Here is a 142450-nt window from a genome sequence, read left to right on the forward strand (position 1 = left end):
GCTTCAAATAAATCGTGTACGTTGTTGCAAAAGCGAGTTACCAACTCGCCTATTTCTGTTGGAGTCATCGTTTCTCTGGACTTCTTCATCGAGCTAAAATGCTTGGAGATATTTCCAAAAATATTATAAAATTCTTTTATGTCAATTTTTAAGAAAAAGCCCTTTTTCTGCAATTTCTTCGTAGCCGTTGTGCACGATAAAGAAGGCTTCAACATCTGGATCCTGTTGATTTCATCTTCCATATCCTTCGAGACAAGTATGTGTTCCAGGTTTTCTGCGTAAACGTGAGTTTCCTTAAAATATGACGCTAATTTTTTACCTCCAACTAGTTCTATTCTGCGACATTTCCCGGCTATATTCCTGGCGGCCATCAGCGCGATGTAGTTTAAACGGTGTACTTTCGACATCTCAGAATGTTTTGTACCTTATGACAAACTACCCTGTACATACAATTTCTATTTAGAAAAATCAATTATATTTAATTTTTAATTATAACTATTCACTTTTTTTTTCAAAGACATCGTCTTATATGTATGAAACATATATAAACTCGTCCATGCGAGAGATTTTCCAATTGTTAGAAAAAAACATTGGTAACTGACATGAAAACATTTTGTTTTAAAAACATTTTCAGTTTTTACATTACTTAATTAATAATCAATAATTTCTACATTGATTTTTCCAATTACAGCAAAAAAAATAAATTTACTTGAAAGAAATACATTTTTGTTTTATTTCCACTCATAAATAATGATTATATTTAACGTGGCGGCAATAATTGTACTTTACTAGTAAATATTGTTTTAAATTGTATTGGTTCAGCGAAATACTTATTAAGGGTGTCTATAAAACTAGGATTTTCTTCGTTTTATCGGAAAAGTGTCTATTTACTAGAAAACCTCTCTTCTTTGAATATGAATTACATTTTTGGAACGGAAATTTTGTATTTGCAGTAACAAATATATATTAATAAAACTATTGTTTAATAAATAAGATTGTTAAAACTGAAATTTTGCACATATTATTTTTGAAATAAATAATTTTTCAACATTGAAATTTTATTTGGTTTTTGTTCACAAAAATACATAGATTCATACATTACTTTCAGCCTTACAGTTTTTTATTTAAGCAGCATAAAAATAAGTATGATAAGACTTGTCTGTACAGAGAAAAAAGCGAACATTAATGTATGAAAAATACATTGGAGGAAAAATTGGCAGCTTATTTTTACGAAGTTTGTGAGCACGTGGAAATCAACAAAGTCGAGTCGTTCTCCAGGAAACTTGTGATGAAAACGCATATTATACTGAAGAATTTAATAACATTTTTGGATATTTAATTTTATGGATTTAAATTTTACTTTGGTGAAAAAAGGATTGAAAAGTTCCACAGAAAACCAACAGTGCAAGTTGATAACTCGTTTCTGCACAAACGTCCACGATTAACAACATAGCTTGTACTAAATTCAATTTACTATTCACTAAAATACACAAAGTTAATCAAATACTACACTTTTTAGAGTATTCAATATGTTTTTAATGCATACGGTTTGTAGAAATATCTAAAATTATATTATATACAGCAATATTACAATGCATTGTTAGTTTTAAACAGTACTAATCGACGAAGTAAATACGTAAAAGGAATGAACAAAAAGAGACTTGACTGAATGGCAATTAAATGTATGATCAAAATTTGAATTTTGTTTGTTTCTGAATTGTCAAACCGGACTGAACGAAGCGAGCAGTATTTCTGAAAAATCTGTTATTTTCAAAATAAGAAAAAATATTTAATGTTGGTTTGATTTTATTTTTTATTTACTTATATAATTGCTATAATACTTAATACATAGAAAAGACGAAAATAAAGAAACTACAACTAATTGAAAAGATTATGAAAATAAAAATGATTATACGCATGCAAAATAAAGTTAAAAAAAGAGATATAGAAATAAACTAAATATTTGAATTATATGTAGTAATTGAAGATTTCGTTAAGTTGAATCACCATGAAATTTTTATGACTAACGACCTCCTTGTAGTCTTTAAGAACATCCTGGAAGAAGAATTTCATCTGTTTAGCAATGAAAACGTCCTGATTTTCATCAGGATGATACAGGTTCTTTGTAGCAGAATTCCGTCCTGTTGTGTTTCCTAAGATTTGTAAGATCCTTCCGTTGCCCATGATAGATTTAGTATGCTCACAAATGCTTTCTAATTCTTCCAGCGGATATTTCTCTTCAGTTTTATCATTATTTCTTCCAAAGTATTCAGCCTCGAATTCAGCTCTGCCCAAGCGTCGACTATCTCCTCTACCTGGTGAACCTTCTTCATATCCTTCATGATCACAGGCGTATTTCTTGATACATTGTGAAACTTTTAACAACCGAAAATTGTTAAAAATTTCACAATAAAATTAATTTTAAATAATTCTCACCAAATAACTGACAACGTTACACTTATAGTTTAAAAATATGTTATCATAGCTCGTATAATTGTATCACGTCGTAAGTTGAGAATTTATAATAATCATCGAAAATTCAATATCTTTTCATAGTTTATATCAGTGTTTTTTAAACATTTTTTAATTCATAATTAAACTTGAAAATGACAACTTTCCACATTCAATAAATTTTAGTTTGGAAATACGTAGTCTATATATATAGTCTATACTTCGGCTAGGATGGATTAAGTGTAAACCCTTAAGTATTTTTCATAATGTATCTCCACGTACTCGGAAAAATCTGCCCCAATCTCTCAAGAAATTAAAGAGTATGCGAAGAGGGCACCAATAGCGCAAGTAATATATATTAGTATTGTTTTCTTGAGCGAATGAGGAAGCACATTAAATATTTAACCCTATTGATTTCTTGATGTGAGGCGCAAATTAGATATTTGAGCCCAGGTGCAAGATTTCTTGCTGCACGTAGTCAATACCATTAGTAATGCCACTAGATTGGTCAATATTTATCTCAAACAATATAAAAAAATATATGTATATGAAACAAATAATAGTCATAACATTGCATCTTGAAAATTGAAGAAGGTCATAGGTGTCAGGTTTGGAGGCAGCAATGTACATCTTAAGCAGGTCACAATTATTAATTAGTACTGCCAGGTGGATGATTCATAATATAGAGACATTGCTGAGAACAGACTCTCCACAAAGCATAGCAACATAATTTGATTATTAGCCAGACACATTTAATGAATGTGTAAGCTAAGATCAGATGAAACGATTGATGTGTTATTTTTTGTCAACAAATAAAACGATTGTAATTCAGTGTATTAATTTATTGCTAGTTCAAGTAATTGTTGTTTTCATAATCGTAACTGCTCTAACCTTTTCTTGTCTTTTTTAAATGTATTTTTGTATTTCTAATATTATTATTATTATTAATATGAAAGTAATGAGTGTACGAATTTAATAAACATTATTGCATCATTAGTTATCACTTCAGTTAAATAGTTTCTGCTCCGTACGAAATGCTCCACGAGTTACATCGAGTGTGTGTGTGTGTGTGTTTTTTTTCAAATATTTTTTTTCATTTTATTCTTTTATGTATAATATTTTAAAAATACATTAATAAAATATGCGCATCTATAACAATCATTATTACACTATTAATACTAGTTATTTTTCCCCTCATTCCCTCGTGTCTCTCTCTTTTTTTTTGTTGATGTATACAATATAATATTATAGTAAATATATATACCGATTGGTGGTGTTTTTTTTATTTGTTTGTGTAATATTACCCTAACCGCTAGAGATTAACGGAAATTAAAAGAAGAAAAAATACATAAAAAACCTGGATAAAAAGGATATGGAATCTCAACCAAACGCTCCTTTCAATCATCGGTTGTCTGGTTTCAAAGTTATTGTTGCTGCTAGATTAGTTAATTTCTGATAGATTACAGTTCCAATATGATATACAGTCTCTATATGTTGTTAGTGCCGTTCCGCTTGTCGTCCCTTATCACAATTTCGCTGGGGCCCAGATCCTTGCTGATGGAATTCCTCAGCGAGTTTCCGTCCTCGTAATCCAACGAGGATTCCTGCAAATCATTGTATTAGATTGATGTGTATGTTTGCTACGAGAAATGCGTACCTGTAAGATGGCGTCTGCAGCCATTAATTCTTTCTTGGAGAGGAGTTCAACGACGGCCGCCGCGTAACAATCGCCGAGCATGTTGTTGGTCGTCCGGAAACGATCGCTGCGATCAAAATTGTAATTTGGTTTATAATATAATGTAAGGTTAATAGGTGAATATTTACACAATCCAGTCTACGGCGAAGAGCAGCGAGACGTCTTGGACCGGAGTGTCAATAGCTGAGAGGACCATTAGGAGCAACACTAGGGCTGCGCTTGGTACACTCGCAGATGAAAACGAGGCAGCCGTTGAGGTAAAGCTAAATATGAAGGTTTCGTCTTAAAAAATGAAAACTCGGTGCTTATTAGAATTGTTCTTACCAAACGGTTACCAGTTCCCCGAAACCCAGCTCGATGCCGTTCATCTGAGCGATGAAGACGGAGGCGATTGCCACAAAGAGGGCAGTCCCATCCATGTTGATGTTGCAGCCTATGGGAAGCACGAACCTGGTGATCCGCGTGTCTATTTTCAACTTGTCGTTCATCAGGCGGAAGGTGATAGGAAGTGCTGCAGCCGTCGAGGCCGTCGCGAATGCTGTGCACGTGCTCTGGATGAGCCCTGCGTAGAACTTGAAAGGATTCTTTCGCAGGAATAGCAGATAAATAAGCTGCATGATTATCAGCTGGTAGATGAAGACGCCGAGAACGACGGTAGCGATGAAGCACGCAAGATTCGAGATTACAAGCGCCAGGTCGTTCACGGAAAGGATCTTTCCAGCGATCACGCTGCTTATGCCGAACGGCGTCAGCCACATCACGCCAGTCACGAACTTCATGACAACCTCGAAGGTGACGGTGAAGAATTCGATCACCACCTTGCTCTTCTCCCCGAGCGTTCCCAGAATCGTTCCGAAGATCAAGCAGAAGAACACAATGCCCAGAGTGTTAGTTCCAGCTCTAAACAACATCGAAAGTTAATAAAACCAATTTGATAAACGAAATTGAAAGATCTATTACTATTTCAACTTTCAAGTATTGAATTTTAATGGTAAGTCACGTTACCTGTAATTGATCTGCCTCTCCGTGAGCTCGGAGCTATCGAACGTGCCATTCTCCGCGTTGAACGTGACCACGGACGTGTTGATGTAAGCCGTATGCGCCTGCAAATACACCACGACAACCGTTAAAGAGAATATACATAGCATCTTTTCTAATATATATATATTATTTAATAAAATAATACGACCAAAAAGTTGCAATGATCGGGAACAAAAACAAAATTAATTAAATATAACAAACAGAAGAAAAAAATATACATTAATTAATAAAAAAAATAATATTTTTTTATTAATTGAATTTCATTACTTACTGCAAAATTGTGTGTTTTTTTTATTATCAATATTATAATTATTATGTTCAAAATTTGCTTTTTTTTTCATTTTTGTTTGATAGAGAAAACATTTTTTTGTGGTTGCAGCACACGGCAAGCAGCACACCTACCTGCTGGAAAGTGGCTTGAAATATATTATCAGCTACGATGTTTCTAGAAATAAATTAAATTCAGCAGAACAATTTTAAAAAGCGAGAAAAAGGTCGGTGTTTAAGTGTTAAGGAACAACAATAACAACAACATCAGTAACGACAATATCAGAGACGAATAGATATATAAACTATACTTGAGATTGATTTGAATTTTAGTGGAGGTGTTTGTGTGTGTTCGTATGCGTGTTATGTATATGTGTGTTATGTAATACTTTGAAGAAGAGGAGAAAGAGATTGCGAGAATCCTCGAGAGAGGGTAAATGTGATCACCTTCCTAGATCCAGGAGGCTGTCGAGCATGCTGGTGGCGCCTCTGTTCTCGGTGCCGTCTCCTAAAGTTTCTTTGAGTCCTGGATGACCGGGATGTATGATCGTTACCAGGACGACTCCAAGGATGGCGTTGATGATGGACGTAATCAGGAAGTAGATGAGCGTCCTGACGGCGATCCGGCCGTTGAGCTTAGCGTTCAGGCTGGCACTTCCTGCCACCAGACTCGAGATGATCAGCGGAAGGATGATCAGCTTGAGCAGTCGCATGAAGAGCTCACCCGGATACGAGATCAGCATGATCGAGCTCTGCGAAAGGTTGCACGGCCTCAATCCAAAACCTGCATAGCAATCGCAAATGTAGTCTCCGTTTATAAAGCACGAACGCTTCACGTCCAAGCGAACAAATCGATCGCGAATTGCAAAAAGAACGAAGAAAAAAACAATATTGCCCCAAGTTGCCAAAACATTATGCAATCTCCATAGTAACAAGCCCAACTTCTAATCTCATTGGTTGCGGCGGCTGCGATACGCGTGACCGGTCATGGAATTTAATTAACGTCCATTTGGTACAATCACCTGGGTGCATTCGAACGACCCCAATCGCATCAAAATTGCCAACCTTCCATACATATCAAAATATTCATACATTTAATATGATTATAATGATGAATCCATAACGCAAATATAAGAAAAAAGGTAATGAAAAAACAAAAACTTAAAAAAAAAATCCAATAATTTAAGTCATTTACATTGTGACGTTCTAATTGAAAGTAATTAACGAAAGATACCACACGTGGCACATCAATATTCAATTAAAAGACAATTGCTTTGAGACTCGTGCATTTAATAATTTGAGGATCACATGACTTTAAGTCATTTGCAGTTATATGTGAATGGCGGATGCGCCGGGAATTAAGTGTCATTAGTTTTTTTTTCTATCGTTTTGTGTCCATTATTTGTTTTCCCTAAATTTGTTTATAAATAGTATATTTCGACCCATGGGCTCATCGATTTTGCCGCTTACGTCAAATGGAAAACAATATGGTAACCATTAGCAACGGGACCCACGAAAATTTCCACGATGGTTTTAATGTATGCACGTAATAGTACAATGCAATCAGCGGCTATTTATAGAAGTCGGAAAGTGGATGAGAAAATCGCGATTCATTCATGGGGAAAAACACGCGAAAAGCCTCGGACGTCACAGAGGGTTGTTAAATCAATTTCTTTTCTCCGAAGAAAAAAAGAATAACGAATGGAAGAAACGATCGAATGAATGAATTAATTACCTATGATGGCGCCGATCGCAACCCCAAGCAGCGTCCCAAGGAGGAGCAGGTTCTCCGACATCCACTTCTTTGCGCCGGTCATCTCCTTTTTGTCCGAATGTTCTGTACATTCGATCTTGACGGTATTCTCCTCGGGCATTTTGGCGAACAGATACTCTGAAAGAAAATAAACCAATAACATTAGTTCAGAATTGCATACGAATGTGAATACAAGATTAAAAATAAAATTATAATCAAAACATCAACAATAACAAATTGTTGGAAGCAGATTCTTTTTTTTTCTTTGATACCGAAAATAAGACGTCACAAATTTGGTTGGAAGTCAAATAGATGACTAAAAATAGATGGATTCCGAAAAAGGGTGATGCATAAGCGAAGAAAATATATCAAATAATAAACAACCACCGCACAAACGCGTTAAGAACTTTGTATCCAATTATACGGATTTAGACTAACGTTGACGTAGCTTTATATATATTTTTTATTTTCTTTTTCTCGCTACTTTTCTTGTAAACCACAATAATCGCAATTTGAATTCCTTGGAAAATGCGCAAATGTAACTTAAGTACAACCCACAAAATTATAAAGAAATGTGACCAGGCGCATCCACCTTAAAATAGCAATTTTTTGTAAAAATTTAGTTAAACAAAACATTATCAAAAAGATTAAATAATTAGTAAATATATTGATTTCAATAGTAAATGAATTTTTCAATTATTACTAATAAAATAATAGTAGAAAAATACCATTATTTCTATAAAAAGAAAATAAGTCGATTTAAATAATTAGTAAATACACCAACATTCATAGAAACACCGATAATTTATAATCGATAATTAATAACTTTTTTCATTTTTTAGTAATACAATAATATACAAAGTAAACAATACCTGGTGTCTGTCATAATAACAATATTAAGTAATTTCAATAATTAGTAAGACATTAATGGAAATACCGACAATTTATAATTTGATTTCAATAATTATTAAATTATCCTTTGCAGCAGTTAACTCTTTCTTTTATTATTATTGTATGAAAATGTTACAATAAAGATTATTACTAAATTAGAGACCACGTTGTTACTATGGCAATACGCAATCTAAAGTGGATAACAATTGCAGACAATTAATTGTTTGATCGTTGAATAGCGTGCGAATCGAGATGACTTTAAAATAACTTTGAATTTCAAGTATTGGCAAACTATTTCATTGGAGAAATGTAAGGAAATATTATCGATTACGGTTAATTGTTAGTTGGAAACGCGAAAGTATGAATATACAGATAACGATATCAATGTAAATCAGCAAAGTCATTGATTCCGATATATAAAACATAGCCGGCGTGGTGCGAAAAGCATGAATTTAAAAACCATTATGTTTAAATACGAGCATAAATTTGAAAAAAATATATGTAAGAACAAATCTAATGTTTTGAAAAAGAAAATGTAAATTGAAGACGTAATTTAATAAATATTGTTGTATAAGTTGGTGGTGGATTGGAATGTTACCAGAAAAACGTGAAGTATCTTCCATAGCACGTGATAATCGAAATTGAAGCAGCCTCTTGTTTGCGTCCCCGTTTTAGGGAAGATGATCGACTCGGCGCTTCCTCCGATCGGACTGAACTCCGATGGCAACTCTGCTTCCTCTTCTTCCACCGCCGCTGACGACGACGATGATGATTGTAATGACGACGACGGTGACGATACCTCCGCCTGCGCCTCTTCCTCCTCCTCTTGCTCTTCCCGATCGCTGCTTCCGTTGCCGCTGTCCCTTGACAGTTGCGGTGATGGTATTATTGTTATCGCTTGTTATTTGTTGTTGTTATTATAGTTGCCAGGCAGCGCACGTGACCCCGTTGTTATTCGGCGATTGGGGTGGTGGTGGTGGAACTACGAATTTGCTTTTGTCCTTCCGGTGGAAAATGGTTGTACTTAGCTTTCTCTCTTCAGCTTCTCCTATTTATCTCTCTGTCTCGTTTCCTTCTGTCTGTTGGTGCTAAGTGCTGTGCTTTCTGCGTGTGCTGGGAGCCCTGGCGCTGAACGACTGACAGTATTTGCGTTCGGTTCGGTCTGATCGATTTTCGGTAGGACGTCAGGAGGTGTGCGAGTTGCAATCGTGAGGGTCACACCCCTCCGACCCCCTCTTCCTGGAATCGATCCGCTCGACGGCGACGACGACGTCGCAACCCTCCAACTCCCAACCCGATGCATCCATTGCATCCATATCACACAAAAAAAACTAATCAAATCGAGCGCAACAACTACCATTCCGAATTATTTAGTAACGAAGAAACTCATAACACCAAATATTTCATCTTTGAACTACTCAAAGACCCAAAGGAAGCGAATTTTCTTGACAACAAGTTGTTGCATTCAACGTGAGCGTGCATTTTCTCTACTCCGCATATAAAAATCATCAGCTGACATTCTCATTTTGAAATCAAATAACTCGAATATTAATTTAATTCCAATTTATATTCTTTGATTGATTTGTTTATAATCAATAATTGGATGTGATAACTTAAAGGATTGGTGGATTGAACTTTTCAAGGTTGATGCAATGGCATCGAACCATCCCAGACGATGCTGGTAATTGAAATCGAGACGAACTCACGTTTCGGCTTTAATTATTCGCATGCGACACAAAAATAAATAATTGTACGAAGATGATATATGTGATTGTGAAGACACGCAATAAAATAACAACGACAAAAAAATAAACGTGAAATAATAGTAATAAAATATAAACGCAGTCTCTTTTTTGACGTGGAGCACGCGAAGTGTAATTATGACAGATTCAAAATCAATCTCGCACCATTCATAATTCAATATCCAAACGTTTTACATGTCAACGATTTAAGCCGATTATTTGTATAAATAAACAAAAAGTCAACTGTCACATTGTCAATATGATGAAATGTTAAAAGCGAATTATTTAAATTATGGCAATTGAAATTTTGTATGATGAAATTGAATACAATTTAAAACATTCAAAACAACTGGAATAATTATTAATCGAGTGATTTTATAACCTTTCAATAATCAAAAATCCCATTAATTGACACTTACAAAATTGTGCAACAATGAAACGTCAAATGCGAATCATTTACTTATTTATTATTGCTGTGAATCAATTAAAATGAATCAATCAAATAACAAACATCTCGCATAACGAGTCATTCGCTTAACGAAAAAACAAATTATAACAAAAATGACTCACATAACGAGTGACGATGACATGTCCCGAATTGTGCGCATGCTAAATCATTTTACAAACTTATGTTCAGACATTTATATGTGATTTTGTCTGCAAAGTTTAGTAACTTTTGCAAAAAAAAATAATAGTTACTTAATTTGAAAAGTCAAATATAGATAAATGTCAATAATCAAATGAAAATCCTTTATTCAGTTACATATTTTCATTAAACCCAATTTGGGCAAAAAGGCTTTCGACCTAAGTTTCTTTTTGTTGCAAATAATTGAGTGATTTAATTGTTATCTGATTTGAAAAAACAAATGTTGAGATATGTCACCAAATAATTGAAATTATTAAAAGTCGTCCGAATTTTGTTTTATTAGTATTATATGGAAAATGTTTAATTTTGTTTTCTGTTGCAATAAAAAATAAATAAAAATTACATAGTAAGTATAATGTAAAATATTGTTGATAAAAGTGCATATGTACATACATAACAGTATCTAATAATTAATATTTTGAATTTAAATTTTCTGTAAAAATAAATATAAAGAATTGTTAAACCAAATATTATTCTAGTAATTTCTTTATTATATGATAAACCCGAATGTGATCAAATAATTAACATTCGTAAAAATAATTATTATTGAAATAATTTTCGATGACATTTAGACATTGTTAACACGAATGTCTTCAAATAATCGACATTTTAGAAATTATTATGTTAATCATTAAAAATTTGTCAATAAATTATTTTGAACAAATAATTTAAATTTAACCCGAATGTCGTCAAATAATTGAACTTTTTGATAAATTTCTTTGGGTTAATCAAATAACCTAAATGTCATCAAATTATTTACAATTTAGAAATTGTTTAAACATGAAAATCAATAAAAAAATTGACAATAATAAAGTTTTGCGATAAAAAATATATATATATAACTCCAGTAATTTCCTTATCATGAAATAATTTACAAATTGGAAATTTTTAAACGATGCAAATCATTGAAAGTTTGACATATAATTATCATTCTGTTAATTATCAAGCAATCAAAAAAAATATGCAAATTACTGAAATTATCGCATTAGGGAAATTGATGAATATCTAATATTAGAAATTATCAAACTATTATACAATCATTTGCAATAAATTCGATAATAAAATAAACCATCAATAATAATTGTTTGCTAAATGTTGTGTAAATTGATAATATTTAAAATAAATGTCATTTATTTATTGGTATAATTGTCAACTGTTTTGTAGGGTAAGAAATATCATCAAATAATTGATATTTTGTTAATTATTAAGCGATCAATACACAAATACCAATAATGTAATATATTGTAATTGGAAAATGAATAGACATAAAATCTCTTTAAGAAGACACGGAATATACCACCTTTTTAACAGTAGGACATTATTATAATTTTCTAGTAAATGTCCAGGAAAGAGAAATTATCCTTTAATTTGCTTGGTATGTCAATTTGATGTTGATTCAGTTGACGTAGTTGTCTGATTCAGTTGTCTAGAAATTTGTTAAGGAATTTGTGGCCCCTCAAAGAGTTAAGATTAAATTTTGAGAGATATCATAAAATAATTTGCATTTTGTCAACTACGAAATTATCAAAAGTCAAATGCAAATATTTTATTGCAAATGATTATTTGCTAAATGTTGTGTAAATTGATGATATTCAAAGTCAATGTCGATTGGTCGCTTTTGGTAATCGATAGTCGAGTGAAAACGGTGAATGGAAAAGCTCCATGGACGATAAATTATTCAGGATTAATTTTGGACGTTATCCATTAACGGAAAATTTTCGTCGCCATCGTATGGTACGCGCAATCAATTAGGCGCAACTAAATATTTTCCACCAAAAAAAACACAAATTAAATTACATAATGTAATTGCTTGCGAGTAAACAGAAGAAAAATGAAATTAATTTATAATGATAATGTTAAAAATAATTTGAATAATTTTAGTGTTCGTAGGAGGCGATTCTTCTTCTTTAGATCTTTGAATTGGAATGCAAAGGTTCTTTTGTTTGTTTATGGAAAGCTGTTGCTCGACTTTGGTAACATTCAATTAGTAGGAGTAATTTCGCGTACTAAAAATAGCGAGAAAATCCGCAACGGAAATAAACGATGGATACGCGACGGGAGAAGTGAGCTCTGGATCGCCAGGAACGCGACGAGACACGCGCTTCTAATATTTGCGTATGGCCAAAGGGGAGCGAAGGGGCACTACGACCGTGACGACGACGACGTCGACGTCGTCAGCAACAGAACAAAAAAGAAAACAACATCACGAACACTCTAATTAAAACCACTTTAATGCTTTAAAATTTTCGAACGACAATAACAACTACAACTAGAATGAAAAAAAAAACGCAACTAATAACAAGCAACGCGCACAATTAAACTGGAGATATATTGGAGAGCGTGCCGCCAATTATAATGATGGACAAACATTTTAACAAACAAAAAGCGCATCACTTAACAGTCTGCCAAATCAAACAAGATCATTGCGAAACCGTCAAAGTAACAAATGTAATGTCAACATCAATTAATCAATTAGTGCGATCCGATGATAATTGAGTATTTCTATTTTCGACGTGTTGACCATTTGAATATAAAGAATATTCTACAATTTAAATTTAAATATGTTTAAGAAAATCGAATTCGCAAATAAAATCAATTGAAAAAACACAATATTATTGGAATAATTTCTGCTTTATTTTTGTTGACCATTAAAATATTCTCCAATTTACATATAAAAAGATGAATTTATTGAAACCAAAAAGCTAATATTTCCAACGAGTTGATTATTTCAACATAATGAAAGCCAATATTCTAGAATTTATGTTTCTTGAATTCTTCTTACAAAATCAATTGAAAAACGCGATATTATTGGAATCATTTTTTCTGTGTTGATTTCTCCAATTTACAGATAAAAGATGTATTTATTGAAACTGAGAAGCTCATATTACCAACGTGTAGACTATTTGAACATAAAGAAAGCCAATATTCTACAAGTTATGTTTCTTGAATTCATCATACAAAATCAGTTGAACGCGACATTATTGGAATAATTTTTATTTTGTTGATTTTTTTAAATTTTCAATTTGTTGATTATTAAAATATTCTCCAATTTACAGATAAAAAGATGTATTTATTGAAATTGAGAACCAACGTGTAGACCATTTGAACATAAAGAAAACAATATTCTAAAATTTATATTTCTATAATTCTTCTTATAATATCAATTAAAAAAACGCGAGATTATTGGCATATTCTACTTTGTTGTGTTTTTTATATAATTTTCAATTTGAATATAAAGAAAGCCAATATTCTACAATCTACAGCGCAACAAAAACATTAATTAAGATATATTTATGAAAATCGAATGCTCTTACAAAAGCAATTGAAAAACACATCATAATTGAAATCATTTCTACTATGTTTTCAACTCTTATAAAATCAATTGAAGAAACGCGACATTATTGAAATAATTTCTATTTTTTTTATTTTTGTTGACCATTAATACTCCAAATTACAGATAAAAGATGTATTTATTGAAAGAAAGTCAATATTCTACAATTTATGGTGCTTGAATGCTTCTACAAAATCAATTGAAAAATCTCGACATTATTAGAATAATTTCTCCTTTGTTAATTTTTTTTTTTGTAATTTTCAATTTGTTGATCATTAAAATATTCTCCAATTTACAGATAAAAAGATGTATTTATTCAAACCAAGAAGCTCATATTTCCAAAGTGTTGACTATTTGAACATAAAGAAAGCCAATATTCTACAATTGATGTTGCTTGAATGCTCTTACAAAATCAATTGAAAAAAAAACATGACATTGTTGGAATAATTTCTACTTTGTTGATTTTTTTGTAATTCTCAATTCGTTGATCTTTAAATTATTCTTCAATTTACAGATAAAAGGATATATTTATTGAAACTGAGAAGCTCATATTTCCAACGTGTTGACTATTTGAACATAAAGAAAGCCAATATTCTACAAGTTATGTTTCTTGAATTCATCATACAAAATCAATTGAAAAAAGCGACATTATTGGCATCATTTTTATTTTGTTGATTTTTTTAAATTTTCAATTTGTTGATTATTAAAATATTCTCCAATTTACAGATAAAAAGATGTATTTATTGAAATTGAGAACCAACGTATTGACCATTTCAACATAAAGAAAACCAATATTCTAAAATTTATATTTCTAGAATTCTTCTTATAATATGAATTGAAAAAACGCGACATTATTGACATATTCTACTTTGTTGTGTTTTTTTATATAATTTTAAATTTGAATATAAAGAAAGCCAATATTCTACAATCTACAGCGAAACAAAAACATTAATTAAGACATATTTATGATAATCGGATGCTCTTACAAAAGCAATTGAAAAACACAACATAATTGGAATAATTTCGACTTTGTTTCTTTTTAATTTTCAATTTGTATTTTGGTCATTTGTTGCAATTTTTATTATTATATTATTATTTAAAATATTCTTCAATTTACAGATAAAAAGATGTATTTTCTGAAACTGAGAAACTCAACTAAAATAATTAGAAAGAAATAATTATAACACTTCAATCATCCAATGTTTGGTAAATTTCTTATATATATTTTTAATTATATAATAATAATATATATAATAATATCGCATAGTGCGGGCAATCGGTTTAAAACCGGACTTTAAAACAGACTTGACTGATAATTTTTGTGTACTTATTTTTATTTTGCTTAATAAAACTGTACGAGGTATTGTTGTATTTCTTAAACATAATTCGATTAGAGCGCAAAAGTGTTAATGAAAAATATCATATTCAGAATTTGGTAAACGGTTGTTCTATTTTTAATTTGTTGATCATTTGTTGTTTACATATATTTATGAATCTAAGATTCATCTACAAACTATTTTGGAAATAAACTATCTAATGCGGAAATTCCTATTCAACGAATCTATTTTTAATGTGTTGACTATTTAAATATTCTCCAAGTCAAAGAGAAAAACATAAATGAAATATGTCTGAAACTTTGCGAAATTTTTAATTTGTACATCATATTAATATAATATATATTTATTAAATTCAGAAAGAGTATCAAAATAAATTGGAAAGAAATAATCTTATTAGATCATTTTTTATAAAGATATTGGTAAATGATTTTTCTATTTTTAATATGTTCAGAGTATTTAAATATTTTCCAATGCAAAGAGCAAAAAATGATTTAGATATATGTCTCAAAATGCATCCCTTGGCATATCAACCAAATTAAAGAGTAATTCCTCTCTCCTGGACATTTTCTAGAAAATTCTAGTACATTGCGTGTCTCACGGTCCCTGAAAAAGTTAAAGTGAGATACATCTTCCAAAAAAAAAATAGATTAATTAACAATTCCTCTATGAAGCTTTTTTTCTTTGTTAACAACTTCAATATTCACAAATTTACAGAGGACATAAAATGAGAAGAGGAGTATCAAAATAAATTTTCTTATTGATACAATTTCTAGAGACATATTGGGAATTTTTAACGTTTTGATTATTTAATTCCTATACAAAAATTGTTAAATTATTTTTAATGTTTTAACTATTTTCCAATGTCCAGAAAAAAATGCTCATAAATATCATTCCGAAAATCCTTTCGACAAAATTAATTGAAGTTAGCTGCTGCCACATGACGAAAATATAATCTTTATCGTATTCGTTTTTTTTGTTCTTTGAATGGTTACATTAAATAAAGTAAATAAGTGAAAATATCTATAAAGGTAGATTAATATAATTTTATACAGTTTAATATATTTCATTCTTATATTATATAGCGCCTAGGTAAACGTGGATGGCATTGAAATTATCTCTTTAACACATTTAAATATTTCGAAAACGTTATCAACATTTGTTAGATAAGTGTTATCAGCAATTAAAACACAAAAAGGAGAGAATAACAATTAAAAAACAACAACAACAAATGAAACAAATTTCGTAAAGAACTGCGACAGACCAAACAAGTGCAAGTGACGAAAACGAATGGAAGAGACGAACACTTTCCGTTTCGAAGCGCACTCGAAAGATAGACAGCTTGCATAATAATACTTACTTGATGTAAGCACGTGCGCGCGGTTAGGGAAGAGAGACACAATGGTTAGCAGAAGAGGGATGGAAAACTAATGTGTTTGTATTTGAATTTCGTTACATGTTGTGTATATTTTTTGTATGCGCGTTTATAAATAAAACTTCGCCGGGAATGTCGGGCCAACTGGACGGGCTTTAAGGCCACTTTCCGACGACACTGATTGAGCGGAATTAATGAGGTGTGGGATTATTTATAATAAGAAATTTGTTAAAAAAAATATATTAAGAATGATAAGGTTGGAAGGAAAGAGAAAATAAAACTGGACGTTCGAAGACGGTGAAATTTCTGGAGAGGGGGGAAAATTGTTTCTCCCTAAAGACGAATCGATTTCCGAATTGTACAAACAAAGTTGTATTTGCATAAGCGCGTCTTTCGCTTCATCTACAATTGTGATTGTCTAACATTTATATCAGGACTTACTTAGGCTGTCGATGTTAGAGCGGTTTTTCGTAGCACACTGGAACGAAATTAACATACGTCTATATAAATCTCCAGATAAGCGGTCTTAAATAATTAATCCTTCAGTCAATCCATTTGAGTGCCTTAAAAATCTCATGCACGACCAATTCTTGTTTGTTTTGTTCTCTCTCATTCTCCATGTTTTCTTTTACGAAATGAATTGGTAGACGGCGACTAACACGCGATGCCTCGCGAATTGAACGCAATTGATTCGCTACAAGTTTAATTACCTCTAATTCGCCTTTGTTTCCTTTCTTCTTTGTTTCTATCTTTTGCGAGTTTGTTGCAACTACCTCTTCGCAAGGGGACAACAATTATTGGTGATGGTGGAGCAGCGGCAAAGACGTTCGTGGCCCCAAGGTGGTTTCATTCCTGGGGGCTGACGGTATACGGATTTTCTCCCGGCGAAGCAAGAAACTCTCGAAATGTTAGGGAAACGCGTCGCGAATGATCGCAATCTCTAAACTGCGCTCCCGGAAAGAAAAATCAAATACAAATTGAAAATAATAAATTATAAATACGTGTACATATATGTTTGAGTGTGACTGTGTGTGTGTGAGTTGTATCCCCGCTCGGGTATTTATTGGCACCGGGACGGACGCTGAACCTGCGAAAAGGCTGGGAGGGATCGCAGTTAAAATTAAAAATTACCGCGCGAAGAACGAAAAACAAAAAAAAATACAAGGAAAACGGTAGCAGACAATTAGCCGAAATTAAAAATAAACGTTTCGCGTAATGCGCGAAATCGTAATAATTCGCTTTGGCCAACTAGAAGCAAAGTTTAAATTTGTTTATGGTTACGCAACGGTGGCACAATTGCAGCCCGCAAAACAAAATTCGACCAGAAGTCGATAGAAAGAAGAAAAGAGAAAATAAAAGTTGCGATGGACGGAAACCTATTCTAAATATACATTGCCAGAATTGGTGCCAAAAAACATCATCAGCGTTCAATAAGTTATAATTATTTCCAACAAATAATATTTGGCTTTGGCGCCAGCCTATGCGGTGCTTTTATTTTAAATGCGTGGGTTATAATACAACCCGTACTTATCAATTTGAACATATTTTTTTTTGTAAAATAAGGAAATCGCGGAAAATGTAGGATTCAATGGTGTAAAGTGGAAAATCAGAGTAATAAAAAGATTAACATTTCTAACTAATTTCTTTTTCTTCTTAGCACATTAAACAGTTATTAAATTAAAACAACGCAGGCAACCAGAGTTGCTCTTCACTTAATTCAATTAGTACTTCCTGCACGCATTATTTTGTGTATGTGTGTATGGAGGAAAATTGCGTTCCCTGGGGAACAGATCCGAGCGGCTCTTTCGAAATTAAGATTTATTGCGCTCGTCCCTCCCGAGTACTCAACCGAGCCTAGGCTGCCTAAAAAAAATATTCAAAGCGGGACGTTGCGTTGCGCTCGCGCGTTATCTGCGATTCCGGTTCCGGTACCTTTCCTCCTCGCTCTCACTGGACCGCCTTCTGCTACGACTCTTCTCCTTCCGCCTTCTACGATCTTGCTCGCTGCCGGTACTGCTGTCACTGCAGGTGCCGCCTCCCGAGCTACTCCTCCTCCTCCTTCTCATCCTCTGCTTGCGGTGCTTCTTCTTCGACTTTCTGCTCTTACTCCTGCTCCTACTGCGATCTTTCCGATAATTCTTGTGGCTCGCCGCACTATCCTCCTCAAATCTGGATCGGCCTTTTCTCCTACTCCTATATTCCTCCTCGCTTGAAATATCAATTTTTACTTCTACATTAGGCTCTGGCTTCATTTCGGTTTTGACCGCTACGCTTGCATCTCTCTCCTTATACTGCTCATACTTTGCGTTATCTAAAAGCAAACTATCAAATAACAATATTTTTCTTTATTCATCTCAACTCACTTATAACTTTTGAACCCATCGAGTATTCATCTGTAGACACAGGTATTAAGAGAAATTCGTTAACGGATGTGAAGCCGTCCTTTAAAGCCATCTTGACGATAACCATACCATCATCGTTGCAATCCCAATCGTGCACCTATTAGAAAAAATACGTACATTAATTTATATTTCGTTACAAATCTTATTAACTTACTTTACAGTAGGTCCCCATATCTCGACCGGCTATGATCTTGGCGCAACATCCTTTCACTAACTTTAGCTCTTTACCGTCGGTTCCAACAGCGGGTTTACCGCTCCGCCCTTGGTTCACCACCTTATAGGCACCAAGACCCATGCCCTTTGGCCTCACCTCCAATTCTTTCTCTTCCTTAACCTTCTGTTCATCAGTGACGCCCATACCACGCAACATAGCCCATCCAAAATCTTGAATTGGGACATCTTCATAATCCTCCAGTGTAGCCTGCTCACTGCCTTCCAAAATTAGTTTATCCTCCCCTACGTCCAATTTATACACCTTTGATTCACTCTGCTTCTCTCCAGCTTTCCTGGCCTCAGCCACCAACTGTCTTGCAGCCAACTCATCCAAACTTAACTCTGAGTCTGGTCTGTCATCAATGTGCTCTAATCTCTTCAACCTACTGCGTTCCTTCAGCTCCTTGACTTTCTGAATGCGCACCAGAAGACTATCATCAGTATCTGGTACATGCAGAATCAATGGCTTATTCTCCACCTGAACAGCACTAAAACCAAGCATACATAAAATTTGTTTTTTTGTTATTGATATATTGTTGCAGTAGACTTACTCCTTTACTTTGATCGCCAACTCCTCGACGCATTCGATAAACTCCTTCTTTTCTTCCTCGACAACAGGCTTCGATGACGATATAATCTGCGGTTTCTTCGTTTTGCTGAACCCGAAGGATATCTTCTTTGGCTCCGCCATCCTAACACCAAAACATAACCCAACAAAAACAAATTCAACTTGACGTTTCTTGTTAGGATAGGTAAACCATCGACAGGGTGCGCTTCAGAAATTAGTTCAAATGCACTGAAATACACCACTACAGTAGTATTCTTCAGTTCCTGCAGTGTTTAAAACATGATAAAAATAAATATTTAAAATATTTCTGTCTGTTATATCAGACAAATCCGATACGAACGAGTTGAAATTTCTTTTTAATCTAACGAATGTACGCAAGGGCCAGGACAAAAAATAAAATGTGTATATATATAACATTTATTATAAAAGTGGGATGTTAAAATATTTAAAAAATTCTATTAATTTTGATTTGAATATTTAGTTTTTTTTGTTGTATTTATTTATCTAAAAACTAAAACAATAAGTTATGTATCATAGTTGACTGGTTTCGGCCAATCTAAATTGATTGCTGTTACATCTAGGGCGGCGATGTCGACGGGAGCTCCAATTATTCGCCTTAAATTGGGGGTGGTGCGGTCAAAGTCACCGTGTACGAATTCCTTAACGTAAGTACCTGCTTGCGTTACTACATGTAACTCGAAACAATTGGAATGTCCTACAAAGTTTCTATAAAATATCTGAACTTTAAATATGTTTATATTCATACGAACCTTCAATTGCGAATGCCTGCATGCTCTCAATCCTCCTTGTCCTTGTGGCAAGTGGTCTTCGATGGAGCACTCGAATGGGCGTCTTCTGTGAGACCTCAAGACCACCGTGACTGTTAATCTTCTCTAGCAACTCATCCGTTACCGTCGTCTTGGTTACACAAAGCGCCACGTAACTCTTGGTTTTTGATTCCTCGCCGTCTTTGATGTTGGTCAATTCGGCCCTCTGAACCTTCTGCAGGTCTGATATCTTGATCAGCTTCGACTCTTCCACGCCCTTCTCTACTTGACGATACTCCTCCGGCGTGTACTCGGTGCGTTTCGGATCGGACAATTCCACGTAGAAGGGCCTTCCTTTTCCTAAGCACCGCACATCGCAGTCCTCGCGACCGCTAGACGAAAACTTCATATTCTCTTCAGGAATTCTAAAATTTATTTACACTATAATAATTGCTTTAAGATTAAGCTTTAAAAAAAACTTACTGGAACACCTTGCAGAACTGCTCGAACATAATCTCTTGCACCGAAGTTTCCATTGCCTTAACGCCGTCTATAACCCATGGGCTTTGGCTCAAATCCCTTGAATACTTGCAATACCTGCCAGCCATATATATTGGTTTGTGCTTGCACTCAATCTCCTTGCAGACCAATTGCTTACTGGGGACATCAGGAGGCACTTGCCCATGCATTTTGAATATACCCGATGGTGTAACACTCAATGCTGAGAGTACACCTTTCCGACTGAACAACTCTCCACTGTACTTTCTGTGTTGCAGAGTGCGCATTTCAAATATCTTTGGTTGCATCTCCTTGAGCACTAAAAGCTCCTCAGTCTCCTCGTCATACCCAGTGCTCACATTAATTGAAAACTCACAGATATCAGAGTTCTGAAACTCTTTCTGGATTTTTTCAGCCAATTTCGGCGACACGAACATCTTCCAAGCACGATTTATGGGTATCTCCTGGTTTTCTTCATTGAAGAACATTGGGAATTTATCCTCCAAATGAAGACGCATGCTGTGTTCTCTCAGTAAAATAGCTGCAGGCATGCTTATTGCAATGGTGAAGACTTTACTATCATAACCACTCACTTTTCCTAAGTCTGGGTGATTCAAGACATCATCAATGTGTGTTTCCTGTAGAAGTCCCAAACATACCAAGCATGGATTCCCCTTGACCTTCTTAATTGGTACATCTTCAATTTCAGCCTCAGATAATTGTTTCTAAAAACATAAATCGTTGAAATCTGTTGGTTTTCTCATCTATGCTTGAATTATAACAAACCTGTTTAACGACTACGTCCACATCTGCAAAGTCCACCTTCTTGTCGCACAAATAGCGTAGGGAACAATTGAGACAAACCCCCAAATCGCGGAGATATTTGAAAATAGTCTTCTCCTCGCTCGTCATCTTAGCCAAATGCCAAATGCGATGTGGAAACATTAGGTTATGTTTACGTTGCTCATAGGCAACACACACAGCACGCGCGCGCTTTTATTAATCAGATGAAATAAAGTACATATACAAAAGTTTTTTTTTTATTTAAACTGTATTTACATTTGTCCGCATTGAACTATTGTGACCGGAATTTTTGGTTTATTGTTAGGGCCTGTAGGTACATTCTCAATTTTCCTCATTACCAGCAGCCCGTCAATAACGCGCCCGAAAACCACATGTTTTCCGTCCAAGAAATTGCACTTGGCGCAAGTAATGAAGAACTGACAACCGTTGGTGTCCTTGCCGCTATTCGCCATGGATAATAAGCCAGGGGTGTCGTGTTTCAATGAGAAATTCTCATCACAGAAGGTATTTCCACTGTATATGCTCATTACCCCAGTTCCATCACCCTAAGAAAACATAACATTAGTAAAAAATATGAACCATAATTAGCATTAATCTTACATTAACAAAATCGCCTCCTTGGATCATAAAGTCTTTGATGACGCGATGGAAACAAGCACCTTTGAATCCTAAAGGCACGCCATCCTTTCTGTATTCCCCTGTGCAAAACTGACGGAAATTCTCGCTCGTTCTGGGAACAATATCCGCGAACAGCTCGAAAATCATTCTACCTATTTCCTGTAATGCAGTAACAATTATTATATTGTTCTAATTGCATAAACAAAATCGAAACTTACAGTGGTTCCAACGGAAACATCGAAGAATACAACCGGATTTGCCGGGTGCCTCAATTGAGCTTGAATTTGATTCCAATTCGGCATTTTATTTTATTATTATATATACTTTAACACAGAATAAATTACTCGATCGCCGTTTATAACCACAATAAATTAGGTTAGGAATATAATAACATCAACATGAAAAAGATACGCAACCAAATATACATAGAATAATTTAAAAAAATGAACAATAATATTAATAATTAAAAAATATTTGAAGAAAATAAGTTAATTTTCTTAACATACGAAATACGTAAAAATGTTAACTTTGATTATATAGAGAGTATGCAACTAAAATAACATTATAGGGGATTCCCCAAGTTCTATTGCAATAAGTCAAAATTCATGAGTCAAATTAGTATAAAAAAACAGATTTTTTTCATTGTTTCTGGAAAACCACAAATAACAATTAACAGCTATATATTGATTAATTCCATGAATAAAGCAATTGTGCAATACTTCTAGTAAATACCCGGACTGCTTAAAATATTATGAACTATACATCTTCATTGATCCCAATGCCGTTCGTTCCAGTTCGTTCTGCGAACGCTTTTGCGGTTAAAGTCAAAATGTTCGATATTATTATTGCACTGAAAATCATCCAGTATTGTTATAAGGTTTAAATTGAGTCCTAGAAACAGTATTTTTTTAAGAATATTTATTTACCAACATACAATATAGTAATCAAAACATGGCTTCGAAAAGTAGTAATAGTTAATGCAGAGTAAATTTGTTCAAAATTCAAATTGCGACACAATTAATGCTGTCGTCGTCAAAGTGGCCAAACTCAAACTTCCCATAAGCCGGGAAGGTATGAAATGATATAAGGAATTAAAAAAAAACGTGTCAGCTTATGTGATATAATGATTATGATGTGGCAATGAAGCGTTTATGGATTCTTTTTGAAGTGCGGTAACTTCTGTATTTCCTGGTACAACTTCAGACCTGGACTTTGAGTGCTTCCGACCTGTCTAGCGCCGATGAGGTTGTATCTGTTGCTCAGCTCACCGAGCTCGACGCCGCACGCCAGGAAGTTTTTCAGGGCCTGTAGCTGCTTTGCGCTTGGTGCCTTATCTGCAAAAAGACATACAATTTTTAAGATAGTTAAATAAGCTGGCGATGGAGACTACCAACCGACGTAGTTGCCAATGAAGGCGATGCCCATAGATTTAGTGTTGTAGCCGCGCGTGTGCGCTCCGATCTTATGCCATCCGGCGCCTTCGTAAACGGCCCCGTCACCGCCAATCGCGAAGCTGCAATTCAATTGTTACTATCATCAACCCACAATTATTGTTTCGTGTTTACTTGTATCCGATGTCGTGGAATTTCAGATCATTCATGTGGAAGTTCTGGATGTTGGAGAGGATGTTCGAACAGCTCACCTCCGAGCTGCAGGTATCGGTGACGGTGTGGTGGATGACTACGTACTCCACCGGGATGATCACATAATCAACTTCTTGCGGCGCCTTCGCACCCCACTGATTCCTCTTCACGATCTTCGGACACACGCTCGGATAGCCTACAATTTAATTTACTATATAATAATTACACGAATAATAAATAATAACTAAAAAAAATAAAAACACTCACTGCAATTCGCGCCAATTGCCAAAGCTACAAGCATACACAGAGAAACGAACTTCATGGTTGTAGCGCGTTCGATGCAGAAATGATTATCACAAATTAAATTTTCTGCTCGATCATCAGCTTTATATCGCTTCACCTCCTGATCCTTGGAAATACCACTTTTTTTGTTTGTTTTGCATTACGTCCTTCTTTTTCGTATGCCGTCTCGCTTGTCAGCGCAAGAATCGCCATTACGATTTGTCGATTAATCGCATTAATCTGGTTTTGCAGGGGAAGTCCCGTCTACCGCGGTCATTCGCATCGCACACATATGCAATAATATTTAGAAGTATTTTAGGTATTGTAATAGAGTACATTGTACTGGTAACATCGGACTCGTCCGAAATAATAGGAATAGTCGCTCATACAGTTTCCAAAGTTAAACAAATGAATTAGTTTTGTGTTGTATTTACTAAAACAAAAATAATACAACGAAAGTAATTGTTTCTTAAATCCAATTAATTGCTGCGCATCTAAGGATTCCTTTGGAAGTGAGGGAACTTTTGTAATTCTTGGTACAATTTGAGACCTGGACTTTCGGTGCTGATGACTTGTCTGCCGCCGATGAGCTTGTATCTGTTGCTTAGCTCGCCGAGTTCAACGCTGCACGCCAGGAAGTCCTTCAGAGCCTTCAGCATCTTCTCGCTCGGAGTTTTATCTGAAAGTAAAACGTAAACCATTTTAAACGAAGGAGAAAAACCAAACCGAGGAAATCCGACTAACCCACGTAGTTTCCTACGAAAGCGATGCCCATTGACCTGGAGTTGTATCCGTAGGTATGAGCGCCGACCTTGTGCCATCCAGCACCTTCGTAGACTACCCCATCTCCGCCAATCATGAAGCTGCAAATCAATTGTTACTATCGTTACAGATCAGTATTAGATCAATCTCACTTGTATCCTATATCGTTGAATTTCAGCTCATCCATGTGGTAATTCTGTATGTTGCAGAGCAAGTTCGAGCAGCTCACCTCGGAAGTGCATGTAGACGTGACCGTGTGGTGGATGACCACGTACTCCACCGGGATGATAACATAATCAATATTCACAGGGGACTTCCCCGCCCATAGATTCTTTTTCAGGATCTTCGGACAAACGTTTGGATAGCCTGAAATTTGCAACGATATTATTACAAATAAATACAACAAACACAAAAGCGTACTGCAAAACGCGTTGGTTGCCAAAGCTACCAGCAAAAACAATGAAAAGGACTTCATGATCTCGTCGAGTCCAACGCAGAAATGATAAATGTAAGGTCACTTTCTGCTCATATTATCAGCTATAATAAATTCAACAATTTTATCGCATCGCGTCTCCTTCCATCTTCGGCTCGCTCCCCGCTGCGGTGCATGCATCCCAATTAGGATTTGTTGATTATACAAATTGATCTGGTTTGCGGGGAAGCCCTGTGGCGCCGCCTATTGGGAATATTCCCATCGCACATTACCGAAATTGGTAAATAAACCACCAATCGGTCGTGCGTGTGTATGTTTGTGCGTTTAGTGTGTGTTTTTTTGTTGTTGTTGATTCTTCGTAAACCAATCAAAGTACGAACTAATCAACAACAATAACAAACGGAATTTTCTAAAGGACGTAAACCAGAAGACAAATCCAGGATGGACGACTTGGGTGAGTACAGATGCTCGGAACAACATAACCTCTTCGCACGTCCGTCTGTTTACATTCCTCTCCCGGAATATCTTCGCAGACGTTTCCTCAATTCTAAATTTAAAAAAAAATCATTTACACTCTGAAGACTCCTCACACCGGAAGGGTTGTGGTTTTGCGCTTTTGTTTTATTTACACCAAATGACGTCAGTTTTTGTTATTCGCATGGGCGGAGTCATCGTGACCTTTAAATTGCATAAACATTGTTTCCCTTTTTTCACATTCCTGATTGCCGCATCCTCCGTACCCAACAAAATAACCGAATTAACTTTATCTCTTAATACATTTATTCATTTCTTTTGGCCAATTAATTGCGAACATATTCCAATTGCAGTATTAGTATTGGCAGTGATACCAATTGTAAGAAAGATCAAGGAATGCATGCATTAATTTTACAGGGTGATTCAATTATGCACGAATGCAAATGACATTTAATAGTTTAAATACGTTTAGTGTTATGGTTATAACAACAACAATAAAGTTTATTACAATAACTAAACAAAAATTAGATTAAAACTTAAATAATTTAAATTATTAGTAATGACTTAAAACTATTGCAAAATGTTATTGATCATTGATCTTTCGTCCCTTTTATTGTGTTTTGATGCATACAGATAATCAACTGATATACATAAACAATTGAAATATTTAAATTATTTCTGTAATTGCTTTGATTAGACATAAAACAACTGAATGAAAACTATCGAAATATCAAAATATGCCCATTTATTTTATAAGGTGATTCAATTTATGTTGATTGACAGAAACAATTAGTATTGTATACATTTAAATCTTTGCAAAAAAATCAACAATTATGAAATAATTTAAAATGTTTTTATTTGGCAGAACATAACTTAGATTTTGGATATCAAAATTAATTTTTGATAATGTTTTTATTATTAGTAATTGATTTATAACTTAATTTCCACTTTGTACCAATATTAAGTGCATTTGCGAATGTCTGTTTTCATCAGCTGATCAGAAGGAACATTTTATAGTTATTTATAAATGACCGTTCTGGATTTCTGAATATTTATGTCATTTGTATGACTTTTTTTAACATTTATTTTTTATTTACAATCTATCATAAAAGAATAATAAGTAAATTTGTTTGCGGTTCAAATGTCACGAAAATGGGGAACTCAACAATATCCATCTGTTGTATAAAATTTCTGTTAAATTATCATCGACCAGAAGGTACTTCAACATTGTCTATTCTATTTACATTGTGTTATTTTTTTTACTCTAAGACAGAGTTTTTAAACTTTTTTTTATATTTATCTCACGAAACAGTTGCAAGGCACACTTAAATGATGAAGATTACGATTGTTAATATATACACTTATTGTGTATTTTGTGACACATCTAATATCTGGTACACTGGAGAACATCGCTGCTCTAGCAAATCATTTGATGACAGTTTGAAAAGATAAATTCAAGCTTAGAAAAGTTCAGTATCTGCAGTTAGTAGTTGGTTTGGTTACCTTTTACCAAATGTATAGTACATGGAGACGTTTCAGCAAAAGTTTAGCTGTAACAGATGCTTACTAAGAAATACAGGTTTTGAAACTTAATTAATGCGAATAAATTGAAATGTTTCAATTCATTTGCACTTTTTCAATTATCGATTAAATTCGTTTGTGAAGTTTTCGAAATAATTTGAACGCGCGTGGCCTTGTGGCTTTGATCCAGATACGGGTTAGTTCTTTCGTTTCGTTCATTTCTCGTTATGGCCATTTAGGGAAGATCATTATGGATATATAAGCATACACATGCATACGAGATGGCGGGGCAAGAAAAAAAAATTGGTATTGTGTAAATTTTAATGCCGTTTATGGCGAGGCTCTCTTGATCCTTGACACGGAAATTTCGCGCTCGAAAAAAAAGCGCACACACACGACGCAAAGAAGAAAACAGTCGCGTCGAAATGAGCGTCGTGCGAGGGTGTCGAATTGAACTTGGCCAGCGAGAGTCGAATAAATTAATGGTCGCAGAGTGTAGCGAGAACGAGTGAACTAGTGTGTAAATAGAGAGATGAGAAGAGAGCGAAACGCATAGAGCGCTCGGATCCTCACGCTTCTTACATCATCAACATCAGTCAGAGTGGAATCGAGAAAACAGGATTTCGTCGCGTTCCTCCCGCACGAAACGTCTAAATTTAAGTCCCCTTTTTGGTAGATCTTCGCCCTCGCGAAGAGAGGGTATTCTTGGACGCGCGTGTAATTCCGACGCCCGGCGTCGTCGTCTGTGTCGTCTGCGCGCCGCGACTTCAGACTTTCGCCTTCCCCGGTTTCACGGTCAAAGCACTTACTTCAGATTGAAGTGGTTAAGGATGGACAGGACGATGTACGGGAAGTTCACGCCGACGATGCTGCATCGGCCCTACCAATGCACCCTGAAGAACGGAACATCACCAGGATGTAAGAGTCTCATCCATTTCGCATGACGTAATCCAACTGTACAACTAATTGCATTCAATTATCGTTTTCATTAACTCCTAATTTGGATCTTAGTTTATCCTTGATGTATCTGCAACTATCTAAATATTAACCCTTAGTGGATGTTAAGGATTTACACGTTTTATCTAAAATCTCCTTTATAATACGTACAGATTGTATTCGTTTTAGCGCGCAAAAAATAAATGGGAGTTTAAATATTGAACAAGCGCACGTACAGCTGTGACATTGAGAGTGATATTTCCGATTTTTTCTATTAAAAGTTTCTGTAACAAATATTTTATACGATTCAAAACAAAATCTTGAAAAGTTGTGAATTTGTATTATATAAGTTTGCTGGAAAATGTTTTCTTACGATTCCTAGGCATTATATATAATGCTAATATTATTAAATAATCTATATTAGTGCGACAAGTTTAAAGAGCTACATACAAGGACTAATACACTAAATTTAAATTTGTTTCCACTTATTCATTTTATTTTATTTAACTGTCCCAAACAACATAAAATGAATGAGAAGATGTATACGTCGTAGATTTTATTTGTTTCCAAGACGAACGACGTATTTTGCGTAGCTAACTTGATATTAAAAATCCGCCGCTCTGCAACTCAAACCGGTCTTCGAAAAAATATTAACTATTTTTTTTTAATAATAGAAAATTCTCCGAAATAATATTGTTACCTGTCCGCATGAAAAAAAAATGTTGTCCGGTCTGCATAAATTTTGTATTTGTAACAATGTCCTTGTCGTAGTTTCAATTATGTCATTTTATGCAAATGCACTTTCAACGTTGTATCATGCAAACTACGATTCTTCGTGAAGTCTTAAGAGTCTAAATTTTGAACTATACGACTAAAATTGCCAGAGATGACGAACGACCGATAAGGGTGGTTAAAGTTTGACACTCGTTGATACGGTTATTCGAAGAAAAAAAAAAGAAAGGTGACTTGATTCTTAGTACCTCTCCTTTCTTACCTGAGATTTGACCAATAACGGTTCACCCTGTTTTCCCCGAGGCCGGTGGTTCTTCCTCTCGGTCTCTCCTCGATCAGTGTTGTTTTTGCTAGGGTCGAGGTGAGTACTACTCTTTTATACTGCTGCGTTTTATAATTCCTCGTGCGTGCGTATATATTTATGTAATAGATGGATGGTTTTATAGAAACAAAAGGAAGAATGAGTGCAAAATACAGAAGACACGAGCGGATCCCGATCCACGTGGTGGAGGATCACAACCAGGTTATACCACACATCTACCGTGAAATCGGCTCCAGACATCTACCGCTGGAGGGAATGGCTCTAGTGCATCTGGATTCGCACCCGGACCTGCTGATTCCTAAAACGATGCGAGCGGAAGCCGTCTACGATAAGGAGGAGCTCTACGACAATCTGAGCATCGAGAATTGGATAATGCCTGCCGTGTACGCGGGGCACTTCTCCAGGGTGATGTGGGTAAAGCCACCGTGGGCGGATCAGATTAAGGAGGGTACGTTCGATTTTCGGATCGGCGAAGAGAAGGACTCGAAGACAATACGGTTGGACTGTGAGGAGAGCTATTTTCTCTCGGAATGTCTGTACGCGAAGGCTGATGACCTAGACAAGGTCAGGGAGGCGAAGCTTGAAGTGATTTGTTTGGGTAGAGCGGCAGTAGAGGAGGACGCGCGCGACGACATGGATGCCATCCGAAAAGTGGTGCAAGAGAACGTCGCGCTAGGCGATAGGTACGTGCTGGACATCGACTTGGACTTCTTCAGTACCAAAAACCCGTTCAGGGAGATCTACCCGGAAGCGGATATATTCCCGACGCTCAGGCGGATATTCAAGTTCGAGCGGAAGGGCGACGTGCAGGAAATCGCGCGCAAGCGTAAACTGCAGATGGACCAGCTGGAGGAGGCGTTCCAGCAGATGCAGTCGGACGGCAAGGTCGATGAGGAGTTCATACACTCCGAGGAAATCGAGTCGCTGGCAAATCAACTGAAACGGCACTACGATGTGATTAATTGGGATCAGATCTTCGACGCCGGCTGCACGCTGGATGACACCGAGCTGCCGCACCACGTATCCACCGAAGCGCAGCTGAAGCTCATGTACGACAGTTTCGCCGACTTCCTGGACGTCCTCCCCGAGAAGCCCACCTTTGTCACGATCTCGCGGTCCGCCAAGGACAACTACACACCGCCGGACGTTGTCAACACAATTCAGACACAGGTCGTCGCCATGCTCAAGAGGAAATTCAACTGCGACGATCCCTTCCTGGACTACTCCGACTAACTAACTGACCATCATATACTTTCTCGCGCTTAGACATAAACCATCGCCGGACTATTCCGGATATTCGAAGGCGGCGACGTGCTCGGAATCGATTTCCTTCTTCATCTTCCAAGGATCTCGCGCGCGCGTGTGTTTGCGAGTGGGATGATGAATGAATAAAACTTTCTCGATTTGGTCTGTCCATCTGAAACAGTCATTGCGTAGCTCGCAAACAATCCGCACACACCTGTCGTGTTAATTAATTTTATATATTGTAACGCACACACATCTAATTTAATACATTAATAAAGTAGTGATACGAATTACCGGACACATGTACAAGAAAGGTAAAGAAATTTTGTTTGTTACATGTATATAACTAAAATAAAAGAAACTTTAAAACAAACCTTTAATTTGAACTTATCCTTCAATTAAAATAATTAATTAATAAAATTACCATGCCGATCGTCTACTTACTTACTAACTGGCTTGTCAATATTTGGCGAATTCAAGACATACCCAACCGCCGTTTCCGCTTTACTCACTTCCGTTGAAACATCACCATTTCCATGGAAACAAATATAAATAAAACCGATGAATGGAAAACTGCTTTCCTTCTCTTTTCCGCGGCCACGAAACGTTTCGTAACTCTTTCGCGCTCTTTTTGCTTTTGTTTTTCTCTCATGTTCCGTTTCTTTTTTTCTCCTCTTCTTTTTTTTCCGCGTGGAGCACACTATTTTTAGTTTGGCGAGATGCGTTTGAGTTTCGGATGATGCCTGGGTCTCTTGCCAAACGGGAAAATACCGTCGTGTCGGGGAGAAGAAAGCTACAAAAAAAAACAAAAGAAAAAAAAAGTAGCAGTAGAGTGATTTCGTGCGACTGACTCATCCGGCAGTGTCGACCCGCCGCGGGATAATAGTTCCGAATTATTATTTTTTTGTTTTTGCTACTGATTTTATATTTTTGTTCAATCTTCGAAATTGTATAACGTTATGATGGTGAACCGCACGCCGAGCCCAAAAACGGTAACGTTCCGTGAAACCGGAAGCGAAACAGAGCGGAAGCGTGAATGGGACAAATACCTGAGTGAGTATGAGGAATGGCTTTACGAAATTTGCTATTGTTCCTTTGGATGTTTCTCGTGGACGCCCTTCATCGAAATGTAAATATTTACGTGTGTCGCTCACGTTTGTTTAATGTTGCAAATTGTGCGCGCGTATCTCTTGGTCTCTCGATGGGCGGGGAATTGATTAAATTCACCGTAAATTAGATAAGGCCAGTTTCTTGAATCATCATTACCTTCATCATCGGCTGGATTCAGTTGCAATTATTTTGTCCGTGGAATGAGACCACTCGAATCGTCCACTTCGCGTTTCTAATAAACTTCTTCAGTCGTCATGGAGGAACATCGAAAATTCGTGGATTCGTTCATAAAATCTCGGGAGCTTTCGGATTTAGGTGAGACTAAAAAAAAATATTATCGCCTCCGCATTCTCCATTGGTTTATGTAAACAATTGACGCCTTTGCACAAACGATTGAATTTCGAGCGGCGAAACAGGAAAATTATTTATAAATTTGTTATGTACTGACAAATAATTGATATTAATTTAAACATTTATTTCAATATGATTAACGAAGCATCAATTAAATTTGAGGGAATCTAATACAAAAATCATTGGTATAATACTGTTCGCTAAATGGATAAGTAAACTCATTTTAATTTGCAGAATTGCTATAAATATATCATTCAAAAAAACCAAAAACTGCGGTTCATAATTAATCCCGAATCCAAGCTTATCAACCGGAAATAATAACCACAGGGATATGTTTTACAGTTGTAGTCATAGTAGTTCTTGTTCTCGTTCCAGACGCACTCCTGGCGGACCTGCAGAACACGGTGGCACCCAGTTCGACGGTTGCTGGCTCAAGTTCCCCTGGTTACGGCTCTTTGAAGCATCCGCGCAGCTCACCTTCAGCAGCCGCGACTCCTCCACCGACGCCACCTTCGGCACCGACTGCCGCCTCCTACGAGATTCGCCACGACACGTACGCAACGAAAACGGTGAGTGATTTTCTCAATGTTTTTTTTATCCGCCATCTGTTGATGATTGTCCCACGCCAAATTTTCACCATGTAAATTTGGTGGCCTACAGTCAAACTCTTTTTTGAGAAGTGTTTGAAATTGCTTCCTTATCATTTTGATTGATTTGTTATCATCTGATGGATGTCAACATTGTTGATATTATGTATGAAATAAGTAGAATAAATATTAAATAATAAAAATAGACATGGCGTTTTTCACAATAGCAAATTTTTATTTAGCGTATTAAAATGAGTCATGGCGTCTTTCAAGATGGCGCATATTTTCTTTATAATCGAAAGACACTAATTATGCAAATCAACTGTAATTTGAGATGTCAAAGCTATATTGATAATTATTTGTATTTATTCAATAAGATATAATTACACAAAACGACGGTAATAAGATTTCATTGTTTTATAAATGCTTTTCTTTAATCTGGGACCTCAACTAACACTGAGGGTCCTCGCCTAATATTCTTCGTGGTCTCTTAGATAACACCGTTTGAGAGCCCTTTGATCGAATGGGGTCATGGGCTGCTGCCCGTAAAGACTTTCTTCGTTTTAATAATTTCACACCGGTTTTTGCGATTAAATGATTATTTATTTATATACTTTATTCCATTATTTTTGAGGTGCCTTTTCTCAAATTTGAATGTATCAACAAAAGTTTGATTTACTTATATAGTAAATATCATTATAAAATATTAATGGTGTTATTAAGTATACATTTAATTTTAATAACAATTGTAAAACTGCAATTAAAGACAAATGATATGAAGTTATGAGATGTCTGGATTTCTATAGATGTATTTATTTTGTCTTGTATAGTGGAACATCCGTTGTCTAACATAATTCGTTCCTAAAGGCTGTTTGAAACTCCAATTTATTCGAAAACTGAAACCTTTAAATCTTATATTTCTGACTACCAGTTATGTTGTGAAACTTAAATATTGTCCGAAAATCGATGTATATTTTTTTCTAACGTTATGTTTTGTGCGGTTTATATCAGTGCGTATTTACTATAGTATAGTTTGAAAATTTTATAAGAAACCAAATTTTAATTGAGCATAATAAAAATAAAACCGAAGTAATTAGTAGACAAAATTATTTTTCAAACATAAATTTTCCTTTTTTTCTCTATAAAGTCAAGTTTTAATTTGTACTGTTTATTTTTATGTGTTTTAGTCCGTTTACGCATTATGCGAGGTATTGCTGTACTTTAATTACGAACGTTTCTTTTTGTTTGATTACGTACACTCACACTAAAAAACATAGCAAAATTAGTCATGGCGTCATAAAAATATCATTAAAGCATTTGAGAATCAAGTATGAAACAAAAACACATTAATGTTAGATGTCACGAACTTATGAATAATTGTGATTGATGCATTTATTTTGTGTTTTTGTCATGAGTAATTATTTAATAAAATATAGGAAAGTTTTCTTTCTGTTAACTTTAAAAAAAAAATAAATATTCGTTTGTTGTGACAAAATGAAACATGGCATATAATTTAATTATTTTATACATCAAAGTTTTTTCGCTTTATGCAGTATTTTTTTTGTGGCTTATATTTTTGTATGTACAGTGGAACCTCGCTTAACGGATACTCGTATAGTGAAACAGATTCAAAAATACATACATAATATGTGTACACAAGTTTTAAAAATGATATAACAGTCGCGCGATCCGGGACTTTTCTTCTCAACGTTATGCAAAACTTCGCTCGTTAAGCGAGTCATTTTTTTTACAAATAATTTTGCTCGTTAAGCGGAATGCTCGTTATGCGAGGTCCCACTGTACATTAATACCTCACATAGTGCGTCTTCGAACAGTACGGATTCATTATAGTACGGTTTGAAATTTTGAAAACAAACTATCTTTTAATTGAGAAAAATAATGGTTGATACGTTTATACTTATGCGGCTTTAAAATCCTCGATTTGTCCGGTTTTAAACAGTGCTGGAAATTGGAGGAACCAATTGCCAACACTATTGCTGAATTTAATTCCTCGATTAGACTGGTTTCAAATAGTAGGGGATACTGGTAAAACCTATTATTCGCACTGTGCGAGGTATTATTGTATTAAATAGGAAATGAATCATGGCAATATTCTTTCTAAACCGCAGATTAAATAAAATGACGTTAAAGTTACATAGAACTGTAATGACTTTGATGGATGAATTCTCTTCAAGATTATTTGTGTCAACACAACTTACTACTACATCTTCATTAAGTTGCTAATGGTTGATAATTAATAAATACATTATCCGAATGTTTTCATTTTCTTTAATTTAGTTAGAAAATAAATATTAAGTAGCACAACAAAATGAATCACGTCGGATATTTCAATGCTATTTCTGAACCGCAGATAAAGTAAAATTACGTTAAAGTTACATACAACTATATAGTTGATTATGATTGATGCATTCTTTTCAAGTTTATCCGTGTCAAGACTAATTATAAGCCTATCTTAATTAACCAATAAAACATAATGAAAATTAGAATGTTTTTCTTTTTTTTCATTTTTGGCCTTTTGCCCTGACTCATCGCGAAGGCCGTGATTTATCAGTTTCTATAATTCGATTAAAATGGGAAATGGAAAATTTCCATTTATCGAAGACGCAATGAATGAATGAGTGAAATCATCGCGGACTTTGAAAAACAAAATAATAAAATAGAAGAACCTTTACGGCAACCAGCGCTGCCATTGACCCAATTAATAAAAATATAATTTGCGCGGTCAGCGCGAATCTTGAAACGAAATAGACTTCAGTTTTAATATACTACAGTCATTCCTCGATTAACGAATAGGAAGGAGGGGAAACTTCGTTTTCTGAGGTAAAAATATTATTATGCGAAGCATTGTTCAACAACAAAAGAGATGACTGAAATTGCGGACTTTGTTATATCGAAGCTTCGTTATCAGAGGTAACGTTAAGCGAGGTATGACTGTACAAAACGCGGATACGTTAATTACATATTTAAATATTTGCGAATAATAACAATTTGAAAAAAAACATGCATTTTAAGCAAACATTTACTTAATAATTGTAATAGTTTTCATTAACTGAATGAAATAATTTAATACTTTTAATAATATTTTTTATTGCAATAATAAATTATAAAATGAAAAACTTAATACAATAATAAAAATAATGTTTTTGTTATCAATATTTAATTCTATAAATTATTTTAATTTATTCCATATATGGTCATAGTTATTAATTTCATATATAAAAATGTGAAATGAATTGTAAATTGACAAATGTTTAGTTTTTAGGATATTTTATGAAAACTGAATTTTCTTTGATGTTGTGAGAACAATTTATAAAGGTTCGGTAACAATGTTTGTTCGTACGCGTTTCCACGCCTCCACTGAGTATTTATCATGCACCTAACGATTGCAAAATGTTTTCAAACATTGTGCGCGGTCGTTGGTTAAATTAATGCGCTTTTAACTGCCGAACATGATCATCGATTGATGCTGACAGGTGTTTTGGCTTTTGTTGGAGAGATTTAGCAGAGATTAGGAACTGAAAATACTACAAGAAGAACTGGTAAAAAAATTGGATCTATTTTCAATAGTCCTGGTGTATTGCTGTCTCCGTCTCTGCGGTTGTAAAAGTAAAGCGGTGGCTGTAGAGGCGGGCGTTTCAGTTTAAAATTACCGAATTTTCCGCGATCTTCGTGTGCAATGTTTACGGGCGGGCGGTGCGCAAAAACCGCGTGCGCCCCCCGTCCCGTCCCACCGGTCGTTTCTTGACGACCGCCTCCTGCCCCCAAACGTGCGCCCGTCTCCGTTTCAGCGAACGATCCTGAATCGGACCAAAAAGGGAGAGAGACACGCATTTTAACACACACTCACCAAAAACATAACATAAAAATCTTGCGCCGCCAAACCAAACCAAACCAAACAACATCCGATCATCTTGGAAGGGTTGCAATTGATGTTAAAGTCGTCGCATCGCTCACTCGCACATAGAAGACGGAATCAGCGTCGGCAGCGACGACCACCTGTCAGATCCGATCCGACAGGTGGTTCCTTATTCGTTCTCTTCCTTTCACTTCTTCAGTCGTATGTCATGATTGTTTTTAGCATCCTATTGGTATGTGCAGAGGAGTAACTATTATTTCGTGTTGAAAATAAAAAATCAAGTAAAAGTCACATTTTTACAAGCGAATAAGCAGTTTGAACTTACATTCAAGAAACTGTTCAGATCCTAACCGTCAGGTAACTTCCTCACTTCCACACTTCATCTTACTTCTTCAAACGAATTTCATGTTTTCTGCCTCCATTTCATCTATCTATTCAGCTGAAAAACATAATGTCAATTTTAAGGTCATATATTTAGTCAAGGTAATTGAATAATCGCCAATAGGAAAAAAAGGACAGAACTTACAAATAGGATTTGACTAGATTTGATTCGAGAAAATGTTATAATTTTTTTGAAGTAGAAAATTTGAAAAATCACATTTTAAATGTGATTTTTCAAATTCAAGCGAACAAGCAGTTAGGGTAGTTGTCCGTCACGCAGTCTCTTCGTTTCACATCTTCGGATGAATGTCACAATTGTTTTCAGCCTCCACTTGATATCTGCAGAAAAGATTGAAATTTGATATTTGCTGTTGACATGCCAAATCTCAATGTTAATTACAATGCCAAAAGATATAGTTATGTAATTTGGAAATTTAGAAAAAACATAGTTTATCGTTTCACTTCTTCAGTCGAACGTCATAATCGGAAAAAATTGTATTGTTGTTGATAAACCAAATGTCAATGTCAGTTATAATGTCATGTAATTTATATAATAGAAAAATAACATTTGATCGACCAAAAACTAGTAAGAATGAATATATAAGAAATTGAACAAATCCGATAATTTACTTCGTTTCACTTTTTCGGGCGAATTTCGTAAATGGTGTCAGTCTCATTTTCATCAATTCATGCAGAGAAGCAGCTTTTGTTTGTTTGTTACAAATAAACGAAATATCAATGTCAAATATCTAATCAAGTAATTTGAAAAATCACATTTTATTAAAAACTTACATTTAGGAAAATGAGTAGATTCGATAGGTGATGAATGTCATAACTGTTTTCATTTCAAAGAACAATTTGAACTTGAATTTAGGAAACTGATCCGACAGGTGGTTCCTCTCTTGTTTATTTATTTTCACTTCTTTAGGCGAATGCTACTACTATTGTTTTCAGCTTTCAATCAGATGCGAAAAAGTAGTTATAACAGAAAGCAAATCATGATTTTCCTCGAAGAAGTAAAATCAAACGAGAAGACTTAACTTCGTCTTCTGTACAGAGTTTACTACGAAAAAGCAATAAGTTACAAATGAAAATGTTAAATACTCAGTCATGCAATTTTTATAGTCAAAAAGACTATTTCGAAAAGATGAAAGGAATGGCACAATCACAGTTCTGAAAATGCTTTCAGATTTACTTGTTGTGTTTTTGTTTTGTCAAAGATGATGCGCAGCAACTTGTATTCTTTCTAGATTAATCTGTTGATATTTAACTGTGGAGGTCGTGCATATACGTTTCCTCATTATTTGAATGGCTTTTGTTATTGTTGGCATTGCTTCGATATTTGTTTCAACCTTCGTTTTTCGTAGAGAAGACGTTGTAGAGGACACCGCAAAAGAGTATCTATTTAAAACATGGACATTATGTTGTGACATGTTTAACAGCTTAAGTGATATTTAAATAACTTGTTAAGTATCATTATATGTATAGTTATGTAACATTAATTTAACTTAATGTATACTCGAACTTTTATAAAAACAATTATTGTAGGACACTAGTTAGTATTTTCTGTATAAAATCAATCAATCAATATAATTTAAACGTAATTACTTTCAAAGATAATTTGTAATTTACAAATGTAAATTTGTATGATCTAATTATAATTGAATTTTGAACTACATAAATTATATAATGAAATTAGGTATACAAGTCTCAACTAATATTTTAAATATGTATTCAATTTCTTCTTTCTTCACGACCTGTCTAATTTCGTTAGTATCTTATGGTGCTATTTAATTTCTCATTGTTTCTTCTCTTCCTTTTGTTTATAAAGTAGGTAATACTTAATTATTACTCTAAGGTTGAATTCAAACACGCTCTCATTACATTTTTACGTACTTCAATTGAATCTTTCTTGAGATCAAATAAAGTATTTACTCTGCAATCTTATAAGATCTCAATTTCATCAACAGTTCTTTCGGAAAATTTAATGCATAAAAATAGATGATCTTGAAATGCTAATTTTAGTTTTATGTCACGATACTAAAATTCACTTAATCTGTTTAATGCGTTTTCCAATTATGAAGTCTAACAGCTTCATTTTATTTAAGACCTTTGCCAACTGTACAAAATATTTATACGAAATTTATTTTTATTGGAACATCCACTAAAGGTACAGATAGGGTCATTTTTGTTTTGAAACTTTCTTTACGAACTGTAGTGAATACGGACTATTTGAAGCAAGTTAACTTATTTTCTAGAGTTGTCTGTGGGGATGAGACGATTATTTTATTCAATTACTCATTGACATTTTCAATATGTTAATGAAAGGGTTAGTTATATGTCTGTACTAATGTTAATATTTGTTTTGTTTAGGGAACGTACGGAAGGACGCAGCCAACATCCGGCGGTCGTAGCCCTGTCGTGCCGCCGAAGAAACCCTTCAGCAACAACCTGTCGGAGTTGGACAGTCTTTTGCAGGATCTGAGCACCGCCAACGAGTCCAGCGGAAACGCAATGTCAGCGAACATCATCTACGCCAATCAGACCGTCGGAAGTAACGGTTCGGCTATGAATGGGCACGAGGGTGGTTCCGGTGGTGACAGCCCCGCCGCCGCTTACACATCTAGGCCGAGCTCTCAGACCGCCAACCGTCCCACAGTTGACAGCCTCCTGGACGAACTCAACGCCGGGTAAGAATCGAAAGAATATTATCGAAAGAATATACATCATTAAATCATCATCGGATCGTTCGAGGAAGCTTGAACACCGCGAAAGAGAAAAGGATGAATATAAATATAGTCGCGGGGTCCCGTCCGAAAATAGCATCCACGTTATTTCTGCCCGTGATGTTATTGTCAAATTCGAGATATATTATATTATTTCAAAGAGCCGTATTTAACTCCTCGCGCACGCCTTTACCTACCGCGCCTCCCGCCGCTTCCCCCCACAAGAAGAACGAAGGGGGAGACGGGGGCGAGGGCGAGTTATTATTATATAAAATTTAAATAAAATCCTCCGCGACTTTGGCACCGAACGCCCCAAGGACTCTCTCTCTCTATCAACATATACATCTATCTCTGGTTATCTCTATTATGTAGCCAATCTTTCCATCTAATTAACTATCAATTTAAGCTTATACAGTCAGCGTTCACTTAACTTAAATTCGTATATGCTCGTACGATCACACAATAACAATCTAATCACCATTTGTGCACGCAGAATTTGTCTTCCGATGTGTTATTTTCTAAAACTCATTATTGGATTAACTAGAAAAATGTAACATAAATGTTATATAATTGAAATATTCAAATGATGTCGGTAAAGTGTGCGTTGGTATAAGTATGTTTCTGCGAACGATAGGTTAAGTGGGTAGCCTCACTTAACCTAGCCTAGGATACAAAGATTAGATTTTTTTTTTGAACTTGAAAACTAAGACAAAAACTTTTCAAACTAACATTTGAGTGCTTGAGTCCTCCATATAAAATTTTGCCTGGGGCCCACAAATTCCATCAAAGGGCCTATTAACTTATCTCACTTCTTCTGCGACGTGTCCATCTACTTTTTGTGCGACGCAAAATTAAATTCCTTATATACAATGTTTAGGGCGACTAATAGCCGAATGGTTAAGTCGCCCTACCCACGATCAAACGTCGCCAGTTCGCATCCTGGTCAAAGCCAGGCCTTTTCGTGAGCCCTTTCGGTGCTTGCAGCAATAGGGCCATCGTTCATCACAGATGGACAGTGAAATGAATGAGGTTCAGCATATGGACCTTCAGCCAAGTCGATGGACAATGACAGTGTTAAGGATAGCAGCAGATTCACAGTGAAAAGAAATAGTGGAATCGCAGAGCATCAATATATTATTGAAGTTAACCTACAAGATGACAGCCAACCAACAAATTAAAAATCTAAGCATCATAATGGTAAACTAACCACCGGGAAAGATTACCTACCTAATGTCAACCGCGATCTTAAATTTACTCAATGTTCACATTGTTGAACAGATTGTAAATAAAATAACACGACATAAAAAAAATACAATGTTTAAAAGTTTTCAACATTTAACACATTGCCTAGATACTAAAATTTTCATTGTATCCCGTCTCGTGTATATGGAATCCTGACAACCAAAATATCGACAATCAAATTCTCGATATTTGAAATCCCGACAGTACCAAAGTCCCGACATTATCAAAATCTCGGACGGAATCTTGTGACGGAATTATTTCAAAAATATTCATTTTTGCAAATGTGTCTAATTAACTAGATAGTTTTAATGTAGCGTAGATATAAAACACAGGTTTTACTTTAACCAATAGAATATTGATGTTCTTTTTTTATTCACATAGTAGATTGTCTGGATATCGAATGTCGGGATTTTAATTGTCGGGAATTCGATTTTCGGGATTTTGGTCTAGTATTCAGAATATAAATGTTTTTTTTTGCATTGCAGCGAAGTGTTCTACCAAGGGCCTAGGAAGGTTACGATCACCGTGAAGGAGACGAAAACGGAGGCCGGTTATCCTGGAGAGACGGAGCTGGTCACGCGACACGTGTCTCAGGTGCGTTCGACGCCGCCACCGGCCGCCTCCAACGCCACTAGAGAACTGGATGACCTGATGGACACCCTATCCGAGATCAAGGTAAGCGAAGTGCTAATTATATCTAAAGTCGTAGCAACATTATACGGTTTCTTAGCAACGGCTTCAATATCAACCACCTGTGTGAGCGTCTACACGCAGCGTCGAATGGTGTTGTTCGCGAAAATTCCATTTTCTAGATGGAAATATTGTGTGCATGTAATAATAAATTATTTTCGGCCCCGCATTGGAACCTCCCCAACCGCTTGGAAACGTGCCTACGACACATGGCAATTGAGTGCACCAAAAATCGCTGTATATTATTATTACCAATACACCTATTTGGATGTTTACCACATTCCTTTTTCATTTATCTAAGAAAAAATATGTAAGGAACAAAAACTTGTATTTATAATGCGAACGTACCCGTTACATTTTTAACAGAGTCCAATTGCAGTTGGCCGGTGCGCTTTGTTGCCAAAACATTTACATAATATGAAATATTTTCAAAGAAATTGTTAATCAATGAATTTGTGACGATGATATTTGAGATCCACGGATGATTTGGGTTTGCGGTAATAATATTCTATTTTATCATTGTGTTTTTTTTCTTGGAAATAAGACGACCCTTCGTTAATCGGTCACCAAGACTCATCCATCATCTAGCACATCGTAATTAACGTCAAGGTGATGGCAAAGTAAAAAAACCCAATCAATTTCGACCATTACAAATATGTGATAGATACGAGCGTGTGTATATATTTTTCTTCTTCGATTTCTTTCTTTCGTGTCTAATGCATTGCATATTTTTCGTACGCGTGTGTCGCCTTCTAAAAATAAAGCGCGCGCGGAAAAGAGAGGATCGCGGGGAGAAGGCGAGTTTTCGTTGGAGGAAAAAAAAATATAGCCCGTCTCCTCCTCCGTCTCTCTCGATCCTTCGATTTTTGAGCAGTATTTTTCTCTTCAATTTCTTCTTCCTTCTATTTTTCGGGAATTCGTGGGGGGGAAAGCGCGCTGGTGGGAGGGGGGTATCCCATATAACTTTTCTATGGGAATTCGTTGGAAGCTCGTTCAGTTTCCAGCAAACACTTAACGAACAGACACCAGAAACTTTGCTGTCTATCTGTTGTTGATAGTGGCAAATCCTAAGGGATAATAACAAGAACACTTACTTAGGTTTGCACCTTTTCTATACCGTTGATTAACTAATTTTTTTATTTCGTTGATTTTTATTGTATTTTATGTGCGTTTTGGGGACGACATGCAGGTGAGTAAGCAGACGGTGTCCGATTCGGTGTACGCGCGTCCGGAGAAGGCGGCCGCTCAGAAACAGAACTTGGATCATATGCTAGGAAATTTACAAGCGGATATGAGTCGTCAAGGAGTTAACACTAGCCAGAAGGGATGCTGCAGCGCTTGCGAGAAGCCGATCGTGGGGCAGGTCATCACCGCTTTGGGTAAAACCTGGCACCCTGAGCACTTCACCTGCTCTCACTGCACGCAGGAGTTGGGAACGAGGAACTTCTTTGAGCGCGATGGAAAGCCGTACTGCGAGAACGATTACCACAACCTGTTCAGCCCCAGGTGCGCCTACTGCAACGGACCCATTTTGGACGTAAGACACGAAAAAGCATCGCTATTTCGCACCGATCTAAACAAACTCTAATTGTCGTACCAGAAATGCGTGACCGCCTTAGAGAAGACCTGGCACATGGAGCACTTCTTCTGCGCGCAATGCGGCAAGCAGTTTGGAGATGAAGGTTTCCACGAGCGCGAGGGAAAGCCCTACTGCCGGGACGACTACTTCGACATGTTCGCACCAAAGTGCGGAGCATGCAACAGGGCTATCATGGAGAACTACATCTCGGCCCTCAACGCCCAATGGCATCCCGATTGTTTCGTCTGCAGGGTAAGGTCCTCCTCCACCTCTTTCTCCTCATCCTCATCAAATGCATATCCGAAAACACATTCCACCTTCTTTAATCTAATCAAACAACAACAAACAATATAACAATAATAATAAAATGAATACATAAATTTCAAGGATTGCAAGCAAGCCGTGCAAGGAAAATCCTTCTACGCCGTCGAGGGAAAACCCGTCTGTCCCAAGTGCATCGGAGTCGACGAGGAAGAGGAGGAGGAGGAAGAATAGACAATTCCCTCCTTCTCGTCATCATCTCATGCAATTCGATATGAATGAATGATAGAAAATCCGCAGAGCAAATCTAAAAACAACCGCCAATTAATAAAATGAACCAAAAACTATAATTCAATTGGAGAAAGAAATGTTAAACACGCACGTCAGAGGAGAGGCGACTTTTGATAAAAAAAAAACAAGAACATTAGAATCTCAGCCATCTGTTGGCTCCCCATACATCATTATTCAATAGCACTCTCTTTCTATCTCTTTCTCGCACACTATAAAATATATATATTTATCTCCACACATAATATTTATTATTATATTTTGTTACTTTTAAGCTTTATCTATTTATATATAAAAGAAATTTGGAACGACAAAAAAAATAGGGAATTATTATATTTATATTTGTATATAATATTAAAAAAAAACAGTCACGACCTGGTCGCTTCAATTTAATCATGTTTTCCCCTTCTACTGCAACACTTGTTTTCTTTTACTTCTTCGCTGATCTCTTTGCCCTTTTCCCTCCTCCACCCGTAACGAACGTCTTCTCCGATTTCTTGAGTAGCGCAAATTGGAACGTACGTTGCGGGGTGGCGGCGGGTGCGGTGGAAGCACCGCGAAGAGGCAGAGTTTGTTTTTGTGTTCATTTTATTTTTGGCGCGGATTTTCTTTTATTAGGTCGACGATATTTTTAGCGCAGCGTTGCGTAACCACCATGATCTCTCCGTCTCTTATGTCTTTCTTTGTCTCTCTCTTTTGCTCTCCGGGGGCGGCTATTTGCGGCCTTCATGAACTAGATCCACGCTCCACTTGTGTACGCTTAATAATGCTAATAAAAAAAGCGATTTCAAGTGAGCAGAAACCTACTGGTATATCGACTGAACGCAAAGAGTGGGAGATAAATTTACGCGAAACGAGCGTTTTCTGGCACTTTCGCTCATCTTCTCTACACCAATTATACTCAAATCAGTTAGGATTTAGGTTAGAGGAAATGTTCTCGGTGCCAGAATGGATCAATTATTCATAACATCCTCATTGTTTTGTTGTTTTTTACTCTCTATTTATTTGGAACAAGAGAAGCACACTTCTTTCTAAATCTATTTAAACATGCGTCCAATTTATTTTTCTAAGAAAATAATTAGTTTATAGAACCCGGCGCATCCACACGACAAAAAAACATCAAATATGAAAATTATATTTACTTCAAATTTAAACGATTTTCTTATTCTCTTTTCTATTATTTCATAAAATGTAGCTTTTTATTTAAATTAATCAAATTTTGAATTGGAGCCCCGGCGCATCCACCAATTGCGTGTTGTGAAGAGCTTTTCTAAAAGTAATTAGTAAAATTTGTCGAAGAAAGTCAATATTTGAAAATATATTGCTATCATCAATCTCTTTTAATTTATGTTTTCAATATTGACAAAACCTGCCTGATCTATGAAATTCACTTTTGTGAAGAGAAATCCCATTTTCGAATCCTCTTTCCAAGTCACCACATTTTGAAACTCTTATTTTCTATAACAAAAATTTATAAACAGATTATAATTGTTATTGTCGTTAACAGGATTGCCAGCAGCCGTTTGCAGGCGGCTCATTCTTCGATCACGAGGGTCTTCCGTACTGTGAAACCCACTACCATCAGAAGAGGGGATCGCTGTGCGCCGGTTGTCACAAACCGATTGGCGGTCGCTGCATCACCGCGATGCTTAAGAAGTTCCATCCGGAGCATTTCGTGTGCGCTTTCTGCCTGAAGCAGCTGAACAAGGGCACCTTCAAAGAGCAGAACGAGAAGCCGTACTGCCACCAGTGCTTCGACAAACTCTTCGGCTGAAACAAAACCGACAAAGCAGAAGGGGAGAACAAGATACTAATGAAAACAAAATCACACACATCATTATTCGCACACTGGATGACATCAAATATAATAATCTTCTTTTTTTATTCTATTTCCTTCTTCAATCACCTAGGCAACTGCTATTTTAACTATATATATATATGTTTATGTTACGTTGATTTTTTTGTTGTTATGGGTAGACGTCAGCGGAGAAGGTGCTAAACGTATATGAACAAAAGTAATTATTTTTTTTTTATATATATATTTTATTGAAACGCAATTAGAGTAACCAAGTATTTGCAGGTACATTCTTCTTATCATTTCTTATTTAATAGTGTCACGCGGCTTTCGTAACAAGCGACGCTCATCTGTTTTTATTTCGCATTTCTTATGATTTAAGATTGGAAATTGCGGGGAGAACGAAGACGTTGCGTAAATTAATATTATTAATATCGTGAATAGAATATATATTTATGCCAAACTAATTTTTAATTCGAGTCGTAAAAGAAAGAAAAAATATATATATTGTATTTTAATGTAAAATTCTATTCTACTGTGTATAGTAAAACAAATTATATAATAAAGATATATTAACGATTATGCGATTTGTCTTTATTTTCTTACATCAAAAAAATCCGTTGAAAGAAGTCTTGGATTGTGCTTTTGGGAACCGCTGTTGAAATTCAAAATGCGCGCCGCGAGTTTCGTTCAAATGACCTACTTGAAAGTAGTTCGTTTAGTACTGACATATTGCCATAACCTATATTATTTCAGGGTATTGCACAGTATTGCCGAAACGATCGTATAAAATATTTGTAGCTCGATTTACAATTATGGTTGTAAGGAAATATGAGGATGAACTGCAGTATCTGGAGAAGATCAATTCACATTGTTGGCGGATTAAGAAAGGGTTTCAACCCAATATGAATGTGGAAGGTGTTTTCTATGTGAATTCAACTTTAGAAAAGCTGATGCTGGAAGAGCTTAGAAATGCGTGCAGACCAGGAATGGCAGGTGGATTCCTACCAGGTGTCAAGCAGATTGCTAATGTTGCTGCTTTACCTGGGATAGTTGGACGATCTGTTGGACTACCCGATATCCATTCTGGATATGGTTTTGCCATAGGAAATATGGCAGCATTTGACATGGATAATCCTGATTCAGTTGTTTCACCAGGTATGCTGATCATTTCAATTGGTTGGTTATAGTAATTGTGCAATATGGTTTTAGGTGGTGTTGGGTTTGATATTAATTGTGGGGTGAGACTGCTCAGGACGAATCTATTTGAGAAGGATGTGCAGCCAGTCAAGGAGCAACTTGCTCAGAGTCTGTTTGATCATATTCCGGTAGGCGTAGGATCCAAAGGTATTATTCCAATGAACGCTAAAGATTTGGAAGAGGCGCTTGAGATGGGCATGGATTGGAGCTTGAGGGAAGGCTACGTCTGGGCAGAGGATAAGGAGCATTGTGAGGAATACGGACGTATGTTGAATGCCGATCCTTCTAAAGTCAGCATGAGAGCCAAGAAGCGAGGATTACCGCAGGTAATTCAAACTGATTTTACTGATTGATTTATCTGACACTTCGTTTCTGCAGCTGGGAACGTTAGGGGCGGGTAATCATTACGCAGAGATTCAAGTGGTGGACGAGATCTACGATAAATGGGCTGCCAGTAAAATGGGTATCGAGGAGAAGGGTCAAGTGTGCGTTATGATTCATTCCGGCAGCAGGGGTTTTGGCCATCAAGTGGCTACGGACGCTCTAGTGCAGATGGAAAAGGCTATGAAACGTGACACCATCGTAACGAATGATAGGCAGCTGGCTTGCGCGAGGATCCATTCTACAGAAGGCCAGGATTACCTTAAAGCCATGGCAGCGGCTGCAAATTTCGCGTGGGTGAACCGCAGCTCGATGACCTTCCTTACGCGACAGGTAAATCAACCCACTAACTAATTTGAAAGACATTTAAATCCGCAATTCGTACAGGCATTCGCTAAGCAATTTAATACTTCTCCGGATGATCTCGACATGCACGTCATCTACGACGTGTCGCACAATATCGCGAAGGAAGAGGAGCATATAGTTGACGGTAAACCCAAAAGGTTGCTGGTCCACAGGAAGGGGTCAACTAGAGCTTTCCCACCGCACCATCCTCTCATCCCTGTCGATTATCAGTTGACCGGACAACCGGTGCTCATCGGCGGTACCATGGGAACATGTTCATACGTGCTCACCGGTACCGAGAAGGGAATGCTGGAAACCTTTGGTTCCACATGCCATGGAGCTGTAAGAACTCTACTACTGATTTTCATAACAAGAATAAATAATAAACTAAAATTTGCAGGGTCGTGCCTTGTCCAGAGCCAAATCTCGCCGCAATATCGAATATACTGATGTGTTGAAGAAGCTGGAGAGCATCGGCATCTCAATCCGAGTCGCCTCGCCTAAGCTTGTCATGGAGGAAGCTCCAGAATCCTATAAGAATGTAACTGACGTCGTTGACACGTGTCACGCTGCTGGCATCAGCAAGAAGGCCATTAAACTCAGACCGATCGCTGTCATCAAAGGATAGTCGCGTCTGTATTTGTGTAATCAATTCTTCAACATTTCAATGCAATCTTCGTTTTTAAACCATCTAAACTCGTCGTTGTAGAAGATCATAATCGCGGGGACGTAGAACGTCGGCGACAGCCCCACGCTTCCGAACCTGTCTGTCTCGTCGATGATGCCGTTCTCTTCGAGCGTCAGCTCATCATTTAACACGTTATCCATATATCTATATTTTGTATAAACAAAAACAACTATTTAACTTAATGTACTCGAGAATATATAAAAATCTTATTATATAAAAATAGCATAATAAATTAACTTGCCTCCAGAGGTAGATGTTTGCATCTGAATTGAAGATGGAATACCTCTCCTTGATCCTAAGCACGGTATCCTCGCAGCACACGTTCATGTGCACCTCTAACCCAAAAAGTGGATTGATAATCCTTATAGGTCTCACCTTCTTCGTGAGCAAACCGACCTCGTACTTGGGGTCCTTCCACCACGGTTTCCGGTCTAGCGGCTGCCACCGGGTGGCGGGTACCTGAACCTCCACGTCCGGGATCCTGCCATGCGGGATGTACGGATCGTGACACCCGGAAACCGGATGCACGTAATGCAGAATGTCGCCGTCGCGGGGATCGAACCAATCACTAATATCCTTCCCGGCGAATGCCAACAACGGCTTAACACAATCCTCTGATTCGTGCTCTTGAGACAAGTAATCAACAAACGTCTTAAGATTATTCCGTCTCTTACCTTTAATCAATGGAGTGATATTCAACACTTTCCCAAGCAACGACACCCAGCAATCTTCTGGGCGATTGTGAATGACCACTTCGAAAGGCCCGAAATATTTTTGCGGCAACCCCGAATAATTAATCTCCTCACCCATTGCCAATTAAAAAAAAACAAGCAACAGATAAAAGTGACACTGACGCGTCCTTGATCTTTAATAGGATATATTTAATTCAGTTTGACATCCACCAATATTTATTTTTAGGATAAAAGGAAGAATAAAACAACAATAACAGTCGTAAAGAGGAAGCCCCAAATATAATAATATTAAAGAATGGAAAGTCCCTAAATCTCAGTCTATATAATGCTTTTTTTTCGTAAGGAAACTGACAAATATACTATGTCTAATCTCACTTGATTTTGTCGTATAAAGAAATTTATCTAGCATTGGCACGGAATAACCGGATGGGTTGATATCTAATAGATATTGGCTTTCAGGATGTTGCCGTAGTTGTCCTCGACGAAGAGAGAGGATGAGCTACCGAAGTCCAGGGGATCCAATTGGAAGTTGTATCTGAGGATTTTTCCGGTGAAACACCAATTAGCCATGACGTGGCCGCCCTCGCCAGAGCGAACTTCGATGACTCGAATGCCCAAGGTGGACTTCACTAGTTTCATGGAAGCATCGTAGCTTAGGACGTATTTCCTTTCGTCAGGGTAATCGTTGAACCATCTGAAAATTAATAATATGTAAATGACTTAATGTTTTGGTTGATTAATGGTTTACTTGTGATAGGCCAGTATACATGCGGAGCTCTTAGTGAAGCAAGTTTCATCAAAGCAGATTGGTCTATTGATGACGTCGTCGGAGAAGTCCGCCTTTCGTATGAATGATCTGCTTTCCGCCTCCTTCAGCTTAATGCTCACCATTTCATCGCACACCGTCTCTAACCGTGGCAGCGATCTTTCAGCGTCCTCCTCTTGCAGGAAGACCTTATGCAGATTGTCGAAACCTCTGGACATAATACCGATGTCAGTATGCCCCAGGTCGAATGTATGGCATAGTTCATGCAGGGTTGAGCCGAGGGTCGTGGAGAAGCACGCTCCCAACGTTCCCCTGCGCGTTGGGAATAAGTTAATATAAATTTAGCATAAATAAACGTGGAGATGCTTCACCTGTACGCGCTGTCGTCCAAGAACCGCGTTCTGTCCACTAGTCTTTGATCCTTGAACCTGCTGAGGATATCATCAGTAGTCTCTGGCCAGGTGTAGAGGCAAGCTGTACCGAAGATGGCCAAACCGCCTCCACCCAGAGCCACATATACGTCGGTGATCTTCAACAGATCTTCGTGCAGCTTCATCTCCTCCACTTTGTATCTATCTCCGTGATACTCCGTGCAGGAGAGGAACCCCAAGTACTTTGCCTGAGGCTTTCCAATTTCGGACCCCAAAATCTCGCGACCTAGAGCCGCCCAAAGCTCGTCTTCTTGCATCTCTTTAACCGATGCGCTGCTCATCTTGCTATAGAACACTTGACAACTCTCTACTTTGATAGTCTTCCTCCCGTACCCGGATTCGTGCAGCTTCTCTGCAAGTATGCTCTGCAGAAGCTTACAGCATACGTCAATCCTGCAAAGAGCGCTTCCTTCATCGTTCTTTTTCACACCTTCAGGTCCTTGAAACCGACCATCATGTCCATCGCAGATAATATAGAGCGGCTGCAAAACTAAATTGCTACCTCTTGGCTCATATCGGATCCTCACCTCTATTTTCAACGATCCCCATTTAATCTCCACCAAATTATCACCCACATTCAAATTGATTAAATGCTTAAATTTCCCGCCGACCACCTCACAATTAACATCATTGATCTCCAGTTGATCGCAATCCTTGGGAGCGGAGCCTCTAAGCAGGACCAAAGGATAGGAAACGGTCTCACCATCGTTGAAATTCTCGATCCTAATCGCATCCTAAGAACATAGTTGAAAATATACACGTTACGCCACTGGTAACAATAAGCTATTATCAAACGCTAGATGTCGCTGAGCAATGCGACAATTCTATATTGTTGTCTTTTGTTTCTACAAAAATAAATACATGCGATGCGGGTGGATGGGGTTACAGTTGCTGCGTGCGTGCGGAACGTCTACAAGGAAGATTTGTGCTTTAAAGAAGAAATTTTTGGTTGATTTCTTTACCATTTCGGTGGATTCTCGATAAGCTTTTTGGGGTTAGCAAAGCAGCAGGCACGACGGCTCGAAAGCGCTAACCTCGAGCGCCATCTGTGCGTTTCATTGCAGGTTGTCAACGACGTCTGCGTCGCGGCGCAATTGCCGCAGGATTAAATAACAAATGAATATTTTCCAAATTCAAAAAAAAAGGAGGCGAGCGATCGAGCAGGCACAGACGCGAGTAATAAATTCCAAGGCTGTTCACATTTGCTTCGCCCGATGTGTTATGTAATTGACGACGGATTTATACATAATTGAATGGTAAACAATGTCAAGGCGGCAAGGGGAACGAATATATGAATACCTGTCTTATTAATAAATAAATACGTACTTGCAAAATAAATCAAAATTGAATGAAATGTATTGATCATCGATCCTGATCAATTGAATTTAGTCGGTTCGCGTTTTGTGCAAACGTTTTGCTCAAATCTTCGTCCACCGTTCGCGACCTATCCCATGCTAACGGATCTTAGAGATGTACCGCAAAAATTTCGAGGAAGTAAAAGTGGCCGAATCCCATTCCAAGAACGAACAACCCAAAAGTAATAATAATAATGATGATGATGATGACAACCGACGAACAAAAAAAAATGTAGAGAAGAAGTTTTACTTGCCCATAGCGTTTGCGAGGAGAAGAGAAAGAGGAGAAAGAAAGAAAGAATAAAAATATGCGAAAAGAATAAAAAAAAATCGCTCGCATAATGAATGAGAGCCGTGCTAAAAATAAAAATGAAACACGCAACGTTTCGCTCCTTTTCTTGTCCGTTGTTGTTGTTGCCATGGCGATCCGGCATCCGAGTTTTTACCATATTTGAGCAATTTCTACAATTTGCGTCACGAAACTCCGTGCGCTGTGCGTGTGCCCATGCGAGAAGAAAAAAAACGAAGAAGTAGAAGAAGGAGAAGAAAGAAAGAATTCGATTCAATTAAAAGACATGAACGAAAAGGCAAAAATAAAGCGAAAAGATGCAAACGCCGGGGAAGGAGAGAAACCGGAAAAAAAAAACTTTAAAAAGCATGCGCCAATTTGTATACGACGCGTTGTGCAAGAGATATTTCGTTCACGGTGTATACAGGGTGTGCCAACTGTTAATCCTAAAAGTCATAAACATAATTACAACAATAAAAAGCCTTAATACCATAAGCTGAAAGTAAATGAAAAACGCTTAATTTTAATTGTCCAGTTTTAAAATAAAATGAATTATAGTTAACAAAAAATAATAAACAAATTTATTAAATTGGCATGAAATTATGTCACAAAATTAATTAAAGAAGAATATTTTAAATCAGAAAAGTCTCGGTAAAAATAATTGTTAAGGAATCAAATTTAATTAAAGAAACAGAAATTTTAATTTAAATCATACGAGATTTGCTAAAAAAAATGTTAACAAATCAAATTAAATAAAATATAAATTAATTTATTGAATAAGAATGATTTGAAATTATGTAACAGCTTGTATATGTGCTTAATAAAAAAGAAGAATACTTAATTTCCATCAGTCTTAGTAAAGAGAATCGTTAAATAATCATAATTTAAAATTATGTAAAAAATATTTGCCTATTGATGTAATTATATACGAAGAATACTTAATTTCAATCAGCAGAATATTGAGAAACATAAATAATTAAAATTTAATAATATTTTCTTCGTTAGGTGTAATCATAAAATTTTCAAATCAGACTATTAATCCACACGGATCAAAGCCAGACTATGCGAGGTATTGCTGTATATGATGTTTATAACATTGCTTCTTATTTGTTTTTTATTAGATTGTAGATTGTATATTGTATTTGAAATGAAGAAATTATATATTAAAGATATTAAAGAGTTACTCAAATAAATATCCATAACTTGGTTAACTATATTCAATTGAATAATAAGCGAAATGTGCGTGATAACGAAAAACGCAAGAAAAACAAAACAGAGCAGAAACCCGACGATTGGTCAATGTTTTTCCTTGAACTGTTTAGCGTTTGTTTACAACCGAAAATATAAATACAAGCAGATAATTGAGCACCTGTCAGGAATGTAACTATATGTTAATTTGTTGTTGATTCATATGTGGTTGCTAGGGCAACTTTTATTGCTATAGGGATGTTGTAATATCTTTACTTTGGGTCTATATCGAAAGCCCGACAACCGAAATCTCGTCAATCGAAATCCCAACGTTTGAAATCCCGACTATATCGAAATCGCGACTGTATCAGAATCACGACAACCATAATCCCGACTAAATCAAAATTCCGACTATAGCGCTACATTTTTATTATTAATAACAATAAATTATTATTCATTTATTTGATTTTAATAAACCTTAACAATATAATCCCAAATACAATTAGATTACTAATTGTTGTTATTTATTATTAATAACAATTTAAAGCTGACTACGCTCCGGAATATTTTAAAAACGTTATTGCAGACATTTACTTGGCATCTCCAGACGATATACTTGGGATTTCGAGCGTCGGGATTTTGATTGACGGGATTTCGTTTGCCACCGCTTTATTTTCCATTTGATAATCTAGTTTTCGGAGTTTCCTTGAACTCTAAATAATTTCTGTATAATCGAAGTGTATATATATATTCAACAACTATGAACATTATAATTATGATTTAAATTAGTTGTGGTTGCTAAGTAAGGTCATAATAGTGTAAAAAAAATTGAATAATTAAGAAACTGTTAAAATAACAATAATTATTTAATTGGTTTGTCGTTGCTATGTATTGTTTTTAGGTATTACTGGGATTCTGGCATTATTAATTTAGTTTTTGGTGTTTCAATTTATTTACAATTGAAAAGTATAGTTATAATTAGAGATTTAAACATCTGCCAACTGCGACATTGATTTTTTTTATTTGTGGGTGCTAAAATAACTATCTTTGCTTAGGGATGTTGAATATCTTCAATTTTTGCTTTTTGAAGCATATATTTGGATAATTAATTGCTATCAAAACTACCATTTTGATTTGATTTATTTGTAATTGCATAAATAATTTTCTTTGTTTTGTGAAATTAGAATGTAACATAATGTATGTAATGTAATGTTAAAATGTATCCTAAAACATTTTGCTTACTATTCAAAAGTATAAATAAAATTAGTTAATTAAACAACTATGAAAACTGCAACTTTAATGTGATTTATGTCACAAAATTAATTTTCGTATAAAAATGTTGCTAGAATAATTTGTGAAGTTGGAATGTCTTTATTTTATTTCTATAGTATAAATAGAATTAAATAATTCAACAACTTTCATTTTATTTATTTATGGTTGCTAAAATACTTTTCTTTCATATAGGAATGTTGGGATGTGTTAATTTTACGTCAGTTAATTGAATTTTTGAAGACCTCATCTTAAACAATTTGTCTACAACCCAAAAAAGAATAATTCGACTTAGATTTGAAATGTTTTTAATTTATTTATAATTAACTTAGTTTTAGGATATTAATCCAGAAAATGTCAGAAATGTGACATTTTGTAATTACTAAAGTAACTGTCTTTGTTTCGTATTGTGTGGGTATATTGTTTTGTCTTGATTTTCCGATGGTTAACCTAGTTTTCGAAGTTTTCTTGGCGCGGCCTTCGGTTTTATAGTCATGAACCGAGAGCGCGGCAGCCCGAAAAACTGGGCCTCTTCACCTGGCCCATAAAAAAAACCGCCGTCAAAGCCGTCCATTTTAGTATCAAACGGAAGCAGAGTGCAGAAAACACTCACGATGAAGATGGCGATGCTATTTGTACTATGAGATTGGATAGAAACCAGGAGGACGATTGTGTCCTCAGGTTCTTCCTCGGTCTGGAAAGTGCGCGCGCTCGTTCTCAGCTCGCGTCCTTCGCGGACATTCGCGCGTTCGTTAATGGATCAAATTCCAGCGCGCGCCTCGTCTAAAAATAAACCGTTTTGCACATAATGTCCGAGTGTGTGTATATATATGCTTGTATCCGTATATATAGCAACGCAATGGACAGTGTGTTATGGCAGGTTAGGGATCCATCACACGAAAAAAAAAAAAAAGCCCGAGGAGGAGGTTGACCGAAAAAAAGGTCACTGGACCATCGAAAAAATGGTCTTCGTCGAAAAAAAAAACGAACGAAATCTATCCTAAAGGTGGTGAAAAGAAAGAGACGGAACGAAACTTTCTCTCTAATGTAATCTAAGGTGTTTTACGATTCATTATTCAATCATTGTTTTTTTTCTGTTAATTTTCTATTTTTTTTTGTCTCTTTGTCATTTTTTTGGCGCTACTGAAATTGAGCAACGCGCGGCGGTGGTGAGCGAGGAGGAGATCCGAGCATACCGCTAATGTTTAAAATGCTATATGCTATGCGTACACTCCATTAGCTACCACACTTCGCCCGGCACGCACGCTTAAGAGAGACGAAGCGCTCGAAGTCTCTGACCTAAATAGGCACCCTACACGCAATCCCATGAATATAAATGACCACCGAATATAATAGTTCTACGCTCCTTACATATTTTTTCTTCTTCTTCCTCCTCCTCTCACCAGCATTTCCCTCTCTTTCCATACCATAAGCTTCTGTCCGTCGGTCGCATCTATCCATCCTCTTCGACGCACGATTCACAAATTGAAATTCTGTAATAGCCAATTTGTGAAATCAGACCCAATCACCGCCAGAAACTGGATTGAACTAAACTTCTGTTAATAATAATAAAAAAAAATAACAGAAACAAATTAATCGAACGATTGCCTTGAAATTGATCTGATTGAGTCTTCAGGAAAATGAAACAAAAAATGTCTTATGCGTGAACGAATGTAAATTTTTGCTATTATCCTTTACCTATTTACACGGAGTGGAAAAAAAATAAGGTCTGGCATTGGATTATAATTCCATTGGTTTTTCTTTCTGCTCGTTCCTTTTTCGCCTGATAATGCGAAGGACGAAGAAACGACGATCATCAAAGAAGCGAGAGAAGAAATGAAGGATAATAAGTGGAGCAACGAAATGTGCAGTTGGCGCCAGGCGCGAAAAAAATCCGCAATAAATTATTAACTGCACACCAATCGTATTTTCTCTTTCTCTCTTTTGTCCCATTATTATTATTATGTTATTATTCTGTTAATTAGCGTAGATGATAAAAAGAAAACAGTCGGTTAATCAATGTGTCGAGGGGGAAACGAACAGGCGAAGAAATTAAGATATCATTTGTATGTAAGACGCATTTGCGTTTGATAACCTTTGGCCACTTGCAATTCCTCTTTCTTCCTCCGGTTGCTATCATTATCTCGCCAATGATGATGATGACTGAACGCTCGATAAGATTGGATTGATGGATGGACTGTCATCGTAACAGTCGTCAGAGAAAAGGAAAGAACAACGCGTTTGAGAGGAAGAAGAATATAAAAAGATGATGATGAAGAAGAAGAGAAGAGTTCTTATGCAATAGATGATATTATTCTTTTTGTGAGAGGGATTCTGCGCGCGAGATTCCAAAGTTAAATGGCACGCGTTGCGGAAGACTCCCGCATCCGAAAACGCACACCAAATGTGTGTAAGAATAATGCTCTTACGCAACAAATTCATCTGCGAAGATTATACAATCTTTATAAAATTTTGCAGTTTACAAAGATGATTAATATTCCTTGAAAATGTAATTATATACGTGTTAAAAAAAACAAATTTGAGTTTTGGTCAATTTAAAACTATGTAAAGACTTCGACCTGTGAAGTATGTAGATGTGATATTTTGTAGTTAAATTTTATGTTTATAAAATGGTTATGTTATCATATGCTAAAAAAAATCAATGTAATATTGTTGAAATTTTAGTATACATTGATTAAAAACGATTGACAAATCTGTTAATTATTTTTGACATTTAAAATTCATTCACAACCAACAACACAATCAACAAATCAATGACATATATGTCAATTAAGACAATTTAAATTATTATAGAAATATCTTACTTTAGAAATTTTAGTCTTTAACATTTTACAAAAATTTAATTATGTTCATTGAAGTATATAAATATATGTTTTTGTAATTAAATTCTACATTATTTCAAAATAAAATCAAATAAATGGTTGATTAAAAACAATTGACAATTAAATGACATATGTCAATTGAGTCAAATTAAATCCATTTGATATATTTGAAATTATTTCATATCATCTCATGTTATCATTTATTGTCAGTTATTATTTAGTTTATGTAATCATGTAAATATGTCAAATACTGTCAAATGTAGGTAGTTTTGGTTGATTAAAAACAACTATTTGTCAATTGTCAATATAATTATTTGGAATCATTTTCACATATCATAAAATGATGTATAATTGACAATTTACGTCATTTCAACCTCTTTAATATAAATCACTAATTGAAATTTTCGGTTGTACTTTTTTTGGTTGTCATGACAACAAACAATTGCCTTGCAGAATGAATTTACGCAGTTAGTACAGTTTGTAAATGTGCTAGTTAAAAACTTAACCATGTTGTATTTATTAATTAAATATTATGTTTATATAGGATAAATATTTGATTGAAAATAGTTGACTGATCTAATGACATATATTTGACAATTTATGTCACTAACTGATTTCAATGCATACTGCAAATTGACGTTTTAAAATGTAAATAATATATTTTTTTCTTAATCATGTCGTGTGTGTTGGTGTCATTTCAATGTCTACAATGTAAATCACAATATGATATTTTGCGATATAAATATTATATTTGTTTGGTTGTCATGACTACAAACAATTACATTGCAGAATACTCCCAAAGACGAAGAGCAATTATGTGCAATATGAATCAGCAACGAATATACGCAGTTCGTTGAGATTGTTAATGTACTATTTACACACTTCATCATATTCTATTTACTAACTAAATTTTATGTTTATCAAAGATAAATATTTAGATAATTTCAAATCAAATAATTGTAATTAGATCTAAACGCGTGTTGGTTATAATTTTGATAAAAAATTATGACATAAATTGTCCATTAATGTCACTTACATTTGCGTTAACGTCAACGTTAACAAATAATTGCATAGCAGAATATTTCCATAGAAGTATGCAAAAACAACGAATTTACACAGTTTGTACACTATGTTAATGTACTTATTAAACACATTAATCATAACGTATTTACTATTTAAATTTTATAATGACTAAGAGTAAATATTTCGACAATTCAATATTAATTAAATTGCAATTACATCCAAACGTCTGTCGGTTTTTAATTAATTAAAAACTATTAACTGAACTAATGACTTATAATTTATTGATTCTTTTGTTTTAAGTCTAAACATTAATGTTTTCTATTTTAATATATTTAGCAGTTGTATATCAGAAGAATCGCGCATCGGAAAAGCTCACAACAGATGTGTACTATATATGACAACAAAGCTTTTACGCAACAAATTCAGCTGCGAAGACTGGATATTCTTATCAGCTTATAAATTGTAGTCTTGAGCAGCTTACAAAGTGATGATTTAATCTCGTCAATTATGTAAATGTTACGCACTTTATCATATATAATTTACAAATTTATTATGATAAAGGATAAATATTTGTATATTTTAATATAAATAAAATGTAATTTAGTCTAAAAACACATTGGTTTTTAAATATTAATGATTATTTAATTAATAACTATTAATTTTATTAATACTTAATCAATATTATTAATGTTTGCTTATCATATCAAGCAATAGAAGAAAAGGTCACATAACAACAAAAAAACAACGAATCTTATATATTATGGGTAACCCGCGACAACGGAGCCGCATGCGGCTCTTTTGAAAAGTTATTATGGCTCTCAGCTTCGCTAACAAAAAATACTTGAATTAAAATTATTGGAACTTGATGTACCCATAAAAAAAATCACTCGTCATCAAAGATTGAAAGGAAAAAAAAATAGAACACATATTTATATTCTAAGGGGGCTCTTATATGCGGCTCTATAGACTTGTTTTAAGCAGGGAATATATTAAAATGGCTCCTTGCTATAAAAAGGTTGCCGACCTCAGTTATATAGTAATACGTTATCATGTTGTATTTAGTAATGTGTTTTTATGTTCATAAAGTGTAAATATTTGTGCAATTCAAAATATATTCACTATTGCCTAATCAGTGACTTATAATTAATGAACAATTGATATCAATTTGATCACTTTTATTACAAATTCAGACATTTGCTTGTTGATATTTTCTTTATTTGGTTATTAACACCAATTGTGTAGAATATGCAACATCAAATCTTACGCAACAAATTCAGCTGCAAAGATCGGACATTCTTATCAGCTTATAAATTTTAGTCTTGGGCACTTTACAAAGATTAAGTGATGAATTAGTCTTGTCAATTATATAAATGTACTTTATCATGTGTCATTTTAATTAGGTTTTGTGTTGATAACGGATATATTTGTAGAATTAAAAATATTTAAAAAAAAGTAATTGAGTCTCAGAATATATTTGTTCTGAGTTTACATTAAATATAAACTTTTGATGTATAATTTATGTCACTTATATCCATTTTTATCGAAAGTAATAAAATTGACGTTTAGTGAAATTAAATTTTTTATTTTTGTTTGTCACTACGATTTATTTTTATTATTTCTGTGAACATTAAGTAAATCTTAAGAAGGTTTACATTTATTTTTGATAAACTTCAGTAGTAATTCCTTTGTCTGTATATCTGTTGATATCCTTAACACTGTGGTTGTTCATCGACTTGGTTGGAGGTCCATATATATTTGACTGTTCATTCATGATGAACTATGTCCCTGTTGCTGCAAGCAACGAGAAAGCTCACAAAGGGCAGGGCATGGCTAGTATTAGAACCAGCGCCCACATAATTTGAAAATAAAAAGTGTTTATTTTGTTTTCTCGATAACTAGACTAAAAATGCATTGGTTAGTGGTTAATATTTATTGTTAAATCAATGGATTGCTATGAAAGTTCATTAAACTGAAGTACTAACTTTTAGAACTAAAATTCATAGATTTGTATTTGTCAATACATAAAATTATTAAAAATAAATGAGTTTAACCTATTTTCCAACGAAAGTTATAAAATTATAAACATCAATTGTTATTTTTCTTTGTCAGATCTTACATACTTTTCCCAAAAGTAGTAATATCTATATAATGAGATCTAGCCATTGATATTTGTGTAGTTCATTTTCATGGATTTCCTCTTAGGGAACTAATATATACATCTGTTAAGGTTAGACATTTAGGAAGCATATACAAAAATTCATGCAATAGAGGGTTATCTTATAATTGATTTGTCATTTCAACGTAAGTTATAAATTGACTTCATTAAAGTTAATTTTGTTTGATAATTCTAAAATAAAATATTAATTTGCATTTTGATTTCTCAATAATTACTCTAGAAATGTATTGTCTTTTTTTATAAACTATAAAGTTATGAATGTTTAGTGAAGTTAATATTAAATTTAAAAAAAATAATGGTTGTTATATGTAAACTTACAATCAATAAAAAACATTTATTGAAAATATTTTAATCAAAGGATTTGTTTAGTGACGTTAATATTGTTATTTTTGTTTGACAATAAAAAATTGATTTTTGATTATTAGGATCAAAATATATTAGTTTAGGTTTAATAAAAATAATTTATAAGATAAATCTTAAAATTGACATTTAGTAGAGTTAATATTTTTTAGTTTACGTGTATTACAAATAATTAGTTAGTTTAGTTAGTTACGTTTATCAAAAGTAATTGTGTCAGTGTCAGTTTAATCCTTTTTTAAAGGTAAGTCATAAAATTGACGTTTAGGTATGTTTATATCGTTATTTTGGTTTGTCAATTTGTAAATAAAAAGTTTATATGATATTTCTCGATAATTAAACTCAAAATATGTTTAATTAGTTACAGTTATTGAAAATAATTGATGTGTCAGTAACCCCTCTTGAACGTAAGTCATAAATTCGACGTTTAGTTATGTACTTTTTAATGATAGTTAAAAAATTTAGTTAGTTTTGTTTGTTACTTCAAATTTTATTTGAATTATTGTTGATTTATAATTAATTAAACGTTAACCTTTAGTTTAATATGGGATAAATTATATAAGTTACATAATTATTTTTATTTATCTAAACGATATTTGTTTGTGATCTGTCTATAATTAGAATTGATTAAACGTTACTTTAAATTTAAACGTCACTTTAATAGGCTATATAATTATTTTTGTTTATCATTACGCTATTTGTATTTTTGTTTGTGATTTATCGATAATTAGACTGAAGAAAGAGAAAGAGAGAGAAACAGCTCTATGATAAAGAGTCAATAAAAATAAACATGCAAGAAGCGTGAGTGTGTGTGTGTTCAGGAGGAGAGAAATCAGAGCATTAGGTCAGGGGTAGGATCATGGTCATGACTGACTTGCACAATTCACGACAGCCCACACAGCGCACAAACGCCGAGAGAACGACTGTCAGAGCGGCAAAGACGTCGAAGACTGCTGCTTTTGCTGCTAGACTAGATAGATCAAGATGATGAAGAAGTAGAAGAAGATGATGGGCCAAGAAGAGGGGCATTCGTCTACGTTCAGAGGAATGCGAGACACCGTGAATTGGGCAATTCCTCCATTCCGAGACAGAAGACGACCGCTGTTGTGCAAGAAGTCAGCGTGTCCTTCGCCTATTCATTGAAGGGACATCCACTCAAAAGTAAACCAAATAATTAAGAGACGAAATTAATCAGTCTGAAATCGTTTATTGTCTATGAATATTGAAAAGAAAAGAACCAACATATTCATCGCACATACACACACACACGCACACAAAGGAACGTTCTTGCGAGTGCGAGAAACGCCGAAAAAGAGTGCCGCAACCGCAGCAGAAGAAGAATAAGAAGAAGAAAAAACCGGATTTTAACAACCTTGTGGTGCGGTGACACAATTTTGCCACTCACACACACACTATACACCACCAAAGCTGGATATCATAAACGTGGAGCATCATAATTAACACAATGCGAAATGAAACATGTATCGAATTTGAATATTTTACGCAATTTACAGAATTTTTTTATCTACCAAATTTCTTTCTATCAATTCTTTTCGATCGGTTTTACCCGATTTCCACAGCGATTGCATCGGTGATTTATCGTTTTCCCACCCAAACCACCGATTCCAGACACCGCACGTCTCTTTCCAATTCATTCAATTGCCCTCTGTCTCTCTTACGTCTAACATTTTTTATGCTTTATTTTTTTCTTCTTCTTGTCTTTTTATATTGTAACCACGATAAATTATAGGCTATAACCTTTTTATATAATACATTCTTCTATAATACTTTTTTTCTGTATCGTTGGTGATTTCGATATATTTTTTTTTGCCTTGCTCTTGTGTTATATTTCAATGCGATTCCGCAAGAAGTTTTAAAACCGTTTTCCCCGCCTCTTTCAGGTGACGCTGATCTCAAAAATTGTATCGCAAAAATTTAGTTTAAAGTTTATGTTGAATAGGTCAGTTGCGTTTTTGTTTATTGTTATAATAAAGTAAGCTTTTATAATGCAGTTCAAGAGTGAAAATAAATTTCAAAATTGTGCCAAAATATAGTTTTGTTTTACAATAAGTGATATTAACCATAATTTAAAAAAATATATATTGAAATATAATCTTGTAACGGTTTTGTGGATATATTTTTTTTAGTTTGTAAACTGTAAATTGAACTGTAGCTGAAATTTTATATGTGTTGTATAATTATTGCAATAAATATGATTATTATCATTAAAATGTAAAATAACTTCAACAAATTGTAAACTTCATGTTTTAAATATACATTGAATTATAATTAATACACATTTAATCATTACAATATGGAGAAAAAAGGTAATTATATATAAATTAATAGGAATTAGTTCAATTTTATAATCAGTTTTGTTTCTTTCTTAATATTTTAATAGCTTTAGTTAGACATACATTTAGTTAGAATTAAATTTTAAAGAATTTAAACATAATCTTAAAGAAACGACAAAAATATCTAAAACAAAAAATAATAAATCAACTTTTTTTTAATATATTTTGAAATTTGTAAGATTAATAGAATATTTAAAAAAAAATATGGAATGTAAACATTAGTTATGATAATAGTTATTATTTTTTAATCTCAAAAAAAAAACTTAAAAATGTTATGTGATTTTTTTTCAATAATTTGCATAATATTACTTTTATTAATTTTTAGATTATATAATCATTAGAAGTTGAGTCGATAAATTATAGAAGCCAAATAAATGAAAATCTAAAAAATATTTGTCCACTGTACCCAAGTATAGTATTTATTGAATTTAGTGAGAAGTAGTTATTTTTTTTAGTTTTTAATAAGTATTATTATATAATGTAGCTAAAAAAGTAAGAAATCTACTCTGCACTTGATGATAATTCTGACCGAAAAGGGTTTTAGGGCAACAGCAACCATTAGATAGAATAGAATATCGAAGTGTCCGTTACAATCGTCAACGATATTATAAAAATAACTGAGAAGTACTTTTGATTTTGAATTTGATAAAATCCATTATTTATTTGTTGTGCGTTCAAGAATTATAACACGAAAATGGGAGGAGTACATCTATGTGATCAGTCTGTGAACACTTATTGTATTGCTATTCATGGCAAGAAATTGTACGTTTTACTTATATGTTAGACCTAACTATGAAGAGCGTATAGAAACTATAACAACTATCATCTGGCCAAAAAATAACGCAATTGGAGTTTACAAGTTACATTATACGGCATTTAGATCAAATAAGACACGGCGCAATCAATCTTCACACTCTGAAAGTATACAATTTGATAATAATGGACATTTCCCATAAAGAATTGATAACCTCTTACGTTCTCGCTCTAGAGCAAGGTGGATTTGTAAAAACAAAATCATTTATACTTTAAATGAATTTAAAGTACACCGAATTTTTGTATTTTTTTGAAAAATAAAGTCCTTTGCAATTTTTTTGCGTAGTTATTATAAATGAAAGGTTTTTTTAAGTAAAATCAAATTTTTTTTCTCTGTTGGAGTTTGGGCAAAAATGGGATAATTTAGAAATAAAATAAACAATCACTAATATTTTATCTCATAATATTTTTTTAATATTGCCTAGATCAGTGATTCTCAAAGCGTGGGTCTCGTAAAATATTTGGGGGTCGCAAATTATTAATGACAGATGAATTCTTGTTGTTTTTCTACACATACCCATTCTTCGTGGGGTCGCAGAAACTTTTTATGTCCAAAAGGGGGTCGCGGGCTAAAAGTTCGATAAAACGGATTTAAATGATTTACAAAATGTGATATAAATTGTTATTATTTTAGTTTTGAAATGGGAATAACTAACGTACAAATTTAATTTTAAAATTTCAATAATTAATTTATATGCATTAGGTCATTAATATTACATTTTATTTTATTTATTTAGTAGAGGGCGACTAATAGCCGAATGGTCAAGTCGCCCAACCCAAGTGCCAGTGGGCACATAAGTAGGTGGTTTCAAATCCTGGTCAAGCCAGGACCTTTATGAGCCTCTTCGGTGCTTGCAGCAATAGGGCCATCGTTGATCACAGATGGACAGTCAAATGAATGAGGTTCAGCATATGGACCTTCAGCCAAGTCGATTAAGGATAGCAAATAGTGGAATCGCAGAGCATATATATACTACTGAAGTTAACCTACAAGACGACAGCGAACCTACAAATAAAAAAAAAATCATCGTAATGGTAACTATCCACCGGGAAAGATTACCTACTTAATGTCAACCGCAATCTTAAATTTACTCATTGTTCACATTAATGAACAGATTGTGAATAAAATTACACGACATAAAAAAAAAATAAGTAGTGATTATTTATAAATGACTTTAAATATTAGTTGATAGTTGAATTATTGAAATAAGATGAATGATTGTCTTCAATTAGTTCTAAATAGTGCAACAAAAAAATAGTTTCAAGATGAGAAAAATGAAAATAAAATGAACTCTTATTACTTATTTCACATTTTCAATAATCAATAATTTTTGTGTGTGTATTACTTCAATACGAATAATTAGGCAATTCAAGTAACACAATTAAATCTTTAATATTATTTGTTTATAATATAGTCCTTTATAATAGACGTTAAATATTAGTTAGTTAAATTATGAAAATAAGTTGAATCTGTAATTAGTTAAAATACACATCTTAATCTTATAGACTTATATTTTTATTATTTTAAAAAATGAATTAATATTCGAAACTTAAAAGTATTTTAAGACATTTTTGTTTAAATAACTTCTAAAACATTACTTATTTTTACTAGAATACTTTGTATTCGTTTTTATTTATATTTGGATATGAATTATTACATAATTTACGAATTGTGTCGAAATTAAATTATTGTAGTAACAGTTCAATGCTTAAATTATGAAAATAAGATGATTATGATTAACTTTAATTAATTCAAAATTGTGCAAAAACGAATCTTAAGATATTAATTTGAAAAAAAGTAGATTACTTAAGACATATTAAATACAAATAATTTGAAGTCCTTAAGTAATAAATCCGACTTCTCTAACTATTACAGATTTAACTATTACCATGTTATCACAGCGCAATTTCAAAAATAAAAAAAAATAATCTGTAGAATCAGTCTAAAAAAAATAATATTAAATATACATATTAATACATTAAAAACAATACCTATTCCAATTGAAAACTAATAATTATATGATTTCTAATTATTTAAAAACTAGTTATTTCAAATATTTTATTATTATCAATTTTTTTTATATATATATTTTAGTTGTAATATAAGTTACAAATTTTAAAATCAAAATAAGAATATATGTAATTCTTTATATTTTTCAATGACTATAATTTATTTTAGGTCTTATAAAAAAGTTAATTTTAAAATCTAAAACTGAGAAATATCTAAATTTACATACAAAATTGACTTTTGATATTGATACTCTATTGAAAATTGGTGTTTTTTTTAACTGTATCATTATTATTGCATTTGTAAATAAACAAATGCAACAAATATCAACCTGACTTAAAATAATAAAGTTATAAAAGGTGTAAAAATTGATTTTATGCATAGGGCTAAAATCTCGTACTTTTTCAAACCGGATTAATCAAGGACTTTTGAACCGCACAAAAAGATAATTGATGGTAAAAAGGGAAAAAAACTTATGTGACTAAGCATAAAAAAATATTTTGTTTTGAAATTATCAAAACCAGTCTAGTGAATCCTGACTAATCGAAACTGATTTATGTATAAATAGTTAATATTATTACGTAAATATATTTATATATAAAAAAAACTAAATTTATACATAATTTGTTTGTTTTTAAGAATTTGCATATCGTTGCCCCATAAAAAAATAGATCTACGAAACCTATTTCGTTTTACAAGCAAAAATCAAACATTATTTATCATTTCTTGAAAGCGTTGGAATTGTTATAGAATAGTCGATAAGTAAATTTTCATACAAACCGAATTATCTACGAAACGTATTTGTTGCGCAAATCGAAGAGAAAAAAAAACACAAATATAGGAAAAATAAAATGTGTTGAGAAATCAAGTGGACTAAAAAAAATTGGGGTCCAAATAAAATTTCAAAATGACAAAAATTTATACAACAATAACAAAATATAAATTGTTTTGTTCAATAATTTATTGTCTACAAATGAAAAAATATCGTTTTGTTCATTTCAAATGATATCGTTTTGTTCATTTCGTCCGTTTTACTCTACATTATTTCATTTCCTCCGCGCTCTGTGCTGCCGCCCATTCTTCTTCGTACACGCATTGTGGAGGAGTCAAAGATCTTTTAATCGGCCAAGGATATACACATATTGTTTTTTTTTGTACATACTTCTCTTCATCATCTAGTAACTATGCGTGAGTTTTTTTACGTTCCTCTCGTAGACTTCTTCTCCTTCGGTTGGTGGCCTGTAGACGTGAGCGTTCGTTCAAGCGAAGTTCAAAGACCCTCAATTTTTTTCTTGTTGTATACCCAACCAACGGGGGTATAAAATTACGTGCGAGAGAAGAGAAGAAAAGGGTTGATATTCAAACACAAATAAAAAAAAAGTGGGTGGCTGGAATGCGTTTGGAGAAGATAGAACGAGGATGAAGAGAGAAATGGGTCATTAATTACCTTCGGACCCTGAAGATTTTTTTCCCACCGTAAAGGGAGAAGACGGAGGAGAGAATAAATAATAAAAAGGAAAATAATACATCAGAGGTCATTCGCCTCTTTGGTTCAAAACTTTCAACCAAAATTGTATATATAATAATAAAATATATTTTTTTTCAGTTTACATAAAAAAAATTCCCGGTTTAATTGATCCGATTGAGTCAAGAATTCTGTAATTTAGATATCGATTTGAATATTTCGTAGTGCGAAGAAAGAAAAAAAAACAAATATATATATGTAGAGACTTTAGAGCTAATTTGGTAACATCTTGTGAGATTCAGGTCAATCGGTTCCTTCCTTTGGGCCTTGACACACACGCATCAAATGGAATTGGAGATTCGAAAGAGATATTAATTAAACGGCGGAGCCGGGTCGCATATAGACGAGACGCGAATAAAGTTTTTTTTCTTTATTTTTTTGAATTGGAAAGAATAGAAAATCGTTCAGAGACTAGGAGAAAGAAAGAGATGCGGGATTGAGTTAAGTAAATCTGTGGGCGATTTTGCAATAATCAATGATGATTCTTAATTCTTCTACATCATCTCCATATTATGCTTATTATTGGTTGATTGATTGCGTGTGCGATCATTGAGCGTGCAGTGCGTATTCTATTTGTGGCGTTCGTATCTGTACATTATTTACTTATAAATAGTTTTAGAGCCGATTAAGATTAGTGTTGTGCGGTTGTATAATTATGATGATGAAGACGGAGGCGGTGGCTCTTGTTATCAAACGGACGATCCCTTCTTCCTCTTGACACGCGCGCCGCTCGGAACAAAAGCAGCTGAAAAACGCTGAAAAGATTAGGAACGAGCGAAATGTACTAAATCAACGATGCATTGAAACCGAAAAACTAATAAATAAAGAAAAAATTGTAAACAATAAATATCTAATTTCGATTTCGATAAAGGAACGATGACGTTTTTCATAGATAAATTCCGCTTATCAAAATACCACATGTGTGTACACACACGCACACATTCACATATTTTGTATGAGTATTTGCGTCGCATTTCGTCCACTTGATAATGTAATTGATAATGGCAGTAAGGAAGAGGACGATTTGAACTTTGTAAGTCATGCGTATCGATTTTTTTTTTTGAAGAAAAAAAAATTGTGAAACCATTGATAATGCATACAAAGAGAATTAAATAGAGAAGCAACAAAAGCTGCAGATTATTATTTTTGGAATGAAATAATATAAATCTTGAAAAAATTAATCCTTCAGGCAAAAGGATTTGGATCATTTGATCTAAACAAGAAAAACACTTTACCTTTATTATATTTTTTAATTATAGCATAGTGGGGCTGTTTAGAGGGAACAAACCAACTATTTATTATTATTTTGCTAAGTTACTTGATTAGTCCGGACTGATCGAAGCCGCATTCTGCGAGTAATCTATATATGTGTGGCTAATAAAAACATATTGTTTTATTAATTGTTAATTTTCAAGACTAAAACTTAGAAAAATATAAATTAACACATAAAAATGAATATAAATGCTTTACTTTACAACAAGATTAATTATTATTAATATTGAAAAATAGAAGTAATAATTGAATTGAAAATTCAATGTAATTTTTACAAAATTAAATAACTATTTTTTTTAAATAAACTTAAATATCTGCAAATAGTATTGAAAATTATTATTTTTTATTTATATTTTAAATTTATTAGTTTTCGAGTAATTAAGTACAAAGTGAATGAGAATAAAAAGTATTTAAAAAAAAAAGTGAATTTTATTATGTTAATTTTCTTTAAATTCGTAAACATTTTTTTGAAAATACGTGACATGGGATAAATTATTAAAAATCGGGATACATCATTAAAAAATCAGTAAGTAATTAGTTTTAATTATATAAACTTTGTCAAAGATACACATATTTTAAAAGAAATGAAGCCAACAAAAGAAGAGAATTAAGAACACAGTAAATAATTTCAATAAAACGTTTCAATAAAATAAAATTAGGTAAAAACATTAAATATACTCATAAAATCAAAAGATAAGAGTTGCTACATTAAAAAATCAATAAATACTTAATTTTAGTGATACAAATTTTTCAAATAGAGGGTTAAGTTTTATAAAATTATGAAACAATTTTATAATGCTTACAAAGAAAAGAAGAGAATTAATTAATATAATATAAAGAAATATACAAAAATTCTATATGAATACAGTAAAACCTTGTTTTGTGCGGTAGTATTAATGGGTAGATTATTAGGGACCGTATAAAAAAAAATCGCACAAAATAAATATTCGAAAGTTTCATAAAATCTTACATATATCAAATAACTTGGTATAATACATTACAGAAACTTTTTTTATGCGGTCCCTATCCACCACCATTAAGAAATTCTGCAACATTTAAATACATCTTCTATTGCTTGATAAATAACTTTAAACACATTAGCAATACTTTATTGCTGAATAGATGATTAAATCATATAAAATATACTTTTAAAAATTTCAAGTGAAAGGAATTATGTTGATTACATAAATATTCAATGACATAAGAATCGAACAATTTTTTGCGTAAATGAATGAATGAATGCATTATCCTGAAATTATTTACTTTCCACTTTGACGATATTTGCTTTGAAGAAGATATTAATCATCAACTGGAATTGAATGAAATTAGCTGTTTTTGATGTTACATAAGTTATAGAAGAATTTACCATTGTTATCAAAGAAACACATGTTCGGATAACGAAAACCTTATCTGATTGATGTTACTTTTGAGAGCTAATGCCAGTGATGATATGAAGTTTAAACAGCTTCTTAAATCGATGATCAACCACTCATTATATAAAGTTACAGGTTAATAGGTTTAGATTATCATAAAAGCGTAACGACGAGTTTTATCTTGAAATTAATAAAAATATGAATATAAAAAATATGTTTTCTTACTAGCTTACTAGCGTATAGAAAATGTAGATGTAGATCATTATCATAAAAAGTTATAAAAAAAAGGCGTTACAAATTTGATGTCCATGAATAATATATATTTTTTTATGTCGTAATAATTTTATTTGCAATCTATTCAATGTGAATAATAATTAAATTTAATCGCGGTTGACATTAAATGGATAATCTTTTCCGGTGGATAGTTACCATTATGATGATTTGAACATTAATAATTACTTAAATCTATATACTAAATCTAGTGGTTTGCAACGTTTTAGCCTATTTATCGTTTCACTGTTGTTGAGTAGGCTAATAGCTAGAACATTAGTACAGTGGAACCTCGTTTAACGAGTTTAATTCATTCCAAAATTTACGGATTTTTACTCGTATCGTGCAATACTCATCGTTATGCGAGTCATTTTTCTTACAATTAATATTGCTGGTTTAGCGAAATGCTCGTTAAGCGAGGTTCCACTGTATGTGACTCCAGTCTATCTTGGTATCTACTAGTAAATGTTGGTATTGTATCCTCTTAGACTGAATGTAATCTTTCTTGTCTTTGCAGTTGGGTAGGTGTCTTTCTTCAGTGTAAATATGATATGCATACTCATCTGATGGCAAGATTGATTTAGGAATATCTGACGTGTATAGAATAGAAGGTAGCAATGGTCCTAATACACTTCCGTGCGACACCCCTTATTCTATTGGAAATAAATTGGTGTATTCGTCTTCTATTTTTGCCTAAAACATTCTATTATGATTTTATGAGGTATGGTTTTATTATTTTAAAATAATTATATGGTAATTATGCTTGCGATATATTTAAAAAGGTAGAAGACTTGTGGGTCTTGATTTCTTCGGCACGATTTTCCTGGTTTAGCCATTATCATAACTTGTGCAACTTTTAATTGCGCTGAAAAGTAACCTGTAAGTAGTATAGGAATGTAATGTAAAGTATTTGGGTGATATTTAATAGTCTCTTTCAATAAATTTTCCCTTTACTAAGTCATAGCCTGGCGTCTTCTTTAGATTTATTTGACTACAAATATGTGTAAATAATTTAATTTGAATACATGTATTTATTATCAGTACGTTGGCTAATCTTCTCAAATATACATAGAATTCAATGTCGGTTCAACAACCTCATTTGGATTATAACATATAAATACTGAAATCATATGTGGAGAATAGAAAATTTCAGGTTAATATAAAACATATCATAAAGAAAGCTTAGTTTATTTATATCTTTTAATTGACATTAGTTTCATATACAATAGATTAAAGAACATAATGGAAGGTAACGAAAATATTCAAATATTTATTTTTTGTTTAAACTTTTTTGCAAAAGTGTTCGTTGTCGGTTTTGTTCGCAGTATGTTTGAACTATAGTGTGTTAGTTTGTATATATAATATATTTAATATTTTCAATATTTTTAATTAATTGTTAAATGACATTATATAAATATACTAATGTTTGGTTGCAATAAATTATTGGTAAAATTGTTATATTTTGATGATTATGAAATAATTTTAATTATTAACAAAACACTAATAATATTTTTTTGTTGCCTGCAGTTTACTAAATCTATTAATTTATGTTTGTAAAATCAATCGAATCACCAAGTTTTAGTATTTTATAAATTTTAAATATCGATAGAATTTGATGTATCATGTTAATATATAAAATGTCATAAAAGAAGCGTTACTATTTAATTTTAAAATAACTTCTAAAAGAAATAATATCAATAGATATATTAATTGTCAACAGTTTACTAAATCTTTTGAATTATATATGGATTTTAATATAGGACTATACAAAATTAGTTACTGTATAAATCAAACATATATACATAACAGAAAAATTCATTTCAATATACAATTTCTTGAAAAAGTGCTCAAATTTTTAAATAACGTTTACAAAAATAGTATAAGTAATATCAACAATTACAATACAACATTTTTTTTTGCAAATTATTCTCATATTTCTTCCATTATTTATTAAAGTTCTTTAAATTTGATTCACTTATTATATATTACACTTTAAATACTCCTAAAAATAATCTGAAATGGTTCAACAAGGCTTAGCATAAAATATCGAAACTTATTCTAGATCATTTAAAGATCTATCAACAATATTTCTTCTATTATTTGCTGAATCAACACTTTACATGAAATATCTAAAAAAAAAATATAACTGAATGGTCACATATTGCTAATAAAAAAATATTAAACAAACACAAAATTCAATTTCTTTAAAAATTTTACAAAAGAAAACAAAGTTTAACATAAAATATTAAACACATATTTTTTTCTCCAAATACCAATCGTAATTCTAGAGCCATATTGTTGTCATCTGCAAACATAATTCAATCAAATTTTCTAGATCTTACATAAATTGAATTTAACAGTGATTAAAATGCAAATCTTGTTTACATCGATTTTTTCAACCAACGTTATAAAGAGGTTTCTGGAAAATTTTTGTAAACGACAGATGCAATGTTATTTTTTTTGTATAAATCTATAAATGCACCACGAGGTCGACCGCTCTTTGGCCTATCAGATACAATAAGAAAAAAAAGTTTCTAAATTTTTTAATTATATGGAGAATAGTAATTCTTGCCACATCTTCGCAACCGATCATTTCTCGTAATTTTCATTGCGTTTTCACAATGGATCATCGATTAAGTTAAAACGTAGTTTCATTATAAAATTTGATAGTTTATACTAGAGAACTAGCGAAATATAAATTGACATAACGTTAGCAGAAATTAAATAGTATTTAAATAGTTTATGACACATTGCAAAATTTCATTATTTTTATTTGAATTTAATTAAAACTTGAAATAATATTGCTAACATTCTTATAGTTTCAATTAATTAATTAACTTAATGTAGAACTTTTAAAGAACTAATAAATAGTTTATAGTTTACAAATAGTGTACAAGTAATGTACAAGTAGAGTAAAAGTAGTGTACAAGTAGTCTACACGTAGTGTACAAGTTTTATTACAAATTTAGTTTTGAATTTTAAGATGTTAATATACATACCATTATTATAAGCTATAAGGTGAAACCACAAAAAAAAGTGAAAAGATAAGATTGAGTGGGACTGAGGAAGAAACAGAGAAGGCAACAGAAAAAAAATAATAATAGAAAGGGCCGTACTGATTTGTTCCCACCAGGTGTAGAAAAAATAAATATCCAAATCAGTTCATTCACCTCCCTGGGTTTTTGGGAGATCTCGAAGGGGAACAAAACATGAAATTACTGAAGTATTTTTAACCCATTATTTCGTCCTTAATGTAAAATTTCTCTTTTTCTCTTTTCAAATAGAAAGAAGAAACATCCATAACTAATTATTATGCGTTAACGCATTGATTATGTAACGCTTCGCAATACTTTGCACGAAGATGAATATGAAATATTTCGTACCTTTATTGTCTTTTTCGTTTATCCAATTCAGATGCAAATTGTTTTTTTCTTTCTAATATATTTTGCCTTTTACTATTTGAGCCATACTTCAAAAGGGCAAAGAACTTTTTGAAGGTCAGTCGACTACGACACAGAAACTATTTTTTTTGGTCTATCATTTCTGTTCTATCCAAGAGATAGCGCCAGTCAATGGTTTCGGTGCCATTGCGATAACGATGTCATTCCACTTTGAAATCAAGATTTTTGGCTTCTTGTTAAAACACAAAATCGAATAAATCATTTTCTTCTTCTTCTTAAAACTTACGCACTTATGCAGTGTTAACATCAAGCAATATCTCTTCAAAATACGAAAAACTTTATAAGAAGAAAAAAATTGTAAATTTATAATATTCAAATCATAGAAGTTAGTTACTTCTGATGATAAATCAAGTTATTATAATTTTTGTTACAATAATACAAATTTCGTATTAAAATGATCGTAGAGTCGATAAAAGCATATTAATAAAAATGAACAAAACCTATTTTATTTTCAACAAATTTGGACTTAATTTGTTGAACAATTAGCAAAATGTAAGAAATTCCCTTAGGTTAGTAAATCAAAAGAGTAATAACGGTATTAATATCATAATTTGTTTCTTGAATTTCTCGGTTCCGGACAGTTTAAAACCGGACTAATCGAGGTTAAAACCATACAAAAATAAACTGCACCAAGGATACTTGACTGCATAAAGGTAAAAAATGATGATTAGTAAATCCGGACAGATCGAAGTCGCACTAAACGAGGTATTGAATGATTTATGTAGTAATTGATATAATACAAAGTTTATAATAAAATAGTCGTAGAAACAAAAATATCTCGAATATGCTTTTAATATTATATAAACCAATTTTACAAATTTTAACTTAAATTATTAAATAAATTTATAAAATATGGGAAATACCTTTGAAATAATATCTTGAATATTTTTTTAGAAACTTTGATAAATCTTGTACTAATTTGTAAAGAAAACTGGAAAATTGATAAAAAAATATTATAATAAAATGTCCTTAAACATGATAAAATAAATACTTCAATTAATGTTACCTCAGAGCAAAAGCAACTTTCAACAAATTGATGATGAAATTAAAGATGTTTATGCCGAAAATTGTTAATAATCAAAGATTTGATCCTGATGCAATAACTCCGTATAATCAATTGTTAGATGAAAGAGAATCAAAGCAAAAACAAACAAGCAAAAAAAACTTTTCTTTGTTCGACATAAATGTTTCTTTACAAAATAGAATTTTTACCTGTGAAAATGAAGTTTGAAGTAATTTGGAACGCATCCTATTCGTGATTGTATTAAATAAAAATGCACTGATAAAATGTATGTAAATAGTGTGATATCAAGTATATACCAAAATATAAATTGTTTTGAACATGTTTGAACTTTAAATGATAAATAATTTAACAAAATTTAAGAATGTCCATTTAATGTCACAAAATATAAAAAAAATCAAATTGTAAGAAAGATTAAAACAACAAAAATGTATTGATTTATTGTAGATAAATAATTTAGCTCAATATAAGAATGTTATAAAATATTTACAATATTTAAAATTGTAAATAGAATGTGTATAACAATTATAAAAAAAAGTATTATTTTATAATTATTGAGATAAAAACATTATCAAGATCATAATTTATATACATAATTTAGGTAAATATAGAAAATTTTAAAAAATATGAATAATCATAAAAGAGATAAAATAATTTGATTACATGAGAATATTTCAGATTCAGAAAATGATAAATTTTCTCAAAGTTATTTTATCAAATTTTGTTGAAAAAATAATCTTAATAGTCTTATTTCATAAAGAAATAAATACTTCTTGATATCATGAGCATGTAGAAAGGAAGTACAAGCACGAAGTAATTAATTTGTGTAGGGCATAAATTAGTTCTCTTAAACGTGTCGAGATCACACCGCGTTGTCTTTGTACCGCAAAGACCTTGAAACATCCGTCGAACCAGCGATAATAAGGGTAGGTTGAGAGACCTCTCGGGTTATCCTTCAACAGTATTAACTTAATTACTACATAGATTAATCCTGTTTAATTACGAAAATGAGACAGAGAGAAGTAACCAATTATACACATTTTTGGGGGGGATCCAATTTTAAAAAGACTCCGAAGAAATTCCACACGATAATTTATCAATTTTTCTCTCCTTACTCTTTTTTTTAATCCGTTAACACGCATTTCAGCATGATCAAGCGACGTCGTTTTTGTTAATTGGTATATTTCCATATTCGATGTGATATTTAATTTAAAAATACGAAAAAAAAATGATAACTAATTGAGAGGAATTGCGATTAATGAATCTGTTACGTATACAATTGAAGGACAAATGAAATGTATGTAAAACATAATTGGATTAAAAAAAAAATTGTCACTAATTAGTTAACATTTGTAAAAAAATGATAAATTGGTAATGTAGTAAGTAAAATTTTATAAATTCATTTTGAAGCATATTAATATATAATTAAGCTGATACAAATGCTACAAGATGTAAAATATACGAACCTGAAAATGTTTTGTAATTATAGAAATGGAATTCAAAAAAGTACTTGTTCTAGCGCAAGTTTAATGAGACTAATATAAACTACAAGTACTTGTTCAAATTGCAAATGCCTACTTATATGGTAAATAACTTCGGATTCGATATATATGATAAGAGAATATTTCATCTGACGAATATGTATTCTTCTCTAGTTACTTCTTTAAAGTAAACTACTTGAACTTACGCAAATATTTAGTTACATTATTGATTTGCTATAAAGTACTTACCTTTGAGCATACAACTAGTAAAACTTGGTTCAAGATAAATTTAAGTTTGCACATAAGCTCAAGTACTTCTTAAAACTTGAATAATAGTGTACAAACAACTTGGTAAACCTTTTGCAATTGCTCAAGTCAAGAGGCAAAGTTTACTATATATGGTAGATGTATTTTGCACAAGTTAAGCATGTCAATTATTTGAACAAGTTAAACGAGACAAGTACAACTTAAAAGTAATGAGTAAATACATAAATCAATAATCAATTTGTAACGAATCTCATTTTAATTCTACGTTGAATAACCCAGCAAATTGAATTTAATTATTCAAGTCAAAGTAGACAAGTAATTAAAAACAGAATAAAAATAAATTAAGTTACAAATGTTATTACAAATACTTGTACCAATTGTCAAATACTTGCACAAGTATTTAATTAAAATTCTGCACAATTCTTAATCAAGTATGTAACTATATATACATAAATAAGTATACCTTGTGACAAGTATTTTTTCCATCGGGATGAGCATACAATTTATAACAATAATTATAAATAGAACTAAATTTCGTTCATAATTTTACAGTTTTTTTTTTCATTAATCAAATACGCTTACTTGCATAATTTTGCATGTATTGAACTATAATCACAACATGTCAATCTGCGAATACTTGTACAAGTTATAGTTAAATAAAATATACAAGTATTTGTCCCAATTTTAAAATATGTTTACATAATATATAAATTATTTTACAATAAAGAAAACATCTAAAACATATTACGTAATAAGTAAATTCCCTATTCTTCAAACACATGTACTTGCATATTTTGCAAGTATTGAGCTATACGTACAACTTGACAATCGATTTATACTTGTATAAATCGATACAATTATATACATAATGTTTGTAAACATACAACTACTTGTTCCAAATAAATGTACATAACAATTAGGTTTAGAAATATTAGTAAGATAAGAGAATATTGTATGTATAAGTATTTGTCCAGTTTGTGAAATATATTCAATTAATGAATATTTTTGTGTTATTCGTACAATTCGTCAAATTGTTTATACAAGTATATAGTTTTATAAATAAATTAGTTGGTATGAGATAATTTAAAAAATAAATGTACAGGAATATCTTGCTTAGTGCGGTTTTAATCAGTGTAGATTCAATATAGTAAAATGAGCAAAATAAAAATTAATTTAAAAGAAATAGTACACAAAATGTATGCAGTCAAGATTCATATTATGCCATAAGAACTCGATTAGTCCGATTTCAAAGAGTGCGGGATATCGGCGAAAACAATTACTCACAATATGTACTTGACAAAATAACCTTTAAAAGAAAAAATAAATATGGTGAACGTTGCAATTTAGAAATAACAGATGACGCATGCCATCTTCGATTTCCGTTCGGAAATTCTGAAGTTGACAGGAAAATTTCTGCTTGCGTCTACAGATGAGGAGGAGGTACGAAGACCGAGAAATATGAATGGTAATGTGCATTAATTAATAATTAACAAAATTAATCGCGTTCTCGGAAAGCCGTGATTGCTGCGTGCCTACTTCTCAGGAACGATAAGAGAAGCGGGCTTTCGATGTTAAGAAATAAATAAAGCAAAACTTTCCACGATCCACGATAAATGCCGAATCAATTTACGCGCGAATATTATATGCATCGCGTTAAATGCGGAGATTACACAGAGTGCGAGCGATATCCGAGAGAGAGAGAGAGCTTCCTAGAAGGAAGTCTCGGGGATTTTATCCTCTCAAAGGATGACGAGAGCAAAAGGCACTCTTATCCTTACCGAATGATCAATCGGTCAATGAGAGCTGGTTGAGAGTTGAAGGTCGGAGGGATGGATGTATGGGATGTAAGGAGGAAGTGCAGACGGATACCATCGCGGTTTTTCGCTTACGAAACTGTAAATCTATCCGTCTCTCGTGCCGTACGTGACTATGAATGGTTTTCGAAGGTTCGTTGTTTACGCATTTAACGAATCCAAGAGATAAAAGAAGGCGCAACCCGTCCGACGACGGCGGATAGACGGTTGGACGGACGGACGGCCTCAAGTTCGACGTATGCATTGTATATGAATGCACGGAAAGAAAAGTTCATTGTACATCTGAGAGGTACAATGAACGAGGATCAACCAACTTATTTACTTACTTGCATTCAGATATCATTCACATTCGCAATCTGCTGAACTCTCAATTCCCAGCCAAATTTTTCCATTCCAAAAGTTCCCGAAGCAAAAAAAAACCATCAGACTCAACATTTCTTTTCCCAAATAATTCAAAATGAATAGTTAACAATCAAAGATTGTGAGCGGTTATATTTAGTTAGTTCACTCTACTGAATTCACACTGATTGAATGTATTATTTTATTGAGTTTAATTCTTGTGCTAGAGTAGATCAGTTCGATCTCAATCGAAATTAATACAAAAAATAACTAAAGTTATTGTAACGAATACACGTAAATATTTTGTCCTATTCTCAGGAAAATACAGAATCCTTTTTTGATTTTAGTAGAATAAGCAGAAATAATAAAAAAAATAGGAAAAAAATAAGAAAGTAAAAATAAGTATTAGTTTTTTTTATATAACATCTATTTTATTAACAGTCTATGACAAAAAGTGCATTAAGTAAATTTGTTGGAGGATACAATTATCACGTAGATGGGAAACTTTACAGCATCGATCTGTATTAGTTAACATAGTATCTAATAGTTATTGAATTTAATTAGATTAATGTGTTAAGTCTAGAATATTGCCGTTTTCAAGTCTGTATGTTCATTTGGGTGTGATTGTAGTTTTCCTTTAAGTATTGGTTAAATGCTTAAAATAACTATATAACAGGATAAAACTGAGATTCATGTTAAAAAAAAGAGATTTTGTCTTGAGACTGCATATTTGCACAACAAATCACAAACCTATGTCAATAAAGCGAGTACTTTTTTAATAAGCAGCGGAATATTTTAATGGAATTTCAGGCTTAATCCTGTATAAACATACAAACAAAGAAAATAATTTAAATTTCCATCGTTATTGATGTGTCATAAATATTGAATTTAAGACAAAAAATCTGAATTTTGAAATGTATACAAAAACACAATTCCTATAAGACATAGTCATGGTAAGACAAAATTAGTATGATCGTGGAATCTGTAAGTTAAGAAAAGTTGAGATTTTTAAATTTATGCTGCATCTATTCTATCCGTGAAATATACTAAGTACAGGTATCCCCCGAATTACGAACTTCCGGACAAACGAATAAAATTCTAAAAGCTCTAACTTGTTACTAGGAGATATAAAATTAACTGTCCAAAAAAAATTGATAATTGTAATAAAATATAATATTTTTGGAAGATATACGATCTGTTTTATTGCATTTGTTTCTTTTGTAATTTTTTATTAAATAATTGTGATGTCTACATTGAAAAGTATTTGTAAGTAAGTATTTTGTTTGTTTTAATCTATTTTTTCAAATTTATGCAGTCAGTAATACAGATTTTAACATATAGAAAAGTAAAAACTATGACTTATGAACAAATTCAACTTACGAACAACCCTTTGGATATATATATAATACAAAATATTTTGAATTATTAAAGATTTCACTGTTTTATAAATTAATTATATATTTGGATTTGATAAACTCTAAAAAAGACTAAAATGAAACGATCCTACACAATAAATGGAATTTTTCATGTTGGAATTTTTCTCTTTATATTCTACATATAATCAAGAAATTAAACAAATACTTTCCATCGAGTTGATTTGAGATGAATGGAGTTAATGAGATTAATTTCTAGTTTATCAAATCTTAGAATGTTGTGTATTATTCTTTAAGAATTATGTGAGGTATGTTTTATTAAGTTTAATTCTTGTCTTAGACTAGATCAGTTCGATCCCAATCAAAATGAATACAAAAAAATAACTTGGACTGTTATAATGAATAAACCTGAAGATTTCCTCAGGATTTAAGGAAAATTTTAATTTAATCTTGGTTTAATCAAAATTAAGAAGCAATGAATAAAATTCCACATAAACTCTTCGGTTGTGGATTTGGAATTTGTTCTGAATGTTGAAATACCAACGCGTATGTTGTACCAAGTATGGTAACCTTGGTAAATAAATAAACAAATGAAAGAGTAAATATGGTTTAGAAGGAGTTTCCCTGAATCCAGTAGTCGTAGTAGAATAAATAATTTGAAGAAAGAGTAAACAAAATCTCTCGTGTGCGGAATTTGAGGTGCTTTGCTTTCAATGATGTGCTTGGGGTCAACGATTTTTTTGCACTAGGTTCTTATTTTCTCTACAAACATTATTATTATGTTACTTTTCCCTCTTCTCGCGACAGGAGTGAAAGAGGAAGAAAGGAAAAACAAATGAATATAATATGGACGCGAATGCCTCGGCGTTCTTAAGTGCGATGAACTATTAGAAACATCAACAACAACAACAAATGGTTATGAGGATGATGAGGATGTTGATAATAGTCTATAGACGGAATAATTCATCGACTCCACGTGCGTTCGGACGTGCCGAAACGATGATCCTCAACTTCTTCCTCGCGAAGGGGATTCCGATTCCGCGCGTGCCGATACCGCTGAATGAATAATGCGTATATTCGCATTTAGATCAAATTCACAAAGAGATACACACACAAACAAACGACAACAAAAAAAAACGCATTCACTTACGTAACTCTCTCTTGTTTCGCTGCATTTCCCTCTCAATTTTCTCCCGTTGCATATGCTGTTTTTTTTCTTCATTATTTCTTTCCTGTTTCTCTGTCATTCTTCCTATTCGCGCTTGGGTTTGTTGGCCTCTCGAGGAAATTCACGATGAGCTCTGTGTAATTCTACACAGCGTTCCCTCTTCGTATCAGAAACGATAACTACGGACGGTTACATAACAAAAAAAATACTATTCGCATTTAACGCTGCAAAAATTGTAATCAATAAAAATCAATTGGATTACTATTTCCGATATCTTTTTTTTTGCAACGCACATTTCGGAATATACTTTTTAAATAAATGAAAATATGACGTGACAGCTCAGAAAACGGCTGTCAGAATACAAACAAAATCTTTGATTTTCCAGAAAATTTGATTATCAGTTCTGAAATAAAGATACTGTTGCTTCTACATTTAGTGTGTTAGTGTGTAATATTTAAAAAAGGCTAAATGTAAAGATTCATAAATTAATAAATTGTTAGTATAAGTTGAGATTATATGCGTAGTTTTTAGATTGACATTAAAGTGATATGTATACAGTAAGACCTCGTTTTGCGCTGCTTCGTTTAACGCCGATTCCTAGATTGTACTTGACCTGCATAACGATTTTCTACTATATATTAGCTGACTAGTGTGTTGCAAATATTTTAATAATAGAATGCTAAGTGGATATAGTTTGTATGTAAAGCAGTTATTATCTTTTCTTAATTAGAATTTAATTATTTTGTTATAAACTTAACAGAAATTTACTACAAAATTTCAAATAAAATAGTGAAAAATTAGGGATAGTTTTTTTATCAAATTATTTGCCAAAGTTGTCCAATTTTGGATATTCCATATCAAAACAAAAGATATAAACAATTTTTTTTTTCGTTGAACAAAGAATAAAACAAATAATACGTCATTGACATCATTTTATTTTAACTTTCTTGCAATTCTCAATCGTATTTTATGAAAAATAAATTTGAAGTTAAATAATAATATTTGTTCAGCCCAATTTGTTCATACACTATTTTAAAGTTGCTGCAGTTTGCAAACTTGAAAAGATTATAAAACTAAATTAACTAAGAGATTAGTGAAATTATCAATAGAATATTGCTATTACAATTCATATTAAACCAGTTGCTTTTATTGGACCAATTGACGTACTTTTATTTTAATCTTTTTACAATTCTCGGTTAAATCATTTTTTTAAATAAATTATATAATTTTGCAAGTAAAAATAGTATTTTTTGTACTTTTTCGTTACATTTTCTTTAAATATGTCCATTCGGAAACCTATAAAACTAAATTAAGTTTCTGAAATTATCAGTAGAAAATTTCGAACGAAAATTTCAGATTCAGTAACATGAAAATCATGATTACCTACTTCGATCGATTAATTCAACATAATAAAAATAAATTCTAAAAAAATAGTACACAAAATAATTTGTTGTATAAATTTTATTCTTTAGTTCCTCGATTAATCCGCTTTCAAACAGTCCAGAATATTGAAAGCGATTGCAAGATATTGCTGTATTGAGTTTAATGCTTTTCTAGGGTAGTGTTTCTGAAAGCTCAAAAACAATACAAAAATTGAACTAGAGTTGTTCATTATTACAACATCTTATTTTTGTCGTTTCTTTTCACTTTCGATACGCAATACCCGAAAGAGAGCAACGACACGTACTTCAATGTGTTTTCGTAAATTTCTATAAAATTGTTTACTCAAAAAAAATCATCGCGACAAGTATAAAAAAACACATTTAGTGTGGATGCACCATAATATAAACTAATCAATTAAAATTTATACTTTTTTCTTATTTAGAATCCTGGAAGAAATAATTGAATAAAATCAACTAGAAATGCAACACAAACATGTAATTGTTATTCTTTCTGCTCATTTCCGTATATCAACTTATATTTCTCTTACAATGCGCAATACTCGTACGAGAGCAACGTCCCGTCTTCACTACGCTTTCGTAATAACACTATATTGTTTACTCAAAATACCATAGAAACGTGCCATTGCACACATACGCACGTCGTGGACGCAATTGTTTCCAATTAATTCAATTTCCGAACGGCGGACGTTTTCTGGACACACGCGTGTGCTCGCTTACACTTTTTTTTATGTACCATCGTTTTCCCATCCAATTCAATCGCGCTTTATTCTATTGGTACATCGCTTTCGTATATGTGTGTGTTTAACCGACCGATCGTTTTTTTTTCCTCGCAAGAAATCCGAGGCATACGCAAACGTATTGTGATTGTGAACGTGGTGTCTCTTTGATGAATAAGCAGGCCCCCGTTTCGATTGCCCAATCGAAGGGGGGCCTGTTGCGCAAGAATGGCAGCAAAGGGAAACGTAAAGAAAACAAAAATACTAATGTAGTAACAAAGAGGAAATACAACAATCGGATTGTAGAAACGGTTCAAACCCTCCAGTATGGAATGAATGTATTTTTTTTGTCTAAATCACAGAATTTTCTTTATAAACGCACTTAAAGGTGTATTTAACAAATATTTTAACAAAAAAAAATATATTGTATCTAAAAAAAACCTTTATTTCCTTGTTTATAATACAATAACGCTCTATAACATTTTTATATAATTATTAAAGAAAATTAAAGAAATTGTAGCAACAGTTGATGTATATCAATATTAGACAGTATACTCAATGCTGGAGCTGTTAGCAATACCTCGCATAGTGCGGACTATATACCAATATACCGGACTGTTGGAACACATTAAACAATCATATGTAAAAAGTAAATTTGTATACTAATTTGTTTTGTCATTTAACATTTATTTTCAAATATATTCAAACCGGACTATAGCGCATGTAACGTGATTTACTTGCAGTTAAGGATACTGTGACATAAAAGATAATATTTTGACTTAAGATTGACTTAACTTTGGATTATAGAAACGGTTACCATAGCGACTTGATTATAAGGGGTGCAATTTTGCAGCCACATCAGTATGAAATTAAAGTTCCTGTATTTTTTAGTCTTAAACACGGAATTTTTGTTTTAAACGCACTGAAAGGTCAATTTAACAAAACAATGTTGTTTATATCGAAAATATATTGTATTTATCTAAAAAATCTTTATTCTTTATTAGTCAGTATGCTCAATGCTGTTGGAACACATTAAAACGCATAAAAGCTGCAACTTTACTATGTCATGAAAGATAATATTTTGAGTTAAGATTTGCAAATTGTAAATTATCGATTGAAATGTCATCACGGAGATTTTATGCGTGAGGTAGGCCTTGAAGAAGCCCCAAAAAGTTTTCCGCGCGCTAAAAATAAAATAGAAACTACATTTTGCAATTCTGCCCAGGCGGATTTGTGACTATTTGAAAGAGAGAAACAGAAGAAAAAAAAAGCAGATATACCGACTCAGACAACATACTCGTTTCCAAAATGGGATTAGGCAACCGAAGTTTAGTGGACAAATTTGAAGAGCGCTTTCTATCACGTCCCGTTGGCAAGTGTTTTCGATACAAAAGAGCACCTGGAATTGAAACAGAGAAAGAGAGACAAATGATGATGGGTCGAACACCTTTTTGGGTTCTAGTTTGTTTTCTCGCTCTGTCTCTTTCTTTTTGAAATTTTCCTCCTTCTTTGTAGGAGACAGAAGTCGTTGACCGACAAGGAAGCATAGAGTCCCTTTTCATTTTTTTTTATTATATATATATTCATTATTTATTTTTGGATAAGAAAGATTCCATCGATAAAACTTTCCCCACGATCGCACTCACTTTCTCTCTGTCTCTCTCTGTTTCTTTGACTTTTGTCGTCGCCACTGAATTTTTTGATTCATCACGAAATTTATCTTTTTTTTTGAAAAATTGAATCAAACCACTTCTGACTTTTTTGCAAATTACAATAATATATATTTATTTTTGGATCGAAACGCAATTAAACCTTGATTGCCATGGGACTTTCTCTCTTTCTTGGACCCACGCGAACCCACTTAAACGAAATGTACGTAACGAGGAATAAAAGCCTCACGTACTTATAGAGTTCATTAAACCAAAATATTTATTGTTTTCCAACATTGCCAATAGAGAAAAGAAAGAAAACACTATTTTCGATAAATAAAATATATGATCTAGAAATGTTTCATCAAAAACGAAACTAAGGCAACGACCGATAACAGTTGGAATCGATCTGCACTGTTTTTGCTGCGTTCGATTCCTGGAATGATGTATTTTTTTTCGACTTCCTTCGTTGTTAATTTTTATTTTCGCGTTATGTAATGTCCATAGTGCGTGTGTGCAAGCGAAAAGAACAACAAATTCAATTACATCTTTTCACCTACATTCCGGCCGTGTGTTGCGCTATTTTTAAACATTTATTGTCGCATTCGACAAGCTCATCAAATTTGAATAATAAAAAAAATGCACAAACTGCAGAATGATCCGACGATCGTAACTTCAACATTTGTTGTTCGTTTTGTTGCTGGACAACCGTTTGCTAAGGTCATGGTGGACAACAGAAAAGATATAAACATGCGAAAACTGTGAAATTGACAGATCTAACCTATCAAAATTGACACGATCTAATATATCACAATTATGATCAAAGTTCTGTCAATTTTAATGAAACATTTTTTTTGTCAATGTGACTTTTAGAACTTCATTCGCAATCTAATTAATTCAAATATTAATTTGTATTACATAATATTAAATATTCTTATTTTCTTAATGATTTTTGCCTAAGCAATAGATTTTTCTTAATTTAATCTGAGTGTCGAATGATTTTTTATATAAGCGACACAATTTTATCTATGAAATATAAAATTTTGTTATGACTTTTGTTTGAAATTTATAAAAGGAAATTTTCTTAAATTATCTTAAATCAACTTAAAGTGCTAACCAAAAAATGCTTGCTTTTTATTTTATTTCATAGATTGTCTTTTTAACCCAAATATCTACTTTAAATTCAACATCTTGTTGAGTAATTGAAAAAAAATCTGTTTCTTTTCAAAACGTTTTTTATGATATTAAAAAAATAACATAAATGCATTCGCTAAGGTTAGGAGTTGCCAATTTGGTGAATGTTTTTATATACAGATTCGGTTGTAGTCTTTTTTTTTCTCATGACATTCGCATTGGCCAACTAGTTTTTGTTTGTCTTTCCACTTATTTATTTACATTGAGTTTGTAGTATGCATTTCATATTATATACATATTCATGTATATTATAGATTTAACACAAGTTGCAATCAGAAAGGTCAAACTTCGAGTCGCAAGATTTTGAACTCGCGTTATCAAAATAGCGTACGAAATTTGATGTGTCTCTCGTGTTAAACATAAAATACTTAAGCTTTACCTCTGAATTGACCATCATCCACTTTAGGAATTGCTGATCTAACAATATCTAAGATCTAAAATATAAATATAAAATTTAATTGTATTTTTATAGAAATGTTAATTGAATCAATTTATGTAAATTTTATTTCTCAAAATCTTGGGCGAAAAGACTGCAGTCAATAGCCTTTTGTATATAGTCAATTATTTTTAGTTATTATTAACTATTAAACATTTTGATTTCAATATTAAAATCTATTTGAATTGATTTTAAACAATAACACAGAATAAATAGTATATTTTTTTAAATTTAAATTTTCTTTTATTCTCTAATTTCAATGCGTTTCTTTTAGTAAGGTCATGAATGATGAGATTCTTTTCCTACCATAGGTTCAATGAATGATGAAGAAGAGGTGGCGGAGGTGGAGATTAAGAGACCAGAGGGATGCAATCATGATGATGGTAAAACTTTGATGATGATGTTTATTTTATAATCGGTGGAGAAGAGGGAACAACACAGTCGACCGGCGTGGCGTTGAGTATCGTTTGGAGTGAATAACCAATGGATGTGAGAGGGGATTGCGTGGTGATTGGATCAGCAGGTAGGCTCCTCCCGCACTCTTTAAGATGCTAAAATACCCCCCACTCAATATGACTCAAGTCATATGGTTGAGTAACGTATATAAGGTTTTGGTTTAGTCTTGATACAGCATTGACACTCATGTGCACTCGACACACTACCACTGCAAGAACCACTAGTATATATATGCTCTCGCATTGTATGCATGTGTATTTAAATATATAGAAATATATATTATTTTATTGGTAGATGTACGTTGTACATGTGAATATATTTTATAATAAAATATATACATAGAAAATAATCGTCTTCTCCGATAGACTGAGAAGTCCAGAAGACTAAATACTCACTTGCTGCTCGTGCGTTTCTTCGATTCAGTGCGACGAGTGTAGAATATTACAAGAAAATAATATAATTAAATAAATACAAGCAGTCACCATCAAAACTAAATCAAAATGTTCGTGTACGGCTTCTTGTGGCTATGGAGTGTTATTACGCGGGAAGTGTCCTCCAACGTTCTGTTGGTCTTCGTGTCGGTGCTGATGATCGTACGAATCCTGCAGATCCTATCGGAAGAGAAGAAACTCCCGCCGGGTCCTTGGGGTCTTCCCATTATAGGCTCGATGCCCTTTCTCAAGGGCGATCTGCACCTGTACTATAGAGACCTGGCCCACAAGTACGGCACACTTTTCTCGATGAGGATAGGTTCGCAGCTGATGGTTGTCCTGAGCGACTACAAGATGATCCGCGATACCTTCCGCAAGGAGGAATTCACCGGAAGACCAGTCACCGAGTTCACCAAAATCCTTGGCGGATACGGTAAGTTACCATGAATCTGCTCTTGTACTTGTTTGTTTCCTGTCATCCTTCCTTCGCCCGCTGTTATATCACGAGGAAACGAAGATTGACTCGCATCAACTTCAAACCGATTGATAAGGCATGCAGAAGCCGATTTTTGTAATCGAAGTTAACCCAGTTTTAATGCAAGCTGCACGCGCGTTTCATAACACTTATTGGGTCACAGCAGCGCGCACTCGACTATTATTATTGTTGTCGTTACTATTATTATTATTTGTATTGTAGTCGTCATTGGCGATGATCGTGATTCTGATGATTCAAATATTTCCGTTTTTTGTTTCCAGGCGTGATTAACACCGAAGGTAAACTGTGGAAGGACCAGAGGCGCTTCCTGCACGACAGATTGCGCAACCTCGGCATGACTTACATCGGCTCGAAGAAGGCGCAGATGGAGAGCCGCATCACGCGTGAAGTCGAAGAGTTAATAATCGTGATGAGAGCACAGAATGGCGCTTCCACTGATATCAACTCCTTCTTCGCCATCTCCATCTCAAACGTTATCTGCGACATCCTCATGTCCGTCCGCTTCTCTCACAACGACACCCGCTTCCAACGCTACATGGAACTCATCGACGAAGGCTTCAAACTGTTCGGATCCATGAGCCCCGCCCTCTTTATCCCCGTCCTCAAATACTTGCCCGGTCTGAGGAAAACTCGCCAGAAGATCGAAGGGGTAAGTCATAGATGATTTACATCCGATTTAATATTTACTAATTATTTTATTTCTTCTATAGAACCGTAAAGAGATGGCTACTTTCCTACAAATGACCATTGACGAGCACAGGCGCACCTTCGATCCTAGTCACTTGCGCGATGTTGTCGACACTTATCTCTTGGAGATCCAAAAGGCTAACGAGGAAGGCGTCGGTCATCAATTATTCGAGGGTCGCGATCACGGTATGTCAATCAACTCACTCAACGAAATAGAGCGAATTAATCAATTTTTATATTCTTACCGCAGATCGTCAAATGCAACAAATCATGGGCGACCTCTTCTCGGCCGGCATGGAAACCATTAAGTCATCCCTCCAATGGGGCGTCCTCTTCATGCTCCACCACCCAGAAAAGATGCGTGCCGTGCAGGAAGAGCTCGACCAGATCGTCGGCAGAAAACGTCTTCCAAATCTCGAAGACCTCCCATACCTCCCCGTCACCGAATCCACAATCCTAGAAGTCCTACGCATATCCAGCATCGTCCCCATGGGAACCACGCACGCTCCAACAAAGTAAGTCATCTCTTGAAAAAAAAACATGAATCGAACAAATTAACTAACTGTATTTCTTCATTGCAATCATCAGGGATCTCAACCTGAACGGCTATCATCTTCCGCAAACCGCCCAAGTGGTGCCACTGCTGCACGCCGTCCACATGGACCCGAAACTGTGGGACGAACCGGAAAAATTCGACCCATCCAGGTTCATCGATGCCGAAGGCAAGGTCCACAAACCAGAGTTCTTCCTTCCGTTCGGAGTCGGTCGCCGCATTTGCCTTGGAGAAGTTCTCGCCCGTATGGAGATCTTCCTATTCTTCAGCTCTCTGCTGCACAGCTTCGACCTCACCGTGCCGGAAGGCCAAACCCTTCCCAACCTTAAAGGTAACGCCGGCGTGACGATAAATCCGAACCCGTTCAACACGAGCCTGAAACCTAGGCCCTTTGATTCGGATCCAATCACGACGACGATCCGCACCGCCGGAAGTCACTAAAAAAAACAAAAAACACAACACAAATCAAACTAACAACACATACTAAATATCATATTACTCTTTATCGCTATTATTATTTCTACATATAATATTTTCGTTGTTAATTTAAGAGCACGGTGACTGAAAGAATGGTTCCTAGCCGAAGGCACTTCTTTTACTTTTACTACATCCATAATATTATTACTTTTTATATAAATTCGTATTAATGAATTCGTAATTAAATTCGTAGAACTTAAGTCTTCGATTAAAACATAATTTAAAGCAATTAAAATAATCTATCAAAGATCTCCGATCGCAAAAACTCAACCGAGCAGAAGTCGGCTGTGCGTATATACAAAGTGTTCATTATTGTTTTGTTTTCATTAGTCTTACGTACTCGATTATAAGCATACAATTACAATTAATAACTAGTCAAGAGTAAAAAAAAAACAAACAAGAAACGTTAAGAAAAAAAAGTACGAGTGAAACCTCCGCCCACTATATCATAAAATAATATAAACGACGAGAAAAGTAGAAGAAAAGGAAACAAAATAATATTGCATGTTGACATATTACTTTACATATATGTTACAATTACTGTTTTGTTCTTTTTTTTTATAATTAACATTTTTCTGTTACCTATTTTAATATGAACCAGCGTTTAATTTAGTAGTCTTAAGTATAGGTCGTCGCGTTTCGAACAACCACCGAAGCGCGGGAAACTCATTTTTTTTATATATATTTATTTCTCTTGTACATATTGCTGCTACCCTCATACCCAACCTGCGAATGAAAAGAAGAAAAAAAAGCGAATATGAACAATCGAATCCGACGGCCGCAATTATCCTAGCGTTACTATTATATTCTGTACATAACCTTTATTTTACTGTGTATATATATTATATAATCTTATAAATACCTCCTAAATGTACCCTCGATGTTAACAAAATATAAATCCTATTCGTATTGTATATGAAGGATGAAAAAAAAAGCACACACATTTTTAGTTTTATTTTTTATTTTATAATTTGTGTATACAAAAAACAGTGTTAATGAAGTATGGAAAAATAAATCGTATTTTATATATAAAAAAATAATCAATATATATATATTTTCTATTTTTTTCCTTTATCACCCTTACGAAACCAACAATAAAATTTAAACAATGTTTGATAATTTTCAAGATGAAATAATTATTTTTTCAATTATTTTGAATTTTAAACTGAATTGAAATCATAAAATTATGTTTATTTAATGATAAAATTATAATTTTATAAATTTTCCGGTCAAACCGGAAACTAGTCACAAAAATTTTAATTTAAAAATATTTCTAGTAATGTCGTATATTGTGATAAAAGAAATCAACATTATTTATCTAAAGATAAAAAAATAAATTTTAAAAACTTTCTGGTAAACACGGAAGTTGGAGGTAGTCACAAAAGAGATCAACATTTTTAGAATTAAATATAAAATTAAAATATATCAGATACTGTCCGGTAAAGCCGGAAATATGAAGAAATCACAAAATAAATCAACGTTTTTATTATAAAATATAACATTGAAGTTGTAAAAACTCTCTTGTAAAAGTTTGGAGGTAGTCACAAATGAGATCAATATTGTTATTTAAAAATACATTTTGGATATTTTCCGGGAACTCCGGATGTTGCAAATTGTAACAAAAAAGGCATTGTTTATTTCAAGGTAAAATTGCCATTACTATTATTATAAACATCCGGAAATGTCAACATATGTAAAGTTTGTATTGAGAAGGTAGAGTAAGGTCAGAAAAAGAAATAATTATTCAAGCCTTTTCTTGAACAGAAGAAGTTGCCGTTTCGGCGCCAAAGTAATCCCGGTGACGCCTTCCAAATCCAAGCTTCCCTGAGCAATGATTTCGAAACGTCGAAGGATTTCGACTGAGAACAGCAGCATCAGCATCTTGGCAAGGTCCTCCCCGATGCACATTCGATTTCCTTGTTGCGTAAGTTGAATAGTGGTAGAAGCGAGAAACAAAAAAAAGGAAAAAAAACTTAATAAAAACAAATGCACCAAGGACGTCGGAAAAGGAAAATAATAGTTCAGGTAACTGTGCTTCAAGGTGTTGCTTTGCTACAATGTTCAAGGATGCGTTATGCAACCGGGATTAATGCACACTAAAAACAAGTGCATCGTCGTTCAAGGATAGCGCAAACTTTTTTATACGTTACTAGTGTGTGTGTGTGTTTTTTTTCTGTGTGTTTTCACCTGTTTGGAAAGGAATGAAGGCTTCGCCTTTGAAGAATTTGCCTTGCTCGTCGATGAAGCGGTCCGGTCGGAACGTTTCCGGATCGGGGTACGTCTCAGGGTCCATGTGGATTGCCCATTGGAAGGGGACGATCATCGAACCTTTGGGGATGATAAAATCGTCCAGCTGAATGTCGCGGAGGGCACCGTGCGGTAAACCCAGCGGTACGACGGATCGGATACGTTGGGTCTCGGATAGGGCAGCTTCCAGAAGCGGAAGATACGGAAGATCGTTTAAATCGATGGGATGTTGATAGGCTTCCGCAAATTCGACGATTTCCTTATGAACTTTGGCCTGCTCCTCGGGATTGGCCGCCATGAACATAAAGAACCAGCTGCCCGATCGGTATGTTAAACATATTAATCGAAATGGTTTAGAAGAAATATTACCTTATAGTGACCAAAGTCGTGTCTAATCCGGCCCCGAAGACATCCGCCAAAAGGTGGTAGAATTGCTGATTCGTGTAAAACGCCTCGTTCTTACCCCCAACCGTGCTGCTTCGTTCCAGAAGGAAAGCTTCAAGGATGTTGCTTCCATCCAATTTTTTCGAAGACTTCTTTCGCTTCTCGATGATCTCGCGGTAGACCTGATGCGTCTTGTGTTTACCCTCAAGCAAATAATTAAAAATTTTACGGAATTTCGGAATAAATCTATAGCATAATTGAAAAATTAAGAAATTAAATAATTAAAGATCACTGAAAACGTTACCTAAATGATGGAACGAAATTCAAAACTCCTCCGACGCCGATGTGCTTGACGCCTTCCTCTTGTAGCGATTGCAACCAAAGCCAAATAGGGTCGTCCCTTTCATACCGAACCCCAAAGACCAAGCTATTGATGACGTTCCCTATGTTGTGTCTCAGTACATCCTCTGGACTAACCAATGGGTCGCTCTCGATAAACTAATTCAACATCATAAAACAATTAAATAAACTTCACAAGCTTTAAGAAGATACAGTACTTTCAAACAATCGTCGATCTCCGTACGGATGAGGGCCTCGATTTCTTTCCTCTTTTCAGAATATTTATGCATTCCGAACTTCTTCAACGCGGAGTGGACAAAACGCCTCTGGTCCTTCCACAAAGCGCCCTCGGCACAGATGAGACCTTTAAAAACGAAGAAATTGCAATCATTTCACCTTGAGGTATAAACATTTTTATTTATTCACTCTCCGCTACTATTATTCATATACGACGAAAATTATTATTATTATTGTAAACATTTTTTTTAGCATATTTATTTATATTTGGTTTCGTCGACTTCTCAGTGAATGCTACTGACTTCCCTTGACTCTCGAGAGTGAGATCGAAAGTGTTCGCCGGCAAAAAAGCACGTGAATCCGAAAATAAATAACATTTATCTAGTCGTAAATATATATATAGACAGACACATGCGCTCCGTTTCATCTTAAAAAGGAATGGAAATAAACCGGACGTGATGCAATTCACTTAATGCTAAAATTAAGAAATATTCGACACACAAAAAAAAGACACGCAACATGTAATTGAATTGAAACACGAACAAAAAAAACGCATAGAAGAAGGTCACGTATAATATTTGGAGTTGCAAAATTTTCATGATTAATTATTGCACGAGAACATGATTTTTTTTTATTACTTGCTTTATTCATACTAAATCCAAAAACGAATAAATCAAATCTTGCTAAATAGAAACATTCGATCATTTTATTTGCATAGTTTCTTTTCTTAGCTTCTTTTTATCCTGTGTTCTACATAATACCTAGACATTCTACAAATTACCTAATTTGGTACATTGTCTTTGCAATTTATATAATACTCTTTCAATAAAGAGAATTTTAATAATCCAATAACTTCAACATTTGACGTTTTATAAAATGCCTAGATATTATATTGTCTACGTATTATATCATTAATTTTCTAAACTTTACTAAACGCATAATACAGAATTATACACTCTACCGGTATCGCTTATGTACAGCAATACCTCCCTTAGTACGGTTTCAATCGGTCCGAATTCACTGTATAAAAATAAATACACAAAATTATGCCTCAGATAAGAATCTGTTTGTGTCGTTTATTTCTATTATGTTGTATGCACTTAGTTCCTCGATTAGACCGGTTTCCGTACTATGCGAGGTATTGCTGTATATTCATATTACAAAAAAGGAGAGTTGTTTCGATGATTTGCCAAAAAACTGCAATTGTCCAGTTCAAAGTACGCGAAATTACGCAACAATTGTGCAACAATTCATGACTTGCTCATGCAAACGAAGTGAGAAGCTCTCGGATTTGCGGCTATTTTTGGTGCGATCTGGCGCAAGTCGAAAAAGCGCGCGTGTTTCACCGGGAATCCTCGTCCGACCGTGACATTTCCCCGATGGAAAAAAGAGAACGACGGAAATTTTCTCCCGACTGAAACAAATAAATATTGATAAATAAATCAATATTTAAAAAAATCGAGTCTTCTTTTTCAGAAAATAGTTGGAAGGTTGTATCGGAGAGAGGATATCTCAGAAAGCACGTGGATCCTCGCACGGTTTGAGTATCCTTCACCTAATCTTCTACTACGACTACTACTACTACTTCTACTACTATTTACTACTCGAGGAATTTCCTACACATAAAAGGCGCGCAAATTACATATTCATAAAAGGATTATTTATGTATGCGTGAATAACATATTAGAATCTGTTTAAGCGAGTTCGTTGACTGATCGCTCGATGGTTTGATGTACTTCTTGAAGGTTTTCCACCTCTCGAAAATCTAACAATAACAACAACAGCATGAAGAAGAAACGAAAGCGAAATGGCATGCGTTTCGGGATTTATAGCGAGGGGTAAAAACAAAAGAGGGAGAGGCGACAGCTCGAAGTTCTAGAATGTAGAACAAACAGGATAAAAAGGAAAAAGTTTTAATAAGAAGAAGGCAGAAGTTGCAGCGGCATTCCCAGACCACTTAGTAACGAACTAGTTGGTTCAGTGGAGCCGGAGACTTATTGACTGCTCTCGAACGAACGAAGGGTTCATCCACACCAATCGTGGACTCGATTTCCAGAACTAACCAGAAGAACACAATACAACAACAACAAGCAAAGATGCATCACCGAGAAATTTCTTTCTCATGAGCTCAGAGCTTCTGGAATATTCGAAAAACTAAGAATCTAAAAATTGATTTAATTTTATAAAATCGATTTACCATTGTTAATTAATAAAAAAAAGTTGATCATGTATGAACTAAGCAGCAGTAACAGCTAAGCGAAATCGAAAGTGGAAGGAGAGCAAAACAGAAGGAAATCAAGAGAATTGTTTTACACTGCACGAATTTGTTTTGTTTTCATGTCTTGTTATTGGGTTTGTTTTCGGCTCTTCCTCCATCACCGTCAAATTCAACTTTCGTTTTCGCCACGCGTGACAAAAGGGGATTGCGCAACATATTTATTGGCCTTGTCTGTAATGCAGAGGAATGCGGAGGACGCAGTCACAGTATACCATCAGAAAGAGATCAAGAGGAAGATGATGATTAAAAATCAGGTGATCAGGTTCTGCTAAGGACATGGGCGATGCTAATTTTAATCTTACGAATGCGCTGAATGGATAATTATCTAATCTGCGAATTAGCATTAACTATTTGCAAATTTTTGCTTAGATTTACCAATATTTATGAGAAGTTTTAGTTCTTAAAACGAATTCGTTCTAAACGATAATTATTTAATCTAATATCTGTGAAATTGCTTTGTTATTAAGAAAAATATTGTTGCAAGGGATAATTGTCTAATCTGTGAAGTTTAAGTTATGTAGATTATAATTAGAAATTGTATTTAATCCTTAAGTTAGTCAGCAATTATTAAAAATTTTAGATCCTAAATTTCAATCTTTGGAAGGAATATTCATCTAATCTCTATATTAGAACAAGGATTTATAATTTTTGGTAGATCTGGAAACAAGTAGTATATATTAGAAGTTTTAGATCCTAAAAATGGAATGGTTATTTGAGATAATGGTCCACTCTGTGGATTAAGATTAATGATATATAAAAAACGAAATTATTGCAAATTAGCAATTAGTCTTAACTTAATAAGTAGTATTCTTATGTGATCGCTAAAACGCACTTCTTGTATGTTGCCAACCAAGGCGGTTGTTATAAAACGTATTTTTTTTATAATTAAATAAATAACAAATCCTGAAATTCACAAATCCTTTCTTAGAATAATATTTTTAAAAGCATTAAATACATTTGAAAAGGAAAGTAGTTACAATGTAATGTTTTCGAGTAATAACACTTTTCAAAAATAAAAATTTATATTTTAACTCAAAACTTCCTTTTCGGATATCCTGAAATCTGTTAACAGAATAAAATGCGATATGATGTACATTTTTTGTTGCAACTAAATCTTATAAAAGCATTCAGTATGGAATTGTAAACATTTTAAATGTTGATAATGATACTAAGATGTATAAAATTAAATGAAACATTCAGATATAAACGAAGTACAAGCTATATTTTTCAGATGAGAGTCGTTTGTAAATGGTTTAGTACGTTGGACTCCTGGTTTTTGATGCGAAGCATATATAAATATATATAAAATAGAAGGCGTGCTAGACTTTGGGTGGAGCCAAGAGAACATGTGGCTCCTTGCTCCACGTGAGTTCATCCTATGTAGTGAATAAGTATGTATACCTATATACATGCACCCGAACATACTCCTTGTATATATATGTATATATAGACAAGTTGTATGAGGAAGAAAGCAGGTGGGGGCCGAAGATATTCCTGCAGCACCAAGAGCGAACGAGAGATCTCTTCAGTCAGGTCGGACGATCCAAACCGTAGGGATGCGATGCGCGGTCGACAGGACGAAGGAAACACGAAAAATGTATTCCGAACAAAATTAATTGAAATTTAAGGACTTAAGATGATACTGATTATATATAAACATGATGATGACATGGTGACCCACTGGTTGCAGTATCTTAATTTTTTTTTTCAAATATTCTTTACCACTCACCGTAACCCTTCATGATCCCATGCGTTAGGTACAGAGGGGCGCGACCTGAAGCTGCGTCCATAGCCAAAACCTTTCGAATCTGTCGAGCATCGCTCAGAACCACCGTATAGACGTTACCCAGGTGCAGACCGAAAACCTTTCCGTACTTGACGCAAAGCTTAGCCAGGGTGCGGTGCGGAGCTTTCGCGTCCAGCAAAGGCAGATACCCGAACATCGGAAAACCGGAGGGTCCAGGCGGTAAGGCCATCATCCCCGTAGCCGCGCGTCTCTGCCACCACAGCCAGAAGGCCGAGGCGATGGCCACGACCATAAAAATAACCATCTGAAAGAAGAAGAAAAAAACATAAATAAAGCGTATAGACAAGAGAAAACAAAAATGAAATCTCAGAAAGAGAGGCGGCCACGTGGTGGTTGGTTCGTTTAGGGTCAGCAACCGTGGGGGCAATGCATCCGATTTTTTATGAAAATCTAAGGACAACCACTCTCGTCGACCGTCCAACTCTCGCACACACATACACTTACACATATACATACACACATTCACGTATGCAAGTGTGTATACACACACACACATACACGCTCAAGCTTTAGTTCAATGATTCTTAATGCGATCGCCTAAGAACATTATCATTATTATTATCATCATCATTATTATTATTATTAAAACGCACGTTATTTATTGTAATCGTCGAGCCAATTGCACGCATTCTCTGCGCTCGCTTGTTCTCGTACATTTATTTATTTATATATTTATTTATTCGCGTTCAGTTATCTTCGACCGGTTCTATATATAGACGTGATTAGAGCGCGATCGCCTAAGAGATTTAACACTGATTAACCTCCTCGTGGTTTATGCTCGACCATCGATAATTAAGAAAAGAAGTATAAGAAACACGCCTAAATAAACAACTTTTATTTATTACCGTGAAAACTATCAGCAAGGTAATATTGCATTCGCGAGATCTTTGCTAATGATGATTGCGTAATACAATTTGATGACATAGTTGCGTTCAATACATATTATCAAGATGTAGTTGTCAAATAATTGATATTTAGAGGAGAATGATGAGATAATTGAATTTTATACCACCTTTTCAGTACTTTCTTCCCAATGTGTCAGTGTTGAATAAATGTCATTTACAAAATAAAATATATTTATAATAAATAAATATTAGGGATTTGAAAAGAAAAGAAAAATATCCCGAATACTAAATGTTTAAGCGCTATAGTTTGTTTAGTAATGATAATAATTTAGTACAATTTTAACTATACTATCTTTCAATGTTATGTTTTAACGAACATAATCCGCTACCCGCATTGTTTTTTTAACCAATTTAAGAAGCGCCTTACGATTCAAAGGTATCAGAATATAAAAATGCAATGTAAAAAATAATTGTGTAATATCTTAATAAAAACGAAAATAAAAAGAAAACTCTGTTATGTATAATGTCTCAACTAATTTATTAATTAAATTATGTCTTAACAAATGAATTTAAGACAAATTGAATGTAAATGACGTTAAAGAATAAAATATATTGATCCATTATATGTTAAATTATTTAATTTTATTTTAAATTTGACTGTCAAATTAATGTTATTTATAGCAGTGATTCTCAGAGTGACAAAAAATTAGTCAAAATCAGTCACAGATCAATCCTGGTTGTTTTTCTACATATACTCATTTTTCAGAGGGTCGGAGAAACTTTCTATATCCAAAGTGGACCAAAAAATTTAAGAATCACTGATTTAGAGAAATAAAATAAAAATAAAAGAAAAACTGGGTAATGTTAAATAATAAAGATATAAAAACTCCAAAGGCAAAAAAAAACGGTGAAGACAAATCACATACGGGCAGAACAAAAACAGACAAATGATGATAACTTATTTCAATTTGGTACTAAAAGAGCTGATCATGAGGAAAAAACTGATCACCTAATAAAAATATAATCTTATGTACTAATTTTTTAAATTTATTTTTATTTGTTGATTAAAATATAGTTTGTTTTGAAATTTTCAAACTGAATCCGGACTGATTCAAACCGGACTATGTGAGGTATTGGTGTACTATATATCAATTCTCTTTGAAGAAAAACCGTAAATTATGCCTTTTTGTATGGATTAAGTTTTTTGAAATTTATAAATATGTATTTATTTTTATTTTTGAACGACTGTTGGAATAAATTTTATTGTTTTCTAAATGTTAAATTCTTAGTTTGAAAGATAGCCCTTTAGTCATATTGTATGACCAATAACAATGTTAAAATAAAAATATAAAATGGAAACTTAATATTTTCTTTCATAAAAATCAGTTCAATATTTTTTTTTTCAATACTTTATTTAACACCACTACTCATGGGTACCACAAAATTGATTTTCTTTAATATTCAGGGATGAAGATTTAAAAGATATTCAAAGGTCACATTTAGAGAAAAACTTTTTTTTCTTAATATTCTGTAAATTTACAGTCAAATATATACGTTTCTATAAAAAATGTTATTATTTATTTAAAAAAAATCATAAATTTGGCAATTAATGATAATTGTGTAATTATATGGTATTTGATGGAACAATTTAATCATTCCAATTTTAAAGAACGATTTTAAGAACAATAACAGTTTGTCAGATGGAATATAAAGATATCCATACAAAAAATATAAAATAAAAAAAAACTGAGATGTTATTTATGGTGTCTCGACTGATGAAGAAGAAAGGTGTCGCGTTATTTTCGAGAAGACAACAATTATCTTTTGGGTTCGTGTTGCTCAACTCGATACAGGCAGATTGTTGAACTGCATCCGTCTTTTTTTGTGTGCAACAACAACAATAATAATAATAATAACAACGCTCGATGTAAGTATATGTCGAGAGAGTATATTTTCAGGCTTCGTAAAAGTCAACGTACAGAAATGGCAATGTCCTGTCTGTTAAAGGAACGACCGCTGAAATAATCTTAATTCATTTACCTTCGCGAGCAACTAACCTTTAGAAAATAAAAATACGCGAATACATAAAACTCGAAAAGCTGCAGCGACCTCAGCAGAATGCATTGGCCTGCCGCCTCTCTTCCTCTACTGCAGTCGGTGGCGGCTGCTGTTGCTGAAGCGGAGGCGGCGGCGTAACCGCTCATAGTTGCTACGCGCACATGCAAATCCGTACGCATATGAGAGTAAGTACGTGGAGTTTTTTTGTTTGTTGTTTATTTCTTTGTTGTTTTTCTTTCAACGAAGAACGAGTTTTTAGAGATCTCTACTCTGCATCTTTCTCTCTTTTTCTCCCCAACTGTTACCAATCAAATCGTCCAAGAAAAATGTATAACTCAACTCAATTATAGCAATAAATACTAACAGTAATTGTGGTGTCGTCGATAGAACGTATAGCAATCACGAATTAGAGGCACGCTGGTATTTTTACCAGCGAGCGCTATCTATTTTTAAAGCAAACGCAATCGATCGTCCCGAGCTATTATTATTAATAGGAGCGGAACATTAATAATAACTAAATAAACAAATAGATAAATGAAAGAAGATTTATAAATAAATTGTAAGCAAATACAACGTCTTTGATGGAACGCCAGAAATAGAGCGGTGATATAACTCAATCGCAGTTTAAAAATATATAAACTGAAAATAAACGCAATTGAAGAATAATCATCAGAACTTAGTCAATTCATTATTTGTTTTATTTTTAGTTTATCTAAACCAAGAATTATCAAATGACATCATTCAAAATTATTTTTTTTTTATAAGTTTGTGCCAAATAAGAGAAACGTGCGTACCAAAAAATCTTCGCATAGTCCGAGTAATCGGTTCTGTGTTTAAAACCGGACTAATCAAGGACTTTAAACCGCAAAAAACACAATTTGATTTTATACAGAGAAAAACCGAATAAATTTAGTTCGTTTTGAAATTTGCAAAGCAGATTATAGTAAATGTGGACTGATCAAAACAGGACTATACGAAGTACCTATTATTGTACTATGAATGTAGATAGAAGCATTGATGTCCGAAACGATTAATAATTTTACAGATTTTATAGATTATGTAAAAGGAAAGTTCAAGTATACATTTTCTCAAACGCAATATAAAATTGAACTCTCTCATTTGCTAATAAACACTGATTGGGACGATTTGGTTAAAATACACCTCTAAATGAATTTTAGCTTACAAAATTATAATGAATTATATAAGAAATAACACATTTTTCAGTTACAGAGAGATAATTTAATGGAAATTTATTGTAAAATAATTGTAATAATAACGAGATTAATAAAAATGAACATGTATTTTTATTTTCATCCTTTCCCAACACTTAAATAAATGAAAGCTGGAAACCCGTTTCACAAATTTGAAAAGCTGCATTGGTTATTTTTTCGGTTTAAAAGTGAAAGATCAGCAAATAGAAATTTCATGTAATGGAAATATAATAAAATAATTTAATAATAAAGACACATTTTTCCTTCATAAATTCATGATTGAAAATAATAAAAATATGTAACAAAAGTGCAATAATTTGATTATAATAAAATAATTTTTCTTTATTGATCAAAAACTCATGGTTTTGACTTTAAAAATATGTCTTTGTAAACACATTTCTGAACTAACAAAATATTTATGATATCTGGACCTATCGTAATAATTTCATCGTTGATCGGAAACTGATGGTTTGAAAAATGTCTTTAAGAGTAAATTGAACTCTGATAAAAGGTCAAGAAATATCCAGACACCAAAAAAAGTAAATAAACATAAGAAAATAAAAGCAAATATTTAGCAACATGTTTTGTCTGACAGAATAATTTCATTGTTGATCGGAAACTTATGATTCCGGACTTATAAATATGTCTCCAAGGCAATAATTTCATCGTTGATCGGAAACTGATGGATCGGGGCATATCTCTTGAGAGTAAATTGTTGAACTATGAGAAGTATGAAGGAGAAAAGAAAGGTGGAGGCATGAGAAAGAGATTCAGATAAGGGCCTTCAGAGAAATTACTTGTGGATGGAGATAGATGGGACAGCGTAGAAACACGTTGGAGAAGAATAGAAGAAGCACGAGAGAATAGATTAATGATAGGTGACGGAGAAGCGGGACGGACGGAGGGAGAAAGGTTGTGTACGGCAGTGAAATCACGAGAGGGTCAGTGTCCTGAGACAGCCGGGGTTCGTCACGAAAGTAGAAGAGACAATCACTTTTCTGAAGCCGAAATCTAGGACGTACGCCTACTTCGAGATGCCCATCAATTGGGTCGCAGAAGAAGCGGTCTTCTGTCTGGTCTGACGTCTCCTAGAGCTAGACGAACACCTCCAACAGTTATTACTATGACCGTCCGTCCGTACCTGCAACCACCGTGACCATCGGAGTGGAGCGGTCGCCCTCTTCACGACCCAATTACCCAAAAAGGAATCTCGAGCAGCAAAGGCAAATAAGAATAAGAAGATATATGTGAGGCGGTGGAGGCGGCAGTGGTAGTTGTGCACAGAAAACGCGACCCAATTACTTATTTATGCCTGCATTATCACCGCTTCGATTCGTGACCGTGACACAGTGACACTGAGGGCCACACACTACTTTATATACATATACACACACACACACATACGAGTGGTATGCACAGAGAGCAGAGCAAGTCGCGTTCTATGTTTAGAATATATCGATCCAGCAAGCGTTGATCCATCGATCAAAATAGACATTGACCCTGTAACTACTGAAACACTTAACGACCAAAGCAGATGTAAACGCAAAACAAACAAACAAACAACAACATAAAAACAAACAAAAAATCCAGAGAAAGGGGTTAAAACAACACGACGTCGTATCGAGAGAAAAAAAATACAAAACAGAAGAGACGAATCTGCTCCAGTTAACAAATGATGATCGCAAAATAATAACAGCAAGAAACTCAAACCGAAAAATAATTCCGCCAACAATATACAAAAAAAAAACTTATAATCAGTGATGCGAGATTGCTCTTTAAATACAACTTGCAGAAGTTTACTGAACCCTTTTTTTGTCATTCTTATATAAATCGTTCACAATCCAATGGGGAATAAACAAAAATTCTTCAAGTAATTACCGAAGCTATTGGAAACTGGGGAATTTTAAAATCGAGATCATCATTGAACCTAAACCGATGCACTTGGTCTCCATGTGATAATCTATATATAATAATCGACATTGACATTATTAATTGTAATCAGATGGCTCCGTTTTATTCAGCTCTAATCGACTTCGTAAATTTCAATGTTTGCTCTTTTCTTTAGTATTATTATTATTTTTATTTAATTTTTCTCTTTTTTCTCGGCTCTCTGATTTATCGATTTACGTTCCTTGAACACTAACCTACTTCGATGCTATCGATTCCCGACGATCTTCCTCAACAATCAATAAAGCGGATTATCTACACAAAGCGCGGAAGATTTATCATCGTATTATTACCATTGCGAAATTCCCTCATGAAGATAATAGTCGAGAGTTATAATAATAATAATAATAATAATGAGAAGGATTAAAAAAAAAAGACGTTATTATGCACGAGAATCGGATTGTATTGAAAAACACGATTTATTGATCATTCTATTTTCAACACGTTCAACATTGACATAATTCTGACGTTTCTGATTTGGAATGATCATGCTGCATTCCAATTAACATTAGTAATTAAAATAACTATTAAACAGTTTTCGATTTAAGTTGAAGAATTCGGTTTGAGTTGTATATGTTGGTGTTGTTGTTGTTGTCGGAGCGAAAAGTGTCACGAATTTCTTCAGTGCCGCCCCGAAAATGAAATAAAATAAAATAAAAAGTGGAGGAATAATGATGATGATGATAGCGTTGAAGAAAGGAAATTCCTGGCGACTGAAACAACAACAACAACAACAAATAATAATAACAACGAGAATCTCTTTTCGAGGACGAAAGTCGTCGAATTAAATTACAATTGATAAGGTTTTCGGGTTAAGAGAGAAAGAGAAATAAAAAAAAGCTCGAATAAAGAAAGGCGAGTTCATTGGCCTGACGGAGGAGATCTCCAGTAACTGACCATCAAAACTCATTTGCATTAGAATGCATGTACGAGTGAGTGTGTTTCTGTGCATGCGTACGTGTTTGTTTGTGTGTATGTATGTACGTATGTGTGGATGGATGGAGGAGACTGCCCCCATGGCAATATAATAAATATATTGAGCTGCATAAAACGGCAAAAAAAGGAAACGAACTGGATTTTATTTATGATGCCCGCTGCGTGAAGGAGCGAGAGATGGATGAAGAGAGAGAGTGAGATGGGTGAGCGCGAGAGAGGAGGGAGAAAAGTCGATGGACTGTAATAAAAGAAACCGAAAGTGAAGCGAGATATGATGGGGCTCGCCTCTTTAGTTGCGCATGCCAACATTAGATGGGGTTGCCCGTCTGACCCAGCGTCGAAGTCTCCGGTCGCGCGCCTCTGATACGATGAAAGGTCGCCCTAAAATCGTCCAAATTTTCTTGGATTTTATCAAATTTTCGTTGAGGATGGATAAGTTATTGGTGGGTTAATGGTTGAGCTTCGTGCGGGTCCGACGGATGCGTCTACAGTCGTATGTGTGGCACCTTTTCGCGGGCCGCGACTCACACACAGCATACCTTTTCATACATACCACATATACGAAATTTGGTCAAAAAGTCAACAACCTTCGTACACTATATACAACGGCCCCGTCGCTGTACATAGCGTTTACACACACACTGAAACAAACGCGCATACAAAGAGGAGAGAGAGAGACGAATACATCAACCGACTTAAATGTGTGAAGACTTTCTTGACCAGCCACAAGAAGGTGTTTAGGAAATACGTGCGTGTGCGTGTGCTGGGCGAATCGGCGAATTCAAAAAGAAATCAGTTTTCAAAATACGTCGACATGTATATAAATAACTGGCGCCACGAATAGAGAAGAAATTCGAAAACGCATTCGACGTTTTTCTTCTCCTTTTTTTCTTCTTTTTTTTAACCACGCTCCTATATACATACCACAACTATATACGACCATGTACTCGCACACATCGATATAATACATATATTTAATATATAATATATAAATAGCCTGAACTTTCGTAACCATTTTTTTATCCATCTTGTTCTTTCTTCTTTTGAAACGCACACATACATAAACACATTTTTTTATATATATATAAACTTATGTATATGTACGTTTATATGTTTCTTGTTCATTTTCGCCTCAAGCGCAATTTTTGCGTAACGAAAAACTTTTAATAACTTCAATACATAAGACACACTCACCAAATAATAAATTTAAAAAAAAACGACACACAGCAATAAAAAAAAGCACATAATGATTACCTGTACCTGAGACAAACGTAAAATTATAGAAACCGACAAAAAAAAATTGTATCCAACAGAATTGGAAAGTCTCCAATTATTACAAAGGATTAAAACTAATATTGTATTAGGATCTTGTATATTCGAGTCAAAGATGTTGTGCGTAGACAAATCATAAATAATTTATTGCAATTATAAAAGAATATGAATTAATTGTAATTAATAATAATATTCATTTATCGAAATTCAAATTGTCAAACATAAAATTATTTAAAGATGTGGAATAAAGTATCAATAAAATTGGAAAAGAAATTTATTTACCGAATTTTTCATCAACAATTTTCTAAGTCTTGTAACAAAACTGATATCAACATTTATAGAATTATTAAATAAGATATATTCAGTATACAAATAAGTCCGATTCTATAGATCAGTGATTATAAAATTTCTGTAGTCTGCGACCCCTTTTGGACATAAAAAGTATCTGCCCCATGATTAATTTTTTGCGACCCCCAAAATATTTTACCCACACTTTGAGTATCACTGCTATAGATCATTGAAATTTTATTTAAAGACACAAAATTTAATTAATGTAATTTTTCAAACTTACAATTTTTTTTTGTAAATAGACAAATGCAGATAACTTAAATAATATTTATTTTTATACAGACGTCAACATTAATTTGAAGATTGACTAATTAATCAAATTTGAATGACGATTTGAAAATATGATTAAAAAATATGTTATAATTAATCTATTATTAAGATAATAAAAAATAATTCAGAAAAGGTAATAATAAGAAATTGGAAATCTTCGGTTGTTTAACAAGAATGTTCAATCACGTATGAACATGACTGATTATTATCCGCAACGAATTATTATAAAAAGAAACTGTTAAAATAATGAATGAACGATGAATTTAGTTATCGACTGTATTAATAAAGGTGACGATATATGAATCTGATTAAAGCATTTGACGAAAGCAAAAATCTCATTAATAAATTCTTAAATTACCAATCTTTATGAAATTCTATGTTAGTTGAGTAAAATTCTGCAAAAATATTTATTTTTCAAAGATCAACAAAAAAAACACATTAAAGCAAACGTTTTAATGCCAATTAACTAGACCAATGAACTTTTTTGACCGTCGACCCCTTCACAAATTTCTAAACTTTATCGACCCACTCTTCATAATTATTAAGTAATTAAAAAGCAAAAATCGCATTAATAAATATGTGTATATTAAATATTTACGCTGGAAAGATTATAACAAGTTAGGAGTTTATCTTTATTAAACTTTAACTTTAATTCAGTAAAATTCTGCTTTATCATTTTTTGTACTTTCTTTTATATTTCAAAATTAAAAATATAGCTACAAAATTTCGATACAACACGTTTTATCCAAAGTTTAAGACAAGTTAGAAGTTTATCTTTAGTAAACTTTACGTTAATTCAGTAAATTAAAAAACCTACAAAGTTTCATCACTTCAAGAAGTTCTACACGTTGATTCTATACAACGTGTAGAACATTATCAATTAATACACAATTATAAAGCCAAAGTCTATTAGAAAGAAATTTATGAAATTCTATATTAATTCAGTAAACATTTTTTCCAATATTAAGAACAAGGATTCGTTATGTACTAGAGTAGGATTGACAACCCGCGGCTCCTTTGATTAAAAATTGCGGCTCTCAGCTTAAGATGGCGGTGGATGTGTTGAATTGCGGACAAAAAAGTTTAGGGAGCCGCACGTAGCGGACAATATCTTAAAAAGGCTTTTTGCTCCAAAAAGTTTGCCAACCTCCCTGTAGTGTAGTAAAAGGGAATGCACAAATCTAAGTTTTTTTTGCCTTAAATCGTCACGAAACTCTACATCTAACTTATTTTTTCGTTATGTCAAGATGGAACTTGATATGAAAGTAAATACTGTCAGAAATCCAAAATTAGTTTAAAACCTATTGTCAATTTATTAGAGAACCCAGAAGCTGGGCATAATAACATCGGTAGATAATTATTAACAGAGGACAGGAAACTACTAAATTGTTAACGACGTCTCTTGTGTGATGGCTTCGTGAAGGATAACATATTATTTCCTTTTTTTATAGACTTGTCTGTGAGTATTTCGAAAGGTAGGTAATTGATTTATATAGTCTGATGCGGAGCGATGACACACTCAGCAGACTGTCTGAGTAGACACTAACAAAACTGACAGTGCCCAAAGGAAGACGAGAAGTGGACAAGAGGCTTAAGATGACAAAGAAGAAGAGGCAAATCCAGCAGCTGAAATCTGTATGTACGTATGGATACATGCGTGTGAGAAGGCTATGTTTGTATGTGTGTGTGCTGTGTATGCAGTATATAGAAGTATATAAAGAAGGTGCGTGCCGACGACGAGAGTGGCTGAGAGAATAAGAGCCCGAGTTCGTTGGCATTTAACAGACGGGTTGTTCACCTACTGAAAGTTTCTTAGTGACCCACTACTACTACATCAAGACCACATATCAGCACATATTCAGATTTAACAACAACATACAAACACACACACGTACACGAAAAAAAAAGGTGAAAGAGATGGAATCATAGAGTGTTGTGCAAGAGATGGAGGCAGAGAGAGAGAGAGAGACGAGGCGGAGACAGTTCTTATTTTCAGACAGCCGTGGGGGAAAATCACACCTCGCACCTTCAGGAGTCAACAACCCCGGACGGAGACGACGGCGGGTTTCCCTCGCGTTGTGCAAGAACTAGGCAACAAAAACGACACACACCGAAAATTATGCAAAATTTAAAGCCGGGCCAACAACCTACTCCTCCTCCGATTCTCCCCACATTTCTCTTCTGATTCGATTTTTCCTTAAGTTTTCACCAAAAATATAAGAGCGGCTCACTTGCAGCGAAAAACACGAGAAAAGTTCACACACGTGTCCATAATTATTGCATGTATATATATATTTTGTTATTGCTTCGCTTTACGATGTCGTTGCACAACTTCACCCCCCTTCGTCCCTCCCTTTCACCGAATGCTCGGACTTACGCACGTGTGTACGCATTTCTTACGCACTCGATCCTATTAATGTACTCCAATCACGTGACGCACGCATACCGAGAGAGGGACTTCTTTTTCTCAACATAAATTTCCTTCCTTTTTACGCACCCAAAGCATTTACAATAATTAAGTGAAAAAAAAAGCAACGAGCAATAAAATAAAGGGAACATTGCTGTTACGAAATCTCTGTTTTGACCGATGCGTGTCTAGAATTCCTAACGAACCGTCTCCTAGTCGTAGATGTTGGGCAATCCAGGAAATCCTGGCTAACGAGAACGTTAACGAGAAAGAGTAACCGCACGTGGATTGCAAAAGGTCCACTTAACTATATACCCTTTAACCCAGTTTCAAACTTGAGTCACTCGTTCGAAAACGATGCGTAGGCGACGATATCCTCATTTAAAAGAACATTACAGGAGGTTTACTTTGACTCGAACAATGGACACTCTGTTATAATTCCCATGCACACAGCCGGATGATCATCAAATCTAATTGCCCCCGTTAAAAGATGAAGGAACGAAACTGGGTTTACTGAAGATGATAATTTTATGGGTTTTTTATTTCATTCTGAAAGTTAAACATTATTTTTTTATCATAAGAATATATATACGTGTATATTCATACATTTCTGTCACTTGATTGTAGAATTTCCAGCTTCTGTATATAATTAAATATTTACAATTTTTTTCACAAAAACTGTCAACTTAAGTCAGAAACCACGAGAATTTAGTTAACATTTGAATACACAAAAAAAAAGAAGGAAATCATAGTCACATTGTTAGAAAGTATTCAAAAAAAAGTCGTATAAAAAATTAGATGAAATCATAATAAAAAATGACATTCTCTAAATCTAAAGAAACAAAATAAATAAATTTCCAAAATATAACAAAAGACCTAGTACTAACACATAAAGATATTAGGATTTTGAAGAATACAGAATGCAGAACTTAACATAACTTAAATTTAAAAAAAGAATAATTGTTAGCCTAGGTAAGTTATTTTTTTTTTCAGAAATTCAATAAATTATTTGCTTTTATTCATTTCGACTTTTTTTATTTTCAGAAATGTAAATGTAATTTTGTAGTTTTTCACTTTAGACAAATTTATCACAATTTCAAATTTATTTTATTAATTACATTTTAATTTTTAAATTATCATAGACATATTTTGTATTCATTTATATAATGAAAAAACAAAACAATATTCAATTAATTTTGTTATATTTTAAGTAAAATTTAAAGTTTTTTTAGAAATTCAATCAATTTAAACAGTAAAGCCTTTTATATATAAAATAAAAATAATCAAAAAAGTAGAACTTTTATTCAAAATAAGTATGTTTTCAAAAAATATCTTCTTCAAAGATTAATAAAGTGAAAATATTTTTCACATTTTTTACACATTTGATTAAATTATATAAATTGAAACTATAATAAGATTAAGTTTAGAGTGACTATATTTGAATAAATTGCGCGAAAATACAGTTTGAAAGCATTATAACTTGGATTAAAATTGTCAATGGATTTGGAATTATTAGCAAAAAATACCATAGCTATAGATAATGTAGATCTAGGACGAAATAACGTTAGCAAACTCTAAATTGAAATTATATGCATAGAAATGTACATAATACATATATGTTAATAAAAATCTATTAAATCTAATGCTGTAACGAAAAAAATACGCATTTAAATGTATCAATAATATTATGACGTCTTTTAGTAAAAAAAAGAATACAATCAATGACCGTAAATCTACAATTTAAAAAAAAAATCAACAAACTAATGGAACAATATATTTTATATTGAAAAGTCATTGTACTATTTTTAGTCATTTATTTTTAGTATTAGTGTATTTTCTAATAAAAAGTAATTTTTCACTTTAGATAAATTTATTTTATTAATTTTTATTTGTAACATCGAAATCATTATATCAAAACTAATTTATCAGTTTTCTGGTGAAAAGTAAGTTTTGAATTTTTAAATTATCGTAAACTTATTTTTCTGGACTCTCGACAAAATAACAATATAAATAATGTATTTATATATTGAAAAAAACAGCAAAATTATTAAGTAAAAAAAATAAAACAATATTCTAGTAAAAATAAATTTTGTTATATTTTAAGTAAAATAATCATCAGTCATGTAATTATTTTTTTAGAAATTCGATCAATTTACGTTTGTTAAGGTTTTTATATATATATATATAGAATAAAAATAATAAGAAATAGATCTTTTCAATAAATTGTGATTTATTAAAAACTTACTTTTTTCAATAAATCACAATAAATAAGTTAAAAAATCTTCTTCAATGAATTAATATTAAATTAATGTATGTCCTTATTAAAAAAGTGAAAATATTTTTCATATTTTTTACACATTTGATTAAATTATATAAATCGAAACTAATAGTGAGAAAAAGACATACATATTTTATAACAAGATTAAGTTTAGAATGGACGTATTTGAATAAATGGCGCGAAAATAGTTTGAAAGCATATAACTTGAATCACAATTGTCAATGGATATGGAAAAAATACCTATTTTTTACATAGCTATAGATAGTGTAGATCTAGGACGAAATAACGTTAGTAAACTCTAAATTGAAATTATATGCATAAAAATGTACATAATATATTTATGTTAATAAAAATCTATCAAATCTAATGTGGTAAGGAAAAAAATACGCATTTAAATGTATCAATAATAATATGACGTCTTTCATAGAAAAAAGAATACAATCAATGACCGTAAATCTACAATTTAAAAAAAAAGTAACGTTTGACAAATATAACAGTATCTTACACTAAAATTTAAATAAAATTATCGCGATTTTCATTCTTGTTCAGCTAAAATCAGAAAATTAAACAATACAAAATCACATCGTTCCTATACAAAATATTTAAATGAAATTTAGTAAAAACTAATCAACTTCGAGATGAATGACCGTTGGTCGATGGCCTATTGATGACTAACAGAAGTTTATTTATGTTTCTGATTTTCTCTTTTTAGTTATATAAATTGTAATAAATCAAGTTTTTTTGTATGTAAATTATATTCGTAGTTATCTATAAATATCGTTATTATTACTTTAGTACGAATAATTAATTAATTATTAAAACGAAATTTCGAATTTCTATAAGAACTAATATGAATTTAATAGAATATAATTGATTTTTGTACTTTTACAACGCCATAAAATAAACAGTACAAAAAAAAACAATAATTTAAGTATAAAAAAGTAATTTTGCGTACTATTTTTTTTTTAGAATTTACTTTTATTTTGCTCAATTAAAATTTAGTTTGTTTTGACATTTTCAAACCGTACTATACGAAACCGCAATGAATTAAGCCGTATTATTCGAGGTATTTGTAGGGACAAACAATGACAAATTATAATTTACAAATAAATAATTCTACCATTTATTAACTTTATTTTTGTGGTAAATTGAAATTTTTAACAATGTAAGTAATATAACTACGTTTAACTAAATTTTAATTAAAGTTTTGTCTAAAATTTTCCCATAGAAAAAATCATCAATTAATGATTTTGTGGCATATTATTTTAATTATATTGTTTTAAAATTTTCAAACCCTACTATACGGAACCGCACTGACCGAAGCCGCACTATACGAGGTATTGCTGTATTTGTATGGACAAACACTGACAAATTTTAATTTACAAATAAATAATTTCACGAATTTCTTAAATTTATTTTTGTGGCAGATTGACTTTTTTAACAAACTAAGTTTTATGATAGATTATTGAAATTATATCCAGTAGAAAAACGAAATTTTGAACTTGGGTAAAACTTAAGAAATGTAAATATAACTATGATTTAATTGATTTGATCTGAATTGTAATTAATATTTGTACTTTCGAGGAAATTATTATAGGCTTATTAATAAATACCATTTAAATTGTAAATTATTAATTTGCATAAATGTAATAAAAATACAGTTCAAGATTAAATGAATTAATGATATTCACTCATCTACAAAAGTAATTTAGCCTCGATCGAGTGTGATAGCTGTAATGATCTCACAAGTAGGGAATTACGCGAGTAATTAAAATGTATTTATTGTAGAAGATAGCCGTAAGCGAAGATAATTAACAATAACTTAACGTCAAATCAAAGTGAATGGTAATTGATGAATTAGTAATCAAATAAAATAAAATCCAGGTGAGAATGAAATATTGCTGTTAATTAAAGAAACCACTCATTCAATAAATGAAAGTTTAAATTGTAACCATTTCCACGTTCAATTAATAAATTATGACTCAAATCTATTAATGTTTATGAATTGCCGTAAGAGAACAAAATTAATACGAAAAAGTGGAAATCGTTTAGTGATCGTTAATATTAATTTCCATATGAAAATTATCAATGTAATTAATGAAATTTTGAATTATTTTAACGTCAATTATGCAAAGTGATTAAAATCTATTAATATGGAATATTTTCGCAACGGTTGATATATTAAAGGAAAAAAATAATGCAAAGAAGTGGAAAACTTTTCTAAAATTGTTAATTATCAAAGCAATTGATATAGATTTAAATTAATGAAATAAAACTCAAATCTATTAAACTTTAAAATTTTCGAAACTTTTTGTAGAAGATTTGATGTGAAGAAGTATACAATTTTCCACATTTCTTAATCTATTTACATTAATGAAAAAATTATTAAAATCTATGAATTTTTCAAATTTTCTCGAAACATAATATTTTTAATGGAAATTTTAATGTGAAAAAATATACAATTCTCCATATTTGTTAATGTTATTTATCATATCATAATAATTAATCATTCATTAATGCAATTAATATAAAATTTGAATTATATAAATTTATTTTAATTAATAATACATTACTAACATTTTTATAATATTCACAACAGATAATATTTTTAGTGGAAAATTTAATTTGAAAATAGTAGAAAATAAATAAAAATTTGAATTATATCTAAAAACAAATCAATTAAACTTCAAAATTTTCAATATCAAAATCGTCAATAAACCAAAATCATCAATGCAACTAATAATAAAAATATATTTCTTTCAATTAGCTATGACTTACGACTAAAATCTTTATATTTTGAACATTTTTGGTGGAATATTTTAAAAAGTCGACAATTTTTCACTGTATCATAACCAATAAATCTGAATTATCCGTGCAATTAATAAAAATGTGAATGTGGTATTTATTTCTTCCAAGTAAACTTAATTAAATTGGATTTAAATTTATTAATATTTCAGTTTGTTTTTAGGGTAAACATTTTAATTCGAAGGAGTGGTAAATTTTTCAGGTTTGTTAATGTTAATTGCCTTTCATGTAAATATGCTTTGCGTCAATAAAATCCGTTTCTTTTTTTTATATAGATATTGTAGTTTTGCGCAATAACGTTCAAACCTCGGGCACCGCACTCTGCACAAATAAATGGAAATAAATTAATTGATGTCTTGATATATGCTGGAAAATTTGTACTTATACCGACACGACTCTATATATCTATACATCAGTAGGTGTGTGTGTGTGCAATTGTTTGTATGTATACGCGAGGTGCGTCTGAGTGTGTGTATAATTGGTTGTAAATGTTAGTTGGACCTACGTTCATATCACATGAATGAGAAAGTCAGAGCCAAGGCTGAAGAGTCGGTCGCTGACCTGCTGCAACAGTACTAGGTGTAAGCAGCTGTACTGGTAGTATTCATTCCACACCCACCTACTGCCCAACCAACACACACACACCACACTTATGCATATACATGCTCGCTAACACACTCACTACTCGTATATTACGCACCACTCAAAACGCAATCTAATTTTATAATCAATTATACAACAAAACTAATCGTTTTTAATAACAAATCTTACCAATTAGTAACACGTCAGAGGTGTTCAAATTGTATAAATGGTATCAATACTTAATATTGAATAATGATTAATAAGAAAACATTATTGAATTTGTAAGAAATATAATCTTCAAATTAATTCATTATTGAATTATTCATTCATGAATCTCTTATGTCAGTGGTCTACGAAGTGTATAAATCCTATTAAAAATTAATCATTGTTGAATATCTTATGACAGTGGTCTACAAAGTGTATAAATCCTATTAAAAATTAATCATTGTTGAATCTCTTATGATAATAGTCTACAGAACTGTATAAATCTCATCAATTATTAATCATTATTGAATCTCTTATGACAGTGGTTTACAAACTGTATAAATTTTATCAATTATTAATCATTATTGAATATCGTATGGCAATGGTCTATAAACTGTATAAATCTTATCAATTATTAATTATTATTGAATATCTTAAGACAATAGTCTACAAAATGTATAAATCATATCACTTATTAATCATTATTGAATCTCTTATGAAAGTGTTCTACAAACTGAATAAATCTTAACAATTATTAATTATTATGGTCTATAATTAATTATATTGGTCTATAACCTGCATAAGTCTTATTAATTAAGAAACATTAATGAATATCTTATGACAGTGGTCTACAAAGTGAATAAATCTTATTAATTATTAATCATTGTTGAATCTTTTACGGCAGTGCTCACGGAATGTATAAATCTTGTCAATTGTAAAAAATAAATCTTTAAACAATACAATTAATCATTTATTAATTAATTAATATCTGAACAATCATTAATTGAATCTCTCACAACTGTGCTATATCCTATATTTCTATATCCTATGAATTAATAATCGTTATTGAATCTCTTATAACACTGGTTAGACAACCTGTCTAAAACCTATTAATTATTAACCATTATTGTCTACAAAATCTATAAATCTTATCAATTATTAATCAATATCGAATCTTGTATAATAGCGATCCACACTGTATAAATACTATCAAATATTAATAATTATAGAATATTTTATGACAATGGTCTACAAAGTAAATAAATCCTGTCAATTAATAATATTTAAAGAAAAAAAAAGATTACCAGAATAGGAAAATCCCTTATACTTTATTGTTTATAGTAATGAGTTTCTTCTCTAAAGCGGTGTTTCTCAATTTTTTTGATCCTCGACCATTTTTAAAAGATCCCCGAAGAATGGGTATGTGAGAACTAATGGCTTTGAGAACTAATGCTCTAAATAATAAGTAATCTCCTTACCAAATTGTAATTAGTAAAATATAAGAAATATTATTACACTAAAAAAATTACAAAATCGTTTTCTCATTGACTTACTCAATGTTCGAAACGTATTTTTTTTTTCATTGCGTAACGCAATTCGCAGCATTTTTCCTTTCTTACACGATCATATTATTTTCCAATCGTCTACGCCTATTTAATTCAAGTCATTGTCAAATAATTAATAGTTTCTTTGTTGCGTTTTGCTGCTCTTTTGTTTTGTGCAGGTCGTTTATTTTTTTCGATTCTCTTTCCTTCTTTTGAGTCGCAGAGGCGGGTTTTGTTTTGCAAATTGATTGACATCGATTCGTTTAATTATTGTTTATCGAAGCGTTGCGTTTAATTGAAAGGTGCGCGGATGGAGCGCAAAAAGTATGCGAATTCCAGCGGTGCCTTGAACAGGAACATTCTTAACCTTTATACGCTTTGCTTTATGTACACACAGCATAAAGAGCCATGCATGCATATAAAGAGATACACGCACAAAATGCGAAAGAATTATCAAATCATTACAATTGTAATTATTTACATACTCGTAATAATCGAAACATTTATTTTAAATTAATTGATTTTGAATGAAGAATTATTTGAAACATATTTCAATATCGAAATATGTTTAGCAAAAGTTAAGAAAATAGTTTTTCTTTATTTTCGAGATTGAAATAGTAAATTTATGATATTCATTTGTTAAAGTATGAATCCTTTATCAAGCCTCAAGCGTTTCTGACAAATTTCACTAAATAAACAAAAAAAAGTTTTCTTTGTATTCGAGAAATGTACCTCCGCTTTTGTCGGGCTAAAATTATTACAAGTTTTGTGTATTATAATAGAGATATTATAGTAATTAAATGATTTTCAAGTTAAATATGTTAAAGTATGAAATCTTGATCATGAAGCTTAAAAATGCGCGAAAATTGTTGTTTTTTTTGCTACGTAATTTGGGTATTATAGTATGAAATGTTGATCACTCGGCTTGATTTAGCACAGAAGTTTTTGAGAAACTTCGATTGTAAGAAAAACAAACAAAACATTAATTAAAAAACGCATTTTTTTAATAAAACAATAATTTTTCAATATTGAAATTTATGTTATGTACATTATGTAATGTATACATACTCTACCAGATATTTTACGTTATTCTAGTTAGATTTGATAAAGTATAAAAATGCGTTAATGTTGCTTATGTTAAAGTCTGAGAAAATTCGTATATAATACGCATAAATTATTAATTTATATTACATCAAACATTTTCTAACAAAAAAATACTTTAATTTAACAAAAATGATGTCAAAACTCATACTTAATGTAGGTTCGCATGTTTAATTTAAAAAATGACGTTTTTTATACGAGTCTCTCACTTTTGTATGTTAAAATTTCTATACATTTTTCTCAAAATTTATGTCACGTTCAGAAATCTTAATCATAACATGACAATAAGTTAAGATTGATTATGATTTTTTTATGAGATTGATTGATAAAAATATTCATTTTTACTGAAAGTGGAAATTATTATAGTTAAAGATTCGATATCATAAATTCTTAAGTATGTATGACATGATTTGAAGTTGAGAAGAAAATTTCCTAAGAAATAAAGGGTGTCCCAAAATTAACGCAAGATTTGAATTTGCCGCCATTTGTGCAGTAAAGTGTTGGCAACGCCAAAAAAAAATCACAATCTGAAGACTAAAAACTGTGTTTTCTATTTAGGACACCCTTTATTATGGTTTTGAATTACCAAAAACAATTATTCTTTTACTTTTGGTTATTTTTACTTAAGTCAAATTATAGTTTATGAGGAACAAGAAATTGTATTGTACTTAAAGATAATAATAAAAAGTCTTAATCACTAGATGATTTGATTTTAGTTATTTCGATGACTTTCTATAGTCTTCACCATAAGTTAAATTGAAAGAGGCGCAAGAAATTGATGTATGTATGAGGAACTATAAATTTCTACTGGACGTAGCAAAAGAAATTAAAGACACTAATTTGAAAACATGCATTATGCTTAAAATAAGAGATAAATCAATCATCGATCTGTTACGGAACAGTTTTTTTTTTGTAAGTACATGTATATTTATACGTTCCTCTCTTATGTACTAACTACACTTGTGTGTATATGCTTCTGGGTAGAATTTCTCTCTTAAGAATGGTAGGTAGGTGTATGTATGCGAGAGGTCCTCGACTTCTGAAGGAAAGGCCGATATGTGGAAAGGTGAACGAACCCAACCAAAAATAGAAGTGGGAGTATATATATATTCGTATCGGATTGGAAGAAAGAAAGACAGAAAAGTCGTCGTCGACGAGGACGAGGAGGAATAAAGCGGAGACTCAAATCGTATAGAGGCAGTCCAGTCAGTAGGTCAGTGGACCAACGCGGCTCTATCTATTCCGTATTTCCATATCCGTACCATATCCGTTCATCGAACGAAATCCAATTCGAAAAGCAAGAGAATATGAGCGCACACACACAAAAAAGTACAAAAGAATTTAAGATCGAAGTGACTTAAATGTTCCAAAAAATTAAAGAAATACTCTACAAGTTTATTAATAATAATATTAACGATAATAACCGGAGAGAACTAGTTTGCATACGGATCTGTTTCGAAACGAACATTTTGTAATGATGTTTTTTCTCTTCGTTTCAAACATTGTTGAGTCATACAAACCAAAAAATAAACAAAAGTTTCTTTTGCTCAAATCTCGTATTGTTTTAATAGTAATAAAAAGAATTATAATAAAATAATAACAACACCCAAAAAAGAAACGATTTAGGAATTCGGACTGCGTTCGAGGAGCGCTGTAATTGCTTCAATAAATTTAACAACTTTCCAAAAGTCCATAATATTTCGGGCTATTAGGCAACGGACGACTCGTTACAAGCGCAACTCGTTCTTCGTACGCTTTTTATTTTTAAAGTATATTTCTTCTCTTCTTTTTTTTTTCACTCACATACACAACAATTACAATGCGAAAGAAAAAAAAATGCGTAAGTTGCGAAACGCGAGGTGTTAGGAAACAAAGTTTTGATTAATTTTACTTCTTTTTCTTATTTGATCCCCACTCCATCCAGAGTTTCGATTTGTACACGTCAAATTGAAAGTTTTCGGTAGGTGTATGTGTGTGTGTGTATATTTGGTGAGGTCAACGTAACGGGATGGGGTTTTGGGAGGTTAACGAACCCGAGTTTCTCCAGAAAGGGTTCGATTCTAGTTCGAGGCCCTAACCGAAGTTATTTAGAAGAAAAAATGATAATAGAAATTTCGTTGATTGAGTCATCATCGTGAAACTATGATTGATTGATTGATTGATGGATTGAGCATATTAGTGGTACGGGTTAAGAGAATGATGATTAAGGAAGCGGCAACAAGAAAAAAATTGGTGAAGAATTGGCGCGCGGACCTCTCGGCCTGATGAACGAACGGACGGATGGAGGAGTCTCCTCGAAGGATCGTCAACCTACGAGAGTAAAAGTGATCCGTTACGAGTTCCCAAGCTCAACGACCCCGCCGAAGCCTCTCCAATTCCTCCTAATACCACCGCGCTACCACCATCGGCATCGTCGACCTCTTCCTCCACCACGACCAGCGCACCTCCAGAGGATCGATTCCAATCCGATCGATAATTCAATTCAATTACAAGGACGGCCGCTGCTGCAATTACACACACTCCCGCTATACAACCGCAGCAACCACAAAACCTATGCACGCGTATTTTTGCTTCCCTGTTATTTGGGTTACACAAATTTCTTATGTAGTTATAAATCAGCAACAAAAAAAATTTAATCATTGAAAAACAAAAAAAATAAAGTAAACGTAGCTATATTAATCTAATGCAAAAAAAATAAAAACTAATTTCCGTTAAGTGTTTGAATCTTGAGTATAATATGAAAGTTCATGTTCTATTTTTTTTTAAATTAATGTACATCTTAGAAGAAATAAATGAACAGTAAATTTTGATAAATATATACTTTTTTATAGCATATAAATCATAATAATCATATAATTTTATATATTACATCTAAATCTTTGTAGAAGTGAAAAGTTCTATTAAATATTTATAATTCTAAATTCTCTTTAATATAAACTTTAGAATAATTGGAATTATCAATTATCAATTATTTACTTTTTGATTTTATGACTATTGAAATAAAAGTTATTATATTTAATCCAACCAATATTATTTTTTAGAATCATTATGTTAACTTGTGTATAAATTTAAAAAAAAACTTTTATTTTACAGACCCACAAATCATCATAGTTACCTTACCCTATTTATATATTTGTTTAATTGAAGGAAAAAGTAATTCTTTTAAATATTTTGTTATTATCTTTTGAAGAGTCATTTTTAAGAAATTGTTCTAAAGAGCCAAATTTTGCTATCCAACATACACCTTTAGTAAGCCGCATACAGCCGACCCCTGTCTTAAACGTACATATCTTTGTAGAAATGAACGAAAAGAAGATTTATGTTTAATATTTTTAATAAGTATTGATTTTTACCTTTATTTTCTATTATTATTGTATTACTGATCATATTTTTTTTTATATATTTGTAAAATTAGAAAAAAAATCTAATAAATATCGTAATGTTAAGTTTGTAAATTTTTAAATATTTTTAATTTATAACCAATAAAAGTAAAAAATTTAGTCACCACTATAAAAAAAATCAAATATTAAAAATAAACTTTCTAATATGAAAAGTTTCAAAAATATTTATTTATATGTGGAAATGATAAGCAGAAATTGTAAAGAAAACTTAATTTATCAGTTCGCTGTAAGAGCAGTAATAAACTAAGTACTGGGATTGTTTGAATACAGCAGCTGCGGCTTTCTGATAACGCGAAGAGAAGAAAAAGCAAGAATGAGGAAAAAGATGCACATCTCGTCGATGGAGGAGTGAAAGAGAAGATCTCGGATTTATTGGGGCCCGTCTCCGGCGGTTAATTTGCGTACATCCCGTCGGCAGAAGGCAGAAACGATAATTCGCGTGTGTGTCAATTGGAAATGGGAATGAGAGGAAAATAACTGTGGAGAGAAAAAAAAAACAGAAGAGGAACGACGATGTGAGCGAGAGAAGTCGTCGTCGTCGTCTTCGAAGAGATCGTCCGAGTTAGATTAAAAACGCCTGCTCCCCTTTCGGGAGATTTATGCCGCGGATGCTGAGGCCGTCCTCTCGCTATGTTGTTTCTGTCGTCTTCTTCGATGTTGTTGTTGTTGTTGTTATAATCGACGGTGCGAATAAATCGTCTTAAAATGCATTTCGCGCTGGTTGCGTAACACCCGTCCGTCAGCGTGCATGCGTGGAATGTACTCAACACTCGCACATGTTCCAAGTGTGTGTGTGAGCGTATATATGTGTGTAGCACACATTCGTAAACAAAAAGAAAGGTATTTGAACGGAAATATCTATTACGTAGTGTAAAATACTTACAAGTAAAACTGCATCTGAATAATAAATTGATTTAGGTTCGTTGAACTGCAAGGTCGTGGCGCCGCAGCCTGTGTGTCGCGTTTAGCGAAAAACAAACGATTCAAGAGAAATAGCAAAAACAACATAAAAACAAACTCGACATACATGGAACCGCATATATATAATACATATATACACAAAAACACACACACACGTATCTATATTATGCACTGCACGTTGGTATCAATCTCTTGCGGGAATTCCCCCGATACCACACTTACATAACAACAATCGTTTCAAGTCGATCAATCTAGATTCTAGATGACATAATTGAGAAGAAAATTTATTGTTGTTTATTTTCTACGATATCACTTTCATAACAGCAATCATTTGAAGTCAATCGATTGATTAGTCATCAATCGGATGACATAAATTAAAAGAAAATCAAATTCGCGGTTTATTTATATTCATTTTAGTACAATTATAAAGTAAATTGAATTCGCATTTAGTTATTTTTCTGTCATCGATATCTCTTACAAAGCAACAATCATTGCGATTGTTAATTATAATAATTTCGCTTCAATCAATCCAACAATGGTATAACAAAATTGAATTTGCGTTACTGTTTTGCTTTAACTGCTACTACGGAAACAACAAATACATAACAATCATTTTGAGTCAATCTATACATAAATCTGTCATTCGATTCGTAATTAAAAATAAAATAAAATTTGTATTTATTTATTTTTGTTATTTTTGGCATAATTCTAAAGCAAATTGAATTCACGTTTCTCTATTTTCTCTATTTTTTCTTTCTCCAACATCACTTATATAATAAAACCCATTTCGAATCAACCAATGCATAATAATCAATTTGAATCAATCAATGAATAAATTGGTTCACATAATTGAATTTTTTTATTGATTTTGGCACAATCAATAAATCACAAGACATAATTGAGAAGGAAATGAAATTCGAATTATTGTTTTATGTATTTTAATAGGGCCACTAATAGCCGAATGGTTAAGTCGCTCTACGCACAATTTCGTGGGCGCTAGTTCGAAGGCCCTTTGTGAGCCCTCTCGGTGCTTGCAGCAATAGGACCATCGGTCATCACAGATGGACAGTCAACTGAATGAGGTTCAGCATATGGACCTTCAACCAAGTCGATGGACAATGACAGTGTTAAAGATTGCAGCAGATTCAAAGTCAAAGGTAATTGTTGGAATCGCAGAGCATCAATATACTACAGAAGTTAACCTACAAGACGATAGCCATCCAAAAATTTAAAAAAAAAATCATCATAAAGTCACCATTATATTATCCATCGGGAAAGATTATCCATTGAATGTCAACCGTGATCTAAAATTTACTCAATGTTCACATTGATGAACAGATTGTGAATTTAATTATACGTAAATTTTAACGTAAATGAATTCGCATTTTGATGTTTTTTTTTTCTTCACATATATCCGATGTAATAATTTTGACACAATTGTATAGCAAATTGAATTCGCATTTTGTGTTTCTTTCACCGATATCACTTATATAACAACAATCCGTTCGAGTCAACCAATCCATAAATCGGATAACGTAATTGAATATAAATTCTAATATGAATTTTATTTTTATTGATTTTGACACAATTGTAAAGCAAATTGAATTCTCACTTTAATGTCTTGTTTTTCTTTCATCGATATCACTTACATAGGGTGTCCCAAAATTAACGATAGATTTGAATTTGCTGCCATTTGTGCAGTAAAGTGTTGGCAATCCCAAAAAGTAAACAATTTGGCAGCTGAGGGGTTAGGGTTAGTAAAAATGGAGTGTTGATTTTTTTAGCAAAATCATCCTAAGCGATGAAGCACATTTTCACCTTGATGGCTTCGTTAATCGCCAAAATTGATAAATTTGGGGTCCGGAGAACCCATATGTGATTTTCGAAAAACAAATGTATCCACAGCGTGTCACTGTTTGCTGCGGATTTTGGGCTGGAGGCATCATTGGACCATACTTTTTTGAAAATGAGGCTGGTCAAGCAATGACTGTTACTGGTGCTCGATATCGCGACATGATAACACACTTTTTTTTCTGCCCCAGTTGGAGGATATTGATATAGACGACATATGGTTTCAATAAGATGGTGCCACGTGCCATACAGCCCGTGAAAAAATTCAATTACTGCATGAGACATTTCCTAGTCGTGTACTCTCTCGTTTCGGTGATCAGAATTGACCCCCTAGATCTTGTGATTTAACACCATTAGATTTCTTTTTATAGGGTTATTTGAAGTCAAAGGTCTATGTTAACAAGCTCACAACCACCCGTGCATTACAGGAAGAAATTTAACGCTGCATTAACGATATTCAGCCACATTTATGCAAAATGGTCATAGAAAATTTCGATAAAAGAGTGCGTATGTGCCAGCAAAGCTGTGGAGGCTATTTGCCCGATATATTATTCCATAAATAACCCTAACCTACGTATTTTATGATTCAATAAAAAAATCACAACTTGAAGACTAAAAACTGTTTTCAAATCTATCTTTAATTCTGGGACACCCTTTTTAATAACAACCATAAACGAATCAATCCTATTAGATGACACATTTGAAATAAATATTAAATTCACATTTTATTCTTATGCATATTGCGAATTCAATTTTATGTTTCTCGAAATCAATTTGAGTCAACCAACACAAAAATATTATCAATAAAGTCATCAAATTCAAAAGAAACCAATCTAATTAATGGATAATTCCTCTTTCCTGAACTTTTCCTTGCAAATTATAATAATGCTCCACTAGGCATGTTTCATGTCAGGGAATTTAATCAGGTTATATTTGGTTTATTTGTGTACCACTTTGTTTTATATTACGTTAATGGTACTTATATGTACCAATGTTCCAAGTTCCAAAATAAAACATAGAGAAAAACTAAAAAATCGTCGCAAAACAAGTTTAATGACATAATCAAATAGGAAAAAAAATTCGCATTTCATTTTTGTTCATTTTTTTATTACATTTAAACAAAATTAACAGAAATCTTTTCAAGTCAATCGAACCAGATGACATAATCATAAAGCAGATTTAATTGACGTTTTGATATTTATTTCTTTCACCGATATCAATTACATAACAACAATCATATCGAGCCAATCAATCAGATGACATAATCGAAAAGCAAATCAAATTCGCGTTTACTTTTCGTTCTTTTTTTTTTCTACATTTACCAAACCTGAAACAGAAGCTTCAATTATGACGAAATAAAATAAAAAATAAATCATGAACGTAAATAAAGTAGCACTCTTCGGAACGACGCAATAACCCATAATAAGTGGACATTATAATGCCATAAAATCGATTATGCGAGATCGATATCAACGCACCTCATCATATCATCACCATCATATGATTAGCATTAAACGCGCAATTTAAAATGCATACTTCAGGCGCTCAATCGAGAGAGAGAAGAAAAAAAACGCACATCTAAATAATTTTAAAATAAACGCCGCGCCCGGCGCATCCACCAATCCACGCCGCGTCGCATCTGCCGATCGAAATTGCAGTTGCGCAACAGTTATACAACGTTTGGAAATAAGTCCATAAAAATAAAATGACGCGACGGGGTTCGAAAACCTCCGCTGCTATTTAACAAACAACTTGATACAAAGAAAAAAAAAGAGTAACGAGAACGAGCAACGTTCCACTTGCAATTGTAATTAATTCAATTAGCGATTGTGACTGTTTACGTTTTTTTTTTAATTTATTTATTTTTAAAAGAAACGTGTTATTACATTCGGCTAAAAAAAGGTGTAATATAAATAAATACGTTGCATAAATGTATACAAATGAAAGGTGAAGCGAATAGCACATAATTAATTAAAATCGCTGAAAAAAAATTGTAACGACATAATGCGTCAATGCAAATCAGGTACGTTTTCCTATTGGAAATTCTAATTTCAGTTGTAACGCATTTGCAACATATACAAGGCGTCCAATCAATGTTATTTATTATAAACAATTAGTTATAATGAATGTAGCAAGTTAATGAATTGATGTTGAGTATGTGCGGATCCAATGTTAAATGAGAATCGATATCAAGTTGTTTTGAGGAATACTAATGATCGGATGATGGAGGTGCATTGAAATAAGCGTCGGTCACCCTGTATAGCGTGCATAAAAACGGCATTTAACCTTATTACTTCTCTATGATGTAAGCCGTGCGCCGCGCGTTTTCGAATTTAATTACTGCATTCACACATGAATAAATCAATCGGCAGAGACCGCGACTCTATAAATAATTAATTAAGCGATTTGTACGAGCGCATTTAAAAGCCTGACAACAACAACAACAATAATAAAGGACGATTTTTTTCGAATCCCGTCGACTGCACACGGTTCATTCGCATTCCGGACACGAAAAACATAGCGACGAAATCGAGAAACAACGCGCGCGCACTAAAATAAAAGAGTTGAAAACAAAAGACCAGTGGAATGCACTCGACGATCAACAAACAACAACAACAATTTCTTTGGCGCTTCTTTGTTGTCGCCTAATTTTCAATAAACGGTCAAAGTAGTTCATTGTACAAACAAAAGCATGAGGCAACAAAAAAAACAATATAGTAAAAAAAAATTATGAAGAAGAAAACAATAGTTGATTTTAAGATTTATTTTAACATATGTAGGGATTGAAGTGTAATGAAGATAATTAATAATAAATGAGAGACTTCAACGATGGATGCAGAACGAAGCGGTCTTCGGATCAAAAAAAAAAGAGAACTTGCAAAATCCGGTGTGCATGTGTTTCGTATGGACAACAACACACAATCATCAAACCGCAACGTGATACTACCGCACCACCACCAGATACATTTACAAATTGAGAACAAAAAGATTTACACCTTGAAAAGTAGCCTGAATATGAAAGCGCGCGATCGCGATTCCAATTTATTTCGCGCGCGTTGAAGAAGAGGAGAAGGGCGATGAAAAAATCCGCCAGAAACCAAAGAGGCGAGATCATCGAACGGGGAATAAGAAAATCACAATCGAATACGAAACCGCAATGAAACGCCGTAGCGCAGAGACAACACGAAAATGAGAAATAAACAAAATAAGTTATCGACTAAAAGAAATTTGTATCCATTATTAGAATATATCATCACTATTTACTTATTGATACTTGTGACAATATTTACAAATTTATCTAAAAGATAGTTTGTAATATTTACATTCGAATAAAAATTTTCATTTTTCAGTTTTAAATTTACTTTATTTGTTAAATGTAAATTGAGAGCTATTGCTTTTTAGGCCAGTCGGATGAGATCTAGGTGCTAGCAGCTGAGCGGATTATTAATTGTCAATCCGAATATCCTTACGAGAAACGGCGTGCAATACCAACGGACCCATCATCAAATAAGCAATCACCTCTCGCCGCGCCTCTTATATAACCCAGTCCCATTAACTACTTCTACTTAAACCAGGATATTAACAAAACGTGCAATTACTTGAGCAGTGAAAGAAACGAGAAGAGGGTACTAAAAGGAAATCTCTTTTTGATGGCATTTGCCGAATGGTAATGACGTTGACACAGAAAAATCGAAATTGGAATGGAATATGTATATACATGTATATATATATATATACATTCTTATGTATACATATTATATGTATATATATAAGAAAATGATTGGCGCCGGGCCTATGAAAATACGATGATCGAAGGTATGAACCATGCTTGGTGTTTCGTTCCTGATCTCCCAATTTCTCAAAAAGTATATAACTTAATCTCTCTTACCAGGCCCATGTTTGTGCTTTTCTCTCGATTAAAAATTTCGAACACACCGAGATGTCACTCCAAAAAAGCACAAGTATGTATGTATATCTATATATATGAATCTGTATTTATACACATACATGCATATAAAAACATAAATAAATGGCCACGATAACAATTGAGGTTAAAGTATGTGTTTGTCTGCACTGCTCACTGTGGTGGCAGCACGTACAAAGCGCTTTCTCGAAGATAACAGATTTCTTTTCAGCCTAATTACACAACTACGAAAACAACTAATCGACAGACAGCAACCAACCGAACCTCTAGAAATCAAGTTATATGTTTTATTCATAACCAAAGACCATACAAAGAAATTACTTCGTTAAGCAAAACATTGTATTCAGAGATATACATTTAAAACTGATCACTTAACAATAACACTTCTACTTAAAGCAGGATTATTTAAAGCGTTTTCAATGTCATTTAAGCAATAATTAACTAAACAGGAATTTGTTTATTTTCGTTTTCGCTTTGTTATTTTCTAATCAAGTTTACTAAATCTTCCACTAATTTTCGAAACCCCCTGATTAAGAAAATTGAGTCATTTCGATAACGTCAATTCTTATTTCTTTTATGTTATTTTCTTATTCTAATAGAACTTCATTTACGCCAAAGAAGTCATTAAGAAATACTTAAATGGAGAAGCATTTCTTAACGACTTATTCGCAAGAACTTTCAACATTTTTAATTGCATTGTTAATGGTCTAGTTTTTTTCAAAAAGTTTTAACTGTCATTTCATCTTTATTCTCTACTTCAATTAAATTACTTAAATGTTCAATGCAGATAATAAACTTTAAATGATGATATAACTTTCTGATCTAATGGTTGAATCATGGTAGTTGTCTTTACTGGAAGAAATTTGTGGCCTTCGATATATCAAAGTCTGACTGTACAGTGAAACCTCGCTTAACGAGTTTAATGCGTTCCAAAATTTCCGGATTTCCGGGTAGTGAAACATATTCAAAAATACACAAAATATGTTTTTAAAACGGTACTTCTCTTTTCATCGACACTCATTTTGCAAAACATTGCTCATTTAACGAGTCATTTTTCTTACAATTAATTTTGCTCGTTAAGCGAGGTTCCACAGCATATGAAATTTAAAAATTACAATCTTATGCAACCAAAACTTCATTATAACAATAATCCCATACACATGATACAATTTCGTGAGACAAGCGACTATAATTTAAAATTTAATTTTAAGAAATACATTATTATTTAAAAATATTTCTTGTTACCTTGATGTCTGATGTAAGATCATGCCTTTATTTGGAATCTATGCCAACACAAAATCTATAATAAAAGCAAGAATATAAATTATATTGAAATCCACACGTAATGAAAATATTTAAAAATATTGTATTTCAATAATAGCAGAAATTTCAATAGATTTTTTGTATATATATGTTTTGTAATATTTAACAAAAACTTGGCCAATATATGATAATCTCAAAAATGTATGCAAACGTGATTAAACTTAAATATATTCTTTTAAAAATAGATATAGAATAGCTACGAATATTTCTGTAAATTCTTCTTTTTTCTTTAAACATTTTGTTCGCAACGCTTTGAGCATTGCAACCAACGTTTAAACATAAATTTACGTTTTGAAATCCAAGCGGATTTAGAAATTAATAAATAAAAATACGTTTATTATTATTGTAGGATTCTTTTTCAAAGATTTATTTCGAGCTGCAACTAGACATTTTTCATAAACTCGTACAGTGGGTTACATAACTAAACTTTAGATAAAATGATCATGTAGGAAAATAGTAGCTCGAGGTTTTTAGTATCATTAAGTAATTGTTTAACAGGTTTATAAAATACGTATTTTGTTGTTTTACTTTATTTACTTAACTTAAATGCGTTATTCGTAATTACACAGACAGACTAAAGCATACACGACTCGGAACGAACAAAAATGTTTTTGTTATTTTTAGTAAATCCAAAAACAACTACACCTTAGTACATATACAATTTTTGTGTTTTATTACATATACTTAGGAACTATTATAATTAATTAGAAAATGAAATAACTAAATATGTGCATAAACCTAAACTGCGATCTTGTCCTGGAAGCGAGAGAAAGGCAACACATTTCGTTTATACGAAATAATAGTAATAAAACAACGTTTTTTGTTCATCTTTCTTTTTCATTCATTTTGGTAACTTAAAACTTAAAATAAAGTCAAAGAACAAAACGCCTTCCTCCTGCCATCCAAATAAAATGCTATGGAAATAGTAAACTTGCTCTGCATATGTAGTGTTCTCAGGCGCATCAGGAATGGCCGCTGGTTACAGTAAAAACTAATATTACATTAATAAAAAAAAATCAAAAGAATATATAATAATAGCGAAAGGTTTTCTTCGTAACGCTCATTTTCGCTTCACCGGAACCATTTTTCTTTCGTTTTTTTTATTTCGAGTATGCTTAGTGGATGGCAATCAACCCGGATTCCAGCAGCTTTTGGATCTTAGCGGCGACGTCGGGGTTCTTTAGATGATCCTGCAGCGCTCTCGGATCATTCTGCATCTGGTCGAGAATGATGCGCATTGCTGGGTCCCTGAGGATGGCCTGCACCTCAGGATCTGCCATAGCACGCTGTCGCACCTTTTCTGGATCACTGCCGACTCCGGCGTTCTCCAAACTGCAAGCCCTGTACCCTTGGAGCGCTTCCGCGTTATTCGCATCTAAGGCCAAAGCCTTTTGGAAGGCGGCGATCGCTTTCGTCGACTGTTGCATACCCTATTAAAAGATAGCATATATATTAGCATCAATGATACTCATTTATAACAGCTTAATCATTCTATAAAAATTGAGGGAAGATACTCACTTGCAATATATGACCTTTACGAATCCAACCCTTAATGAACTTGGGGTCTAGACGGACGCATTCGTCGCAATCCTTAAGACCCAAATCGAAAGCAGCCAACTTTGTGTAGCAGGCAGCTCTATTGCTGTAAATCTTAGCGTCAATCGGATTCCTCTTAATCGCTTCCGAATAGTGCTTCACTGCTCCAGCGTAATCACCCTTCTTGAACAGTTCGTTGCCGAGTTCCTTCTCCTCCTCGGACTTTGCTTCATCAATGTATGCCTTCTTGTCTTCCTCCTTAATGATCTTCTCAATCTCTGACAACAGAGTTTTGATTTCTGGCGTCCTGTGCTCAGACATCGACTTTTCGTAGTAGACCTTAGCCTGTTTCCAGTTCTTCAGTTTCTTATATGCGTTGGCGATCCGCAAGAACGCCTTGGCTATTAACTTGAAATCAGCCCTGTTCTCGCGTCCGATTTCAATGCCCTTCTCGCATTGCTCAATGCACTTCTCAAACTCCTTCTGCTCAAAGAACACAGCTGCCAGATTGTTGTGGAAAGTAATATCTGTTGGGTCATGCTCAATGGCCTGATTGTAATGTTTAATAGCATTCTCAAAGTCTTTCTTTTTGTAAGCTTCATTGCCCTTTTCCTTCTCTTGTTTAGCCAACTTCTTATCCTCAGGCAACTCTGGTTCTGGCTCTGACTTTGGTACCTCCTCCTTTTTCATCTCACTTTGTGCAGGTGGTGGTCCTGGCTCAGTATCCATGGGCTCCTGAAAATCTAGCAACACTGAGAGTGTTGTCAGCATCCTGGGATCCTGCAGATTGGTTCCCATCATCTGTGGGTTAGTCTGAAGTGCTTGCAGCAGCTTCAAGTATTCAGGATCGTCGAGCAGTGCTTTCGTTCGCGGATCCGACCGTAACTTGTTCATAACCTCAGGACCGGAAAACGGGTTGCGGAACGGTGGTGGAGCTTTACCGGCCATGGCCTCCTTCAGACCATCCTTAAGTGTAACGTTATCGGGGTCAACGCGCAAACCATCCTGGTAAGTCTTGATGGCATCATCATATTTCTCCAGGTACACTTGAGCCAGTCCTTTGCGGGAGTATCCCTTGGGCCAATCTGGTTTAATCTCTATGGTTTTCTCCCCATCAGCCAGAGCCAAATTATAATTCTGCAATTTAGCATAAGCAGCTGAACGATTGGAATACAGCACATGGTTGTTGCTATCAATGATTATTGCATCTGTGTAAAACTTGACAGCTTCCTCAAACTTGTTCTCTGCCAGAGCCTTATTGCCCTGCTCCTTCAGGAAAGTAACCTGCAAAAATTAAGTGAACCGCGTTAAAGCGTGCGTCGGAGACAAACACACGGGAAGGAAAAAAATAGGTGCACATTATTTGCAGATCATAGTGCGCTGCTGTACCGCAACATTGAAAGGTGGTCAATGGAAAAGAATAATCTTTGAAAGTTTAAAATTACTAGATCACTTACCTGGTCTGCCATGGTTACCCGGCTCGTTTCTCTGATGATTTAAAAAAAATATAGATCGTTTCACTAAAAACCCTCAAACGCACACTGTAAGTCGCCGCAAGAATGTTCGAGAATCGCCGATAGCACATATACGCCTTGCCGACCGACTTGCAACTGGTGCCAACCTGGGGAAAACACGCAAACTTTTCTGATGCACTACGCACGCAGTACTAGAATAAACCGAACTCCTATCGATCATCGATAAACTGGAAAAAAATGTTCTTTCCGAGATTCGAATATTTACACAAATCGACTGGACCCTTTTTGCCTTTGCAATTAGCGAACTGCAGGTGGAGGAAGACGGCAACGTCGCGATAGAAGCAAGTGCAAGGCGCGCACGACTCGGCAACGCTGCTATGGTGCTGTTAGCAAGCTTGACAAGCGACTCGCAGCGTCATTTTGTGGATTATATTGTGGTTGAATTGGGGCTCTTTTATTGGATTTTTGGCGCTTTTTCGAAGCAGGTGAGTCCACTATCAATATCCAATTGAATATCGAAAGTACACGAGTCGGGGAGGTGGCGCGCGCGTGGCCCGCGGGCCGCACGATCGCGGGGGCCTCGCTGCTGCAAAAAGATTAAGAACAAAAAAAAAGAGGACGCACTCTCCGGCGTTTGTTTTGCTCGGCAATCTGCACTTGCTTCTGTCCGTTGCTCTTTGTTTGATCGCCCTCCGTCGAGATCCCGACCCGTCCTGAGTGCACATCGCCTTTTCCTGTTATTTTGCAAAGTTGCAGAGTGCAGAGAGAACAAAAAATAAATGAAGTAAAACCAGATATTCCTCTTGCTCGCGCTCTGCGCTTACTCTGCTTACACGTTAGATGCTGTTACCGTATGCACGGCATCGCGGGGGTCATTAATCGCTTCAAACGCTCGCGAACGCTTCGCAAACCAGAAACATCAATAACATCGAGTGTATTGTACAGTGCATCGTACTACGATAGTGACTCAGTTCACCCTTACCCAAATGACTCACTTTGCTTGCTTACCACTTGTTTTGTTTATCATCATCTCCGCTGCCTTATCAACGATGCCATAAACCCGCCCTGTCGTCATTGTTTCTGCTTGCACAATCATTTACAATTTTAAACATCTTTAGTACACAATTGATTTCAGTATATTATAATGTATGAAGATGATATTGGGTGTAAAGTATTATACAATATGGATTTTCTCAAAAGTTAGTTTCATCAATACTCATTTAAATAGGAATCATACTGCATGTGTTGTGGTTCATAACGTTATCCAAAATTGTGGTCACTAGAATTTATCTAAACACCAAATTTAAAATATGGATTCATATTATAACAGTCAATAATAATTTACAATTTTACTTGTTCTGGTTGAATTTAATAAGAAGTTACTGAAGAATTAGTTTGATTTTATGTATTAGATAAAAATAAATAAATATTTGAACGTCGTCGCGTGTTTACTATTGCCATCTCATAACAAATAGTAATAGTCATATAACATTAAGTAATATTATATATTTACAAAATACAGAAGTTATGGTTCATGACCATTTATGATAGAAACTTGACAAATATAGTTACTACTTGCTATGCATAAAGTTTAATTTGAATATATGAGATAATTCTTTTTTTGTTTGTTTTCTAGCTGCCACAGAGATGGATACGGATGAAGTAGAGTCTTCGAGCAGCGGTCCGATCTCATCTTTGAACAGTTTGTTCTCATTTACCAGTCCGGCGGTGAAGAAGTTACTGGGATGGAAGCAGGGGGACGAGGAGGAGAAGTGGGCGGAAAAGGCCGTGGATAGTCTGGTGAAGAAGCTAAAGAAGCGGAAAGGTGCGATAGAGGAACTGGAGAAAGCGCTCTCGTGTCCTGGGACGCCAAGCAAGTGCGTGACGATTCCACGATCATTGGACGGTCGTCTACAGGTCTCGCATCGCAAAGGTCTGCCTCATGTAATCTACTGCCGCGTCTGGCGATGGCCCGACCTTCAGAGCCACCACGAGCTGAAACCGCTTGAACACTGCCAGTTTCCGTTCTCAGCCAAGCAGAAGGAGGTGTGCATCAATCCCTATCATTATAAGCGCGTGGAGAGCCCCGTGTTGCCTCCAGTTCTTGTACCCAGGCATAATGACTTCGTACCCGGTCACTCGTTGTTACCCTTTCAGCAGCTTGTCGACTCCAACATGCCGCACAACGTGAGCTATTCTTCATCCGGTTTTAACAGCAACCATATGAGCCCCAACTCGCCGCTGTCGAACGTCCCCAGTCCAGGAAGCGTGAGCTCCTCAAACAACCCGCAGTCTCCATATTCAAACCTAGCGGAGACGCCGCCGCCAGCCTACAGTCCCACCGATGAGACAACACCCACAGCCGGTGGCAATGCCGCCAACGCCCTTACTCCCAACAACAACCCCGCTGCTAATTCGACGGATGCGAACTTGACAGACGTGCAGCCGGTGGCTTACCAAGAACAGCCTTTCTGGGCCTCGATAGCCTACTACGAGCTGAATTGTCGCGTCGGCGAGATTTTCCATTGCCAGTCCACATCGGTGCGCGTAGACGGTTTCACGAATCCACCAAGTAACAACAGTGACCGATTCTGTTTGGGTCAGCTGAGCAACGTGAACAGGAACTCGACGATAGAGAATACCAGGAGGCACATTGGCAACGGTGTCCATCTATATTATGTGAATGGCGAGGTGTATGCGGAGTGTCTATCCGACTCCGCTATCTTCGTGCAGTCACGCAATTGTAACCATCACCACGGCTTCCATCCGTCAACCGTCTGCAAGATTCCGGCCGGTTGCTCTCTACGGATATTCAATAATGCCGAGTTCGCGCAGCTGCTTTCGCAATGCGTTAATCACGGTTTTGAAGCCGTCTACGAGTTGACCAAGATGTGTACGATTCGCATGAGCTTCGTGAAGGGCTGGGGCGCGGAGTACCATCGCCAGGACGTGACCAGCACGCCCTGCTGGATAGAGGTGCATCTCCATGGACCGCTTCAGTGGCTGGACAAGGTTCTCATGCAGATGGGTGCACCACACAATGCCATCAGCTCAGTCTCATAGATTGTACAACACACACACAGATCCAATCCAGGTAGATCATCATCATCCAATGAAGATGAATCCATGACGTTATCTACAAAGCTAACGAGGAATGCAGATAAACAAAACAAACAAATGATCTCGTAAATAAGAAGGCTTCTTCAGTGAAAAGTTATTCGTGGATGAGTAGCTGTTGAACAATATCAGTTCAAAGTACTGTTTCGTTTGCCGCTATTCCATCCATTGCCATTTGCTCAAGCAAATGTAAGGAGAAACGACATTCGGACGTATTTTTTTAATGACTCCTATTATTATTATTATTATTATTCAAAAGGGAAAAAGGAAAGAAACTAAAACAAAAAATGATCTCCAGACGAGCCAAGTTGCCATATTACTGTTGTAAGGACTGAGTACAAGATTTATATATTTTCTGTATTTTTAAACGAGAACACCAAAATTGGAGATACGTCGACTAAGATAGGGTGAGGATGGTGAGGTGTTAACTCTTGTGTCTTATGGTTTATGTGCTTTACATGTGTGCTATCTCTATTTTAACTATGATATATGTATATGAAGAAGGAAGAAGAACATTACCATTTTTGCCGCCCAACTGTGTCACAATTCGTCGAAGGCTGCGGTGATATTTAAGGAATTAATGTTTAGGAGAATGAATTTAAAAAATAACGATGACGAGCACGACGGAAGACATTTTTTTCCAAAACAAAAGAAAACAATAACGATTTTCCAAGAAGATCAACGAGATGTGATTTTATAAAATTAATTATAAACCCCTTTTAGGAAAAAAATAAAATAAACCCTTGGTTACACCACTGCAAATGGTCTAGTAAAAAAATAGGGTTTTATAAATATATATATATACAAATATATATAAGAGAGAATGAAACAAAGAGAGAAAGAATATTTATATATATATATGAGAGAATTGATTAATTAATTATATTGTCTTTAATTAATATTCGTGTTAATTAAGGTTAATGGGTTTTAATGCAATTTACATGAATATTCATTATAATAACACATGTTTCTTTTTGTTTTTCATTATTTTATCCGTTCATATTTTTATTTTTTTTTATATAAATACAAACTACACATCAACATAAATACGTATATTATTATTATTACTATTTCTAATGTATAATCATTATTGTCAACTTAGAATTATTACGTTATGTTAGTTTTCTTCGCAATTTATGACGCATATAAATTTAATTATGAACAATTTACAATACAACTATTTTTTGCAATATGTTATATATATATAATTATTTTTATCTATTATTATTATTTGTTACATTTTATTATTATTATTATTTCGTCTTGTAATAAAAAATATATATTATTCTTGAGACAAATCGAACTTTACATCTTCTGCAACTTCCATTTAAGCATTTCGTTCATCATCATCAACGTATCGCGCTCTTTGCTCTCCAGCTCGTGGAGTTGTCGCAGTTTGTTATTATCCAACTCCAAATGCCTGAAAAAAAAGAGATTTAATTATTCGTTGCTAAGCGCGTTTTGGTAAGCCAACTTTACTTAGCTTAGTTACTTACATTTTGGCGTTCCTTTGGTTCATAATCTGACACTCGAGGTCTTCGCAACGCAATTTCAGTTGTCCCAGAAGATTCTCCGTTTCCGGCAGCAAATCCACTTTGCTCTGAAGCGTCATCATCTTGACGCGCATTTGACGAATTTCCTCTTGCTTCATCTCCAGCACAGCCTGCAACGAAGTAACCTCCAGCACGGACTCTTTCACAAAGTTCTTGCAGTCGTTCTCCTGTACCATATTTTTTTCTCGCATTTCAAGATCCATTGATTTGATCCGGTCAGTCAATTCCAAAATCATATCCTCGTTCCGCGCATTCCTCTCCTCATAGTGGTTTCTCACTGCAACAAAGTGATCTTCAACTTAAGTAATCAACCAACAACTATACTAAACAGCTTACGTTCGTTATATTCATGATGTTTCTGCTGGATGATCTCGTCTTGTTTCTGCTGGTAAGAAGCGAATTCTCTCTGCAGCATCATATGCTCATGCCGCTCCAGATCAAGGTACTCCTCTAATTGCTGGTACGAGACAGACGACGTCTCCACGTTCTTCCGCAACTTCTTCACTTCTTTTCTCAGGTGACACAAGGTGTAACCCTTCAGCTAAACAACAAACACATATTATATTTAAAAAAACAACAATCTAATAACTTACCTTCTCCTTCAATTTGCTCATCCTAGAATTCATGTTGTCGCTTCTCCTCGGACTTCCCGTATGTTTTGAAGACACCGAACCTGGAGAATCAAATATTTTAATATACCGATACTAAGTAAGGAATAGATAGACTTACCTGAAGTAGATCTGCAATTCATATTCATTACATCAAACATATCTTAGAGCAGAAACGTTTCTAACAGTTTCTTTCTATGTTAAGTTGTAGTTGAACTAACGACCTAGGTAAGCATGCGCGGTATATTTTTCAGAATAGAAAGCGCATGCAAAATTCAATTTTCTTCGTAAATCGTAAATGTTTATTGGGAGTAGGGATGAAGCCGCCTAGGTGCAATAATTTAAAAAAAAAAAACATGTTTTTGGATTTACCTTTTTCATTTTCATCAGTAGTGAACCGGCGCCAGTCGAAGAAGGAACATCAATACAAACATGTCTTTCCGAGACAGAAGAATTAAATCCATGAAAAAGATAAAAAATGTTGTAAGTTTTCTTTATTATTTATAATATTTATTTTGCAGTTAACAAACAAATTTCTTTACAGCTGAAAGTGTTCAAAGTGAAAAGTTTGAGAAGAAAGACAAAGATGGCAATGTTGGACGCAGAAGAGGCTATGCTCTGCATCAGGGACGTAGAAGATTCGATAGCTGAAGATAAACGAAAGCACAAGAAATCTCTGGTCAGACTCTTCAAGGAGCAGAGAAAGGAAAAGATCGATCTTCGCCAGAGGAGCGATCAAGAACTTGAAGAAGGTGCTTTTCTTTTGTCGTTAATTTAACTTTAATTGTTTTTAATGATTGATTATGATTGTTTCAGTGAACGAAGCCTGCAATAATTTAAGACGTGAGATTGAGGAGGATGCTGTTCGTGAGGATGTTCTTGTCCGTTTGCAAGATGAACTTGTCGCCATGAGGGCACAGATCAACCAACAGAAAATCCGCATCAGAGAGCTTGAGTCGGAGAAGAGACGTATCGCCGTTATAAATACCATCAATAGAAGATGTAGAGTACGAAAATATGGACAATGACGTATGTGTAGTGCAAAGTGTTATTTTATTGTTTTGTAATATCTTAGCGAAACAACTGTGAACGCGTTATTTTATGAAAAAGATTCGGAAAACCTAGTCTTGTATTGTTCGGGCAATCTTTTAGTATTTTTAGATTTATTTTTTGTTTCTTAGTATCATAAGTATTTTTTTATTATCTTTACTACTATAATGTACACTCTAGTACATAATGACAATATAATATAACGAAAACTAGCTTATAAGTGCATGTAAGTAATCTGTTGTTTTATTACTTTAGTAAAAATCTAAAAAGAAAATTAATGAAAATGTGTTTTCAATTTTTAAAATATTTTATATAAGTCTGGTGGAAAGTGAATAATTGTCTATTGCAGTATTTTACAACATATTTTTTTGAAGTCACGGAATACTTGAATCAATATTTAAACTTCCGCGTACAATTAGCTCTTTGTTGGGTCTTTACCCAACAAATTCCTAGACAACTACCTAGACAAATTCCTAGAAAATTATAATGATGCCCCACTAGGCATATTCAAAAGGTTGTACTTGCGTGTACCGCTCCTTAAAGAGTTAAATGTTGATGCTGTTTCAAATTTCATAGTTTCAAGAATATAATTTTAAAAAAAATCATTGTCTATTGTATACAATAGTGTTTCTCAACCTATTACGTCACGTTATGACAGCTGTCACCATGTGTCAAAGCGAGGAACTATTAGCAATTGAGAAATATATGCAATATATTAATTCTTATTATTATGTAAAGTGGGAAATATTTTTCATTTTACTAAGTTTTGAATCGATAATTTAATGTTAAATATAATGTTAATGTTAAATATACAGTACTTACTCGTAACGCGAAACATTCGTTAAGCGAAACAATTTTTCCCATATACATTAATTTGCAATGGTTAACTACACACAAGTTTTGAAAATGATGTATGAAGTGCACAATCAGGATTTTCCCTTCTCGTCACTCGTTAAGTGAATCATTATTTACATTTTTATTGCTCGTTAAGCTAATTATTCGTTATGAGAGGTGTTGGTTAAGCGAGGATCCACTGTATAAACTTTTTAAAACTTACAATTTTTCATTAGTAATATAACATATTAGATATATAAAACAAACACCATTATAAAATATTTTTCGTTGGTTCGTTTTGCGGATTCTAATTTGTAGAAATTGTCTTACTTAAGAGTAACAAATTATTTTCAAATGAACTATTTTTTCCAAAATTTTCTACCTATTTAAATATATTTTATTTACAATTTTTCAGTCATAAAAATAATTATCTTTAATTGCATTTAAACGTGCTTTTTTCCATTGAATAAATTAGTTTTTTTTGTTAATGTCGAAAGATTAGTTGCAATATATTTTTAATTACGTTATTATATCTGCTTTTATTTAATAGACACGTAGTGTAGTGTAAAGTAAATAAGTTTATTTTTTAATATTAAAACTTACCCTTTCAGTGTTAATGTATTTATTTGAGTTAGTAATGTATTTTGTGACTATTGTTCGTACCCACAAGAAAAGTATATCTGGTTGCATACTAAACTAGTTGTCCGAGATCTTTCATTGTATCATAAGACTTATGTGGTATCATGTTATAAATATACGAAGACAAATTGCCGTTCCATTTTCGGCGTCTTGAGCACATCAACACAAAAGGCTTAAACATAAAAGACAAAATTCATATATTTATAGCCATGCTGTTTTTACTTATGTATTGTTTATCTCGCATCCAAAAGAAAATGAGTTTTCGTACCTTGTATATTTCTATTATTACCATCTTTGTTCCATTGTACCTAAGAGCAACCAAAGTTACGAGATACACAATTCTTAATCGAAATGCAGAATTTCAGAACTAGTTCTGCGCAATATTATATACTAAGCTATTTATAAATACGTCAATACTATTCATATAATATCAGTAATGTTTTTTTTATCCTTAATTCTGCCACTCCTTTAGATAATTCTCACCCTTTACCATAACCGCTTGAATTATTACGTGTTTAATTTCATCACATAAATTGTTTGAACTTTTCATGCTGTTTTATTTGATTTATATTTGAAAAAATATTTCTTCATCAAAATTTGTTCTACATGCAATATATGCAATAATAAATGAATTTTTATTTATTGTTAATTCTTGTAATTTATTTTCACTACATAGCGTTAATTGCTAATTGCGCTTCTGCATATTATTGCATATTATTGATAACTGCGTTACTGCGGAAGTCGTATTGGTAATAAATGCGTTACTGACGACGCAATAATTGTGTTACCGCGGACGCCATATTATTAATACATTCATTGCTGAGGACGCCATATTTTTAATAAGTGCGTTACTGCGGACGCCATATTGTTGATAAATGCATTACTGAGGACGCTATATTGTTAATAAGTCCGTTACTTCGAACGCCATATTGTTGATAAATGCATTACTGAGGACGCTATATTATTAATAAGTTCGTTACTGCGGATGCCATATTGTTGATAAATAGGTTACTTAGGACACATATTGTTAATAAATGCGTTACTAAGAACGCCATATTGTTAATAAGTCCGTTACTGCGGATTTCATATTGTTGACATACGTTACTTAGGACACATATTGTTAATAAGTGCGTTACTGTAGACGGCATATTGTTGATAAATGCGTTACTTAGGACGTCATATTGTTATTGTTAATATTGTTAATAAGTCCGTTACTGCGGATGTTATATTGTTGATAAATATGTTACTTAGGACACATATTGTTAATAAGTGCGTTACTGCAGACGGCATATTGTTGATAAATGCGTTACTTAGGACGTCATATTGTTATTGTTAATAAGTCCGTTACTTCGCACGCCATATTTTGTTGATAAATGCGTTAGTGAGACGCTATATTTTTAATAATTGCGTTACTGTTGAAGCTATATTGTTGATAAATGCTATATTGCTATATTCATTACAACAATGTTAAAACGGACGCCATATTCTTGGTAAAAAACGTTATTTTAAATGCTATATTATTTATAACTGCGTTACTGCGGACGTCAAATTTACTGTTTATACTACATTGCTGATAGCTGATGTCTACAAGCACCAAATTATTGATATAAACGTTACTATTGATGTAATATTGTTGATATATACGTTACTGGTGATTTTTCATTACCATTTTGATACACATATGATATATTTTCATCCATTAAATAAGTCTCGAATGCGGAATTGTGAGGAAGCATCTCCAACATGAACTCGTTCAAGATGGAAATCAGAGCCAGAATCTGAAGACCTTTGATATATTTTTGTAGTTTCAAGAACACGTCTTCGTGAAAGTTTCCCAAATCGTATAACTTTAAATTGGTTTCAATCAATTTATTATACATTTTTACTTTTCTCTTGATACTAATCAAGATGCAGACACGAACACGTCGTTGTATGCGCATTATATGTCATCCATTCATAAATGGTAACTCTTCAACTAGACAAATATATTGAATTAATGTAACAAATTTTCCGAGGACTTTCTAAAATCACAGCTTTTGATCCAAAACAACTTGAATCCAAAATAGAAATACGTATATTCACTGAAAATAGGACTAAATGAGGATTTAGCTTCCAGAAAAAATGTTAGTCCCAATTACTTTATCTAATGGTTTCGTCCTACGTCTATGCTTTTATTATAATTACTGTAAGGAAAGGAAAGCAACGGCCTTGCCGAGTTATTTATTTATTTTTTTAAACATTTATTCTAGACAATATTGATGTTTTTATTTGTTAGTTTGCTTTTCTTCTCTGTTCATTTTTGTGATGAAAAAAAGAAAGACCGAGAATTTTGGAATCGTCCGTTGGATGTCGCATGCGGAGGTTCGCAGCAGTTATCAAGAGCGCGAGGTATTGATCGGCGGGTCAGGTTGCACACTCCTCACAATCGGGTATATTACAGACACACAGATCATAGTATATACGTTGAACGTGCTGGAGGAGAGTCGCGATCCGCGACACAGGCTGGATTTGTGGAGGACAATAGGTGGATAACGTTGAGTGGACGAGAGAAGCGTCGTCATGTGTGGGTTCATCTGAGAGTTCGGAGTAAGGAGAATACCTAGGTTCGCTGAAAGAGCGAGCGGCGACAGCAGTAGCAGGAGGAGAGGAACGAGCGACCTATTGTACGGGCCCCGACGTGGACCCGATACCTAGGCCGGAATAGGACAGAAGCAGGCAGCCACCATGTCGATGGTAAGCTCCAAGGAATCGATCAACATCTCCATTGCTTGTCCCATTTTCCACCATCTTCCCAAATTGATGCAATACACAAACAAACAAAAAAAAACAGAAAACAGCGATAACGTTTCACTCTGTAATGTCAGAAACGTCAAGTCAATTGTCGTGAAGACTTCAAAACCAATATGTTATTGTTGATGTTGTTATTAGCGTCATCTATAAATAACGCAACGCAAGGCAGTTACGAAACCGGAGGGGCGCTCTCGTAATAAATCGATCGGGTCTAATTTCGTGGGACGCAAATTAAATTAAGACGGGGATCCGTTGACCCGCGATGCAACACAAAACATTTGACATTTTGCGGAGTGCTGCGTTCCACCGATGCGAATCGAACCACCCCATTCGCATCGGACGCAGGCTGACGAATCCAAGCAGAGAAGAGCTGAACGATAACAACGGATTTAACGAGCCTCAGAATCGTCGGCCGTTATGTTGTCAATGCATATTTGAATCAATAGATCGGCCGGAGGCTGAAATGTGCATTCGTCTGTCACGTAGCCCTGGAGAGGGATGCGATTGAAATTTCACACACACACCGTACTTTTGACGGACTTTCAGATGTTATCGCTGAAACGGTGTGACCTTCTTTACGCAGAATTGTTACCCAGCAAATTGAATTAAAATTAAAGTGCTTTCAACAGAGCGGACGTTCGTTTTGCTTTTTTTTGTTGTCTGTACATATATATTCTTCGTTACATCAATATATGTCTGCTGGGAAGTGTTAAATGCCAGTCGAGCGAAATTCTATTGCAATATCTGACCTTCATTAATTGTATTCATCCAATTGGACTATCTATTTGTTACATCTTCCTTTGTTCACTGATTTTTTCAACTACATTAAGTATTTAGATTGCTAAAACTAATGCATTTTCAATCTAAAATCAATTACATTTTTTTTCTCTCTAATAAACTTCAACAAAACTAATTAAGAGAATTAAATATAA

At 33.5% G+C, this 142450-nt stretch overlaps 18 protein-coding genes across 23 annotated transcripts in view; 7 read left to right on the forward strand and 11 right to left on the reverse strand.

Annotated features, from left to right (window-relative positions):
- Nucleotides 1–3278: 3278 nt before the first annotated feature.
- LOC108561826 (excitatory amino acid transporter) lies at nt 3279–17767 on the reverse strand. Of its 3 annotated transcripts, none has more exons than XM_017919906.1 (9): nt 17238–17767; nt 7191–7346; nt 5903–6239; nt 5591–5633; nt 5153–5250; nt 4472–5047; nt 4276–4410; nt 4109–4214; nt 3279–4055 (listed from the first exon to the last, which is right to left on the reverse strand). In XM_017919906.1, the coding sequence occupies exons 2-9, from the start codon at nt 7327–7329 to the stop codon at nt 3939–3941; spliced, it is 1551 nt and encodes a 516-aa protein (XP_017775395.1). In that variant the 5' UTR covers nt 7330–7346; nt 17238–17767; the 3' UTR covers nt 3279–3938. The 3 variants fall into 3 exon arrangements, with proteins under 3 accessions (XP_017775395.1, XP_017775393.1, XP_017775394.1); XM_017919904.1 differs by lacking the exon at nt 17238–17767 and adding an exon at nt 16969–17140; XM_017919905.1 differs by lacking the exon at nt 17238–17767 and adding an exon at nt 8698–9318.
- A 383-nt stretch (nt 17768–18150) lies between these two features.
- On the reverse strand, nt 18151–19922 carry LOC108561828 (G patch domain and KOW motifs-containing protein). Its single transcript, XM_017919907.1, has 4 exons — nt 19694–19922; nt 19084–19630; nt 18891–19026; nt 18151–18838 (listed from the first exon to the last, which is right to left on the reverse strand). The coding sequence occupies exons 1-4, from the start codon at nt 19831–19833 to the stop codon at nt 18435–18437; spliced, it is 1227 nt and encodes a 408-aa protein (XP_017775396.1). The 5' UTR covers nt 19834–19922; the 3' UTR covers nt 18151–18434.
- Nucleotides 19923–20208: 286 nt separating this feature from the next.
- Nucleotides 20209–21912, reverse strand: LOC108561813 (putative tRNA pseudouridine synthase Pus10). The gene is made up of 4 exons (XM_017919884.1): nt 21762–21912; nt 20961–21700; nt 20481–20902; nt 20209–20425 (listed from the first exon to the last, which is right to left on the reverse strand). The coding sequence occupies exons 1-4, from the start codon at nt 21885–21887 to the stop codon at nt 20235–20237; spliced, it is 1479 nt and encodes a 492-aa protein (XP_017775373.1). The 5' UTR covers nt 21888–21912; the 3' UTR covers nt 20209–20234.
- Nucleotides 21913–22001: 89 nt separating this feature from the next.
- Nucleotides 22002–22775, reverse strand: LOC108561814 (peptidyl-prolyl cis-trans isomerase H). The gene is made up of 3 exons (XM_017919885.1): nt 22616–22775; nt 22380–22556; nt 22002–22324 (listed from the first exon to the last, which is right to left on the reverse strand). Exons 1-3 carry the CDS (start codon nt 22697–22699, stop codon nt 22031–22033), a joined length of 555 nt encoding a protein of 184 aa, XP_017775374.1. The 5' UTR covers nt 22700–22775; the 3' UTR covers nt 22002–22030.
- A 525-nt stretch (nt 22776–23300) lies between these two features.
- On the reverse strand, nt 23301–24580 carry LOC108561820 (peptidoglycan-recognition protein 2-like). Its single transcript, XM_017919894.1, has 4 exons — nt 24248–24580; nt 23963–24176; nt 23792–23910; nt 23301–23731 (listed from the first exon to the last, which is right to left on the reverse strand). Exons 1-4 carry the CDS (start codon nt 24300–24302, stop codon nt 23547–23549), a joined length of 573 nt encoding a protein of 190 aa, XP_017775383.1. The 5' UTR covers nt 24303–24580; the 3' UTR covers nt 23301–23546.
- A 95-nt stretch (nt 24581–24675) lies between these two features.
- On the reverse strand, nt 24676–25648 carry LOC108561819 (peptidoglycan-recognition protein 2-like). Its single transcript, XM_017919893.1, has 4 exons — nt 25445–25648; nt 25177–25390; nt 25007–25125; nt 24676–24941 (listed from the first exon to the last, which is right to left on the reverse strand). Exons 1-4 carry the CDS (start codon nt 25497–25499, stop codon nt 24757–24759), a joined length of 573 nt encoding a protein of 190 aa, XP_017775382.1. The 5' UTR covers nt 25500–25648; the 3' UTR covers nt 24676–24756.
- Nucleotides 25649–25799: 151 nt separating this feature from the next.
- Nucleotides 25800–43907, forward strand: LOC108561818 (paxillin). Of its 4 annotated transcripts, none has more exons than XM_017919889.1 (7): nt 25800–25911; nt 32524–32717; nt 39367–39683; nt 41447–41636; nt 42841–43188; nt 43252–43482; nt 43618–43907. In XM_017919889.1, exons 1-7 carry the CDS (start codon nt 25899–25901, stop codon nt 43723–43725), a joined length of 1401 nt encoding a protein of 466 aa, XP_017775378.1. In that variant the 5' UTR covers nt 25800–25898; the 3' UTR covers nt 43726–43907. The 4 variants fall into 4 exon arrangements, with proteins under 4 accessions (XP_017775378.1, XP_017775379.1, XP_017775377.1 ...); XM_017919890.1 differs by lacking the exon at nt 25800–25911 and adding an exon at nt 30852–31001; XM_017919888.1 differs by lacking the exon at nt 25800–25911 and adding an exon at nt 31535–31740.
- A 267-nt stretch (nt 43908–44174) lies between these two features.
- Nucleotides 44175–45553, forward strand: LOC108561806 (paxillin-like). Its single transcript, XM_017919875.1, has 2 exons — nt 44175–44297; nt 45287–45553. Exons 1-2 carry the CDS (start codon nt 44175–44177, stop codon nt 45551–45553), a joined length of 390 nt encoding a protein of 129 aa, XP_017775364.1.
- Nucleotides 45554–46303: 750 nt separating this feature from the next.
- Nucleotides 46304–48206, forward strand: LOC108561811 (tRNA-splicing ligase RtcB homolog). The gene is made up of 5 exons (XM_017919882.1): nt 46304–46732; nt 46787–47100; nt 47153–47488; nt 47543–47842; nt 47901–48206. The coding sequence occupies exons 1-5, from the start codon at nt 46390–46392 to the stop codon at nt 48126–48128; spliced, it is 1521 nt and encodes a 506-aa protein (XP_017775371.1). The 5' UTR covers nt 46304–46389; the 3' UTR covers nt 48129–48206.
- LOC108561807 (cytochrome b5 domain-containing protein 1) lies at nt 48128–48998 on the reverse strand. The gene is made up of 3 exons (XM_017919876.1): nt 48863–48998; nt 48430–48814; nt 48128–48332 (listed from the first exon to the last, which is right to left on the reverse strand). Exons 1-3 carry the CDS (start codon nt 48996–48998, stop codon nt 48149–48151), a joined length of 705 nt encoding a protein of 234 aa, XP_017775365.1. The 3' UTR covers nt 48128–48148.
- Nucleotides 48999–49140: 142 nt separating this feature from the next.
- Nucleotides 49141–51233, reverse strand: LOC108561812 (putative zinc metalloproteinase YIL108W). The gene is made up of 4 exons (XM_017919883.1): nt 51040–51233; nt 50018–50811; nt 49629–49958; nt 49141–49574 (listed from the first exon to the last, which is right to left on the reverse strand). Exons 1-4 carry the CDS (start codon nt 51040–51042, stop codon nt 49319–49321), a joined length of 1383 nt encoding a protein of 460 aa, XP_017775372.1. The 5' UTR covers nt 51043–51233; the 3' UTR covers nt 49141–49318.
- A 35951-nt stretch (nt 51234–87184) lies between these two features.
- LOC108561832 (cytochrome P450 18a1) lies at nt 87185–90353 on the forward strand. The gene is made up of 5 exons (XM_017919914.1): nt 87185–87834; nt 88158–88546; nt 88608–88770; nt 88835–89099; nt 89173–90353. Exons 1-5 carry the CDS (start codon nt 87471–87473, stop codon nt 89576–89578), a joined length of 1587 nt encoding a protein of 528 aa, XP_017775403.1. The 5' UTR covers nt 87185–87470; the 3' UTR covers nt 89579–90353.
- An 800-nt stretch (nt 90354–91153) lies between these two features.
- Nucleotides 91154–126734, reverse strand: LOC108561833 (cytochrome P450 306a1). Its single transcript, XM_017919915.1, has 7 exons — nt 126558–126734; nt 96829–97150; nt 92803–92948; nt 92550–92743; nt 92231–92491; nt 91802–92175; nt 91154–91530 (listed from the first exon to the last, which is right to left on the reverse strand). The coding sequence occupies exons 1-7, from the start codon at nt 126564–126566 to the stop codon at nt 91355–91357; spliced, it is 1482 nt and encodes a 493-aa protein (XP_017775404.1). The 5' UTR covers nt 126567–126734; the 3' UTR covers nt 91154–91354.
- Nucleotides 126735–128732: 1998 nt separating this feature from the next.
- On the reverse strand, nt 128733–131032 carry LOC108561829 (stress-induced-phosphoprotein 1). The gene is made up of 3 exons (XM_017919910.1): nt 130910–131032; nt 129435–130736; nt 128733–129346 (listed from the first exon to the last, which is right to left on the reverse strand). The coding sequence occupies exons 1-3, from the start codon at nt 130919–130921 to the stop codon at nt 129032–129034; spliced, it is 1629 nt and encodes a 542-aa protein (XP_017775399.1). The 5' UTR covers nt 130922–131032; the 3' UTR covers nt 128733–129031.
- Nucleotides 131033–131283: 251 nt separating this feature from the next.
- Nucleotides 131284–134961, forward strand: LOC108561830 (protein mothers against dpp). The gene is made up of 2 exons (XM_017919911.1): nt 131284–131412; nt 132564–134961. Exon 2 carries the CDS (start codon nt 132575–132577, stop codon nt 133988–133990), a length of 1416 nt encoding a protein of 471 aa, XP_017775400.1. The 5' UTR covers nt 131284–131412; nt 132564–132574; the 3' UTR covers nt 133991–134961.
- Nucleotides 134962–135349: 388 nt separating this feature from the next.
- Nucleotides 135350–136508, reverse strand: LOC108561808 (CAP-Gly domain-containing linker protein 1 homolog). The gene is made up of 5 exons (XM_017919877.1): nt 136327–136508; nt 136191–136270; nt 135934–136138; nt 135541–135874; nt 135350–135464 (listed from the first exon to the last, which is right to left on the reverse strand). Exons 1-5 carry the CDS (start codon nt 136364–136366, stop codon nt 135350–135352), a joined length of 774 nt encoding a protein of 257 aa, XP_017775366.1. The 5' UTR covers nt 136367–136508.
- A 155-nt stretch (nt 136509–136663) lies between these two features.
- LOC108561815 lies at nt 136664–137340 on the forward strand. Its single transcript, XM_017919886.1, has 3 exons — nt 136664–136688; nt 136750–136957; nt 137022–137340. Exons 1-3 carry the CDS (start codon nt 136668–136670, stop codon nt 137231–137233), a joined length of 441 nt encoding a protein of 146 aa, XP_017775375.1. The 5' UTR covers nt 136664–136667; the 3' UTR covers nt 137234–137340.
- A 3788-nt stretch (nt 137341–141128) lies between these two features.
- Nucleotides 141129–142450, forward strand: part of LOC108561821 (CAP-Gly domain-containing linker protein 1-like) — a 41790-nt gene continuing 40468 nt past the window's right edge. The window contains exon 1 of the mRNA XM_017919897.1: nt 141129–141461. Within this exon, the coding sequence (XP_017775386.1) occupies nt 141453–141461 (9 nt within the window). The 5' untranslated portion in view covers nt 141129–141452. The remainder of the gene's footprint in view (nt 141462–142450) is intronic.

The sequence above is a fragment of the Nicrophorus vespilloides genome, unplaced genomic scaffold (genome assembly GCF_001412225.1).
Source record: "Nicrophorus vespilloides isolate i.1.1-1 unplaced genomic scaffold, Nicve_v1.0, whole genome shotgun sequence".
NCBI classification, from domain to species: Eukaryota; Metazoa; Arthropoda; class Insecta; order Coleoptera; family Silphidae; genus Nicrophorus; species Nicrophorus vespilloides.

Bases quoted from the DNA above. Each gene is read 5' to 3' on its own strand.
- LOC108561829 (XM_017919910.1), bottom strand. The intron at 129,347-129,434 runs GTGAGTATCTTC...ATCTTTTAATAG, and splicing joins GTAAAGGTCATATATTGCAA to GGTATGCAACAGTCGACGAA.
- LOC108561826 (XM_017919904.1), bottom strand. From the start codon at position 17,023: ATGTTAATTTCGTTCCAGTGTGCTACGAAAAACCGCTCTAACATCGAC. The intron at 6,240-7,190 runs GTAATTAATTCA...ATTGCTATGCAG, and splicing joins TGCGATCGGCGCCATCATAG to GTTTTGGATTGAGGCCGTGC. The intron at 4,056-4,108 runs GTACGCATTTCT...AATGATTTGCAG, and splicing joins CTGCAGACGCCATCTTACAG to GAATCCTCGTTGGATTACGA.
- LOC108561812 (XM_017919883.1), bottom strand. The intron at 49,959-50,017 runs GTGAAGCATCTC...CCCAACGCGCAG, and splicing joins TTGGACGACAGCGCGTACAG to GGGAACGTTGGGAGCGTGCT. The intron at 49,575-49,628 runs GTAAACCATTAA...ATTAATTTTCAG, and splicing joins TGTATACTGGCCTATCACAA to ATGGTTCAACGATTACCCTG.
- LOC108561832 (XM_017919914.1), top strand. From the start codon at position 87,471: ATGTTCGTGTACGGCTTCTTGTGGCTATGGAGTGTTATTACGCGGGAA. The intron at 88,771-88,834 runs GTATGTCAATCA...TTCTTACCGCAG, and splicing joins ATTCGAGGGTCGCGATCACG to ATCGTCAAATGCAACAAATC. The intron at 89,100-89,172 runs GTAAGTCATCTC...TGCAATCATCAG, and splicing joins ACCACGCACGCTCCAACAAA to GGATCTCAACCTGAACGGCT.
- LOC108561813 (XM_017919884.1), bottom strand. From the start codon at position 21,887: ATGACGAGCGAGGAGAAGACTATTTTCAAATATCTCCGCGATTTGGGG. The intron at 20,903-20,960 runs GTAAGTTTTTTT...AATAAATTTTAG, and splicing joins CAGTTCTGCAAGGTGTTCCA to AATTCCTGAAGAGAATATGA. The intron at 20,426-20,480 runs GTTCGTATGAAT...GAAACTTTGTAG, and splicing joins GCAGGCATTCGCAATTGAAG to GACATTCCAATTGTTTCGAG.
- LOC108561818 (XM_017919888.1), top strand. From the start codon at position 31,647: ATGATGGTGAACCGCACGCCGAGCCCAAAAACGGTAACGTTCCGTGAA. The intron at 32,718-39,366 runs GTGAGTGATTTT...TGTTTTGTTTAG, and splicing joins ACACGTACGCAACGAAAACG to GGAACGTACGGAAGGACGCA. The intron at 43,483-43,617 runs GTAAGGTCCTCC...ATAAATTTCAAG, and splicing joins CCGATTGTTTCGTCTGCAGG to GATTGCAAGCAAGCCGTGCA.
- LOC108561830 (XM_017919911.1), top strand. From the start codon at position 132,575: ATGGATACGGATGAAGTAGAGTCTTCGAGCAGCGGTCCGATCTCATCT.
- LOC108561828 (XM_017919907.1), bottom strand. From the start codon at position 19,833: ATGGCGGAGCCAAAGAAGATATCCTTCGGGTTCAGCAAAACGAAGAAA. The intron at 19,027-19,083 runs GTAAGTTAATAA...TTTTTCTAATAG, and splicing joins ATATGGGGACCTACTGTAAA to GTGCACGATTGGGATTGCAA. The intron at 18,839-18,890 runs GTGAGTTGAGAT...GTTTGCTTTTAG, and splicing joins GATGGGTTCAAAAGTTATAA to ATAACGCAAAGTATGAGCAG.
- LOC108561808 (XM_017919877.1), bottom strand. From the start codon at position 136,366: ATGTTTGATGTAATGAATATGAATTGCAGATCTACTTCAG. The intron at 136,271-136,326 runs GTAAGTCTATCT...TTGATTCTCCAG, and splicing joins GAATTGCAGATCTACTTCAG to GTTCGGTGTCTTCAAAACAT. The intron at 135,875-135,933 runs GTAAGCTGTTTA...ACTTTGTTGCAG, and splicing joins ACATCATGAATATAACGAAC to TGAGAAACCACTATGAGGAG.
- LOC108561833 (XM_017919915.1), bottom strand. The intron at 92,744-92,802 runs GTACTGTATCTT...ATGTTGAATTAG, and splicing joins AGATCGACGATTGTTTGAAA to TTTATCGAGAGCGACCCATT. The intron at 91,531-91,801 runs GTGAAAACACAC...TTACGCAACAAG, and splicing joins CTTCATTCCTTTCCAAACAG to GAAATCGAATGTGCATCGGG.
- LOC108561807 (XM_017919876.1), bottom strand. From the start codon at position 48,998: ATGGGTGAGGAGATTAATTATTCGGGGTTGCCGCAAAAATATTTCGGG. The intron at 48,815-48,862 runs GTAAGAGACGGA...ACTTGTCTCAAG, and splicing joins TATCACTCCATTGATTAAAG to AGCACGAATCAGAGGATTGT. The intron at 48,333-48,429 runs GCAAGTTAATTT...TACAAAATATAG, and splicing joins GCAAACATCTACCTCTGGAG to ATATATGGATAACGTGTTAA.
- LOC108561815 (XM_017919886.1), top strand. From the start codon at position 136,668: ATGAAAAAGATAAAAAATGTT. The intron at 136,689-136,749 runs GTAAGTTTTCTT...ATTTCTTTACAG, and splicing joins TGAAAAAGATAAAAAATGTT to CTGAAAGTGTTCAAAGTGAA. The intron at 136,958-137,021 runs GTGCTTTTCTTT...TGATTGTTTCAG, and splicing joins CGATCAAGAACTTGAAGAAG to TGAACGAAGCCTGCAATAAT.
- LOC108561819 (XM_017919893.1), bottom strand. From the start codon at position 25,499: ATGAAGTCCTTTTCATTGTTTTTGCTGGTAGCTTTGGCAACCAACGCG. The intron at 25,126-25,176 runs GTGAGATTGATC...ATTGATTTGCAG, and splicing joins TTCAACGATATAGGATACAA to CTTCATGATTGGCGGAGATG. The intron at 24,942-25,006 runs GTTAGTCGGATT...TTTTACTTTCAG, and splicing joins TTTCGTAGGAAACTACGTGG to ATAAAACTCCGAGCGAGAAG.
- LOC108561814 (XM_017919885.1), bottom strand. From the start codon at position 22,699: ATGCCGAATTGGAATCAAATTCAAGCTCAATTGAGGCACCCGGCAAAT. The intron at 22,557-22,615 runs GTAAGTTTCGAT...ACTGCATTACAG, and splicing joins ATGTTTCCGTTGGAACCACT to GAAATAGGTAGAATGATTTT. The intron at 22,325-22,379 runs GTAAGATTAATG...ATGTTTTCTTAG, and splicing joins AAGGAGGCGATTTTGTTAAT to GGTGATGGAACTGGGGTAAT.
- LOC108561806 (XM_017919875.1), top strand. From the start codon at position 44,175: ATGTTTTCCCCTTCTACTGCAACACTTGTTTTCTTTTACTTCTTCGCT. The intron at 44,298-45,286 runs GTACGTTGCGGG...TGTCGTTAACAG, and splicing joins TGAGTAGCGCAAATTGGAAC to GATTGCCAGCAGCCGTTTGC.
- LOC108561820 (XM_017919894.1), bottom strand. From the start codon at position 24,302: ATGAAGTTCGTTTCTCTGTGTATGCTTGTAGCTTTGGCAATTGGCGCG. The intron at 24,177-24,247 runs GTGAGTGTTTTT...ATTAAATTGTAG, and splicing joins GGCAATTGGCGCGAATTGCA to GCTATCCGAGCGTGTGTCCG. The intron at 23,732-23,791 runs GTTGGTAGTCTC...GTCTTTTTGCAG, and splicing joins CTTCATTGGCAACTACGTCG to ATAAGGCACCAAGCGCAAAG.
- LOC108561811 (XM_017919882.1), top strand. From the start codon at position 46,390: ATGGTTGTAAGGAAATATGAGGATGAACTGCAGTATCTGGAGAAGATC. The intron at 46,733-46,786 runs GTATGCTGATCA...ATATGGTTTTAG, and splicing joins TGATTCAGTTGTTTCACCAG to GTGGTGTTGGGTTTGATATT. The intron at 47,843-47,900 runs GTAAGAACTCTA...TAAAATTTGCAG, and splicing joins GTTCCACATGCCATGGAGCT to GGTCGTGCCTTGTCCAGAGC.